Here is a 144,179-nt window from a genome sequence, read left to right as displayed (position 1 = left end):
TTAATGGCCAGTAGTGTAAAATACACTCATGTTCAGCAAAATCAGAACACCTTGAAAGAGTAGAGATAGGACGTTCATATTCACAAGGCACGTACCTTAGACGGCCGGTATAAATGATTAGCATTTGAACCATGACGACCCGCGGGTTCAAGGTCAACATCGATATCGCTACGCAACGCCACCTACCGGTAAAGTGAGCGAGGTGGCGCAGTGGTTAACACACTGGACTCGCATTCGGGAGGACGACGCTTCAATCCCGTCTCCGGCCATCCTGATTTAGGTTTTCCGTGATTTTCCTAAATCGTTTCAGGCAAATGCCGGGATGGTACCTTTGAAAGGGCACGGCCGATATCCTTCCCAATCCTTCCCTAACCCGAGCTTGCGCTCCGTCTCTAGTGACCTCGTTGTCGACGGGACGTTAAACACTAACCACCACCACCACCACCGGTAAAGTGTACCTACGGCTCTCGTTGTCTCCATAAACCGAAGGTAATGGATCAGTGTAACTGGAGCAGACGTGCAGGATGCCCCCAAACGAATGTGCGAACCGTACCGTCAAATGTGTGAGTTTGAAAGAGCCGGTAAAAAGTCATTAAGTTTTTCAAGATACCTAGTAGCATGCTGGGCGGTCGAGGCAAATGTGGAAATAAATCGGACTCGTAGGTAAGTCATACTTCGTATCACGTAGGCTATTGAAATTGTTCATCGGTCAGACATTGATTAAACTTTTTTTACGTTTCAGATGTGTACTGAATTTACTGCATAGTATTTGTAACAGGAAAACATATTTCTACATATTTCTAGAATAAGGTGTCAGTTACAGCTTGTAAAGCACCTTCTAGCAGAATGCAAGGCTGACAAAAGTCGAGAGACGCGACATTATACAAGGGACTCTCGTTGTCTTGTCTATCAGATAGTTTAGTAAAACCACCTGGTGGTGCTAAACATGTAGATACTAAGTGATCAATTCTTTATTCTGCAGTTGCATGCGAAATGGACACCAGAACCTATGCGAAACGCCAAAGGAGGTATCTCAGTTGGTTTCATGATAGAAAATGCAGCTAAATTTTCTTATGTGGCACTAGCACACTCCAAGATAAACTAAGCAATGGAAATGAACCGCCCGCGAAGGTCAGTTCTACTTTGTTTCAAAAGATGGTGAAATAGATATTTTTATGTGGTTCATCTTCAATAAAACTAAATTTATTCACCTTTGATATTTTTAATGGTCACATATCAGACCGCAGATGTTTTGCGAAAGTCAGAAGAACACGTTTCTACTATCTTGCTGTTGGAAAAGGGATTTAAACCAGATAAAATATCACCCAGCACATTACGAGAATATTAACGAGTAAAAATGTATATTACTCGAAGGTAAGCCCTACTTCACAAAAAGTAACTGTCATGCAGAAAACGGTCTGTTGCTCGTATCGTAAAAACTAATCTTATAAATGCTTGTTTTTCAGATGGTACACAGTAGTCTGCAGGATATTGGAGAAGTAGAAAATAAACTCAGTATTGAGCATAACAAACGAAAAAGCCCTCTGTTACTCTTCAGATTACCAGCAGGCAGCAAAGCGCCTGTAAGCTGAATGCAAGCTTGGCAAAATAGGAGAGACGCGATATTAACCATGGGAGTCCCGTTTTCTATGAGATAACTGACTGAAACCACCTGGTGTGCTCAACCTGTAGATACTAACTGACCAATTTTTTAATTTTCAGATGTGTGCAAAATGAATACCAGAAGATTTGCGAATTGTAAAGGAAATTATCTCAGTTGGTTTGATGATAGATAAAAAGCTGAATTTTCTTAAGTAACACTAGAACACTGATATTGCAATTAGCAACAGAAACACATCGCCCTCGAATCTATGTAGTACAATGTTGCAAAGCACTGTGCAGTAGGAACTCTTTATGGAGCTCACCTTAAAAAAATTAAAAAAAATTTTATTTCTCTTTGATATTTTACACGTTTCTGCTATCTTTTTGACTGAAAATGGATTTAAACCTGATAAAATACTATCCAGCAGCATGGTAAAGCATGTTAATAATCGGAAACGTATCAGACTCGTAGGTAAGTCCAAGTTCACAAGAAATAACTGTCATGTAGTTCAAAGTTGTAACGCGCATTCTGTGAAAACTAATCTTATTCATGAATGTGTTTCAGATGGTACAAAGTAGTCCCGGGGATATGGAAGAATAAGAAAATATACTCATAAACTCAGACTAGCGGATAACCGGTCAAAAATACATCTAAAGCTCTTTAAGATAATTCGTATCGTACTGCGCGATCGAGGCAAATGTGTAGATGAATCGGATTCATACATAAGTCATACTTTGTAACACAGAGATGGCAAGCAAAACCATCGGTATAGTTCATCGACTACAAATTAATTTGTTCATTTTTTTATGTTTCAAACGTGTGCAGAAAAGTCTGCTTAGTATTTGTAAGAGGGAACATTATATTTCAGCAGATTTCTTAAATCAGATGTCAGTTACGGCATGTATAATGCTATCTATCTGATCGAACAACCTGACAAAATGGGAGCGTCGGAATATTTACCAAGGGGGTCTCGTTTCCTATCAGATAATTGAGTGAAACCAGCAAGTGTGATCAACCGGTAGATAGTAATTGTTCAATTATTTAATTTCCAGATGGGGGCGAGAGGGGCATTAGAAGATTAGCGAAATGCAACAGACGCTTTTCTAATGGTGTGATGATGGATAATACAGCTAAATGTTCTTAAGTGGTTCTAGAACGCTGTTTTTGAAATTGAACATGGAATCCAATCACTTTGGAAAGTATGCCGTACATTGTTACAAATCGCTGTGAAGTGCTACCTCCCTGAGAAGCTAATCCCAAAATAATAAAAAAAAAGGAATTATTCATCTTTTATATTTAAGCTGGTCACATATCAAGCAACAAGCTCTTTGCGACGTGAGAAAACATTTGAGCTGTCTTTTTAAATGAAAAAAGGTTTACAGCTGATAAAATACCATTCAGCACATGGCAAAGCATATCAATGAACGAAAACCTATGAGATTCATAAGTAAGTCCTAGTTTACAAGTAACAACTATCTTGTAGTTAAAACTCGTGACACTCATGCTGCAAAAACTATCCTTATCCATGACTGTGTTCCAGGAGAGGCACATGAACGATTAGGAGATGGAAGATGTCAGTTACGGCTTGTAAAGTGCCCTCTAGCTGACTATAAACGTGCAAAAATGGCGCGACATGTACCAAGGGAGTCTCATTTTCTATCAGATAATTGACTGAAACCAGCCGCTGCGCTCAACCTGTAGATACTAATTGAACAATTATTTCATTTTCAGGTGCGGGAGAAACGGGCATCAGAAGATTAACGAATTGCAATAGACCGTTTTTTCCTAGTGTGATGATGGATAATACGGGCATCAAAAGATTAGCGGATCGCAATACACACCTATCTCCTGGTGTGATGACGGATAATACAGCTAAATGTTCTTAAGTGGTTCTAGAAAGCTGTTTTTGAAACTGAGCATGTAAACAAATCAGTTTGGAAGGTATGCCGTACTTTGTTACAAAACGCAGTCCAGTGCTACGTCTCTGTTTTGCTCACCCAATAAAATCAATTTATTCATTTTTTGTATTTTAGATGGTCACATAACACAACAGACTCTTTCCCGAAGTGAGAAAACGTTTGCGCCATGTTTATGGCTGAAAATCAGTTTAGGGCGGATAAAACACGATTCAGCACTTGAAAAAGCATATCAATGCACGAAAGTAAATGAGTTTCATAGGTAAGTCCTAGCTGACAAGAAACAACTATCATGTAGTTCAAACTCATGACACTCGTGCTGACAAAATATCCTTATACATGACTGTATTCCACGAGAGACACATGAACGTATAGGAGATGGCACGATGAGATAATAGGCACAAACGTGTTAATATGCGGTCAAAAAGTGATCTAAAGACCTTCAAGATACTTCGTACCATGCTGCACTATCGAGGAAAATGTAAAGAAACTGGACTCGTAGGTAAGATATATGTTGCAACATTGAGATATCACGACAAGCCATTGGTATAATTCATCGACCGTAGTTAATTTGTAGACTTTCTTATGTTTCAGACTTGTGCACAGGTGTCTGCAAAGTATTTGCAACAGAAATATTTGATATTTCTGCAGATTTGTTGGTAAAGAAGTCAGTTCCTGCCAGTAAACTGCCGTCTACCTGCCTGAAATCGTGCAAAAATGGGAGAAACGCGTCATGAAGCAAGGGAGTCCCATTTTCTATCATATAATTAACTGAAACCAGTCGCTGAGCTCAACCTGTAGATACTAATTGGACAATTATTTAATTTTCAGGTGCTGCAGAAACGGGCATCAGAAGATTAGCGAAATTCAATAGACCCATTTCTCCTGGTGTGATGATGGATAGCACAGCAAAATGTTCTTAAGTGGTTCTAGAACGCTGTTTCTGAAATTAAATATGGAAACCAATCAGTTTGGAAGGTATGGCGTACTTTGTTACAAAACGCTGGTCAGTACTACCTCTCTAATTTGCTCATCCTAAAAAAAATCGATTTATTCATCTTTTGTATTTCAGATGATCACATATCACACAACAAGCTCTTTGCCGAAGTGAGAAAAGGTTTGCGCCATGTTTTCGGCTGAAAATCGGTTTGGAGCTGATAAAATGTGTTTCAGGATTTGGCATAACATATAAATTCACGAAAGTAAATGAGTTTTATAGGTAAGTCCTGGTTGACAATAAATAACTATCATGTAGTTCAAACTCATTACACTCGTGCAGACAAAATATCCTTATCCATGACTGTATTCCAGGAGGGACACATGAACGGATTGGAGATGGAACGATGAGATAATAGGCACAAACGTGTTAATATGCGGTCAAAAAGTGATCTAAAGGCCTTCAAGATACTTCGTACCACTGTGCACTATCAAGGAAAATGTAGATAAACTGGACTCGTAGGTAAGATATATGCAGTAACATTGAGATATCAAGACAAGCCATTGGTATAGTTCATCGACCGTAGTTAATTTGTTCAATTTCTTATGTTTCAGAATTGTGCACAGGTGTCTGCAAAGTATTTGCAACGGGAATATTTGATATTTCTGCAGATTTGTTGGTAAAGATGTCAATTCCGGCTGTAAAGTGCGCTCTAGCTGACTATAAACGTGCAAAAACGGGAGAAACGAGACATGAAGCAGGGGAGTCTCATTTTCTATCAGATAATTGACTGAAATAGGCCGCTGCGCTCAACCTGTAGATACTAACTGAACAATTACTTAATTTTCAGGTGCTGGAGAAACGTGCATCAAAAGATTAGCGGATCACAATACACACCCGTCTCCTGGTGTGATGACGGATAATACAGCTAAATGTTCTTAAGTGGTTCTAGAAAGCTGTTTTTGAAACTAAGCATGTAAACCAATCAGTTTGGAAGGTATGCCGTACTTTGCTACAAAACGCAGATCAGTGCTACCTCTCTATTTTGCTCATCCAAAAAAAAATCAATTTATTCATCTTTTGTATTTCAGATGATCACATGTCCCACAACAAGCTCTTTGCCGACGTGAGGTAACGTTTGTGCCATGTTTGTGGCTGAAAATATGTTTGGAGATGATAAAATACGTTTCTGCACTTGGCAAATCATATAAAAACGCGAAGGTAAATGAGTTTCATATGTAAGTTCCTAGTTGACAGGAAATAACTATCATGTACTTCAAACTCATTACACTCGTTCCGACAAAATATACTTATCCATGACTGTATCCCAGGAGTGACACATGAACGGATTGGAGATTGAACGATGAGATAATAGTTTGAGATATCTAGACAAGCCATTGGTATAGTTCATCGACCAGTTGTTAATTTGTTCACATTCTTGTGTTTCAGAATTGTGCACAAGTGTCTGCAAGTATTTTCTACAGGAATATTTGATATTTCTGCAGATTTGTTGGTAAAGAAGTCAGTTCCTGCCAGTAAATTGCCGTCTACCTGCCTGAAATCGTGCAAAAATGGCAGAAACGCGTCATGAACCCAGGGAGTCCCATTTTCTATCATATAATTAACTGAAACCAGTCGCTGAGCTCAACCTGTAGATACTAATTGGACAATTATTTAATTTTCAGGTGCTGCAGAAACGGGCATCAGAAGATTAGCGAAATGCAATTGACCCTTTTCTCCAGGTGTGATGACGGATAATACAGCTAAATGACCTGAAGTGGTTCTAGATCGCTGTTTTTGAAATTAAATATGGAAACCAATCAGTTTGGAAGGTATGGCGTACTTTGTTACAAAACGCTGTTCAGTGCTACCTCTCTAATTTGCTCATCCAAAAAAAAAATCAATTTATTCATCTTTTGTATTTCAGATGATCACATGTCTCACAACAAGCTCTTTGCCGAAGTGAGGTAACGTTTGTGCCATGTTTGTGACTGAAAATCGGTTTGGAGATGATAAAATACGTTTCAGCACTTGGCAAATGATATAAATTCACGAAAATAAATGAGTTTCATATGTAAGTTCCTACCCGACAAGAAATAACCATCATGTACTTCAAACTCATTACACTCGAGCAGTCAAAATATACTTACCCATGACAGTATTCAAGGAGAGACACATGAACGGATTGGAGATTGAACGATGAGATAATAGGCACAAACGTGTTAATATACGGTCAAAAAGTGATCTAAAGACATTCAAGATACTTCGTACCACTGTGCACTATCAAGGAAAATGTAAATAAACTGGACTCGTAGGTAAGATATATGTTGTAACATTGAGATATCTAGACAAGCCATTGGTATAGTTCATCGACCAGTAGTTAATTTGTTCACTTTGTTATGTTTCAGAATTGTGCACAAGTGACTGCAATTATTTGCTACAGGAATATTTGATATTTCTGCAGATTTGTTGGTAAAGATGTCAGTTCCTGCCTGTAAATTGCCCTCTACCTGCCTGAAATCGTGCAAAAATGGGAGAAACGCGACATGAACCAAGGGGGTCCCATTTTCTATAATATAATTAACTGAAACCAACCGCTGAGATCAACCTGTAGATACTAATTGGACAATTATTTAATTTTCAGGTGCTCGAGAAACGCAAATCAGAAGATTAGCGGATTGCAATACACACTTTTCTCCTGGTGTGATGACGGATAATACAGCTAAATGACCTGAAGTGGTTCTAGATCGCTGTTTTTGAAATTAAATATGGAAACCAATCGGTTTGGAAGGCATGCCGTACTTTGTTACAAAACGCTGTTTAGTACTATCTCTCTATTTTGCTCATCCTAAAAAAATCAATTTATTCATCTTTTCTATTTCAGGTTATCACATATCACACAACAGGCTCTTTCTCCAAGTGAGAAAGCGTTTGTGCCATGTTTCTGGCTGAAGATCGGTTTAGAACTGATAAAGTACGATTCAGCACTTGGCAAATCATATAAATTCACGAAAGTAAATGAGTTTCATGGGTAAGTCCTAGCTGACAAGAAACAACTATCATGTAGTTCAAACTCATGACACTCGTGCTGACAAAATATCCTTATACATGACTGTATTCCACGAGAGACACATGAACGTATTGGAGATGGCACGATGAGATATTAAGCTCAAACGTGTTAATATGCGGTCAAAAAGACATCTAAAGATCTTCAAGATACTTCGTAACATGCTGCACTTTCGAGGAAAATGTAAATAAACTCGACTCTTAGGTAAGATATATGTTGTAACTTTGAAATATCGATACAAGCCATTGATAAATTTCGTCGACCAGTAGTTAATTTGTTCATTTTCTTATGTTTCAGAATTGTGCACGAAAGTCTGTAAAATATTTGCAGAGGAAGATGTGTTACTACTGCAGTTTTATTGGTAAAGATGTCAGTTTCGGCCTGTAAACTGTCCTCGAGCTGACTGAAATCGTGCAAAAATGGGAGAAACGCGACATGAACCAAAAGAGTCTCATTTTCTATCAGATAATTGAATGAATCCAGCCGGTGAGCTGAACCTGTAGATACTAATTGGACAATTATTTAATTTTCAGGTGCTGCAGAAACGTGCATCAGAAGATTAGCGAAATTCAATAGACCGTTTTCTCCTGGTGTGATCATGGATAATACAGAAAATGTTCTTAAGTGGTCCTAGAACGCTGATTTTGAAATTAAACATGGGAACTAATCAGTTCGGAAGGTATGCTGTACTCCGTTACGAAACGCAGTTGAGTGCTACCTCTCTATTTTTCTCATCCAAAAAAATCAATTTATTCAATTGTATTTCAGGTGGTCACATAACACACAACAGACTCTTTGCCGAGGTGAGAAAACGTTTGTGCCATGTTTGTGGCTGAAAATCGGTTTGGAGACGATAAAATACGTTTCAGCACTTGCCTAAGCTAATCAATGCACGAAAGTAAATGAGTTTCATAGGGAAATCCTAGCTGACAAGAAATAACTATCATGTAGTTGAAAGTCATACCACTGGTGCTGACAAAATATCCTTATCCATAACTGTATTCCAGGAGAGACACATTAACGGATTGGAGATGGAACGATGATATAATAGGCAGAAACTTGTTAATATGCGGTGAAAAAGTCATCTCAAGATCTTCTAGATACTTCGCACCATGTTGCACTATCGAGGAAAATGTAAATAAACTGGAGTCGTAGGTAAGATATATGTTTTAACATCTAGATATAGATACAAGCCATTGATATAGTTCATCGACCAGTAGTTAATTTGTTCACATTCTTATGTTTCTGAATGGTGCACAAAAGTCGGCAAACTATTTTCAACAGGAAGATGTGTTACTACTGCAGTTTTATTGGTAAAGATGTTAGTTTCGGCCTGTAAAGTGTCCTCTAGCTGCCTGAAATCGCGCAAAAATTAGAGAAACGCACATGAACCAAGGGAGTCTCATTTTATATCAGATAATTGACTGAAAGCAGCCGCTGGGCTCAACCCGTATATACTAATTGGACAATTATTTAATTTTCAGGTGCTGTCGAAACGGGCATCAGAAGATTAGTGGATTGCAATTCACACTTTACTGTTGATGTGATGACGGATGATACAGATAAATGTTCTTAAGTGGTTCTAGATAGCTGTTTTTGAAATTAAACATCTAAACCAATAAGTTTGGAAGGTATGCCGTACTTTGTTACATAATCCAGTTCAATGCTACCTCTCTATTTTGCTCATTCTGAAAAAAATATCAATTTATTCATCTTTTTTATTTAAGAAGATCACATATCACAAAACAGGCTCTTTGCCGATGTGAGACAACGTTTGTGCTATGTTTCTCTCTGAAAATCTGTTTGGAGCTGATAAAATACGATTCAGCTCTTGGCAAAGCATATCAATGCAAGAAAGTAAATGAGTTTCATAGATAAGTCCTAGCTGACAAGAAATAACTATCATGTAGTTCAAACTCATGACACATTTGCTGACAAAATATTCTTAACCATGACTGTATTTCAGGAGAGACACATGACCGGATTGGAGATGGAACGATGAGCTAATAGGCACAAACGTGCTAATATGCGGTCAAAAAGTTATCAAGATCTTCAAGATACTTCGTACCTTGCTGCGCTATCGACGAAAATGTAAATAAACTGGACTCATAGGTAAGATATATATAGTAACATTGAGATATCAAGACAATCCATTGGTATAGTTCATCGATCAGTAGATAATTTGTTCACTTTCTTATATTTCAGAATCAAGCACAAAATACTACAAAGTATTTGCAACAGGATGTGTTACCACTTCAGTTTTATTTGTAAAGGTGTCAGTTTCGGCCTGTAAAGTGTCCTCTAGCTGACTGAAATCGTGCAAAAATGGGAGAAACGTGACATGAACCAAGGGAGTCTCGTTTTCTATGAGATAATTGACTGAAGTAAGCCCCTCCGCTGAACTTGTAGATAATAATTGAACAATTATTTAATTTTCAGGTGCTGTCGAAACGGGCATCAGAAGTCGGTGACGGGATGACTTTTAATTTTCACATGTTGGACGCTGCTGTTATACGTATCTGTTTGCTTGTAGGATGTACCGGCTGCTAATAACTATATTTTGTTATATAGACCGGATGCATTAATAGTATTATTTCTGACTCGTGGTCTGGTGTGATCATTGGGCACTAGACATGTCCGCAGGGCTATATTGGGCTCGTATCATAGAAAGGAAAAGTTTTATGGTTGGGGTAGACATAGCTCAGCGTTAGGTGACCAGGGAGAAGGATGTATGTCTGACAGTACGGAAAAGTAAGCGATCTAAGGTTATCGCCCGTTTTTAAGTGCTGAACATTCTAGTCTTAGGAGTGTGTGTGTGTTTATGTTCTCTCTCTCTCTCTCTCTCTCTCTCGCTCTCCTACCGGAACCTTCGATGCACTGATCATGGACTCTAGAACAATAATTTACACATTATAGATTGGATGATTTGCTTAAAAATCTATCGAACTACGTTGTGTATAAATATCGCTCCGTTCTTGTTCTTCTTAACTGTATGCCATTAGATTAAGGCACTTTGAGATCTGTTATTATAGATCAATATGGTGTGCTAAGCTCCAAGACTTGGGTACATTTCGAGAAATTTGGTGCACTTGGATAGATTAGGACTAGGAAAGCTCTATTCAGTCAAGAGAGGTGGAGTGTAGCTGTATTCATCTGCTCGGTTGAGGAATAATTGGGTAGTGATGTTGCGGGGTAGGTAGGTCAATGCCAAGGTGAGGATCGTCTTTTAACGTAAGAGGACTAGATAGCTCTGTGACCGCCATACGCACAGAGATTGATCGAGTACTATGCACGAGGTCTTAGAAATATGTATAGCGTTGTCTGGTATAATTTGATCGTCTTTATGTGTTCGAGATTAAGTGTGAATGGACGTGTTGAGCAGTCATCTATGAATGATCGCAATGATACTTGCAAAGTAGAGGATGTATGGTTTAGCTATGATACTGAAATTAAGAAAACAAGCTGTCACATGATTGGCCAGTGTTGGACTTACTGTAAAATTTTTCGTGATATCAGCTGTGATGGGTAATATTACAGTAGATCGGTGGTGTCTTATCCATCGCATCTGTGCATTGGGTACGACACAATGATTGACTGACAATGCTTGCTTGAGTTGGAGGAGAAATTTTGGTTGATGGACCGCAACTTCCAGGGTTGCTAGCAATGAAAACGGTGATCCTGTACTTGTGTGCAAAAATGACCAATCACTCGAAATTGAATGCAGAGTTATAAAATGGTGCAAGCTGTTCGAGATTCTGAAACAGCAGGGGTAAGCTATAGGGAGAGACGGGTCGTATACAATATGTACAACAACCAAAAGGGGATAATAAGAGTGGACGATCAAGAACGAAGTGCTCGTATTAAGAAGGGTGTAAGACAAGGCTGTAGCCTTTCGCCCCTACTCTTCAATCTGTATATCGAGGAAGCAATGATGGTTATAAAAGAAAGGTTCAGGAGTGGAATTAAAATACAAGGTGAAAGGATATCAATGATACGATTCGCTGATGACATTGCTATCCTGAGTGAAAGTGAAGAAGAATTAAATGATCTGCTGAACGGAATGAACAGTCTAATGAGTACACAGTATGATTTGAGAGTAAATCGGAGAAAGACGAAGATAATGAGAAGTAGTAGAAATGAGAACAGCGAGAAACTTAACATCTGGATTGATGGTCACGAAGTCAATGAAGTTAAGGAATTCTGCTACCTAGGCATTAAAATAACCAATGACGGACGGAGCAAGGAGGACATCAGAAGCAGACTCGCTGTGGCAAAAAAGGCATTTCTGGCCAAGAGAAGTCTACTAATATCAAATACCGGCCTTAATTTGAGGAAGAAATTTCTGAGGATGTACGTCTGGAGTACAGCATTGTATGGTAGTGAAACATGGACTGTGGGAAAACCGGAACAGAAGAGAATCAAAGCATTTGAGATGTGGTGCTATAGATGAATGTTGAAAATTAGGTGGACTGATAAGGTAAGGAATGAGGAGGTTCTACGCAGAATCGGAGAGGAAAGGAATATGTGGAAAACACTGATAAGAAGAAGGGACAGGATGATAGGACATCTGCTAAGACATGAGGGAATGACTTCCATGGTACTAGAGGGAGCTGTAGAGGGCAAAAACTGTAGAGGAAGACAGATTGGAATACGTCAAGCAAATAATCGAGGACGTAGGTTGCAAGTGCTACTCTGAGATGAAGAGGTTAGCACAGGAAAGGAATTCGTGGCGGGCCGCATCAAACCAGTCAGTAGACTGATGACCAAAAAAAAAAAAAAAAAAAAAAAAAACTATTCGGTCACTGCGACATATGAGTTTAAATGTAGAGTTGGTCAATCACTTTCGAGGGAAGTGGCTACAACGCCAGCAGGATCTTCTATTTTCCTTGTGTTGTGGGCGTCCTTTATTTAAAATCATTCAATGTTATGCTATCGACTGTAAGAATATGAGTTATAAGGTGTAAGGTATAGTTTCCTGTGAGAGATGGTCCGTGTTAATGTCTGTTTAGAATCAGACAATGACTTCGAAGTAGCGGCAGAAAGACGAAATGCTCGGCAGTGTGCAAAAGCGTGTTAGAAAACACTGTTTGAACAAGGGCCAGTGGCAGCTTCTCATTCGCTTAGAGTATGGGTGATCAAACTTTAAAGGGCTCTCTCCAGTGTGTGTGTATATTTAATATGATCTTGTTCATTTAGGCATTTGTAGTTTGAGGTGTTGGATTTGGTGAGCTGTTAGGAATTCTTGGATGGTTGCACTCTCAGTTATTCGGGGGGAGTATTGTCAATTCCGTTTGTCCGTACTGGGGGTGGATCGCATTGGTGCCTTTGTGACTGTTTCACTGTTTGATGGTAGAGGATAAAGATGATAGGGTGTTGAGGATCTGTTGTACTTGTACCTAGTTTGAGGCGTACAACATTGCACGCATTTCCGGCGAATGGTCAAAACAAGTTCCTGTTGTAGTAACTGAGATCATTCTGTTTATAGACAGGTTGCAGAAGGTAATAGATATGTCTTTCTCCAACTTAAATTGCAGAGATCAGGGACCAGGCTTTGAATATTGTCGTATGTGCTTGATGCTTTGTATAAAAGTTTGAATCTTTAATTGGGTTTGGTATTTCTGGGTGTGTGTAAAATTAATTTTACTGTTGAAAGTGCGAGAAAGATGAGTTGATTGGTGTTTAGATAGAGGCTACGTTTGTAATTCGAAAAGAGGGGATGAGAATGGTAAATTGATTGATGGGCATGGTTTGTGGGGTGATATATGAGTGTCAAGATAAGGTTGAGGACGTTTGCGTATGTTGATGGTGGGATGGGTGTAAGGTTAGGTGCGGTGGGAGGTGTAAATTAGATGTTATTCAAAAAAGTAGGAATAATATTGAGAAGGTTTTTAGATGGCTGGTCACATGACGAGGTGAGAGCAGGGATGTGTGGTTATGTTTAGTTAAAGGGCCGTGTAATGTCTTGTAAGGAGGAATGTGCAGTGTGCTACAGTGCCATAGGAGGTAAAGACTTGTGCTGCTATGATGTGTCTAGTGTATGGGGGCTGCACTTTGAAATTATGCTACGTTGATATAAAGTTGACTTTTACCCGCGTTCGGTGGTCACGGCTCGGGATCGCGGTCCTGGACGGACGTATGTGTGTGCTTTGACCACTGACGAGCGCATTGACCGCGCCAACTCACGCTTGTGGAAGGTGAGCAGCGGCTGTGTGAGGTCTGAAATCAGACGGATGGGTGACTTCACGATCCAGTGGGCAGGGTGCAGAGTGGGGGTACCTTTGCGCGTCTGCTGAGTTATTTTGCCAGCGGATCTGCAGGCCCTGCTATGCGTTATTAGGATAGTTTATGAGTACTGAGCGTATCTACACATCTGTGTGATGTATTATTTAGTAGCAAAAAAAATGGTTCAAATGGCTCTGAGCACTATGGGACTTAACTTCTGAGGTCATCAGTCCCCTAGAACTTAGAACTACTTAAACCTAACTAACCTAAGGACATCACACAACACCCAGCCATCACGAGGCAGAGAAAATCCCTGACCCCGCCGGGAATCGAACCCGGGAACCCGGGCGTGGGAAGCGAGAACGCTACCGCACGACCACGAGATGCGGGCATTTAGTAGCAGTTTGCTATAGTGTGTACTGAAATTATGATTGGGTGCGTGTCTGTGGGCTGTGCAGCATGGTCCAGGGCACATCTGGGATTGCTGTTTTCTGATAGTGTGATAGATACACTGTATGGTTAAATAAGTTGTTCAAAAAAATAAATAGTGTTCTCAATGATTACACGCGCCTGCAGTGCAGATCAGAGTGATTTGGTTTTTCCGTCACCATCTCGGTTGCATGCGAGTAGTAAATGTTTTCCCGGCCGCGTTAATCAAGTGTGTCAAAGAGCTATGAGCTATTCTAAGAATAGACGTGAAGGCAGGTCCAGACATGAGACACCGGCGGTATACATGAGAAGAACAATGCAGGTTTCACATGTGTCGGCTGTCACGAGCGCTCGGAAGATGAACTTGGCTGGAGATTCTGGAATCCCCTTCCCTGCCGACAGCACGCGTGCTTCCTGCCTTGGAGTGTAATCTAAAGCGCATAGGCGATATCAATTTCTCCGGTGATAGGTGCGAATGCGACTGTGTTGAGGTCATGTTTGGCGGAGGCTGAGCAGAGACTTTTGGTCACTTTGGCAGCTGGTTGGGCACGTCTGTTGCTCTATTTTGCGAGCATGTCTGTGCACTGTGCGGTGCTTTATTTGAAGAGTTTAAGAGTACAGAGCTCGTCTGCTGATATTGTGTGCTGCATTATATAAGAACTGTTTGCTATTGTGTGGTGAAATTAGGAGTTGTTTACATGTTTGTGGCCTGAGTCCGATGACCACAGTCGGATCAGTGCGGGTGTTTTGTAACAAATATACTCCACGTCTAAATAAAAGGGCTCCGAATAAATAGAGTGCAGCAATTCCTTACTTCCCCGAGCACCACAGCGCAGTCTGAGCTGTTTTTGCGCAATAACAGCAATCTGGTCAGAATGTGAGTGAGTAGACAAATAAATGGACAAATTTATCTGTAGAGGAGTTACAGGTCTGGAATGGAATGAATATCTTGATGGGTGTGGTTGTGTTGCCAAGTTTAGTGCACTACTGGAGTTCAGAAACTGCCTTATGTCAGCCTTATATATCGAAAACTATGAGAAGTAAAAGTTTGAAAAAGATATGTAGCAAATAAATAAAGTACACTCGTTCTTCCTTCCATCGGCCTATGCACTGAAATTATTTGCGGAAATTAGCAGTTGTTTGGCTATTTGGAGGTAAATGTTTTGTATTGTTTATGAGCGATTCACATGTATGTAGGCTGTGCTATGAGTTTTTTTAACTGTTTACAATTAGCAAGCATGTGTCTAGAACATTATAAATGAGTTATGTAGGAGTGTTTTGCAGGTCTGTATGATGTGGGGCATGTTGGTGTGATATATATACTCCATTCCTAAATAAAGTAAATTCGTACCTCGGTCCGTAGACCTAGTGCAGGGTGAGTCCGTTTACCAGAAACGTGTAGGAAGCGGTTGAGTGCTGGTGGCTTAGTTTGAAACAATTCTCTTAGGTTGGTGGCGGAAGTGCAAGTGAGCTTTGTTTACTAGGAGGAGGAGGAGGTGGCATTCTGGTCCTCGAAAAGTAGTTGACGTTATAGAGTTGAACACGTTTGAATATGTATATGATATTGTAAATGGAATTATTTAATATAGTGAGGTGGTGAGAGTGAATTAGCGAGCGTTCTCGCGGCGAGCATACGCGCTGTTATATGGTCATGGTGGATTCCACTGTCGGTCAAACTCTGGCGCCAAACGTATCCTTTGTATGGCACGCAGTCGACAGGAAACATCGTGTCCGGTGTTAAGTGCTCGTGGGCATGACCGACCGTTTGTGGCGGGACCCACAGGCGCCGCTCGCCGCCTCCTACCTGTCGCGCTGGAAGTGGGGGTGTGTTTCACGTCAGCGGGCCAGGGAGAAGGCTCAGCCGGCCGCACGTACGTCCGCTGCGCTCTGGAGATTCGCTGTGTGAGCATGGAGAAGTCAGTTGGGACACACCTGCATTTCCGTAATGTCTGAAATAGTCATTTTCCAGGTATTTACAGAAGGCTATGTCCGTCGCGTGTATGGAGGGTGTGTGACGTGAGCGGGGCGGCGGTGCAGCGATTGTACAGTTATTATGTGTGCGCAAGAGCGAGTCAATTAGTGGGCGTTCTAGTGCGGTCCAAAGGTGCTGTTATATAGTCATGGCGGATTCCACTGTCGAGCAAACTTTGCCGCCAAAAGTGTAGCACTGCGTTCTCGCTCACACAGGGACACGTGGCGAACGGCTGTGTGAGGTCGACATCGACAGGTTTGAATGTGGCGCCGAAAGTGTTGCAGGGAAACGGCCGACCGTTGTGAGTTTCAGCTCGGAGGGAGACAATTTTGGTGGGAAACGTGTAGAGGCGACGAATACACGTGGTGAACGGACAAGGGGCCGCTGTGACGTCAAACTCGACAAGTTCCAGCGTGTCCAGCGAAAACATGTTTACGACGTGGGAGCGATTGCTGGGCTCGCCCCCCGCCTCTCGTGGATTTGAACTAATTCAGTTGGAGCGTGGACGTCGTGGTGACTGCACTGCGATATCAAAGATGTGTGTGCTGACTGTGTTGGAGAACAAGTGATGACCGTACTGCTTGAAATAAAGTCTTCAGTCCCTTCCCCCCTGCAAAATCAAATGACGTGAATTATGTTACTATTAATGCAGTTTATTATTTGACGCGTATATGATAGGCTACCAGTGAAAAAAAAAGATAAGTGACGGAGAAAGCTCGTACATGTGATCAATTAAGGTGTTGGGGATTTGAACTTGTGATAGATTTTTGTTATGGATGCAAGGAGAATGACTTTCTCACCGAGAAAATCGGACATCTTGAATAAATAATAAATGATAATAATACATAGAAGTACAGTTTTCGAGAGAATATCGTCTTGGAATTTGAATTTGGCGCAATTTTCTAGTGGAGGTAGGCCTTTAATAATAAATGATAATAAATGACAATGAATGATAATGAATGTTAATAAATGATAATGAATAATAATAAACAAAATGTTTTGCAGCCATTATCGTGTAGGAATTTGAATTTGGAGGGAATTTTCTAGTCGAGGCAGGTCAATAATAATAAATAATAATAAATGATAATAAATAATAAGTGATAATGAATGATAATGAATGAGAATGAATGATAATGAATTTTAATAAATGATAATGAATGATAATGAATGTTAATGAATGATAATCAATAATAATAATAAAGACAAGTACGGCCTTTGCATGCATTATCCTGTTGGAATTCAAACTTCCCGCCATTTTTTTTTCTTCTGGAGGCTTAGGTTAGTGGACGTGGCACAACTGGACTATTTTCCCGCCAAAATTCAAACTTCCCGCCACTTTTTCTTGTGGTTATGTTAGTGGAGGTAGCACAATTGGACTATTCTCCCGCCAAAAGCCGCCATCTTGGATGACGTCATCGCCGCCATCTTGAATAAATTTGGCAACAATGGAGAGTGCGGTGGCACATAGATTGTCCCCCTACTCACATCTATGCCCGAGGCAGGATTCGAACTTGCGACTGTAGCGGTCACGCGGTTCCAGACTGAAGCGCCTAGAACCGCACAGCCACACCTGCCAGCAGAACGGTACAGACAGCAGAATGTGACCTATGAACTAGAAATTTAAGAGACCTTGTATAGATTGGTATTTACATCAGATTCTTGAAACTTGTTATAGCTATATTATTATTTAATGCATCTAATCAAGTGCTGTAATCAGAACTTTTTACCATTAGTATAAATGTTACTTAATCTATTACAAATAAGTATGTTTTTGTTCCAGATTTAGTTTTTAGTAATTTATTTAAAACCTATTATAGATAACAAAATGGGGTCACATATTTAATGTTTTTATATCAAACTAAAGCTTCATACCAATTTTCACCGAATGAGGTGATGCAGTGGTAACTGGACTCGTATTCGGGAGGACGACGGTTAAAACACGCGTCCGGCCATCCTGATTCAGGTTTTCCGTGATTTCCCTAAATCGCTTCAGGCAAATGCCGGGGTGGTTCCTTTCAAAGGGCATGGTCGACTTCCTTCCCCATCCTTCCCTAATCTGGTTGGACCGATGACATCGCTGTTTGGTCTCCTCCCCCAAATCAACCAACCAACCAGTTTTCGTATTTCTAAGTTTAATATTTATCGCCTTCAGTTTTTTGTAAAAACGCCACTTTTAACCGAAATATTGCTCCTGTCAAGTTGACACGTGTAACAGTTGCTTTTGACCTACATCTGCATATCTTGAACAATTTTTGGCTTTCTAGCTTTATTATTTATCGCCACTTGTTATTTCTCTTAAAACAATGTATTTAAGGAAACATATTCGTCAGATTACTCTGAGATTTAACAACTTTTACATCAATGCACTGAAGCACATGTTGACAAAGTCTGGAAAAGCTACTTTAATTTTTGATTTAATTCTTAAATGGTTCAATTGGCTCTGAGCACTATGGGACTTAACATCTGTGGTCATCAGTCCCCTAGAACTTAGAACTACTTAAACCTAACTAACCTAAGGACACCACACACATTCATGCCTGGGGCAGGATTTGAACCTGCGACCGTAGCGGTCACGCGGTTCCAGACTGAAGCGCCTAAAACCGCACGGCCACACCGGCCGGCATTTAATTCTTAGGTTGTGGCGCAATACTTCAGGTGCGTTATGCTGACGTGGCGCTAGTAGTAGTGAAGTGGGGTAAGTCCAGATTCACTCGCCCATCTCTGTATCTCTCAAATGATTAGCACTTATGGCGCAATTGGTCGGCTTTGAAATTACGGAAAAACTGATAAAATTACAAAAATTTATCATTCTATCAACTGTGGTGCTTTTTACAGTACATCACTTCATATGGACGGTGTCTTTTTCATCCCATCCATTCACTGATATGCTGTCGATTACCACATAATGATTGACTGACATCACTTGTTTGAGATGGAACGAGAGTCTTGGTGGGAGCAACATCTTCCTGGGGATGGCTAGCACCGAAATAGTGATCACGTACGTAACTGCAATATGAAGAATCAATCGAAATGGAATCCTGAGAAATCTGCAACCTCGTCACTGTGAAATATGAGATAAAATGTAGAGGTCATCATTCACCTTTAGGCAGCTGTTCGTAATCGTTTCGCAATGTAACAAACTCTTCCAGTTATGATGTCTTCTACATATTTCTCAGTAAGAAGCACAGCCTCTGTCTTTTATTTCAATCATCCGGTGTGTTGTGAGAGCAGCAGCAGCAGCATAATTTACACCATGCAATGCCTAGTTTTCTGTGAGAGTCAATGGTTTGAAACATGTTAATATCAATTTAGCACCTGTCACAGACCTCGAAGTCATCATACAAAACAAAATATATGGCTGTGTACACAGCTGCAGTCATACACTGCTTTGATGTGTTACAGTAAAAAAACAGTGCATCAAACTGCTTATGAAGGAACAACACAGGGGCCCTCTCTTGCGATTGATAGTCTGTGGCATATGGTCCTCCTACAGTACGGGCGACAAAAATTTGTACTGGTCTGTGGAAGCGCAATGGATCACTGGTCGCCTGCTCCAGTATGGTCAATATCAGCGTGCAGAAGGTACTTGATTTCTGTATATTGGACGAAAGAGATGTGGTAAAACCTTATTGAGTTCTCTACTGGATAACATTAGCGGAGTTGTCTATAGTTCGTAGTTTTTCTCTGTTGGATGGTACACACTAATAAGGATAGAGAGAATGTTTGGGTGACAGACATAAATGCACCCCGAGGGATGCTGATCTCCTTCGGACTGCCGTACCTGTATGTGGTTTGGAAACGCACTACAATGCAGTAACAAAATACCCGTCCTTCTTCCAATTCCCGTATGATGTGGAGTCTTCCTCATTTTCCCGACAAGAAACACTCCATAAATGCGCGTACTGTCTTTCTACTACCTCGTGTAGCAGTAGAAAGCTTCGTTTGGGGCTGGCCTCACACATCGTACAGGGCTGGCACAGCTACGGCAACCTGTCGCATTAACCCAGCTCATCCTTTTTCACCCCGGAATGCGGAAAGTCTTAGATGTAGCGCTCTCCGACTTCTGTTCAGTTCTGAGTTAAACTGGAATGATCACATGGACAAAGCTGCAGGGAGGGTGGGACAGAGACTGAGGAACAGTTACAAGATGCAGAGGGACTATCTAAAAAACCGCACTGGAGTTTTGCTGCGTGGGATCCTTAGCAGACAGGTTCGAATAAAAAGGCGACCAGTTTCGAGATATGAGAGTGGCATGAATATGATTCACCAGTGGCTGTAATCATTAAAGGACATTTCTATAGGATCCAACGTAAGTATGTGGTTGAATGGATAGACTTGATTCCAAATCGCAGACAGCATTTCCACCAGAAAGTGTAACATTTTCAGGGACTCTTGTGTGTGCCTGTAGAATCAAGACCGCTTTTTATGCAGGGTGACAGTAACATAGTCATTGTTCATGTTTTTAATAGCGTGGTCCTTCCGCGAAATGTATGTTGCTTACTGTAGAATCCTTCTGGAGTCAGCTTAAAATGATAGTTCTCAATAGTGATCCTTGAAAAGAACATCGTCTTCCCTCCAGGGATTTCCATTTCAGCTATCTGGTGAGTGTACTCCGATTGCTGGAAAAAAGTTACTCGCCATGTAAAGTGACTCTCATGATCAATTTAATTAATTAGGCTATCAATTTTATATCAATGACGTGCCGCCTGGCGGATGGGAGCGATGGCTAGGGTACCGCGGATATGATTCGGGAGTGGGAGCAGTAATCAAGCATTTTTTTGGTTCCGGTGATATATCTTAACAAAATTTCTATCTTCCATCTATATAGTAAGAGACGCCAATCTTAATGAAATCGAATGTATTACCGAATTTATAAAGTGATAAGTAGCATAAACCTGATATTTACAACTTCTCTGTACTGTTACCTTGAGAGAATTCGTGTTGTGTGAAGCATTTGATTAGTTTAAGGGAGTTCTAAAGTGAGAGGGCTTCCTGTGATAGAGGTAGATCTTAGTACTCCGTCATGAGCCAAAAATGACTTTAATAATCTAGTCCTGTGATGCAGGACGTAAGAGATATTAAGCTGATTAGAACAGATTTTTTTCTATCTGATGTGAGAATACTTAGAGGAAATGTAGCCTATGGCATACTGTTACAGGATTTTTACAACAAGTAACGATACTTTAGCGATCTGAAACAGCTGTACGCCCTGATTTCTTCTGACTTCGAAAATAACATATATAAAATGGAGAAATCTACCTTTTGCGTGAGAAATTCGGGGTGTATGGCCAGCAACATTGCTGTCTCGGATTAGGTAAAGTGGATTTTGTAAACTCGTGGCTCTATGTCGAGGTGGAATTGGTTAGAACTAGTGTATACATCTGAGTCGCCAGTGTATGTTTTACAGTGCACGGCGGCTGGCGGCATTTGTTTCGCTGTGCTCTGCAGCTGTCGCTGGAAGTGGTCACTAGGCTTCGGCGACCAGACGTTGCGGATTAGCTCAGCCTGTGATGGGCGGTTAGGTAGTAAAATGCGCCAGTCTGTCTGATCTTATCCAAGGCAGTGAGGGCTAGCAGAGTGACCAGTGTGCGGCGTGAGCAGGGATAGAAGCGGACGTGGGTGTGAGAGAAGATTCAACATGGTGGGTGTTTGCGCTGGACATATCGATAACATACGAATTCCTACCACTACAGTCATCCCTGGATGCCCTCCATGGCTGGGAGTGGTGCGCTCTGGCATACACGTGTCTCCACGCCTGGGGCTGCCGCTGCGGCGGTAGTTTTCACCAACCTCAGCGTTGGCGCCGGCGGCGCGCTTCGTGTGGACATCGGGACAGGAATGCGGGGGATGTGCAAGTGAGTGATCTCCGTCATCTAGCCATGGCAGCTACTGCTACAGATTGGATCGCAGTTTAAGTGTGCCGTGTTTAGTGCCTGTCAATACATTGCAGTGGACTCTGTCTTGCAGTGTTATTTGCTATTGTCTCTATCCTATCCCGCAGTAGACCCTTCCTGCTTCCGAATGTAGCAGACAGAATCAATTTAGGAATTCTGTAGTGCTTTACAAACTCAGCCGCAACGTTAAATTCCCAATTGATAGCGATCTCTGACATCAATCCATGACAACTTATTACTACGGATTGGTTCACAGATTAAGTGTGTCATGTGTATTAGTTCTCAATACATCACAGTGGACTCTGTCTTGCAGGACCAATTCAGGATATTCTACAATGATTTAAAAACCCAGTCGCAACGTCAAATTCCCGATTGATCAATTTATTGTTTCCGATAGTTGTATTGTGAGTACACATGCATTCAGTACGGGCACGCATGGTCTGGGCAGGTGCAGATGGGGCTACACTGTAGTCAGCATGCCTCGCGATCACTAGTTTGTGTGATTAGTGGGATTTTTTATTTTTTCACCAGTTTGTTTAGTGGAAACGTTGTGGTGGAGGAGGTATGTGCGCTCATAAACGTCAGTGCGTACAAGACCTCGGATATATTTAGCACTACGGTCTATTTGTGGTGGAAATTTGATTACTTAATTTGCATAATCTCTGCGTGTGATACTCAAACGTTGAAAATATGTTTCATTATGAAGAAGGATCATCGTAAGGTGAAGTGAGTGTTTTTAGCTATTTCACACCTGTAATCTTTGAGCAAGTAATTTGATATGGTAACGCAGATGGAGTATTTCACTTTATTTTCTATATCGAAATTGCTTCTGCTCTCCCTTTGTCTCCAGCATTAACCAATAGGAACACTGTATTCTGAGGGGAGATGGAAAACTCTGTCTGCATGTCTCGAGCTGTGGTTCGCACAGACAAACAGTGTGTGGTCTCTTGAGAAAGACAGAGACAGGAAGTGAGTCTGGAATTTTCGTAGTCAACAAAATGCCGCTTTGTCTGGGGACCGCGAGATCAAAGGAGGTCAATATGCCCACCTTGGTCAAATGGTTCAAATGGCTCAGAGCACTACGGGATTTAACTGCTGAGGTCATCAGTCCCCTAGAACTTGGAACTACTTAAACCTAAATAACCTAAGGACATCACACACACCCATCCCCGAGACAGGATTCGAACCTGCGACCGTAGCGGTCTCGCGGTTCCAGACTGCAGCGCCTAGAACCGCTCGGCCACTCCGGCCGGCCACCTTGGTCAGCGGTACTTAGTAACGTGATCTGTAATTAGGACTTGGGATGTTGTGAACTTTTTGGTGGCGCCCTGGTGTAGACAAGCGTGCGTGAGACCCAAAACAGTGGCTACTATATTGCACTTCGTTTCATTTATCGTCTGTATATCCCTTTTCCAGGGTTTAAGTGCCAGCTGAATGTGACTGCTGTATGTTTCTCGATTTGTACAAAATAATTTGCCTCTGAGATTCCAGTAATTTGTCTGTCTGCCGAAAGTGGTGGTGGGTTTCGAAATATGTCATGAACTTTTAGATATGTAATTTTTCTGATTTTCCTGTTTATGCTTAGACACCAGTGTTCTTCTAAAAGTGAGGAAAAGAAAAAAATAAGAGCCTTAACATCCCTGGCTCCAGCAGCAAATATAAACTAAGCCCACTCAGCGTTTCCAAGCGTGATCAGAAGAAAAAAGTGCCGTCATTGTTTAAATATTCCAAAGTGCCTTGTCACCCACAAATTGTTTAAATAAACAGTATTCCATACACAACAGTCAATTTCCTGAAAAATTCTTTAACCAAATAAATAAACTATATTTCAAATACCATCTTGTATCCTATAAATTGTTTAAATAAACAATATTCCACACATTGCCTTGTCTACCAGAAATTGTTTAAATAATATTCCATACACTGAAATCGATTTAATAGCCAATGGTCAATCAACTGAGGTCTTTTTTCCAATTTCTAGGTGGGGGAGGGAAGGGGAATGGGTTTCCCAGAGTGGAAGGCATTCATTAATTGATCGATTTAATTAATTAGTCAATGAAATTGATATCAAATGTGTGCTTATATCGGCGAGGGGAGTTCCCAGAAGGATGGGGTGGGGGAAGATGTTCACATGTGTGTGAATTCCTAAGGGACCAAACTGCTGAGGTCATCAGTCCCTAGACTTACACACTACTTAAACTGACTTACGCTAAGAACAACACAAACATACATGCTCGAAGGAGACTCAATCCTCCGGCGGTAGGGGCCAGGCAACAGTCTGTGACATGGCGCCTCAAACTGCGTTGCCACCACACTGCCCGGCTAGGGGGAAGAGGAAGGGGGGGGGGGGGGGGGAAGAAGGGAGGAGCAATAGGGATGACATGAAAAATCACTTAACCGAACAATAGGTTAAGGAGGGATTATCCCCAAGGGGACATAATAAACTTAACAAAACAATAGGCTAAGGAGCTGTCAATCAAAAGAGAACAGGTTTGCCCCTGAATGTGTACGTGCCCCTGAAGTAGGCAATCTGCACTACCAAATTGTCCTAATTCTCTCTTTGCCCCTCGTACTATTCATCTGTAATTCTGTGGGTCCTTTCTTTTACCTTTCTTATATACATGAATCACCTATCTTTTTTTACAGTCGCTTGGGGCTTTCCGCTGGGCGAGAGATTTGTGATAAATGTAAGTAAGGGGCCAATGCCACAGAGCACTCTTTGTAAAACAGAATTGAAATGCTATCCGGACCTGGCGACTATTTGTTTTCAACTCTTTCAGCTGTTTGTTTACGCCAGGAAAGCTTAATACTATGTCATCCACATGAGAGTCTGTTCTATGGTGAAACAACGATTCTCCTGTATGAACGATTTCTTATACGCAAAATTTAAAGCTTCAGCTTTCGTTTTGCTGTCTTCAACTGCCACACCAGATTGGTCAACGAGTGACTGGATGGAAGTTAGGCCGGGCCGGGCCGGGCTGACGCGTGCTGGCTCGGCTCGTGCCTAGCCAGCTCAGGCCGACGAGTAGTGCATTCACATTGCGCGCCGCGCCGAGCCGGGACGGCGAAATGGGGGAAAATCCACTTCTCCGATTTTCACGTTTTAAAAATTCTTAGTGGTATATAAGACTTCGCCACATCGTTTTATGAACTTATTTTTTCCTTAAAAGCGTTACTTACGTCGTGAAAAAAGAAAAAGTCTACTTTTCGTTTCGCGTGATTTCTTAGTTTCGTAACGCTTCCCAACCGATTTTGAAGAAAGTATGTGGCATAAGAATCTGATTTTTGTACACGTGGTAGTGCAACATCTTAGCTTCGTATTGAATCATTTATCTTTCCATATTTCTTAGCAGTCATTGTGAAATGATGCTATTTGTCAACGTTGTGCACTTGATTTACAAATCTTGTAGTGAAAAAGTTGTGTAGCGGGTAGCTTGCTGTTAGATCCGTTTTAGACCATACATTGTTGGGAATGAAATGTAGCTAAAAGTACCAAAAAGTTTTTGAAATTATAATGATACTGATATCTGTCTCTGGTCTCAAGTAATGCGAGCTATTCAGTGGCGTCAGTGCCGCGTCCGCAAGCCACGGAGTTCGCGCGGTTACAGCTTGGTTTAGTGTAGTCATATAATGCAGGACAGAAAAAAAAACTAATTACTAGTGATCAGCGCAGACCTAGTGCCGGTTCCTCGTATTATTTTAATGGTCTCATTCTCTAGATAAATCCAAATGTATAAGAATTTTTCCCTCGGCTGTTGGACAATCATCTGCTATACTTTTATAATTGGCCACACGTTGCATCACAAAAGACAAACAATTATTTGTCATCACCATCCTACAATTAGTATGATGTACATTTCGTATTTCGAACTAAAAGATAACCGAAGCGCAATTCTGTAGTCTCGTTGTCTACATTGACAGAAAAAATAATGGAGAATTAATGAAACTACTGTAGATCGGCACAGATGTGCGTTTCATTGTTCATTTTTTTTTTTTCTTCCTTGGCGGGCTGCGCTGCACTGTCAAGGTAATCCCCACTCTTTGGCTAAATGGCTGGTCGGAGGCCAAATAAATAAATTTAAAAAGATCCCCACCCTTCGACAGCTGACAAGCAAGTCAGTAGAAATCGCAGCTGCAGTCAACATGTGCTCGCCTTAGCTAGTCTGTGCTGTCGTGTAGAACAATGTATTCACTCTTTTATTGGTATTGTTTTGACTCTGCAGTAACTCGTCGAGTTATGAAGTACAGAAGAACTAGGAGGTTATGGATTCATCCCATAAATAGCGACAGACATTTAGGAGAGTTTTTTCTTTATATGAAGAACTTAAAAACTATCCTGAAAAATTTTATTCAAATTACATAATGAATCATAATACATTTCAGTTTGTGCTGCAGAACATTCAAGACAAAGTTTCTAATCAGAACACAAATTTCCGCAGAAGAATAACAGCAGAAGAAAATTTGTGTATAACGGTAAGGTAAGATTCGTTAGTACACACATTTTGGTTTGCAGTAGAACTTTGTACAGCATTCACTACCTCCAATTAATTGTGGTCATGCATTTGTATTTTAAATTTCACATACGCTTACTTCTGAGGGGAAGAGAGTTTATGGGACTCCTGAGAATCATTAGAAAGTAATTAGCTTCGTCATTTTGGGTAATGTCTTGCTGTGCCTTCAACGAAGAATCGCAGAAATACTCCTTCAGAATTTTACAACTTTTTTCTTCTTTTTTCTTCATGATGCAGCGCTTGGCAGTGGTGATGGTTCATCATGTGGAGCCACTGATGACCTCACAGAATTCTTTTCATTACCTTGTAAGATAGACAGATTGATAGGCGAAGAGTTTTGAGGTAATGCCCTTTGACTCAGTGGTTCTATTTCCAATGCCACAGCATGACTTTACAATGCATTATCATCTGGTAGGGACACATTTCCGTCCCTCAATGACACTCATATCTGTCTCCGTTTACAAGTAAATGCGAACTATTCAGTGGCGGCAATGCCGCGATCGCTAGCAAGCTATTGTTGTAAATGCATGTAAATACGGTAGACTAAATAAATGAAATAAAAGTAATTTCGCATGTATCATTATAATAAACGTAATTTTTCCTCACTGATTGTGAAATAAAAGACGTGTGCAGTCACACTTGTGATGAAAGCAGAAGGGAGACGTGTGATGCATGAACTGCAGAAGCTGTAGTGCTGCCCCACAGGCTCGCGCCTGCGGTCGGCTCGCGCCGGCAATATTAAACACTCGGGATGTCGCCGGCTCGGCTCCGGGAGGCTCACGCCGTGTCGGCGCGGCCCGGCCGCCAGAGTGAACACCGCAATTCAAAACCATGTGTTTGATATCGAAGCGAGCGGCGGCCCGGCCAGGCTCGGCTCGGCCCGGCCGGCAGTGTGAACGCAGCCTTTAGACGCCCTTAGCGATGTTACATAGGACTAGAATTTTGTCACGTTCTCGCCCAGATCTTTTGATAAGGTATGACGGTGGCACTTGTATGCTACGCACATAGATATTTTCCCAGATGCCCGAATCTCTAACCTTTCCCTGTCGTTATTTGCGCGTTCTCTTTTGAACCGACAGTGCAGCAGCCTTAATGTTCCCAGCATTTTCCGAATTTCGTTGTAAAACCATGTTGAGTTCTTCACGTCCTTAGTCCTTAATAGCCACATGGTTCTCCAGACCACAATTTACAATCTGTTTAATCTTTGCTCGCAATTCCTGTGTTGGTTCAAATGGCTCTGAGCTATGGGGCTTAACTTCTGAGGTCATCAGTACCCTAGAACTTAGAACTACTTAAACCCAACTAACCTAAGGACATCACAACAGCCATGCCCGAGGCCGGATTCGAACCTGCCACCGTAGCGGTCGCGCTGTTCCAGACTGTGGCGCCTAGAACCGCTCGGCCATCCCGGCTGGCAATTCCTCTGTGTCCATGTTACTTGAACTATGTGATGTCAATTCACTGTCTTAAGTGAGATGCTACCAACTAAATGTCAATGTGAATTTAAAGCAAAATACCTTTGGTTATGTAATACACTGACACTTAAGCAAGACTAATTCCTCAGCCGTCCCTATTAGCAGTAAAAGATGCTGAAGTTTCATTTCATCCAGTGGGTACAATGAGTAAGCTATATTGCTAGAACACTGTCTGCTAAAGGCAGCTGTCAATATTTTATTCTTGGTCCTGCTCCGAGATTTAACTTCTCACAAATGATTTTCCTTTAAAACAAACATTGTATCACCCTTCATCTGGGAATGTGTGTCCACGAAACGACACAGAATTATAGTTTCATTTGTGTGGCATAATATCACGGCAAATTATTATTTCTCTTAAATGGCACATTTCTGTATATCTGATTTTACGCTTCTGTCATCGTGCTCTCGACTTTTCTTAGCGAGGCTCCCACATTTTCCCACTTGCTGCAGTTTGTCAGTTCCATTGCAATGGTGTCCATCTTCTATGTTGCACATTGCACTTAGTATGCCTTACTACAATTTACTCTGACTTTTTAATGTTTTAGCTGAATGTTACTGTTCTTGGCGAACTTCGTTTCAAAATGACTCTGAGCACTATGCGACTTAACTTCTGAGGTCGTCAGTCGCCTAGAACTTAGAACTAATTAAACCTAACTAACCTAAGGACATCACACACATCCATGCCCGAGGCAGGATTCGAACCTGCGACCGTAGCGGTCGCTCGGCTCCAGACTGTAGCGCCTAGAACCGCACGGCCACTCCGGCCGGCACGAACTTCCTTTCTTGTTACCGAGACACGTACGAAAAGCAAAGAGTTTCCCTGCCATTGAGTTACCCCATGATTTATGATTTGTAGCTTTGTAGATCTATTTTGGTTACCTTGCGACTTATTCTGTGTTTACTACTATATAAATAGACTAGAATGGAGACATCTCAGTTTATCAAGAAAGGTAAAGCAGATTTATCACGAGAATAAAAAATTTCTTAAAAATGCTTCGTGCAACATGATTCCACAGACATAAACAATTCGTAAAGAATTCGAGAAAGATCTCAATCTCTTTTGCATCTTATGTCAACACCTTTCGATGTTTGTATAATTTTTTTCTCTTTGACTAAATACAGAGTGTCCCAGGAGAAATAATAACTATTCATAAAAGTGATAGGGGTGAAAATTCAACAGAAAAAGGCTACTGAAAATTGGCTCTAAAATACATATCTTAAGAGCTATGAGCACTTCTACATTTTCGATACCGTGAAACAAATCTCTTCTACTGCAAGATCTTTGCTTTCCATGTTTTAGGAGGAGGTAATATGGATAAAAACAATAAAAAATAGTCAGTTAAACTTGGGGTCTAAAATGCATACCTTAAGAACTATGATCACTTGTTCGATAGAAGAAATGTGTTTGACAGTAGCGAAGATGAACAAATATTCAGCTCTTAAGGTACGCTTTTTGGAGCCCATCTTTACTAGAATTTTTTTTTCGAATGTTCATTGCAATCATATCTCCGAATATTAACCGTTTCTCCTAGGATACGCTGTATAGTAACAGTGTGATGTCGAGAATGACTGGCGGTAACCGCCCGCGGAAACTGAGTCTAAAAAGGTTTTCATGAATGTTAGTATTACGTGCATTCAGTAGTAAACGCTACGTCCGTCTGGACAGTGACCACTGGATTGGCACTTAAGCATTTCGAAAGCCATCGATATAACATGCTATTTACTGGAGGATATGTTTTTCGCATGATATCTACATTGGTATCCGTATAATGGCAATGTGCTCATACAACGCCTTTTAGAGCTAAAATTAAAAAGCAGAAAATACTAGGCACGAAATGTGAGTCCATCTGGGAGGACCAAAGTTCAGATTCCCGTTAGCCATCCAGATTAGACTGTCTTTGGCTTCCATAGATCATTTTCCACAAATGCTGGGATGGTGCCTTTGAAAGAGGACATGTCCAATTTCCTAGGCCAGTGCTTTTCTTATGCGTGCTTATGTGTGGTGTCTTATATCGTCGTCGACGCAATGCTAGACGCTAAATTTCCTTCCCCTGTCTGTCTCGAAGAACGGAAGGAGAAATTTGTTTTCTTTTTGTTGTTGTTTTGGCTTCACATGATCTTTGTTGTAACGCCGGATGGCGCTGCGTTATCGGTATAGCAATCGTAACATCTACGAGTGCAACACGCGTGATGTTGCACGTTGAAATACCGCGCAGGCCAAGCGCCGAAACCATCACATCACTTTAACAGTGGCTGCCGTTCGTAATGTTAGCTTGTTGTTTCCACGGTCTTATTTGTAACAGTTTACGTCACATCCCTGGTAAGGGCTGCTCTCACGGTCGTTGGTACTGATAAGATGGAGCGCTGTAAAGATGCGTCTCTTGGTTTGCGCAGTGCTAAGTTTACTGGGTGAAAAAATGAACTTTGGCCCATGATTCACAACGCAAAGGGTACGGGGGCGGCGCGAACTGACTCTGTCACGGTAGCGAGAAATCCCGGTAAGAGATGGCGTAGCGTCAGCCGCCGTCACACGGCCACGTCCCGCTATATAGCCGCAGCAAGCTGCTCCGCGAGCAGTTATAGCGTCGGCCGCCTTCGAAACAACTCGGCAGGCTCTGCGAAACCGGCTGTCTGCCGAACGCACTTCACGTGAGTCACTGCTTTCGGTCAAGTTTACATTTGCTTACAAGTTAGTTGTACGGTTAATGGTTGTAGCAGTACATCACCAGCCCTCAGTCACATCAGTGATCATTTAAGCAAATTCACTTTTGAAGCCGTAATGAATTACGTAAGAAGTGAAAGACACAGCTGTAGTAGTTTATTTGTGAGAGGTCGTCACTGTGCTTGTCAAGGTCAAAGTCAATGTCTGTTCATATCCAGGCATTAAATTCTGGTGGCAATCTATCTCTTTACTGCTTTGGGTAACAATTAGAGGTCAACTGACGCGCTGGATTTCTCTGACGTGCTACGCAATACCAAGTATGTGTCGACTACAGTTGTTATGGACGAGCGTCTTCGTCTACAGTTACATATACAGCGTGATTCCGTGATGTTACAAACTTTCACGGGTGGTGGAGAAGGATAAATATATCAATTTGAGGTAAGAAACCCGAGTCTGGAAACGACGGAGCCGAAGTTTATAAGCGAAAATCGTTCTGATACCTCTGACGGCGCCGGCCGCTGTGGACGAGCGGTTCTAGGCGCTACAGTCTGGAACCGCGCCACCGGTACGGTCGCAGGTTCGAATCCTGCCTCGGGCATGGATGTGTGTGATGTCCTTAGGTTAGTTAGGTTTAAGTAGTTCTACGTTCTAGGGGACTGATGACCTGAGATGTTAAGTCCCATAGTGCTCAGAGCCATTTGAACCATTTTTTTTCACAACATAATCGCACAGAACGTGTAAGGAAGAATGTCATTTAGCACTGAACGTAAACTTTGCACACTTTACCGCATTTCGATTCGTTAGCAGTGAATGAGACGTCCCTTCATTCCTACCTGCCTCTCGCGTTGTTATTGACAGACTGCTTCTTATTAGCCACTGGAAAGTTCTCAGTTTCTGGATGGTTTGTGCCACTGAGCTGCATATTTGACTACCATAGATTAGAATCCTTATCATACAGTGCTTGCTGACCTTACTTTTCAGGCATATTACATACTTACTTTTCAATGCGGCATTCATTTTCCCAAATGATATCTGTTTCATTTCTAATTTCCTGATTATTTTTTGCATTATCCGTTCGCACTCCCTTTTCGGTTGCTTAAAGTAAGTGAATTCACCAACTTAGTTAGCCTTCACTGAACAATCTTTCAGCATACTGGTTGTCAGTTTCGATGCTAGTAGAGATAATTTTGCGCCTAATCTCACGTTTGCACTATCGAATACGGAAGTTCATTGTGGAAGCTCGTAGCCGGTCGAAAAATAAAGAAATAAAAGTTACACAAATATTATACAGTGTTGATATCAGAAGCACAGTTCATCTACATCTCTGTAACGAAATTCGAACACGATTTCAACTCTTTAGAAAATAGTTGTGGTTCTTTGTATTCATTTTGTTCTACTTCTCTGTTTAAAAACAAATTTTTTTATTCTCACTATTTTACCTGTTAGAGTTGCTTAACAAATCGACAAGTCTAAACCCTAGTTTTGTTGACTATCTGTAAACTCGGAATAAGCTGTAAGTTAGCGAAAACTTGTCTAGAAATCCTGAAACATGTGATAACTCATACTTGGTGCTCCTTAAAAAAGAAATCATTTATGTCTTCCTTGTTATCCAACTTTGATGTCACATTCTACTTTAGTCTGATTACAGTCTGAAATTTACCTCAGTTCACCGAACATTTTGGTTAGATTTAATAGACCACCAATGTTTTTCCAATTCTTTACACCTTCTCTGTTTTCGCTGCTGTAAATTAAGAAAATTATGGCAGTCCGCAGGTAGAAGATGTGTGTGGAAGTGAAGGTATTCCAATAAAAATGGTTAAAGCTTGAGGTAAAATGCTGCAGTAGGAACATGCGAAATTGTTTACAGAATATGTGAGAAAGAAGACCCTTCCAAAACTGGAGGAAATCGGTAATCTACTTCATGAGAAAGAAGACGGACAAGGTATGAAAAACTGCAGTCCTGTCAGTCCTTTGGTGATGTAAGCACTAAAAATTTCACCAAATGCACTGAGAAAACATTCGATTCTGATGAAACAAAGTGGCAAGCAGACTTCGGAAGTCAGGTTAGTACGGTGGGCCACATGCAAGTATTTGATAAAATTATTGAATGGAGCAATGAGAAGACTTACCACATTCTCTGGGATTCATAGACTTTGAGAAATTTTTCGTCACAGTTACAGCAATAGGCTATACTACTCGTAGCAGCCTTTGAGTGGAAATACTCGTATATTGATTCAGCCAGTGTTATTGCACGGAAGTGACCGTTCCAATACTGAAGCTTCAAAAAATGTTCAAATCTACATCTACATCTACGTCCATACTCCGCAAGCCACCTGACGGTGTGTGGCGGAGGGTACCTTCAGTACCTCTATCGGTTCTCCCTTCTATTCCAGTCTCGTATTGTTCGTGGAAAGAAGGACTGTCGGTATGCCTCTGTGTGGGCTCTAATCTCTCTGGTTTTATCCTCATGGTCTCTTCGCGAGATATACGTAGGAGGGAGCAATATACTGCTTGACTCTTCGGTGAAGGTATGTTCTCGAAACTTCAATAAAAGCCCGTACCGAGCTACTGAGCGTCTCTCCTGCAGAGTCTTCCACTGGAGTTTATCTATCATCTCCGTAACGCTTTCGCGATTACTAAATGATCCTGTAACGAAGCGCGCTGCTCTCCGTTGGATCTTCTCTATCTCTTCTATCAACCCTATCTGGTACGGATCCCACACTGCTGAGCAGTATTCAAGCAGTGGGCGAACAAGCGTACTGTAACCTACTTCCTTTGTTTTCGGATTGCATTTCCTTAGGATTCTTCCAATGAATCTCAGTCTGGCATCTGCTTTACCGACGATCAACATTATATGATCATTCCATTTTAAATCACTCCTAATGCGTACTCCCAGATAATTTATGGTATTAACTGCTTCCAGTTGCTGACCTGCTATTTTGTAGCTAAATGATAAAGGATCTATCTTTCTGTATATTCGCAGCACATTACACTTGTCTACATTGAGATTCAATTGCCAAATGGCTCTGAGCACTACGGGACTTAACTTCTGAGGTCATCAGTCCCCTAGAACTTAGAACTACTTAAACCTAACTAACCTAAGGACATCACACACATACATGCCCGAGGCAGGATTCGAACCTGCGACCGTAGCGGTCGCGCGGTTCCCGACTGAGCGCCTAGAACCGCTCGGCCACCCCGGCCGGTGCTGAAGCTTCCATCAGACTTGATCAGGCTCGTGAGATATTAAAAATTTAAAGAGCCAGGCGAGCAACAAGATTTCGTAATGCCTTAACAATTCTCAGTAGCCCTAGAGCGAGTCTACACTGGGAAAACGAAGGAGTAATAGTTGTTAAAGAAACATATTTGAAACACCATCATTATACTGACGACACTGTGCTGTTGACTAGGTTTCACCTTTACACAATACGTGTGCCTCACTTAAGTAAACAGCATTCACGTCGCGTAAACATCTTGTTTGCGTGCGGAGATGCACCTGTTGTCTTCACTTGATTGCTACCGCTGGCTTCCCAAATTCGACTCTGCTTTCGTCTTAGGTTCTCTGAGTGTCATCTGCTGTCTTTTTTCGTTTCTTTCTCTTATACATCCAACCAAATCTTTTAAATTTCGTGTATTTCTGTATTTTGTTTCACTTTCAAAGCACTGTACTTATGAAACTTTCTAGCACATTAACACTGTGTGCGGGACCGGGACACGACCTGAAACTTTTACCTTTTGTCTGTTCTACCAACTGAGCTATTCAGGCACGACTCCCGAGGCCCCTCACAGCTTTACTTTCGCCAGTACCTCATCTCCCACCTACCCAGGCTGTGGTGAAGCCATGTCTCCGCAGTATCTTTTGTTCCAGGACTGCTAATCCCTCAAGGTATGCAAGAGAAGTTCTGTGAAGTTTGGAAGGTAGGAGATGACGTACTGGCGGAAGTAAAGATCTGAGACCGCGTCGTGCGTGGATAGTTCAGCCGGTAGAGCACTTGCCCGCGAAAGGCAAAGGTCCCACGTTGGAATCCCAGTCCGACACACAGTTTTAATCTGATAGAAAGTTTGAAATCAGTGCACACTCCTATGACGAGGAGTGAAAATTCATTCTGTGCTTTGTCCTTAGGCTTATTTGATTCTCACAGTTCATCTTCACCTCTGTCTGCTGGTCCTCCTTATAAACTGTCACTCCACCCGAAACAAAATGATTATAGTTTCAGAAAAATTGCATAGTTTATTGAAGAGAATACCAAACTGGTTGGCGAGCCCTGTTCATAATGCTCAGCCTGGAATCTCAGTGCCTAGAGTACACTTGTCTTCAGTGATGAGTGGCATTTCGAACTAAACTCCGATGACCAGAGAAGACGTGTCCGGAGACGCCCTGGACAGCAGTGGAAAACCAAACTGTCGCACGTCATACGGCCCGAGAACCAGGAGTGGTAGTCTGGGGTGCCATTTCTTTTCATAGCAGGAACCCTTTGGTTCTTTGGTTGTTATCCGCGTTACCCTTTGAGCACAACGTTAAGTTGATGATATTCTATGTGCCGTTTTGTTATCCTTCGTGGCAAGCCATCCTAGGCTCACATTTCAGCAAGACAACGCTCCCCCCTCCCCCCCCCCCCCCCCACACACACACATACGGCGAGGGTTTCTACTGTTTGTCTTCGTGCTTGTCAGAGCCTTCCTTGCCAGTAAGGGCGCCGGTTCTCTTCCCAGCTGAGAAAGTTTGGAGTTGGAGCCTTACGGGCAGAGCCCTCCAACCAGCTTGGTATTCTGACGATCTATCGCGTCAATTGGACAGAATTTGGCACATCCGTCAGGAGGACATCTGACAACTCTGTCAATGAATGCATATCAATAACCGTTTGCATAAGGGCGAAAGGTGGACCAACGCGTTATTAACTTGCTTAATTTGTGAAACTCTTTTTCTCGAATAAATCACCCAATTTTTCTGTAACTATAATCATTTGTTTGTTGTGCATGTACATCACATCTGCTGATTTCCGTTGTATTAGGATAATTTCTTTGTCGTGTGTCGTTTCTTCGGTCTTAGAGTGAATATTGTTTTCTTAAATTGTGAAGGAGCTGCTATACAACATTAGTTATTTTGCTATGCTGTGTGGCGATGTTTGTTGACGAGATGTTATTGCAACATTATTTATTTTAGACGTTCGCTTTTGGTGTTTGTTGTTACTTTCTTTGCCATGTAACTTATTCCATTGTACTTTTTTTTTAAAATATTGTTCAAATAGTCAATGGAAAGTGGCCTTGGGTCCGACACAGATCGTGGCAATTAAAAGAAACATAAAAGTGCAACCAGTGCGTTTTTCTGATTGCAAATTTATGATTACAATTGGACAGTTAAAGAAATAAACAGAAGGGTAAAATAATTTGGTCTGGTTTGGTAATCTAAATACGATTGCCATACATAACCTTCTTCTGTGACTGAAAAAGAAAGTTTACATTGAGAGTGTATTGCCAGTTTTGACTTACATCAATGAGACATTGAGTTTCAACGCAAACACAATTAAAAACAGGGGATTGCTCAGTGAGATGCCTTATGGGAATTTCTAGGAGAGATGGAAAAAGAAGCTAATAGAGCAGGGAATAGACGTAAACAGGACATGTAGCTCGACGAATGTATATCTGATAGTTGAAGGAACTTCTTTCCTGTAGTGTAAAAGATATGGAAAGACCATTAAGAAGACCTGCTAGAAGATGATGGGAAAATTCACATTGATAATTGGATCCAGACTGCCAGGCGGCAGGTCATGTCAATGTCTGGCCATCTAGATTCAGGTTTTCCGTGGCTTCCCCAAATCGCTTCCCCGGCCGACTTCCTGCTCCATCCCTTCCCACTTTCCGAACTTGTGATCCATCTGCAATGACCTCTTCGTCGGCCGGACATTAAACTCTGATCTACTTTCAATCTTTCGTTATCTTTAGTCGCTGTCCGTAACTTCAACTATGAAATCACACGTGTTACATTAAACACAGCTAACTAATAACATAGTAAACGGCTCTAAGACCGAAGTTCGAATAATATTAAGGGTTGTACGATTAATACGATTTTGAAAAAGGAGAACGTTCTATTTGAAAGAGGGGGGGGGGGGGGGGGGGGAGTGGGAGCTATGCTGATATCAGTTTACGAAGCGATTTAGGAAATTTCCTGTTTGTAAATCAACAATGTTTATTTTAGTAATTAACAATTTACATACAATTCTTTGTTTAAAGCTTTACGGTGTAGTTCTGTTTTCTGAACACTGTAAAAAATACTTAAGTTGCATATTCTTTATTCTGTGTTCATATACACAGGTCGAATCTTGAGACACAGTACGCGCGACGTCTTGTCCCAAAATAACTGGTTATCTAGTCCAGCAAACTGTTCCAAGCTCTACGTTCGTCAGATACACTGCGAACAAAAATCACGACTCCAAAAATGATTAACATAGAATAATGAAATTTCGGGAATGGTTTCTCTAGGTAACATGTTTAAGTGATTAACACTGCAAGACCATTGGTTAATGTAAGTGCGAGGTAAGCCACTGCAAATGTGAAATGTTGGTATGTTAATAACCGGCGTAACCGCCAGAATGTTGAATGCAGGCATGCCAACGTGGATGCCTTGTGTTGTAGAAGTGTCGGATGTCAGTTTGTGGGATGGAGTCCATGTCTGTTGCACCTGGTCGGTCAATACAAAGACGGTTAATGGTGGTTGTGGATGACGCTGAAGTTTTCTGTCCGATGATGTCCCATATGTGCTCGATTGGAGAGAGATCTGGTGGTCGAACAGGCCAAGGCAACGTGTAGGCACTCAGTAGAGCATGTTGCGTTACAACAGCAGTATGTGGACGAGCGTTATCCTATTGGAAATACACCCTCAAATGCTGTTCATGAATGGCAGCATATCAGGTTGGATCACCTGATTGACGTACAAATTTGCAGTCCGGATGCATGGAATAACCAGGAAAGTGCGCCTGATGTTATACGAAATCGCACCCCAGACGATACCTCCAGATGTAGGTCCAGTGTGTCTAGCACCCAGACAGGCTGGTTGCATGCCCTAAACTGGCTTCCTTCTAACCAACACCGGCCATCACTGGCACCGAGGCAGAACCGACGTTCATCAGAAAACAGAATAGACCTCCATCCTGCGCTCCAAAGAGCCCTTGCTTGTTACCACTGAAGTCGCAAAGGACGGTGATTTGGGGTCCGTGAAATGCACGCTACAGCGCGTCTGGCTCGGAGCTGTCCTTGAAGTGATAGATTTGTAACAGTTCGTTATGTCACTGTGCAGCCAACTGCTGCTCAAATTGCTGCTGCAGATGCAGTACGATACGCTAGAGTCATACGTCGAGCACGACCATCTTCTCTCTCGGTAATGCCAAGTCCGGCCATCCTGATTTAGGTTTTCCGTGATTTCCCTGAATCGCTCCAGGCAAATGCCGGGATGGTTCCATTGAAAGGGCACGGCCGACTTCCTTCCGCGTCCTTCCCTAATCTGATGAGACCGATGACCTCACTGTTTGGTCTCTTCCCCCAAACAATGCAATCCAAATCCAAGTGCCAAGTGGCCGCTCGGACCCCGGTCTTGTTGCGGTCGCATAGTCCCATGAACACAGCATGTTGTTCTCAATGGAGAGACGTCTACAGACGTTAACGTAACCTCTGGCGTGCCACCGGGGAGTGTTATGGGACCATTGCTTTTCACAATATATATAAATGACCTAGTAGATAGTGTCGGAAGTTCCATGATGGTTTCCGCGGATGATGCAGTAGTATACAGAGAAGTTGCAGCATTAGAAAATTGCAGCGAAATGCAGGAAGATCTGCAGCGGATGGGCACTTGATGCAGGGAGTGGCAACTGACCCTTAACATAGACAAATGTAATGTATTGCGAATACATAGAAAGAAGGATCCTTTATTGTATGATTATATGATAGTGGAACAAACATCTGTAGCAGTTACTTCTGTAAAATATCTGGGAGTATGCGTACGGAACGATTTGAAGTGGAATGATCATATAAAATTAGTTGTTGGTAAGGCGGGTACCAGGTTGAGATTCATTGTGAGAGTGCTTAGAAAATGTAGTCCATCAACAAAGGAGGTGGCTTACAAAACACTCGTTCGACCTATACTTGAGTATTGCTGATCAGTGTGGGATCCGTACCAGGTCGGGTTGACAGAGGAGATAGAGAAGATCCAAAGAAGAGCGGCGCGTTTCGTCACAGGGTTATTTGGTAAGCGTGATAGCGTTACGGAGATGTTTAGCAAACTCAAGTGGCAGACTCTGCAAGAGAGGCGCTCCGCATCGCGGTGTAGCTTGCTGTGCAGGTTTCGAGAGGGTGCGTTTCTGGATGAGGTATAGAATATATTGCTTCCCCCTACTTATACCTTCCGAGGAGATCACGAGTGTAAAATTAGAGAGATTCGAGCGCGTACGGAGGCTTTCCGGCAGTCGTTCTTCCCGCGAACCATACTCGACTGGAACAGGAAAGGGAGGTAATGACAGTGGCACGTAAAGTGCCCTCCGCCACACACCGTTGGGTGGCTTGCAGGGTATAAATATAGAATGTAGATGTAGACCAACGCTGCCAGTAATTATGTCCAATGGCTACATTCCTACAAAGTCTTTCTGCAGTATCTCAGAAGGAACATCCAGTATCTCGTAGCCCCATTACGGGAGCTTTCTCAAACTCGGTGAGGTGTTGATGAGGGTGTCTGTATTGCCTTAAAGGCATTCTTGACTAACATCAACTCACAAAGTCCAATCTCAAAGGTAACTAACGCTCACGACCATTACATCGTGAACTGAAAGCAAACCTGATCTGCATCCTCATGTGACTGGTCCGAAATTTTAATAGATATCATATTTCAGACAAAGAACATACCTACCAACTTTCGTTTGTCACACAGCGCCTTCTTTGTTTTGCAGTTTTTTCCGCCAGTGTATGTTAGATCTGTTAAGACAGAACAAGCGGAGCTTTTGTTAGCAGAGATGTCGGCAATTTCTGCGTCACTAGTTACGTAATGCAAATTTCTGAGTCCCCATTGCCTGCAAGGCTCTGTTTATCAGGCAATTTTCAAGGGAGTTGACTTCCTGGTTACATTTCCTTTCGACTGCAGTATTAATAACCACAACTATTCTGATTAAAGGCATCAGCGTCACTGTCGTGCATTTTGTGTATTTTTTCTTGTGTACGTGACGCAACTAAAGATTACGGATGCGTCAAGAGAAGAGTAGTAGGGTAAGGCGACGCTTAAGACGAAAATTGATGCACTGTACTGTATATAGCTTAAGTAAGTGCTTAACAGCTGCTAAGCAATGGCTAGTTAGTGTAATGTTTAGAAAGCTGCAGTGAAGTGGAATGTAAAAGGCCGTGTATTGGCCACTCGCTGCAAGCCGTCGAGCAGGGCCAAGGTCGTTCAGTGCTCTCGGCAGCACGAAGAAGGCTGCAGCTACAGTGCGAGTTACGTCTATACTCCACTTGCGTATGCACTTTTCAAGTCGTCTATTTGAGAGACAGAACTGATTGTGTTAAAGTGTTTCAGAATTAGGGTCGGGTTCTTAGCCTAGAACTGCTGGTTTGGGTCCATCCAAGGTGTACAATTTTCCTGCCAGCTCCCCATCGAGAAAAATTTTCCTGATACTTCCACATATCTGGAAGGCATTCTCCTGTTTGCCAGCGAAACACATGTCGACATAAATAGGTGGGAAAGTTTTAGTATCCTGCAGTAATCATACGAGAAAATGGCTTATGAAAATTATAAACAGAAGAATCAGTAGCATGGAAGGAGCATATAATTTAACAAAAAACACGAATAATAAGAAATGACTATAAATAAAGGAAGAGCTCAGACACTATCTTACACTAAAATGCTTATATTCCAGTGGATACTTAACAGTCAAATGTAAACTTGAAGAAGAATTGAAAGAAAAGCAGAGGGTCCAATGCAGACAAATATTCATAGAAAAAACTGATGAGGAACTTACCTAAGTATACTGTGTATTTCTGAGGTCATGAAACATCAGATATTTATTTTTGAACGTGTTTTGTAATAAATGACAACATTTTCTGCGTTTTTATGGGCTCAAATGGCTCTGAGCACTATGGGTCTTAACTTCTGAGGTCATCAGTCCCCTAGAACTTAGAACTACTTAAACCTAACTAACCTAAGGACATCACACACATCCATGCCCGAGGCAGGATTCGAACCTGCGACCGTAGCGGTCGCGCGGTTCCAGACTGTAACGCCTAGAACCGCTCGGCCACCCCGGCAGGCGCGTTTTTATGGAAAAGTGCTCAACAAAGGCTTGATTCATAGAAATAAATGGTCAGACAGGAAACAGATAATATTCAAGAATCGTATATAGCACAGGGAAACTCTTTCAGGAACAAATTTTAAATTTAGAAGACCAAGCACGAACAAAATAAAAAGAATCAAGAGCAAAAGTGAATTTTTATAAAAAAAAAAAACTGAAAAATTAGAACGCACTGAGAAAAGAGCCAGAAAAAAATCAAGGAGGTGCTGAAGGTGGAATGTTGCTTTATTTGACCAAGTGTAACTACAATGAAAGAAAAATAATGGGTCTAGGAAAAATGTGTCAAATGTATGATGATAAGTGTGACGTTATGGGATGGGTATACGTATAATCGACTGTTACTATATTTCTGAATACAGAAGGACATCATCTCTCGTAAGACAGTAATAAAGAGATTCAACAAAAATAATCAACTCTCCTGTTTCTATCACTGGTCCCTCCAAACCTTCCTTTCTAAAAGCATAAGTCGTATGTAATTTTCTGCTTAGAATAAACTGCTAAATTGAATTTAACTGATTGTGCTGGTAGTAAATTTGGAATAAGAAGCCATTTTTTAAACTAACTAGTGCATTTTTCTGTCCGTCATCTACATTCTGTTACAATAAAATACATTGAAGTGCCAAAGAAACTGGTGTAGGCGTGAGTTTTCAAATATAGAGATATGTAAACAGGCAGAATGCGGCGCTGCGGTTGGCAACGCCTATATGAACAAGTGTATGGTTACTGCGGTTACAATGGCAGGTTATTAAGATTTAAGTAAGTTTGTAAGTGGTGTTATAGTCGTTGCACGAGCGATGGGACACACTATCTCCGAGGTAGCGATGAAGCGGGGATTTTCCCATACGACCATTTCACGAATGTACCGTGAATATCAGGAATCCGGTAAAACATCAAATCTCCGACATCGGTGCCGCCGGTAAAAGATTCTGCAAGAAAGGTACCAACGACGACCGAAGAGAATCGTTGAACTTGGCAGAAGTGCAGATTTCAATGCTGGGCCATCAGCAAGTGTCAACGTGCGGAACCATTGAACGAAACATCGTGGATGTGGGCTTTTGGAGCCGAAGGCCTAGTCGTGTACTCTTGATGACTGCACGACACAAAGCTTCACGCCTCACCTGGGCCCGTCAACACCATGGGACTGTTGATGACTGGAAACAAGTTTCCTGGTCGTACGAGTCTCGTTTCAAATTGTGTCGAGCGGATGGACGTGTATGGAGACAACCTCATGAATGCATGTCAGCAGGGGACCGTTCAAGTTGGCAGAGGCTCTGTAATGGTGTGGGGCGTAAGCGGTTGGTGTGATATGGGACCTCTGATACGTCTAGATACGACTCTGAGAAGTGAATCGTACGTAAGCATCCTGTCTGATCACCTGCATCCATTCATGTCCATTCTGCATTTCGACGGAATTGCTGGGCTATTCCAGCAGGACAATACGACATCCCACACGTCCAGAATTGCCACAGAGTGGCTCCATGATCACTGTTCTCAGTTTAAACATTTGTGCTGGCTACCAGACTCCCTAGTGATGAACGCTATTGAGCAAATCTGTGCTGTTCAGAAGAGATCTCCACCCTCCCGTACTCTTACGGATTTATGGACAGCCCTGCAGGATTCATGGTGTCATTTCCCTCCAGCACTACTTCAGACATAAGTCGAGTCCCTGCCATGTCGTGTTGCGTCATTTCTGCACTCTCGCGGGGGCCTCATGCTATATTAGGCAGGCGTACCAGTTTCTATTGCTCTTCAGTGTGTATGCGCCACAACGAGATTCGTGCCTTTCTTTTTGTGATGAACTGTTCTATATGGGAGATAATACGGCTTTTGCTCATAGACTACAGAAGAAGAGTGTTTGTAAATTTAGACCTACCTCCAAAGTGGAAGAACCGCAATCGGAGTTTCATCCTTTGAGTGTGCAGCATTTTCACGTTTCCTTCCTTTGGAGAACGCTGCCTTTATATCGCGTGCACCATAGCCATTCTTTCGGAACACGTTCTTCAGATGGTTAATCTCGGACCTTAAGTGGTCCTCGTCAGAAACAGTTTTGGCTCTATAATACCAACGTGTTCAAAACGGCTCTCTTCTGAGCAGGATGATGGAAACTCTGTGCATTCAGATATAACTCGGTATGCGTCGGCATACGGTATACAGAGTGGCCAAGACGCCCGTCCGCCTGTCGTTGTACTAAAACGTCTAAGAAAGGCAGTCTCCCTTGCTTCTACATCTCGACAGTGAACTGGATGTTCGAATGTATGCTGTTCATGTGTTCCATTAATTGTCCGAGAGCTTCTGCACCATGTTGCCAGATCATAAATGTATCGTCAACGTAACGATAAAATAAGGATGGGCGGAGTGGAGCCGAATTTAATGCACGTTCTTCAAAATTCTCCACAAAAAAGTTAGCCAGTGATGGAGACAACGGAGAGCCCATCGCCATACGGTCCGTCATTTCATAAAATTTGTTACCATACAAGAAGTAGGTGGTCGTCATCACGTGCCGGAACAACTTTATAGTTTGAGGAGGAAAAAGATCCGCCAGCATTTTCAAAGCGTCCTCCACAGGAACTTTTGTGAACAGCGATACCACATCCAGGCTGACTAAAATGTCATTTGGACCAACTCTAATCTCTTTGATTTTCTCAATGAACATCTGGGAGTTTTTGATGTGATGTTCACACCGGCCGACTATAGGAGTCATCAACTTTGTTAGGTATTTGGCCAGCTTGTAAGTAGGAGGACCAATTTCACTGGCAATAGGTCTCATGGGAACATTATCCTTGTGGATCTTCGGTAGTCCGTACAACCTGGGCGGTCTAGGAGCGAAAAACTTCGTTCCCATATTACTGTCCTCCACGGGGAGGACATCGCACGCCAGGTTCGTCAACTGGAGAAGCTGCGCGTCAAATATGCTCAGTTGCCGAGTAACTCCGCATTTCTGCAACGCTGTCGCAATAAGGAGATTGTGCCTAAGTCTGCTGTGGTTAAACACCATATCAAGTCGGTTGGAATGAAGAATATATTACAGAAGACAAGCCGGACGATCGTCAGAGAAAGGTTACGACACACAAGTTACGAACTGGATCTTAATGCACGAAGTTTATACAGCTGCCATCTTTTGTTATCTACAGTTCTCTTGCCGTTTGACTGGGAGTGGGTCGATATGACGACGGCTGCTCATCAAAGAGCTCATATTAGCCACACATCGACTAAACAAGCAAATAAATTTGAGCGTTTTGCAGCTATGCAAAGATCAGAGTCATCGTACGAAACAGCACGCACTGTCGTCAACCTGTCGCGCAAAAACCTGGACAAAGGAGCCATCTCGGCCCTTAATAAAGTTTTGCTCCTACACCACGTACTATACCCATCGCAGTGGAGTAGAACAGGCTGTGCGGCATCTTGCACAGGACGACGCCGACGAAGTGAGACTTGTTACCAGTCGCTTTTTGGCCTCAGCTAAGCCTCCCAGATCTAATATCACTAGAGAGGAGAGGGAGGGGCTTCGTTTACTTCGGAAGGATGAAGATCTTGTCATATTACCAGCTGACAAAGGAAATGCCACCGTGGTCCTTAATACTACCGAATATCATAGAAAAATGACATCACTGTTGGAGGACAGTACGTATGAATGTCTTAAACAGGACCCAACTTTGACGTACAGCAGAAAAACCATGAAGTTACTGAAGAATTCCGGGCTGCCAGACGATGTTACAAAAAATCTCAGAGTCCGAGCTCCTAGACCGCCCAGATTGTACGGACTACCGAAGATCCACAAGGATAATGTTCCTATGAGACCTATTGTCAGTGCAATTGGTTCTCCTACTTATAAGCTGGCCAAATACCTAACAAAGTTGATGACTCCTATAGTCGGCCGGTGTGAACATCACATCAAAAACTCCCAGATGTTCATTGAGAAAATCAAAGAGATTAGAGTTGGTCCAAATGACATTTTAGTCAGCCTGGATGTGGTATCGCTGTTCACAATAGTTTCTGTGGAGGACGCTTTGAAAATGCTGGCGGATCTTTTTCCTCCTCAAACTATAAAGTTGTTCCGGCACGTGATGACGACCACCTACTTCTTGTATGGTAACAAATTTTATGAAATGACGGACCGTATGGCGATGGGCTCTCCGTTGTCTCCATCACTGGCTAACTTTTTTGTGGAGAATTTTGAAGAACGTGCATTAAATTCGGCTCCAGTCCGCCCATCCTTATTTTATCGTTACGTTGACGATACATTTATGATCTGGCAACATGGTGCAGAAGCTCTCGGACAATTAATGGAACACATGAACAGCATACATTCGAACATCCAGTTCACTGTCGAGATGTAGAAGCAAGGGATAGTGCCTTTCTTAGACGTTTTAGTACAACGACAGGCGGACGGGCGTCTTGGCCACTCTGTATACCGTATGCCGACGCATACCGAGTTATACCTGAATGCACAGAGTTTCCATCATCCTGCTCAGAAGAGAGCCGTTTTGAACACGTTGGTATTATAGAGCCAAAACTGTTTCTGACGAGGACCATCTGAAGAACGTGTTCCGAAAGAATGGCTATGGTGCACGCGATATAAAGGCAGCGTTCTCCAAAGGAAGGAAACGTGAAAATGCTGCACACTCACAGGATGAAACTCCGATTGCGGTTCTTCCTTTTTGTGGCGCGATTTCCAGCAAAATAGGAAGAGTCCTGGGTAGACGAGGTATATGACCGATTTTTCGTCCTCCTAAGAAAATTAAGGAGATGATGCGCCCTGTTAAGGACAATCTCGGCCTCAGGGTCCCTGGAGTTTACAATGTACCCTGTGAGTGTGGAAGCAATTATACAGGTCAGACGATTCGAACCGTTTCCGACCGCTGTGCAAAACACCAACGCCATATAAAAATAGAGAACTGGAGAAATGGGCAATTGCGGAGACAGCCTCACGAACAAACAAAATATTGTTCGATGAAACAAAAATTCTGTCCCATGCCTCCACGTACTGGGATTATGTTATTAAGGAGGCTGTTGAAATAAGAATGAGCCAAAATAACTTTAACCGCGATAGCGGATACCACCTCAGCTGTGCGTGGAAACGAACGCTTGATGCAGAGAAGCAGCAGAGACGTTCCTTCCAAGGTTTACGTTCCAACGGAAGCGGTGGCGCCACCGGCCACACTGTGACACTGTCTGCGACAGCAGTATGTAATCGCCGACCAATCATAAGCCGACCAATCAGAAGCCATCTTTGGGCTACATAGAGGCTACCACAGCAGCAGTGAAGACAGTCAGCTCCTGACGATGACGATGGAGGTAATCGTCGAAAACTCGAGATTTTATCCAGAACTGACGCGGCAAGAATACCGAGAATGCTTTAGATATAAGTGCCGCCGCGAAAAACTTCGTTCGCATGACACGTGTGTTAAACGGTTTCACAGCCCAGAAATTAGCTGTCCGATTATAATGGGACAAGTGCTGTTCGGAACAGGATTGTCAGTGTTTCAATGCATTCTGAGGACCAAGTGCGTATCTCAAAAATTCAAAAGATACGACTCTCTGAATGGGAACAAAATTTGGAAATTTCCGTTTTTTTTTAAATGTCGCGATGTACGATGTGACTACAAATGATTCATCGGGTTTTGGATGAATGTGTTTCACAAAGTGTCACATAAAAATAGTGAATGATAAATTTAATGAAAAGCACATTCTCAAGTTTCTTGCACATTATTGCAGTGTTCTATGTAGTCTACTCGTGTTACACGACAAACATCCATGTAGTAGTTAAGTTCGACCCATACACGTTCGGACATGTATTCACCAGTGCAGCAGTGCTGCGATCTTGGAGTTCAGCCACAGTTTTCGGCAAAGGTGGTACGTAAACATTGTCTTTCACGTATCCTCAAAGAAAAAACTCACAAACTGTGAAGTCAAAAGACCTGAGGACCACCATAAGAATACCACACAATCCTGCACTTAACTCCCAGTCCACCGGTTTGCAAGTTTCTCATTCAAATGGCGACGCACTACTCTATTACAATGGGGCTTAGTTTCGTCTTGTTGGAATATGAAGTTTAGGATGTCAGCTATTAGTTTAGGAAACAAACACTCCTGCAACATGTTTAGGTACATTGTATCCATTACAATTTTCCCAGTAAAAAAAAAGGCCCGAACGCTTTGCTACTTGAAACAGAAGACGTTCACCTTTGTAGAATCTCTTTAAAATCTCCACTGAAGCACTGGGATTTGCAGTGCCGCATATGCGAGCGTTGTAGTGATTCATTTCACCTTTTATGTGGAACGAGTGGACACGAGTCATGGAGTAATTCGCTATTTTCCACTGCTTCCTGGAAAGAATCACAAAATTCGCGTCTGATGATGCTTGGCCGTAAACGTTACACCGGCTATATGCGATTTGGTTTCTGACGTAATCGCTTGCGTAGACTATTCCATACTGTTGGCTGTGGAATGCCCAGTTCGCTACTTGCGAGACGTGTAGATTTTTCTGAACGGCGATGAAACGCCTCTCGAACAATCAACTGGAACACCTGATCGCCCAAAGCTTCTTCCTTTACAGAGGCAGCCTGTATCGTTGAACAGGCAATACCACCGTAAAATCCTTTGGTGGGTTGGTGGCTGCATGCTGTAAGATCACTAACTAGCTTTATTTTCTTACAGTTGTCAACACCTTTGACTCATACTGACACAGACTCGGATTCATTTATTTACGACGACGATTTCTGGTGCTGGTAACCAACGGCATGGTGGATATGTAATGCGATTTACCCATGTCTCTGTTATACAGTTCACAAATTTGAAATGTCTGATAGGCGATGACGTCACGACTGTTAAACGATTCAAGACATGGTACTTTTTCTCCTTTAGGGCCACGTACTATAGCGACGGTTCAAATGGCTCTGAGCACTATGGGACTTAATATCTGAGGTCATCAGTCCCCTAGAACTTAGAACTACTTAAACCTAACTAACCTAAGGAGATGACACACATCCATGCACGAGGCAGGATTCGAACCTGCGACCGTAGCGGTCGCGCGGTTCCAGACTGAAGCGCCTAGAACCGCTCGGCCACAACGGCCGGGTCATAGCGACGGTAACACAGCCATTACCGTGCTGTGCGGAATCATCGTTAGTAAGCGTACTGTCTGCAAACTGCGCATTGCATGGTAGCGGCAGGCTCAGTCTTCTTGAAACATACAAAATGCTTTCTGTTGGTTAGTCATCATTTCGCAAACTCCTGCCACCTTGCCGCCTCGTGAACCGCAACGAGACATGCAATGCCATAAACAAGACTTTAAAATAAGCTCGTATCATCGGTTATTAGTTTGAATAGATGGGCGTTATCTATTTGAAGCTATACGACATCTAAACCCGGTGAATCATTTATAACCACCCTACGCTATTTTTGTTATCTTCTCAGAACTATTTGTAATATTCTGGGCCTGCAGCGTAATAAACATCTTTCAATTCTAATCATGTCACATGATCGTCTGACATAATTGCTGTCACGACATTTCACCTGGAAATTAAGTTTATTTTTGACCATTATTAAAGAAGTGTCAGAACATACCGGAACATACAACTGTTTACTACAAAAATAACAACGAAACATAAGTCAACAGGCCGGCCGAAGTGGCCGTGCGGTTAAAGGCGCTGCAGTCTGGAACCGCAAGACCGCTACGGTCGCAGGTTCGAATCCTGCCTCGGGTATGGATGTTTGTGATGTCCTTAGGTTAGTTAGGTTTAACTAGTTCTAAGTTCTAGGGGATTAATGACCTCAGCAGTTGAGTCCCATAGTGCTCAGAGCCATTTGAACCACAAGTCAACAAACAATTAGACAGCAACAGAATCGACAATATTGCATGGAAGTCAAACTAAAAAAAAAGAAAAAGATACGTCAGTGTCCCGTGTAGCTTCTGCCCCGCGACCGCTCGCACGAACAGCTGTAGAGCAACTGTCAGTCCACTTCAGCGCAGCGCACACCAGGAGGAAACCTTGCCGTCCAGAAGCCGAGCGCTGATTGGCGGACTGCTTCCAATCGTTGACGACATGGACATCCACGAATAGCCTCTTTCTTTCCATCTTCTCTTACATCATGACTAGCCAATCATATTAGAGGGCCAATCAAAGTTATCTAGCAGTGACGTCAGACATCGATAGTATGTAATAAATAGAAGCACCTATCCACATGCAAAACTAGTCGTGCCCTGAGGAAGGCCGTTGCACTTCGGCCGAAACGTCGGTTTTAGTTTGTTATTATTGTTGTTAGTTTTTAGCAATGACGCGGCATAATGCCCAGAAGAATTTTAATCACTTTTAAAATGATTTCAGCTGTTTTTTGACTCATGTGAGACTATTTTGGATTAATAAGGTGATTCTATGAACGTAATTCTTTACTTTTATTTTTCATAGCGTCAGTCGTAACGGAATTGAGACACGCTGTGTAAATGGCTCGTTCATCGCCTGACCCGCGCCAAAAATATTATTTTTCCTAAATGGTTTGCCATCTGAAGCTCCCACTTTCGTTACTTTCATTTCTGGCCAAACTCTGCATACATCAGAAATTTGGGTGAAATTGGGGATGACGAGTAGGCGCGGTACCCTTGTAAAACGTTACACGCGTGCAGTCCGTGCGTCCACTTTATACTGATACTTAATGGATTGCATTACTGATTAGGATACCAAACAAGATCTGAAGAAGCTTTGGCGACACCTTTCTCAAATTTGGACACTCCAGATTACCCAAACTATGCGTAATCGGACAGAGATTCCCTGTAGCAAAAAGTCATGAGAAGAAGGCGTCTTAACAGAGGGATGAACAGACAGCCACTTGGATAACAAAAGACAAAAAAAAAAAAAAATTGTTTCGCGACAAAAATTTACCATTTCCCTATTTTTTCTTTACTTGTACAGTGAAACCTTGCTTCTTGCCAGATTCATGATTCTAGGTCAACGAGAAGTACCCTATACGTTTTATCAGTGAGTTTGCGAAGACCAAAATATGTCACATAAATGGCCTATCTTCTGACTCCATTGACTTAGAAGTTTACATTTATTACACCACCAGCCGACGAGAGACCTTAGTGTGTGCTGTAAACTTCAACTTGGTACATGTACCTGTTCCTGAGAATAAGGAGTCTTAACAGATGGACTGACAGATAATTGGATAATAAATGACGAAAATTTTTGTTTCCTGCGATATAATTAAAAATTCACCATTTTCGTATTTTTTCCTTTACTTGTACAGTGAAACCTTGCTTCTTGCCAGATTTCATGATTCTAAGTCAACGAAAAGTGGTTTATAGGTTTTGATGAGTAAGTTTGCATCAAAATATGTGGCATAAATGAGCGTATCTTTTGATTGTATTGGCTCAGTAGTTCAAATTTATTACACCATTGTCAAGGGACTACAGGCCTTAGTTTATGACATAAATTTCCTACTCAGTACGCCTACCCGTTCCTGGGGAAGGGTTTTAACAGTCTGACATATAGAAAGACAGACATGCAGGTAGGCAGAGAAGTAGACAGACAGACAACTAAGTATTCCTGTAACAAACACTTCCGTTTTTGCCGGCTGAGGTACGGAACCTTAAAAATGACCTGTTCTCAGTATCATGAAATATACGAAGTGTTGTCGGTGTTTTTTGGTAGATCTGCTAGTATAACACAACTCGAAATTTAACCATGTTGTTAAGAAACCGTTTCGTGTTTTACATATAAATTTGTCCTTACTTTTCAGGAGTTTTACCAGCAGGTGAATCTTTCCGGGGGAGAGTAAACAGTGCAGTGGTGGACGCAATGGGCGTGTTCCTTGAGTCGTGGCTGAGCGAAGTGGTCGCCGTTCTCCTGGTGACAGTGGCGGCGCTGTATGCCTGGTTCTCACACCGATACACCTACTGGAGCAAGCGTGGAGTGCCGCAGGCGAAACCGCAGATACCCTTCGGGAATCTCAGGAAAAGCTTTCTAGGACAGAAACGTTTGGAGTTTATTCTGCAAGACATCTACCGTCAGTTCCGAGGTACAAGACTTTTTGAACTCTATTGCATTAAAATATTTCTAATGTTTCACGTCAGTGGCAGTTATCTGATCATTTTCTATTTGTCTCATCAAAGCAAGATAAACGAGTAACTGAAAAACAGTACACGTATCTGACTTAGTAATACCATCACTGTTTTCTCTATAAGGGGCGATAGAAAAGCTTCCGTCCGAAGGCCGTTCTGTTCAGAGTGGGTATGCCGATCAGACAAACGCGCTGTGATCACTATGGCAATCATTCCACCGATGCAGCTGGTTGAAGATAAAACCGGTTGGTAAAACACCGTTTTCTGCTACGTGAAGTAGTCTGCAACTATCTGCAGAACATGCTCTTCCGACATGGATCGTCGTCATTTCAAGGCCTTTTTTAAGGAGCCGAGGGCGTGACAATCACATAGGGAGGGATCAATACGATAGGGCGGGTGGTCGACTGCCTCCCACTTGTCTGTGATTGATGGGGCTTGCCCTCCAGATCGACTGCGTTGAAGCGCCGCTAGGACGGAACTTTGCGCACCATTCCACAACGATGGTTTTCGACAGACATGCTGTCTCATACACATTCTTCACTGTCCGATGAATGTTTACTGGCGTTTGTCCTTCGACACCCAAGAAAAGAATACCAGCACTTAGTCCTGTTTGGACGCATTTGGTAACAATGTCGCCATAGTTCACATTTTCGCATTTACCGCACGCACATTGGAAAGACACGAATGCCAAACTACTCCCTTCCCTACATGTCGGTCCTTATATACTCGCATCTAAGTCGTGCTACGTTGCATATACGCTGCAACACCGTCCTAAAACGGATACTTTTTGATCGCCACGTAGAGAAACGAAAGAAAACTTGAAGCATTAGTACATATTTTACTGTTTCCACAGCCCTAAAATTAATTCCGCTCCTGATACTCACAAAGGCTTCCACTGCATGGGGTCACATCTCGCTGAACGTAATCGAAAATTATAAAAATATCAGCGTCGCTTTGCTACTGTGGAAGGTTGTAGCACAGTGAGATTGCACAATAATTATTCATAAATGTACAAGCGCTGATATAGGTATAGGATGATCTGTGGCAATGGATAGCTACAAGATGTTATTACAATTCTGTGGAAAGTCACTTATAAGCTCGAAATTATTTTGCACATTTCTCTTATTTAAACAAGAAGCATTTCTGAGGGCACTGATGATGCTCTTAGCAACCAGCAATGGAAATAACATGAACTGTACACTCACCAAAATTCACAGTGTAAAAATTCAGTCTCTCGCAGAGAAAGAGCAAGGAAAAGCATTACGAAATTTACGTCAGCAATAAGTTTCTGTTAACACTTCCAAGCATGTATGTGAGATGGTATACTAAAGGGAACACACTTGCAGTTCATGTTGTCCCCTACCACTTCTACAAAAGAGTCGCACAAAGCATTCTGGAGTAAAATTTGCAAATTGTCGTCACAAAATATCCTCTCCAAATGAGAGCTTACTCTCGTTTTTCATTCAAAGGGGTTTGTTAGAGTTGACAGAAGTGCTAATGGCCAGATATCGAACGAGTGTACTCGCCCATGTTGCCACCTTTTTCGAAACCATTAATAGAATATACAGTATCTATTTCATATAAAACTGCAATAGTTACGAAAATTGATTCATAAACACAACTCGCTCAAATCCACAGGAATAAAGAAGCTCGTTAGCAATGTTGTGTCCCTGATGACGGGGTCAATGGTTTCGATTCCCGGCCGGGTTAGAGATTTCCTTCCCTCGTAGACTGACAGTTTATGTTGTTCTTATCATTTCATCTCACCTTCATTCTAGAGACGCACAAGTTGCCAAAGTGGCATTTCTATATACACAATTACGGAAAAAAGTCGCAGCATCAAGAAGGAGTCGTGCGACATAAACGAAAGTTGATAAACGTGTTTCTACATCTGAAAGATGATGTCTATTCCCATTTCACTCCAGTTGCATAGGAGTGGCGCTAATGACTTCGTCATTATGACGCAAATCAGATTTTCTTTCAGTACAAGCTGTAACGGCCGTGAGAGTTAGTTACCTTTTAGACTGGATGTGGTGAGTTGATGTTAATCAAGAATGCCTTTAAGGCTACAAAGACACCTCACTAACTTTGAACGAGGTCGTGTAATAGGGCTACGAGAAGCTGGATGTTCCTTCTGCGATACTGCAGAAAGTCTTCACGGGAATATGGCCACTGCACATGATTGTTGGCAGTCGTTAGTTACCTTTGAAATTGGATGTGGTGAGTTGATGTTAATCAAGAATGCCTTTAAGGTGACAAAGACAGCTCACTAACATTGAACGAGGTCGTGTAACAGGGCTATGAGGAGCTGGATGATTCTTCTGTGATACTGCAGAAAGTCTTGACAGGAATGTGACCACTACACATGACTGCTGGCAGTGATGGTCACGGAAATGTACGGTCGCAAGAGGATCGGGTTACGCACGGCCATGTGCTAGAGGACAAATGTAAGGATGTAGACGCTTATCTCACTAGGGGTAAGATAGATACTGCCTACAGGAAAATTAAAGAGATCTTTGGAGAAAGGAGAACCACTTGTACGAATATCAAGAGCTCAGATGGAAACCCAGTTCTAAGCAAAGAAGGGAAAGCAGAAAGGTGGAAGGAGTCTATACAAGGGCGATGTACTTGAGGACAATATTATGGAAATAGAAGAGGATGTAGATGAAGATGAAATGGGAGATACGATACTGCGTGAAGAGTTTGACAGAGCACTGAAAGACCTGAGTCGAAACAAGGCCCCAGGAGTAGACGACATTCCATTAGAACTACTGACGGCCTTGGTAGAGCCAGTCCTGACAAAACTCTACCATCTGGTGAGCAAGATGTATGAGACAGGCGAAATACCCTCAGACTTCAAGAAGAATATTATAATTCCAATCCCAAAGAAAGCAGGTCAAAATTACCGAACTCTCAGTTTAATAAGTCACAGCTGCAAAATACTAACGCGAATTCTTTACAGACGAATGGAAAAACTAGTAGAAGCCGACCTCGGTGAAGATCAGTTTGGATTCCGCAGAAATGTTGGAACACGTGAGGCAATTCTGACCCTACGACTTATCTTAGAAAATAGATTAAAGAAAGGCAAACCTACATTTCTAGCATTTGTACACTTAGAGAAAGCTTTTGACAATGTTGACTGGAATACTCTCTTTCAAATTCTAAAGGTGGCAGGGGTAAAATACAGGGAGCGATAGGCTATTTACAATTTGTACAGAAACCAGATGGCAATTATAAGAGTCGAGGGGCATGAAAGGGTAGCAGCGGTTGGGAAGGGAGTGAGACAGGGTTGTAGCCCGTCCCCGATGTTATTCAATCTGTATATTGAACAAGCAGTAAAGGAAACAAAAGAAAAATTTGGAGCAGGTATTAAAGTCCATGGAGAAGAAATAAAAACGTTGAGGTTCGCTGATGACATTGTAATTCTGTCAGAGACAGCAAAGGACTTGGAAGAGCTGTTGAACGGAATGGACAGTGTCTTGAACGGAGGATATAAGATGAACATCAACAAAAGCAAAACGAGGATAATGGAATGTAGTCGAATTAAGTCAGGTGATGCTGAGGGAATTAGATTAGAAAATGAGACACTTAGAGTAGTAAAGGAGTTTTGCTATTTGGGGAGCAAAATAACTGATGATGGTCGAAGTAGAGAGGATATAAAATGTAGACTGGCAATGGCAAGGAAAGCGTTTCTGAAGAAGAGAAATTTGTTAACATCGGGTATAGATTTAAGTGTGAGGAAGTCGTTTCTGAAAGTATTTGTATGGAGTGTAGCCATGTATGGAAGTGAAACATGGACGATAAATAGCTTGGACAAGAAGAGAATAGAAGCTTTCGAAATGTGGTGCTGAAAATTAGATGGGTAGATCACATAACTAATGAGGAGGTATTGAATAGGATTGGGAAAAAGAGGAGTCTGTGGCACAACTTGACAAGAAGAAGGGACCGGTTGGTAGGCCATGTTCTGAGACATCAAGGGATCACAAATTTGGCATTGGAGGGCAGCGTGGAGGATAAAAATCGTAGAGGGAGACCAAGAGACGAATACACTAAGCAGATTCAGAAGGATGTAGATTGCAGTAAGCACGGGGAGATGAAGAAGCTTGCACAGGATAGAGTTGCATGGAGAGCTGCATCAAACCAGTCTCAGGACTGAAGACAACAACAACAACAACAACAACAACAACATGTGCCACAACCGAGAGGGAAGACCAACGTGTTCGACGTATGGCTCTGGCGCATCGTACTGCATTTGAGCAGCAGTTGGCATCACAGTGACACAAAAAACTGCTACAAACCGGTTACTTCAAGGTCAACTCCTAGCCAGACGCGCTGTAGCCTGCCTGCGTGCTATATACACTGGACCTGTAGGTCTACCTGGAGTTATGGTCTAGGGTGCAATTTTGTATGACAGAGAGAGTACTCTCATGGTTATCCCACGCATATCGCACGCACCCTAAATTTGTACGTCAATCTGGTGATTCGACATGTTGTGCTGCCATTCATGAACAGCATTCCGGGGGCTGTTTTACAATAATCTTGACGTCTGGCCCGGACAAACGCATTCCCGACACTTCATTACATTAATTATTTTTTGGTGCCGCAATTTTTGTTTGCATCTGTGTATATATATATATATATATATATATATATATATATATATATATATATTCATAATTTATAAAATATTCTACTTTACCACGGTTCGCGTGGCTCCTCCCGTCGGAGGTTCGCGTCCTCCCTAGCGTCCTCCCTACTCCCTAGCGAAAGCTAGGTTAAATTAGATTAAGTAGTGTGTAATCCTTGGGAACGATGATCTCATCAGTTTGGTACCACAGGAACTTACCACAGATTTCCAGTTTTCTACCAAGAACAGACAGAACAATAGTCAATGCAATATTATATTGTCAGAGTAATTGGAACAGTTCGCTGCCTCCATATAGATAAATATAATAAAAACACGCAAGACATTTGTGTAATTTTCTATAATATTTATTATTTTACAAACCAGTTTTCAGCTGTTACACCATCATAAGGCGCAAAGATAAAAATGTGTGGCTGTGAAATTTTTGTATAAGGAGCAGTCAAATGAAAAAAGACATGGAAATAAGTGAGTACACTGTTTATTATTTCAAAAGTGACCGCCTCAAATTTTAATACTTTTATCCCACTAAGAGAGTAGACCAATGCCTTCATGGAAAAATGTGTGCGGTTGCCTATGGAACAATGATTGTACCCCGGTGTGCACATCATCGTCCGAAACAAATCGACGAGCTTGAATGTCTTTCTACAGGGCTCCAAAAATACGGAAATCTTATGGGGAGAGATCGACACTGTATAGAGCACGTGTAAGTTCTTTCCAGCGAAACTTCTGGAGCGTAGTCGAAACGGCTTCATTCTGTTGCTGGACTGTCCCCTCCCACATCTTCCCAAGGTTGCTTCGACTACGCTGCAGAAGTTACACTTAGAAGCACTTACACATCCTCCGCACAGTCATTACCTGTCCCCACGAGATTTCCATATTTTTGCTTCAGATGAAGGGATGCACTCGTGGGTACAATCACGGTTCCGGAGGCAACCGGAAACGTTTTTCCATGAAGGCACTGACCGTCTTGTCTAACAGTAGAATAAATGTGTCAATAGTTATGGGGATTACTGTTGAAACAGGTTACTTATTTTTTTCTTTCTGTCTCGTTTCCCTTTGAGTATCCTTTATAGGATCAACGATTTTAAATTAGAGCCTCTACATAGTATCTCAGTACGTTTCCAAAGACAAACAGTAAGACAAGAGGAATTATTACAGCGAAAATGTGATGAAAAACTATTGAACTTACATAAAATATGTGACAGATCGATAAAGGGAGGAAACTGAACTATCTTGAAATAATGGAAATTAATAAACATGGGTCCATCTGCCCAAGCTTAGTATGGAATGATCAGACACAGTTCCCTTATCGCCACTTCTGACTGCAGATGCTACTCATACTCCCAGCCAGACTGAGTTGTAAATAAATCTTCCTACTCAAATGCCACATTTCTCCAGTATTTCAGCTACTATAGTTTCACCTGCCGTGTTAAAAATTATTACTTTGTATAATCACAACTGCACCACTTACCTCGTTAATCTCACTTGTAGGCCTACATGTTACTTGTTTGTAGTATTGGTACTGTTGAACGTTAGATTACTTTGTTCAGCCACTCACTTGGAACATGCCTCCAGATTTTATTTTTTAAGTTATTTTCTTCTCAAAACAATTGTTGTAATTTGTTGTAAAGATCGTTACTTAATGTGTCACATATGTTATCTAAGTTCAATAATTTTTCATCCCATGTCCACTCCAATAATTCCTCTCGTCTTAGTCCTAAATCACACACAAAAAGTTGTCATCTTTGGAAACGAACTGAGATACCCTGTAGATGCATTAGTTTAAATTCTTTGAGCCTACAAAAATTTCATAACCACATACATTTATCTTTGTACCTGATATTGGCGAACAGCCGAAACCCGAATGAGATTTTCACTCTGCAGCGGAGTGTCCGCTGATATGAAACTTCCTGGCAGATTAAAACTGTGTGCCCGACCAGGCCTCGAACTCGGGACCTTTGCCTTTCACGGGCAAGTGCTCTACCATCTTTTTTTTTTTTTTTTTTTTACTCTCATTTTGTTCGCTTTTGTTCGTTGCATCTGCTCGGGGCGGACGTCGTAAGACGTCAATTGAAGTTCGTTGTTGATCGATTAACTCAGTTTTTTATTACAGAGGGCAGCTAACCCTCTGGCCGAACACGCTGAGCTACCGTGCCGGCGGAACTCCTGAAGATAGACGTTGACTGTGGATATTGTATCACAGACATAGTCCCTTTGACTGTTCAGAGATGTCACTAAACCTGCCCAAAGGTGTAAACCACCATGCATGAGCAGCGCCTATTAGACGGAGGGGGGTCCGACAGCCGATCAGTTCCAGTCACTCCACCAGGAAGGAGGTACTCGGCTCTTGTTGTCTGTGTTTCAACCATGCCTAGATGGCCACTACAGCGGTTCGATCGCGTCCGAATTGTTACTTTGTGCCAGGAAGGGCTCTCAACAAGGGAAGTGTCCAGGCGTCACCGAGTGAACCAAAGCGATGTTGTTTGGACATGGAGGAGGAGATACAGAGAGACAGGAATTGTCGCTGACATGCCTCGCTCAGGCCGCCAAAGGGCTACTACTGCAGTGGATGACCGCTACCTACGTATTATGGCTCGGAGGAACCCTGATAGCAACTCCACCATGTTTAATAATGCTTTTCGTGCAGCCACTGGACGTCGTGTTACGACTCAAACTGTGCACAATAGGCTGCATGATGCGCAACTTCACTTCCGACGTCCATGGCGAGGTCCATTTTTGCATCCACGACACTTTGCAGCGCGGTACAGACGGGCCCAACAACATGCCGAATGGACTGCTCAGGATTGGCATCACGTTCTCTTCACCGATACGTGTCGCATATGCCTACAACCAGATAGTATTCGGAGGCCTGTTTGGAGGCAACTTGGTCAGGCAGAACGCCTTAGACACACTGTCCAGCGAGTGCAGCAAGGTGGAAGTTCCCTGATGTTTTGAGGTACCATTATGTGGGGCCGATGTACGCCGCTGATGGTCATGGAAGATGCAGTAACGGCTGTACGATACGTGAAAGCCATCCTCCGACTGATAGTGCAACCATATCGGCAGCATGTTGGCAATGCATTCGTCTTCATGGACGAAAATTCGCGCCCCCATCGTGCAAATCTTGTAAATGACTTCCTTCAGGATAACGAAATCGCTCGACTAGAGTGGCCAGCATGTTCTCCAGACATGAATCCTATCGAATAAGCCTGCGATAGATTGAAAAGGGCTGTTTATGGACGGCGTGACCCACCAACCACTCTGAGGGATCTACGCCGAATCAAATGGTTCAAATGGCTCTGAGCACTATGAGACTTAACATCTATGGTCATCAGTCCCCTAGAACTTAAAACTACTTACACCTAACTAACCTAAGGACAGCACACAACACCCAGTCATCACGAGACAGAGAAAATCCCCGACCCCGCCGGGAACGAACCCGGGAACCCGGGCCCTACGCCGAATCGCCGTTGAGGCGTGGGACAATCTCAACCAACAGTGCCTTGATAAACTTGTGGATAGTATGCCACGACGAATACAGGCATGCATCAATGCAACAGGACGTGCCACCGAGTATTAGAGGTACCGGTGTGTACAGCAATCTGGACCACCACCTCTGAAGGTCTCGCTGTATGGTGGTAGAACATGCAATGTGTGGTTTTCATGAGCAAGAAAAATGGCGGAAATGATGTTTATGTTGATCTCTGTTCCAATTTTCTATACAAGTTTCGGAACTCTCGGAACCGAGGCGATGCAAAACTTTTTGATGTGTGTACTTTTTTTCATTACTATGTAAACAATTACGATAAGAGATACCCTCAATTTTCAAGAGCAGTTATTGTAAATTCAAACAATAAGTGTCAAACATATGCACAGATAAGTGTTCAGAGGTCACCGTTCTTGCTGTTGCTTGTGCTGTAATCAGCACCTGGCTTGAGCGTGTAAGTCCTCAGGATTAGTACTAATTAAGAAAGAAAACTAAAACGTGTGTGTGCCTTTCACTCAGTCCCTGACTCCTGATGTCTCATGTAGTTTGGTGTCTCACGAGATACCCACTGAAGTCATACTGTCTCATCGGTTAACTAAACTTTCATTATGTTATTGGATAATGCGTCATCAAGTGGTGCGTTCGGAGCTGTGTCTTTTGGACATACTTTATAATTTTGATTTCATATGAATTTTAATGTTACCTAAATATTTACTCTGATAATTATAAACGAAAGATGTTAACTAGAATCTTAATTAAAATACAATCACCAGGTATTTTTGCCATTGTAACATACTTTTTCTGATTGTGTTTTCCTTCTTCAGGTGAGAGGTATGTGGGAATATACGGATTCACCAAACCAATGCTCGTCCTGATTGACCCCGACCTCATACGGATGGTACTAGTCAAAGATTTTGACTCGTTCCGGAATAGAGGAGTCCCTTTCAACGAACAGGAACCGTTGAACCACAATCTGTTCTTCATTGGAGGCAACAAATGGAAACGGTTGCGAACCAAGTTGACCCCGACTTTTACGTCAGGAAAGCTCAAGATGATGTGCCAGGTGAGTACTCTCTATGCAGTGAACGTGAAATTTGGATTTCTAAGACCATAAGCTATCTTGACCTAGGGACGCTGTGGTGGCCCTGTGCTTTCAGATCGAAAAAAATCTCAGGAGTATTTATGACGTTTTATCTACTCCCTACTTATAATTTCAAATTTATTCTGTTTTACTTAATCAGTTTCGAATCTTTTCACGTCGTTTCTCGGTAGCTGCATAAGACAAACACACACAGAAACTGCAGAAAGACGTCCAATGCCATCTGATTTCAACGTCTTAATTTGTTTTTTAAGAAAAGAAGCAGGCATATACAGTGAGTAAACTACCTAAAATATTTCTATATGTACTTACGCGTATAAAAATTATTTGCCGATGATTTCATAACAGTTTTTAAATATGATGTTACATTAGCCGCTTTAAGATGAATCTCGCGTTGCATACTTATTTACCAGCATAAAGTACACATATAGTACTAGTGGAAGAACATACTGCATAACAATGAGGAAACTTAAATACTAGAAGCGACATGTGTTTCGGGCACGTCATTTAAGTACCCGTTATGAAGAAGTTATGATGCAGTTCTTGTACTCAGATTCAACCAGATATTATAATATAATGTTCACGGACGCTATATAGATGCATAAATGTTTTATTGATAAACATTTGGGCAAAGTCATTATCAACATTCAGGCATCATAGTACAAACATCCAAACCTGCATTATACGGCTCTACGGGAGTTAAATCAAATTTTATTAATAAAATTAGCCTCTGCTTCTGTTCGTCAAGGTGCAGATTTATTTACCTAAAATACGTCACTTAAATTTATAGTAAAACCGTGGAATGGGTACAATCAGCTGCTCAGAATTCCACTAACTGCTAGGTTGAAAAACAGGTGGAGATTTTAAATCACTAACGCAGCTACAAGTGATTTAAGTTTTTACAAATCAAATTCATTGTCCAGTTAAAATACGTTATTGTCTCTGGCGCTCAACAAAAGCTATTGTGCAGCAATAAATGTAATAAGTAAATAAATTAGCTGAAAAACACCAGACTGGGCTCATAGCTACAAATTACGTTAAATATATTCACTCAAAATGACTACAATAGTTCCTAACAGGGAATTCCTTGAGTGCGAGGTCGCAAGTTCAATCTTTAGAAAAGTTTATATGAAACTGTTGTGTTAGTGATTACGACAGGAAAAATATTAGCTGCTAATGACTTAGCTTGTGCATCAGAAGGGCGACATAAAGTGAGTGCCTGGGAGCTGCAGAGATCAGCCTTCTACAGGATGTGAGTATTACACTTCACAAAATGGCCATCGTCGACATTCAAAAACGTTCAAAATAACCCATTAACTTGCACCATGAACACCGAATGAAAAGTGACGCACCACGGAGATCACAAAGCTGCGCACCATCAAGATCGAAGGTGACTTCCTTCGGAGTGACAAATCGTGCAGGACGTTCAGCTACGTATCAACTTCTTTAAAGAATGCATATGGACTCATGTTGCTGTAACTGGATGATGGGAACTGATGAAATGTGGTGGCATGCAACCGAATGCGAAGTAGTGTGTCGTGGAGCGCATCATGAAACTTTGAGACGTAGCTATAGATGGTGCAATGATATATTTTATAGACACGGAAAAAAAACAAGAGGCTAAATTTGCCTAGTGGTTCCAGGTGGTATGAACTAAAATGTCACAAACTTTTCAGGAGGGTAAGTCTGCTCTAAAGGCGTATCATTTTTATATGCAGGTCAGGAATCAAGCAAAAGCAAGTTATTTTGGGCTAATGCAGTAGTACACAATTATGCCGACTGTTAATATTGATGGTAAACTAGTTGGAAAGTTATTTATTGCATTGATGTCAGTAGATCTTGATGCAGCTCTCTTAACGAAACTAAACTCCTCCCGAACAGGCCATGAAGGCACAACAGTTCCGACCGGCCGCCGTGTCATCCTCAGCCCACAGGCACCACTGGATGCGGATATGGAGGGATATGTGGTCAGCACACCGCTCTCCCGGCCGTATGTCAGTTTCCGAGACCAGAGCCGCTTCTTCTCAATCAAGTAGCTCCTTACATTGCCTCACAAGGGCTGAGTGCACCCAGCTTGCCAACAGCGCTCGGCAGACCGGATGGTCACCCATCCAAGTGCTAGCTCAGCCCAACAGCGCTTAACTTCGGTGTTCTGTCGGGAACCAGTGTTACCACTGCGGCGAGGCCGTTGGCTACACAACTCTCTTGGTACTTCTAATTTCCAGGATACCTTTCGTATGCATTTTCTCTTCCAATCTCGATTGATCGGAGTTGAAAACAAATCTACAAAGTTTCTGACTGTTTCCGCACTTTGCTGCGCGTCGTCAAGTTGACGCTTTGTTTGACATTTCTTTGTCTTACGTCTTCCAGTTCTGTGGCACTGTTTGAAGTTATGCAACCATCCACTGCATCCCTTGAAATGACTGTTATTGTCACGCGCAATTTGATGTGAGTCAAGTAGTAGGTCTCTGTGATGCACATCCTGTAAATTGTATCGAGAATCCTCGAAACGCTCAAACACCAGTTCTTGTAACGAGTGCTCCTTGTCCTCTCTTGAATATTCATAGTTTTTCTTATGCACTACACTGTCATAGTGCTGCGGACTTATCCGAAATTTTTTTTTTTACAATGTTATGTTATGTTAACCGGGGACCTAGAAACGACGGAGAGGCTCCGTCCCCGCCGCAGCCGCAGTGGTCCGCAGCCCTACGACGACTAAAGCAGTCCACTTCACCCCTCCGCCGCCACCCCACACCGAACCCAGGGTTATTATGCAGTTCGGCCCCCGGTGCCCCCCCCCCCCCCCCCCCAGGGAACGTCTCTCACCAGACGAGTGTAACCCCTATGTTTGCGTGGTAGAGTAATGGTGGTGTACGCGTACGTGGTGAATTTGTTTGCGCAGCAATCGCCGACATAGTGTAGCTGAGGCGGAATAAGGGGAACCAGCCCGCATTTGCCGAGGCAGATGGAAAACCGCCTAAAAACCATCCACAGACTGGCCGGCTCACCGGACCTCGACACAAATCCGCGTGGCGGATTCGTGCCGGGGACCAGGCACTCCTTCCTGCCCGGAAAGCGGTGCTTCATACCGCACGGCCAACCGGGCAGCACTTTTTTTACAAAACTCCAGATGATGTTCTATGCACGTGATTATGTTTTGTACCCGCGCCTTGGAAAACGATTGCCTTTACTACATTTCGCTGGAGACGGGGTTTGTGGCTCCCTGTCCGACAGGCATGGTGACCTAGACATGACTCCACACATGTTTCAGTATAACTTTCAGTTGTTAAGCACGTATAGTCATCATTGTACTCCTCTTTTTCATTGTCCGCACAGTCGAGCGTATACGACACCACACATTTCACTGACTCACCTTTCATCTGCCACTTCTCTCTCACCCTACAAAATTCGTTGGGTTCCTTTCTGACGAAATGTCAACTTTGGAAATGTAGATATAATGCAATGTTTGCTTTGTTTATCATTGGTTCTAAGTTACTCGTCACCTGAGCAATTCAACTACGCGCAGTGGACTCTTGCTGTGCTCACCACGAGATACCTCCAGTCCCGCCCCCTGCTGCCATTAGCAGTCAATATTATGGGTACGTGGTAGAGAATATGTGGGGCGTCGAAAGCCGTAAACATCATTGGCCTGTTGTGACCTCACGTTCAAGGGGTTCCTTGTAAGATTAGCCATACCACACAAGCAGAAAAACGCAGGGGGACACTTTAATTTACAGTGTGTATCGAGTGAGCCGACATCCCCCGAACGCTATTTACAAATTGGTGTATTCCATTCGCAGACGATGCAGGACTGCGGCCGCGAGATGGTGGAGGTGTTGGGAGATTCAGCGAGCCGTGGGGAGGTGGTGGAGATGCGGGAGGTGTCCGCCAGGTACGCCACGGACATCATCGCGTCCGTCGCCTTCGGCGTGGAGTGCAACTGCCAGAGGAACCCGGAGGCCGAGTTCCGACAGTGGGGGCGCAAGGTGTTTGAGCCCTCGCTCAAGTCCAAGATCGCTCAGATCATGTACGATTTCGTCCCCCTGTTAGCCAAGGCACTCGGGTAAGCATGCGCACCAGTGGCGCTGTCGCGGCAGTGCCATTGTTCTGTTTGTGTTCTGTGAAGAGCGCGAATTACATTACTACAGACAAGCCTGCAAGAGAATAGTTGCCAAGAAACACTCCAGGCGGCGCTCAAAAGAGTTAAACTAATATTTAACGTTCGCTTTTCAGAAATATTTAATAGTTTTCCGTATGAAGTTCCGCAGGATGTTCTACAATTTGTATTTTGTCAACTCAGTTTTGTTAAGTTAATCCTGGAGTATTAAAGAACTAGACAAGTAAAATGACTGACCTTTGAACTTGAAACAAATTGTCATCACTAAAACGTTGCATCCCATATGTGAGGCATCTAAATCCATTGGCTAGTAATTCCCAGCTGTTTAAAACACAGGTGCGAACTGTAGACTTCGAGAGATAAGACACTACTGGCCATTAAAATTGCTACACCAAGAAGAAATGCAGATGATAAACGGGTATTCGATGGAAAAATATATTATACTAGAACTGACATGTGATTACATTTTAACGCAATTTGGGTGCGTAGATCCTGAGAAAGCAGTACCCAGAACAACCACCTCTGGCCGTAATAACGGCCTTGATACGCCTGGGCATTGAGTCAACCAGAGCTTGGATGGCTTGTACAGGTACAGCTGCCCACGCAGCTTCAACACGATTCCACAGTTCATCAAGAGTAGTGACTGGCGTATTGTGACGAGCCAGTTGCTCGGCCACCATTGACCAGACGTTTTCAGTTGGTGAGAGATCGGGAGAATGTGCTGGCCAGGGCAGCAGTCGAACAGTTTCTGTATTCAGAAAGGCCCGTACAGGACCCGGAACATGTGGTCGTGCATTATCCTGCTCAAATGTAGGGTTTCGCAGGGATCGAATGAAGGGTAGAGCCAAGGGTCGTAACACGTCTGAAATGTAACGTCCACTGTTCAAAGTGCCGTCAATGAGAAGAAGAGGTGACCCAGACGTGTAACCAATGTCACCCCATACCATCACGCCGGGTGATACGCCAGTATGGCGATGACGAATACACACTTGCAATGTGCGTTCATCGTGATGTCGCCAAACAGAGATGCGACCATCATGATGCTGTAAACAGAACCTGGATTCATCCGAAAAAATGACGTTTTGCCATTCGTGCACCCAGGTTCGTCGTTGAGTACACCATCGCAGGCGCTCCTGTCTGTGATGCAGCGTCAAGGGTAACCGCAGCCACGGTCTCCGAGCTGATAGTCCATGCTGCTGCAAACGTCGTCGAACTGTTCGTGCAGATGGTTGTTGTCTTGCAAACGTCCCCATCTGTTGACTCAGGGATCTAGACGTGGCTGCACGATTCGTTACAGCCGTGCGGATAAGATGACTGTCATCTGGACTGCTAGTGATACGAGGCCGTTGGGATCCAGCACGGCGTTCCGTATTACCCTCCTGAACTCACCGATTCCATATTCGGCTAAAAGTCATTCGATCTCGACCAACGCGAGCAGCAATGTTGCGATACGACAAACCGCAATCACGATAGGCTACAATCCGACCTTTATCAAAGTCGGAAACGTGACGGTACGCATTTTTCCTCCTTACACGAGGCAACACAACAACGTTTCAGCAGGCAACGGCGGTCAACTGCTGTTTGTGTATGAGAAATCGGTTGGAAACTTTCCTCATGTCAGCACGTTGTAGGTGTCGCCACCGGCGCCAACCTTGTGTGAATGCTCTGAAAAGCTAATCATTTGCATATCACAGCATCTTCTTCCTGTCGGTTAAATTTCGCGTCTGTTGCACGTCATCTTTGTGGTGTAGCAATTTTAATGGCCAGTAGTGAAACTCTGGCCAAGGTGGAATTTGGCAAGCACGAAAACAAGCAGTTAAAACTCACGCTGTGTGCGGAACGGCACTATCATGCTAAAATGTAAGCCCAGGATGGCTTACCATACGACCTACCGCCGTGCTGTTAGGGTGCCGCGGATGACAACCAAATGGGTCCTGCTGTGAAATGAAATGGCACTCCAAACCATCACTCGCTTGGCATCCCAACACTATCCAGGGCGGCTCCAGAGAAGTCTTCGCTGCTAGTCGAGCCTCAGTTCTAAGTGGAACTCACCACTGGAGACAATTCTGCTCCAGTCAATGAGATTCCAGTCCCCGATGAGCGAAGACGTGACTGGAGATGCCCCAGACGGCAGTAGGATACCAACCTGATTGCCACTCAATCAACAACTAGCGTTGATGGTCTGGGGTGCCATTTTATTTCATAGCAGGACCCATTTCGTTGCCACCCGTGACACCCTTACAGCATAGCTCAGCGTTGACGTCATTCTAAGCCCTATTTTTTTGCCCTTCGTGGGAAGCACTCCTAGGCTTAAATTTCAGCAAGAGTGCTTGCCCAGACCCTATACCGAGCGAGATGGCTCAGTAGTTAGCACACTGGACTCGCATTTGGGAGGACGGCGGTTCAAACCCGTGTCCGGCCATACTGATTAAGGTTTTCCGTGATTTCCCTAAATCGGTTCAGGCAAATGCCGGGATGGTTCCTTTGAAAGGGCATGGCCGACTTATTTCCCACCGTGCGGGATTAGCCGAGCGGTCTCAGGCGCTGCCGTCATGGACTTTGCGGCTGGTCCCGGTGGAGGTTCGAGTCCTCCCTCGGGCATGGGTGTGTGTGTTTGTCCGTAGGATAATTTAGGTTAAGTAGCGTGTAAGCTTAGGGACTGATGACCTTAGCAGTTAAGTCCCATAAGTTTTCACACACATTTGAACTTATTTCCCATTCCTTCCCTAATCGGATAGGACCGACGACCTCACTGTTTGGTCCCCTCCCCAAAATCAACCAACCAACCAACCGAACTTTAGCTTGGCCAGCGAGGTCACCGCATCTCTTCCGAACTGATAACGTTTGAAGCATTATGGACAGGGCCTTCCCAACAGCTCGAGATTCTGACGATCTAACGCGCCAGTTGGACAGAATATGGCACGATATACCTCTGGAGAACATCCAACAACTTTATCAGTCAATGCCAATCCGAATTACTGATTGCATAAGGGCCAGAGGTGCACCGGCGCGATATTGACTTGCTCAATTTGTGAAGCTCATTTTCTTGAATTAATCATACCATTTTTCTGAAACTATAATCATTTGTTTCTTCGTACATGTACGTCACATCTACAGAGTTTAATCCCGTTCTGATAATTCCTTCGTGGTGCGTCGGTTTTCCGTCTTACAGTGTAGTTAAAACAACAAGTGTCCGTCATTTGTCTGTTGTATCTATCTGAGATGTAAAATGCTGATGTACATTACTGATGAAGTAATTGAAATTTAAGTATCCAACGGTATGATCCCTCAAACATCAGTACTTTCAGTGAAAAGTAAATTTGAACTTACATTAATTATGCTGTTAATTTTAAACAACACAAACTTGTTCACTCTAATGTTTGTTGTTTTAAGCAAACATCAATCTTGTCTCTCTAAAATTAATAGAGACAATTCTCATGTGCATCGGTATAACTACGTGATCAAAATCATCCGGACACTTGGCTGAAAATGACTTACAGGTTCGTGGCGCTCTCCATCGGTAATACTGGAATTCAGCATGGTGTTGGCCCACCCTTAGACTTGATGACAGCTTCCACTCTCGCAGGCATACTTTCAATAGGTGTCCTGTAGGATTCAGATCAGGACTCTGTGCAGGCCAGTCCATTACAGGGATATTATTGTAGTCTAACCACTCCGCCACAGGCCGTGCATTATGAACAGGTGCTCGATCGTGTTGAAAGATGTAATCGCCATCCCCGAATTACTCTTCAACAGTGGGAATCAAGAAGGTGCTTAAAACATCAATGTAGGCCTATACTGTGATAGTGCCTCGCAAAACAACAAGGGGTGCAAGCTCCCTCCATGGAAAAAAAAAGACCACCCCATAACATCACCGCCTCCAAGTTTTACTGTTGGCACTATACTCGCTGGCAGATGACGTTCAACGGGCATTCGCCATACCCACACCCTGCCATCGGATCGCCACATTGTGCACCGTGATTCGTCATTCCACACAACGTTTTTCCACTGTGTCAATCGTCCAATGTTTATCCTCTTTACACCAAGCGAGGCATTGTTTGGCATTTACCGCCGTGATGTGTGGTTTATGAGCAGCAGCTCGACCATGAAATCTAACTGTCATAGTACTTACAGTGGATCCTGATGCAGTTTGTAATTCCTGTATGATGGTCTGGATAAATGTCTGCCTATTACACATTACGACCCTCTTCAACTGTCGGCGGTTTCTGTCAGTCAACAGACGAGGCCGGCCTGTACGCTTTTGGGCTGTTCGTGTCCCTCCACGTTTCTACTTCACTATCAGATCGGAAACAGTGGACCTAGGGATGTTTAGGAGTGTGGAAATCTCGCGTACAGCCGTATGGCAGAAGTGACACTCAATCACATTACTATGTTTGAAGTCCGTGAGTTCCGCAGAGCCCCCCATTCTGCTCTCTCGCGGTCCTAATGACTACTGATGTCGCTGATATGGAGTACCTGGCAGCAGGTGGCAGCTCAATGCAACAAATATGAAAAACGTTTGTTTTTGAGGTGTCCGGATATTTTTGATCTTATAGGGTAGTATATTTGACACATCACACTTTTTTTACAGTGGTATAAAAACCTCTAGAGACGTACGTAGTAATGTCGTATTGCTGTTCCCATACACGGATTACATAGGATGTAAGATAAAACGAAAGCTAAGTTTAGAAGTACCGCTATAGTTACTTACGTAATTTTACCTGTGCTCTAGTTTTTATCTGCACATCTGCTATTTAGAAGAAGAAAGACGCGAGCTATATTTGTATGAAAGTCGTCTACATAATCGTCGCAGATTATATTTATCTAAGAGAAGCCTGTTAACATGTAGGCAAATTTTAAGTACACATTGAAATCGTTCTTGGTTGCAGGGTTGCTGGTGGAACGGAAGAAGTGTCGCAGTTCTTCCGAAATATGGTGAGAGAGACCGTGGAGTACCGGGAGAAGAACAACGTGACACGCAACGACTTCATGCATCTGCTGATACAGCTCAAGAACAGGGGCTTCGTCGATGACGATAAGCTCAACGGCCTCATGGATAGCTCCAAGGATGTGGACAACTGGAGTAAGTTCAGGAAACTCGATACCTACGGTCACTGACGTAGCCGTGATCGAATCTTACTCAACACGTAAAGTAAGAAACGTCCGACTATGATTTATCGGTCCATCGGTACCAATATGTTCCAAAAAGGCGCACGCAGCAATATGATTTTTCAGGGGGTTAATGTTTCGGGTCCTATTGATCATAGAGATAGAGGGTCAAGTGTTTTGAATAGCCCTTGGCCTACGAACATTTGCATGCCTGTCGGACATAGTGTAGCTATCATACAGTTAAGGGTCAAAATTTTTAAACATTACACATTTCTTCCAGCCCAGTCCAGTTGAGCAAAACAGTTGGTTCTTATACAGTGTGGGTGGTCTATGGTGGTCCTTAAACAGTTTAGAAAATCAATATTTGTTTATGGGCATTTCCTGAGAAAACCCCGAAAAATCATGATTCCTTGGGTACCAAAAGCACCAGTTGTCGAGATGGTCAGTTTTATAATTTCTGTCTTTGGCAGATCGTCGAAATTTTTGCTATACGATCCTAAGATTACGTTGTCGGGAACATCGAAATTTGTTTCGATATCATTATCCCTTACCGAGACAGTAGTTTAAAGTTACTAAAGCTACCATACTTACGCAGAAAACAGCGAAATTTGGTTTTAGACGTTTTTCACTGTGAGCTGCAATTACCTAAATGACTAACCATAGAAAATAGTTCAAATTTTAACAGTAGATGATTTATCTAGAAATGTCATTTTACCGTTTTCGAAATGTTTTAACCGTTGTCTAGATACACCTGAAAAACCGTGATTTTTGATAGTGAAGGTACCAGTTGTCGGGTATGTCCACTTCTGTAATTTATATTTACAGCAAATCGTCGAAATTTTTTCCGTACGTTCCTTAGGTGGTGTTCTCAGAGACGTTGTATTTTTTTTTTCAGTGTCATTATCCTTTACCAGGGTCGAGACGTTCAAAGTTACGGTACTTACGCTCATAAAATATGCGTGTAATGTCCGACCTGAAGCGTAAGGCTGTCTTGACCTAGAAATTATTGTATTTTTAATTTAAAAAAATTGTATTGTTATACGAAATTCCCTGTTGTTGAAAATAAATCACCGCATTTTTTTGGTACACTGTAGGGGTAGCCTAATAACGATGTGCATTTTTAATAAAGTAGTGTAAAGTGAGCTTGCGTTGGATGGGAGGCGATTTTGTGTTAATCTTATTTATGTGCACTGAGTGTCAACGTATATATTTATATTGGAGCATATAAACAAACTGTCAAAACTTTATTGAGCTCCAGAAATAGTTTTATATAGGCAGCCCACCTTTATGTAATAGGGAAAAGAAGGGAACCAGCTGAAAAATGCTCCTGTTGAGCACAAAAAGGCCAGCATATTACTCTTTAAAAGACTCTAACAGAAAAGTGGGGAACCAACTACCTCAATCCTCATTCCGCCTTCCTCAACAAAAATTTTAGGATGTGAACATGTGCGCAGTTTTTTGTGCTGAAAGAGAATAGCAGAAAGACAGTGTGCCAATGGGAGAAAAAGAGAGAGGTGACAGTAGTGGTGTGAGACAGATTGGCAGTAAATTAAAAACAGAGATGGATTAAAATAGTAGCAGTGGGATCAAAAGAGAGAGGTGACAGCGGAAATGAAAATGAAATATGAGTGGAGACCATGCACGACCATGGGGGGACTTGACACCTACCTCCAGACCAGCGAAATTTAACACGACAAAAGTTGTCTAGTTTCCCCCATATCCTGTACCCTCGTGTTAATGTGTTCCGGTTTACGGGGTCAAAACACCGAGCAAACCATCCCCAAGGACATACTTGGAGAAGAGTCAATGATGTTTGAAGAGAAAGACCGCTGACTGTAAGCGAGAAAGACAGAGACAGTGGCACTGGGAGAGAAAAATAATTGAACAAAAAAATGGCCGTGGGACAGAGAGTGAAAGTGGCAGAGAAGGAGACAGTGATGAGGAGACACACACACACACACACACACACACACACACACACACACACAGAGAGAGAGAGAGAGAGAGAGAGAGAGAGAGAGAGAGAGAGAGAGAGATGAAGACATGGTCAGTCAGAGAGACCGATAGGAAATAGTTTCAGTGGGAGAGAAAGGAGAAAGTCAGACACAGTGACAGGCAGATGCTGAGTACGAAGGCTTGAATGCGAAGAGAGAGTGTGCAACACGATTTAGAATGTTCTGTGTTAAAAAGAGTGCGAACATGTTCGCATGTCAGAATTTTTCATGATGAAAGCGGAATCTGCTCTCACGGAAGCGTTTTTCAGCTGGGTTATTATATGAGCCGCTTAAGAAATATCACCATTTTGAAAATCTTTCATGTAATTTGTTCTACATAATCTTTTATAGTTTAGCTAGTAGGCCCACTAGACGTGGAGTTTTCATTTGTTTTACCCGCTTCACTGTCGCCTCATACTCTGATTTCGAATGTTTTGTTTTGGAAGTTACTTGCTTTTTCTTATGTGTGTTTCTTCCATAATTATGTCCTTTCGTCTGTACAGAATGTATAAAAACATGTGTCAGAAACTTTATGGATTTATTCTTGACATCAAAAGGTTACGAAATGTTCATATGAACATGGATCCGAAAATCCTTCATTAAGGGAGATGTGAAAGGAATTCCCTGTGCGACTCCTGGTCGTGTAATTTACCTCAAATGTGCTTTTTTACTTGCTTTCTTGTTTACAGTTGGTCATGTTACTCGTTTTGTTTCGACTGATTGCAGTTTTTCTGTGTATAGAGTAATCTGCGTGACAACACATCACAAAAATAGGCACGAGTTGCTCCATTTACATGATGTAGCTTGAGACGCCACCAGCGAATATGGTTTATGCACAATGATGCTTCCTCTACTTTACACGGATAGTTCGCTAGCATCTCGATCAACAGTTTCCAAACGACTGGACTGGTCGCGGTGAATTCATAGCATGGCCTGCCCGACCGCCAGACTTGAATCCAGTGGATATTTTTTCCCCTCTTGGGACATATACGAGGGTCACTCCAAAAGAAATGCACACTATTTTTGTAAAAATACAATGTTCATTCTGCATGTGTGAAAGTTTTACAGTGCGTAGATACATCCTTCCTGCTTGTTTTCAAGCTTAGTTCAACCTGTTCCCGTGAACAGCGCCGTCACAGCATGTCTTCAAGATGGCTGCTACACTTGACGTTCGTCAGAAACAACGTGCTGTCATAGGATTCCTGTTGCTGTGAAAACTTGACAGTGGGAAACATCCACAAGAGGTTGAAAAAGGTATATGGAGATGCTGCTGTAGATCGCAGTACAGTTAGTCTGTGGGCAAGCAGGTTACATGATGGAAGCGGGCACGGGAGTATTGAGGATTGTCCTCGCAGCGGCAGGCCTCGTACTGCACACACTCCAGACAATGTGCAGAGAGTTAACGAAACGGTGACTGCTGACAGACCCATCACAGTGAACGAATTGTCACGCTACGTTGGGATAGGTGAAGGAAGTGTTTGCAGAATACTGAAAGTCTTGGCGTTAAAAAATGTTTGTGCCAGGTGGGTTCCCAGGATGTTGACAGTGGCTCACAAAGAAACAAGAAAAACGGTATGCAGCGAACTTTTGGAACAGTACGAGAACGGTGGATATGAATTTCTTGGAAGAATTATGACAGGTGATGAAACATGGCTCCATTATTTTTCACCAGAGACGAAGAGGCAATCAATGGAGTGGCATCATGCAAATTCACCCAAGGAAAAAAAAAACCACACCTTCTGCTGGAAAAGTTATGGCTACGGTGTTTTCCGATTCCGAAGGACTCTTGCTTGTGAACCTCATGCCAAGTGGAACCACCATAAATTCTGATGCATATGTGACGACACTGAAGAAACTTCAAACTCGACTGAGTCGTGTTCGACCACATCGGCAAAAGCAGGATGTTTTGCTGTTGCACGACAATGCACGGCCACAGGTCAGTCAAAACACCATGGAAGCGATCACAAAACTTGGATGGACAACACTGAAACACCCGCCTTACAGTCCTGACCTGGCTCCATGTGACTATCATCTCTTTGGGAAACTGAAAGACTCTCTTCGTGGAACAAGGTTTGAAGATGATGACTCACTTGTGCACGCTGCCAAACAGTGGCTCCAAGAGGTTGGTCCAGAATTTTACTGTGTGGGTATACAGGTGCTGGTTCCTAGATGGCGTAAGGCAGTTGAGAGGGATGGAAATTATGTGGAGAGATGAAAATATTGTTCCTAAAGGATGTATCTACACACTGTAAAACTTTCAAACATGTAGAATAAAAGGTGGATTAAAAAAAATAGTGTGCATTTCTTTTGGAGTGACCCTCGTAAAATCCTTGCTGCATTCAGTTCCCGCACCCAGTGTCGATATTCTGAGGGAGAGTATCGGAAATGGATTTGACCAAATGCGGGAAACACCAGAAGTTTCCCACGACATACTGGAAAGTATGAAACGCAGGCTTATGGGGTGTATGGATGCAGGAGGTGGTCACCTCGGGCAATGTTTGTAACTGTAAATTTGCTTAGTTAATTTATGATTTTTGTGTCATCAATAACAAATATTTTCAGAGTTCCCTAACGAAGGATTTTCGAACCCATTCTTACATGTAGGGATTTTCTCTGCCTCGTGATGGCTGGGTGTTGTGTGCTGTCCTTAGGTTAGTTAGGTTTAAGTAGTTCTAAGTTCTAGGGGACTGATGACCATAGATGTTAAGTCCCATAGTGCTCAGAGCCATTTGAACCATTCTTACATGAACTTTTTGTAATACATTCTGAGGGGAGAAAAATTTCGCACCACGAAGGAATAATCCGAATGGGACGAATTGATAGATGTGACGTATATGTACAGACAAACTTATGGTAGCCATTTCAGAAAAACTGGTGATTTATTCAAGACCTTGATTTATTCAAGACCTTCACGAACTGAGCAATTCAGTAACGTGTTGGTCCACATCTGGCCCTTGGTATTGATTGATAGAGTTGTAGGATGTCCTGCTGAGAGATATCACGCCACTTTCTGTCCAACTGTCACGTCAGATCGTCGAAGTACCGAGCTGAACAAATGCTGTCGCACCAGCATTTGTTCTTAAACAAAATACAACGGAAAAGATATTTCAGAATATTATTGAACTACATATACATTCGATTATGTCCTCTTTAAATTTCGGAAGCTGACAGTCTTTGTCTGATTTTTTTTTTTATAACACAGTCGCACCATTGTTGTCAGAGTTGCGTGTTATTTGAAACTGGAAGGCAATCTTCCGAAATCGGTAGTGCAAGACTGAGACCTTCTCTTATTGTTGCAGCTGGAGAGTGATTTACATTCGGTTCCTTCTCAGATCTTTACAGACGACCTTGATCACGGAGAAGTGTACTGCGACGCACCGTAGATTTTCTTGCAGACTCCAATACTATGATGTTGTTGCTGTCGCTACGGTAATAGCTCAGCATAGCGCGGTCAGGTTGCTCTACATTGCATTCAGGGGATCCATGCGTGAAGTGCATATTGTCCTATTCTTTGTCAGCAGACCTATCCCTGCTGCTGTGTATCACCTCTAATAAATAACGATAATGGAAAAACAAATCTGAGACAGAACCGAACAGTAAAGTATTAAAGTTTCGTGGCGAAGAGAAAAATGAACACTGGTGTTTTAACAGAAAATAACGTAGTACTGTGAGTGAATGGAACAAGTTTGTTAGAGACAAGAGCGTCGAAATTTGCACTGTAGATCAGACATCCTCGGTGCAATATACGGTGTGTCTGAAAGTAATTAGATATTGAGAAAAGGCGTATAAATTCCACTACTTCAACGCTAACAGCTGGTTTGAATTATGATTAAAAAAAATGGTTCAAATGGCTCTGAGCACTATGGGACTCAACTGCTGTGGTCATAAGTCCCCTAGAACTTAGAACTACTTAAACCTAACTAACCTAAGGACATCACACACATCCATGCCCGAGGCAGGATTCGAACCTGCGACCGTAGCGGTCGTGCGGTTCCAGACTGTAGCGCCTTTAACCGCTCGGCCACTCCGGCCGGCGAATTATGATTAACAAACAGAATGCAGAAGGTTGCGCTGAATAATTCAGACAATGATGGAAAGGTAGGAAATTGTAGCGACTGTAGAAAAAAAATGACAAAGGGAGTCTCACAGGATTCAGTATTCCTCATATGTGTGAATGATCTTCCACTTAACATTCAACAAGCGTGATTGGTACTTTTTTCAGACAATACTAGTGTTAAAATAGACCCCATTAAACAGAAAGCAACAGTTGGTAAATGATGTTTTCCAAAGAATTATTAAGTGGCTCTCTATAAATGTACTCTCCCTAATTTTTGAAAACACACACACACACACACACACACACACACACACACACACACACACACACACACACACACACACATTACATTCAGTTCTGTGCAACAAGTAGAGCCATACAAGTAGTTGATGATGTAGCATATGAGTAGGAGTTACTAAATAAGGTAGAATGCTCCAAAAGTTTTGGGTGTACATATCGATGAAAACTTGAACTGGAAGAAGTATGTTCCCGTGCTTCTCGACAATTAAGTTAAGCTACTTTTACGCTTCCTAGAACTGCTAATCTTGCAAACAAACACATCAAACTCCTGACATATTTCGCATATTTCTACTCAGTAATATCGTACGTAATCATCTTCTGATGTAACGCATCACTTAGAAAGAAAGTTTGATTTGCACAAAAACGAGCAGTAAGAATAATGAGTGTTGTTCACCCACCTACGTCGTGTGGGTATGTCTTCAAAGAGCTGGGCATATTAACTACAACATCACAGTACATACAGGGTGGTCCATTGATCGTGATCGGGCCAAATATCTCCCCCTTCAAGCTAGACGAGTTTTGTTCTTTGTAATTTTTTCGTTTGATGCTTATTTCATGAGATATTTGGCCCGATCACTATCAATGGACCACCCTGTATATTCGTCAAAGAAATTCGTCATAAATAATCCATCACAATTTGAGAAATGTCTGACAGGTTAGCGAAGCAAGTTCCGAACCTAATTTTAAAATCATTTCTTCTGGACAAGTCCCTCTATCGATTCCATTGATGAATTTATAATTAAAAACTAGTAACCAGTAAAAAAAATATTAAGTGTAATTGCATGAGCAGGACTAAAATACAATAATGTATTTATCAGTTTTAAGACCAATCATGTGCACACATCATGTAAACTGACTCGTTCCACGTCATTCCGACAGCGCAATGGCTCAAGTGATCTATGGGACATGTAACTAACCAACTAGATAATTTATTGAAATTAATATCATGCCTACATTGTTAAGAATGTAGATGCACACTTTAAAATTCAATGTAGGCGGCTGTGACGTAGACCAATCATCTCAAGCGGCTGCGCATGGGATCCACATTCCTCTTGTGGATGTTGCGTGAGGTGTTGCTGAGAGCATCCAGAATCCATGGTTTCAGTTCTTATTGTGCGCGAGGTTCGTCCGGTACACCTCACATTTTGCGCAGCCCCATAAAAAGAAGTCACATGGTGTAAGTATGGGCTTAGTGCAGTTCACTCATGATTTCCGCGTCTTCTCAGCCAACGTTCTGGAAACTTCTCATCCAACCACCCACACACTACATTTACAAAGTGCGGTAGTACGTCTTACTGTCTGTGTCTTCCATGTTATCCCACGCAGCTATTATGGGCCAAGCATAATTTCCAATCATCTTCAGGTGGCATTCTGCGGTAACTGTACCGCACAAGATAATGACCCAATACGATTTGCGGCGTTCATTCCACACTTTCGGGTAGACTGAATCTTCTCCGCCGTAACAACTCAAGGCTGTTTCGCCCACTAATGGCATTTGTGTTGATTGAGAAACTCTCCGATATAAATACGGCCTAATCACTCAACCCAACATTCACTCGCCATAGTCACTTCTGCGATCACTCATCCGGTGTTAGCTGCAGAATGTTATGAGGTTTCCACGTTCGATAATTCAGTTTTTATGCAATATCTCACACACCACGTGCCTTGTCAGTCTACTTTCACGTGCTGCCAGATGTGTTGATTTCGAAGGGCTGCTAACATACATTTCCTGCACAGACGCCACTTTATCATCAGGTCGAGACGATGATGGACGACCAGTTTCTCTTGTACCTTTCATCGAGCTTGTGGTCATTAACTTTCTGTGACAATTCTTCATTGTCTATTAATGTGACAATTGTTTATTGTCTGTAAACGAACTGTGGCAATCACTCTGCGCTCACAGCACGTCATCTGTGCACCAGGACGATAGTATTATACACTTCATAGCGTGCAGATCCGTGCTCGCTGTTGAACAGCCAGGCGATCCGCCAGCTTTTCAGTTGCTGTCTGCAGCTCCTTTTGCGACAACCGTTTCTACTGCAGAAAATGTAAGAAACAGGCGTTCGCCGAAGGGAAGAGGTGGAAGACAAGGGAGCGAGGTAAATGGAACAAATGCCGAGCGTGGAGCGCAAGTCAGGCATGACAGCCAGTTGTCTGCAGCTGTATTTTTGTAAGTATGGCAATATGACCTTGGTGCCAGCTGGCGCGTACCCGTGCCGTGACTACAGAAATCCAGACCTGTATGTAAACACTATTTCCATTACGATTCCATCGATAACTTCTACAGCCCTTATATAATAACTTGTTACTTTACAGGCACCTGTAACTTGCAAAAATAAATGGGTGGTGTGTGTGTGTGGGGGGGGGGGGGGGGGGGGGGTAATAATTAAACTAAATGCAGCTACATTCTAATGAAACAACGGACAACACCAAAACACTTAAAAAATATACCAGGACAACCTCATATATTTTATCGGTGGAAATGCGGTTCACCCCCTTTAGCTGCCCTCGCGCCGCTGAACAACTGTTGTGTTCTGACTGACGAACCATTTTCTTTTCTTTCCCCGCAGAGTTGTCGATGGATGACGTGGCGGCCCAAGCGTTCGTGTTCTTCCTGGCGGGCTTCGAGACATCGTCGACCACGATGAGCTTCGCGCTGTACGAGCTGGCCCTCAACCCAGACGTGCAGAAACGTCTACAAGAGGAGGTGGACGCCACGATGAAGAAGAACGATGGGCAGCTGACATACGAGGCCATCTCGGAGATGCCGTACCTCGACAAAGTAGTTTCAGGTGAGATTCCGAAACCAGGTCCATTCAACCACGTAAAGAGTTTGGTAACTGTTTACTATTAGCCGTTATTTTCGTGCTAGGAAGTAATTGACTATGAAGGAAATGTAGGAGCACGTCAGTGCGGATATTAATCCGTAAATTCTGCTCGAGAAAGACACTGACTTGCCTGATACATCAGTAGTTATTAATTTTTGTTGCGCCAGTTATATGACTACCTAATATGTTTACCACATAATTAAAGTTACGACACGCCCACCGAGTCCAGTTCCCAATTTTCTATAAAATACGATCTTTTTCCGAACGATTCATCTGATTTCAGAAGAACAGCCTAATGATATATTATTATTATTACTCTCTGTTTCCAGGGAACGACTTGAGCCAAAGCTATTCCATCATGAATCGAGGCTCCAGATTAAGCACAAATAGCTGATAAAATATTTAAAAAATACGAAAAAGCGCGAGTAGATCTCGCAGCCTGAGAATTCCGTACAAGCTTACTTTTGTATGCAGGAAATAATAATTTCTTGTGGCTCAGTGCGCAAGTCATTCTGCTGGATGCCACTTCGGGGACTTGTGTGTGTTTAACCTACGCCAGTTATCTAATCGGGAAAAGGCAACCTACAATTTAACATGGAATCCGAACCACGTGCTGTTGTTGGCGATTTCTCACATCGTTGAGTGGTGATGGCTAGGTTACAACGAAGACTGAAAACAATCCGTGGTCCGACCAAGACTCTCATGACTTCTCCGTTTCCAGGCGATTTACCGATACACCATCACGCCCATTATGTATATACACAGTCCAGCTATATCGTTTGATGACGAAGTGTACGAGTATGATAATATGGGACATACATGGCAGTATCTTTTAACTGCATTGACTTAAAAGCTTAAAATGTTTTACGCTGCCGGGAGACCATAGGTATTAATATTAGACACAAATTTCAACTTGATGGCTATACTCGTTCCTGAGAATCAGGGGTTTAACAGACGGACAGACGAACAACAAATGTAAAAAAATATTTTTATGAGATGTAATTGCAAATTAACAATTTTCTGATTTTTTTACTTGTACTGCGAAACCTTGCTTCTTGGCAAGTTTTATGATTCTACGTCAGCGGGAAGTACCCTTGGTTTTGATGAGTGAGTTAGCAAGTATCAAAATATTTGACATGAATGGCCGCATATTTTGACAGTACTGACTTAGAAGCTTATATGTTGCACACCACCAAGGAACTGCAGACCTTAGTATGTGACAGTCAGCCGGACAGCGAAGTGTTCCTATATGGATTCCGCTTTTACCGACTGGGGTACGGAACCCCAAAAACATAAAAATAAAAGATTTGCAACACTATACCCACATAAAAGACACACTTTTCAGCGAAAGTATCTAAAGTACTGCAGAACACTGCAAAGTATATTTGTTCAGAAATGAGCAATCTTTAAACAAATGTTTACCCACGATGTTGTCAGTCGAACGTTGGCTCAGTGACTGCTACAGTTTCTCTTGAACGACACAACACTATTAGTCACAAATCCCATGAAGAGGTACAGGGGATAAGCAAAATAATGTGAACACCTGTACTAACTTGGGAACGGTTTATTAATAAGGGGTCGGACCCCCATTTGCCCGTAATAAAGCTGCGATTCTTCTTGGAATACTGGCGTATAATGATTGCATAGTCTCCAGTGGATTGTTACGGTACTCATCGATCAGAACCTCTTCTAGCTCCTGCAGTGACGAGGGAAGCGGAAATCTGCTCCGGAGTCTGCGCCCCAATACTGCCCATAAGGATTCGATAATGTTCAAATAAGGGGACCGTGCTGGCCAGGGAAGACGCTGCAGTTCAGTTGCATGTTCCTCAAACCGTCATTGTACTATCCTGGCTGTGTGAATGGGTACATTATCGTTGGGGAACAACTTCTGAATCATGGGGTGGACCTGATCACCTAAAATGGTCAGTTGGCTGTGACACGGCTTTTGAGAGTAGTGATGGGACCAGCGGAGTACCATGATATGGCTGCCCACACCATCACACTTCCACCTTCATGCTTAGCCGTTGGAATCAAGCAATCAGGATTGTAGGCTTATTTTGGCGTTCTCCAGACGTAAATCCGGCCCGATGTGGAAATAACGAAAAAGTTGACTCGTCAGACCATATGACATGTTTCCACTGTCAGCCATCTAGGACTTATGCTCCTGACACCATGTTTTACACTTCTTTGCGTTGGTTGTCATCACTAATGGTTTCGGTATAGAAGGTCGTCGTTGAGTATTCGCTTTATGGAGTTCTCGGCGGACAGTGTCGATAGATACGGGGTCTCCAAGATGGCGATGCAGCTCTACAGTCACTTTAGCCGCCGTAGTTTTGTGTTGTTTCGACACAATTCGTGTTAGCATACGACGATCTCTGTCATTTAGTTTTGATTTGCGCCCACTATTACGTTTACACGATGATGTCTTTCCATATTTTGTGTAGGCTGTCATGACTGTTGAAACAGTTGCTCTTGAAACATTCAGTAAGTTGGCTGTCTTTGTTACTGATGCTCCAGCTAATCTGAGCTCAACAGTCTGTCGTCTTTGGAACTCTGTTAGTTCTTTCATTGCACGTCTACCTCGGTCTCTGAATGCAAATACGAAGTGTGCACTACTCGTAAACAACCTGCACTGATGTCTAGTCCGTACTAAACACGCACAGTTCAGCGCGACACGTTCCTTATCTGCATTGCTGACCATCAAACACAACCATCCCATTGCTTCCACTATTCACATTATTTTGCCTATCTCCTGTATATGTGCAAGTGGAAATGGGAGCGTTAGAATTCCGAGACGCTTGAAAAACGACCTGTCAGATACATAGCTGTCAGTAAATCCAGACGGACTGTCCCATGCGGCACTAATGACCTCGCTGTTTAGCACCTTAACTCTCAATCAGCCAATCAATGACATGCACAACTTTCGCGATGCGACTAGACAGACCCTACTGATCGCCATTTTTCGATTAAAAAGTGAACTGTGAATGCCCAGAGTTACACAAAATATGATACCATAGCAAATAATGAAATGAAAATGAACAAGTTTCATTGCTAGAGATTCTGGAGACCGTTATTATACCGAAGATAGCAGCAGTCAGATTCTGCACGCGATCCTGAATGTAATACTTTCAAAATAGCATCTATCTTCAGTTGTAACAACTGTCAATGTCCGTCTTCACCGATCATTCTTTTCATCCTGTACTAATAATTCTACAGTGTGAATTAGTAACACATCCTTCATTTCGTAAAGAGTTCCAGATATCTAATTGAGGCGTTCGGCAAATGATAGTACGCTAAGGGGCATGTAGTCTTATTATGTGCTACAGGGTCTTCACTCTTATATCGATCAAGATATTGTAGCAAGTGTGATTTTTTAAAAATAGAGTGATTCCTTCTTTTGACGGCAGCTGAAAGCACATGAGAAGACGAGTACAGTGATATAACGCTCGTTAATTTTGACGTCGTAACTCTTCGCAAAAGAATCCGAAAAATATTCTAAAATTTGAAGGCAGGTCGCCCGGAATCGGTTGTTGCTTTGTAAACACGCTCGGCCAGGCTACCTCGCTGCGTCAAGCCTTTCTGCACTGCAGAATCAGCAGGAATTGCGTCTACAGGCAGGATATTTTTTGCTTCAGCATTGCTTCCCTGCGGAGAGGTACAGTGCTCTGCACTGCAGAATCAGCAGGAATTGCGTCTACAGGCAGGTTATTTTTTGCTTCAGCATTGCTTCCCTGCGGAGAGGTACAGTGCTCTGCACTGCAGAATCAGCAGGAATTGCGTCTACAGGCAGGTTATTTTTTGCTTCACCATTGCTTCCCTGCGGAGAGGTACACGTATGATGAGAAGTTAGACGTGCTAATCACCTACAGCGAATGTCAAAGAAATGCCGTCGAAACGGTACGGCTGTAAATGGAGGTGTATCCTAATCGTCGCTGTCCGTCGCGCCAGGCGCTTGCAGGAATTATTAGATCACTAGTGCGAACAGGCATCTTCAACGTCAAACGGAGGACGAGGACGAAGACTGCGGCTGACAGAGCACATGAAAAAGCTGTTCTGGCTACAGTGTTTATCAATCGGCACGGCGGTACGAGACGTATCGCCAGGGCATCTGGGATCAGCCAGACGAGTGTCATTCGCATCTTCCATCGACGTAAACTCCATTCTTATCATTTGTCACTACATCAGGCACTCTGAGAACGTGATTTACAACGTCGTATTGAATTTTGTCGGTTCGCTCTACAGCGTCTGGGAGACGACACTACGTTTTCCCAACGTGTGCTCTTTACTGACGTAGCAACGTTTACGAACCACGGTATTATAAATTTACGTAGCATGCACTACTGGGCAGCTGAGAATACGCGCTGGCTTCGTCAGTTACAACACCAACGACCGTGGAGCGTAAACGTATGGTGCGGCATCATGGGAAATCCCATTGCGGAATATCACTTTATCGCAGGGGTGTTAAATAGATATACGTATGCACGCATTTTTTTCCGAAATTCCTACCCGTTCTTCTAGACGAGGTACCACTGAGTGAGCGGCAGCTTGTGTGGTCCCAACATGACAGCTGCCCACCTCACTCTCCCCGTGTTGCAACGCAAACACTGAACGAAAAGTTTCCTGATTACTGGATAGGACAGATTGCTGTAGTACTACGGCCAGCCAGGTCCCATGATTCCTTTGACTTCTTTCTAAGGGGAGCAATGAAAGATGTAGTCTATCATGGAGTCCCAACGATGCCAGACAATGCGCCGTCGAATCGCTACAGAATGCAATGGCGTATCATCAGTCTCTCGAAAGACGGTTGCAAATATCCCTTGCAGTCGATGGTAAACAGTGAAGCACATGCTAAAGTAAGTGTACAACGAAGTTTCGTAGAGATAAGTATTTATTTTGTAGGTGACATGTCGTCATTCATTCTGAATAAAGTGGTCGGTTTATTTAAGGGGAGCCGGAGGTGCCTATGCTGCCCATGTTAAAATCACTAAGTTTGAGGAACATTTATGAATAAACTACCAAATAGAAAAATTTGAATTTTTTTTTACATATAGAGTGGTTTAGTATTGCAGTTATGACAGAGAGGTTTTGGAGTATCTTTTCTAGTTTCCTTCCAATTATTTTTTTATTAATGACCCAAATTTTTTTACAAATAATTGCTTTATAATTAAACTGAAATGAAACTACTGAACATATTGCCAAATGGCTGTGTTACAATGTAAGTTTGACCACTAGGAGTGCTGTATGAAAATTTCACCTCTGTAGCTTGAGTGGATTTGGAGAAAATGTTCCATATATTCGAAAAATTCTAATTTACGGGAAATAGCTATCAAAGTTTCTCGATACATTCCTGCACTATAGGATGGATTAGCAGGGTCTTCTTCTTCATCCTCCAAAAGCTTCCTCTTCTGTCTTCTTTTCTGGCCTGTTGTTCCATCATACTTCATATGCCTTTCTCTTGTTTCTGCTCCTCTTATCCTTTCTCTGTCAATATTTCTTAGTGCTCGTACAGTGTTCACCCCAGCTGTAAATCCTAATGCCTTCAGAACTTCACACTGTTCCCTTGGTTGTAGGTTGCTATTGCATCATAAATGCCAAAGTGCAGTGTTTTTATGCTTACAAACACCCTTTTAGGAATCACTTTCCAAATCAAATTGTTTACGCTCTCATTAGGATTCTGCGTCTTCCCGTGTAGACATTTGTGTAACAATTCTGGCTGTGCTAAGTCATGAAAAATTGGTTTTATTGCATTTATCACAGCTGCTGGCAAACCATATTTGTGATCATAGTCCTTTTTTGCATTATATTTGCACCAGGAATCTTTTGGGCACAGGCTGTGTTCAGGGTATTCATTGGAAGAGGCAGTATGAAGGAACAATGCCCACACTGCTTTTCGCATGTCACTAACATTACTAGTATTTTGCCTTATAGCATACCCATAGTAACTCTGTAGACGTTCAATCACCTCATCAGTAAGCCTGCCTCTCCCTCCTATTGTCTTTCCATCACTGAGCTTACTTGAACCCAAAGTTTGTTTGAGCCTTCGAAGCCGTGCACCCATACGCTTTTGCACATGCCCAATGCATTCCAACTTTTCAACTACAAATTCATTTCCATATAGTTTCAGTTCCTCTATAGTCTTGAAACCTTTGGAGTCACCATCCACAAGGTAGTATTTGCTAGAAGATGTCACAGGGCTATGGCCAGCCATTTGTTGCTTAGCAGAAGAACGCATTGTTTCAGTAATTGTAGTATCGCAACTTGGTATTAGTGTTAATTTTCTTTTCCCTACGTTCTTCCTCTTCTTATATACACGGTTACTAAAACGTGGCATCTTAACCAGAACAACGCTTTACACAAGAAGTATAATACTACCAACAACAGGCGCAACACTGAACTAATAAGAAACGGTAAACAGCAAAGAGACGATGTTCCGCTCTCTTAGCGCTTCATTTGTCACAGAAAACAATGTAGCCAACCCTCGCACACTCGCTGTATGCGTAACATATGGCGCTGTATGCGTAACAGGCCGAGAAAATCCCAAGCAGTTCGCCAGGAAGTCACGAGAGGATGTTAGATGCATTCAGCGGCCGCCCATTTTCTCTGCAGGCGTGGGGGAAAATGGTAATAACTCCACTTCTAGGGCGAGTAGAACAATAATTCAAAGTTTACATTAAAGAGGAATGTTCCAATTAATTTTCGGAAGCAAAAAAAAAATCGTAATTTTTTGGATTTGTCCACCTCCGGCTGCCCTTAAAGGATATTCCATCTAATTACAGTTTCGAGTATTATCTATATGTCTATTGACACATTTGTCCGAGTGCTTTAACTTTAAAAAGCATTCAAGCATCTCCAGCCAAAGACAAGTATTATACTTTTTTCAGATCTAAGGAAGTTAATACAGCAGTTTCTCATTTTCATTGAATAGCGCTGTTTATCATTATAAGTATTAATAACACCCTTTCTTATTTTATTCATGGCTGTAATCCTCAGTAACTAAATGTAAATGTCGTGTGACTAGGGCCCCCGTCGGGTAGACTGTTCGCCAGGTGCAAGTCTTTCGATTTGACGACACTTCGGCGACTTGCGCGTCGATAGGGATGAAATGATGATGATTAGGACAGCACAACACCCAGACCGTGAGAGGAGATAATCTCCGACCCAGCCGGCAATCGAACTCGGGCCCTTAGGATTGACATTCTGCCGCGCTGACCACTCAGCTACCGGAGAGGAACATTTTCAGTAACTGTGGTATTATTTTTCCAGGATAAAATTCTGTCACAGCTGCAAATAAATTTTATTATGCTTTGCTGGTTTCGACAAATTAATTTATCATCTTCGGAAGCCTACAAAATTAGCGATATTATAAATCTTTTGACCTTGGCTGTTCATTTATGTGAAATATGAAAACTACATTACACAAACTTACTTAGTATTGGTTTAGCAAACATCAGTGTCTTCTTTGTAGGAGCATAATGTCATGGTATGTACATATTGTATGTGATTGTTTCAAACACTGAGTGACAATTTACAGTAACGGAATGACATCTATGTATCTGTTTTGCTACCAGCGAGGAACATATATAAAACCATAAATAAAAAATATAACAAAGGTATCCCCCCCATGAACCATGGACCTAGCCGTTGGTGGGGAGGCTTGCGTGCCTCAGCGATACAGATGGCCGTACCGTAGGTGCAACCACAACGGAGGGGTATCTGTTGAGAGGCCAGACAAACATGTGGTTCCTGAAGAGGGGCAGCAGCCTTTTCAGTAGTTGCAGGGGCAACAGTCTGGATGATTGACTGATCTGGCCTTGTAACATTAACCAAAACTGCCTTGCTGTGCTGGTACTGTGAACGGCTGAAAGCAAGGGGAAACTACAGCCGTAATTTTTCCCGAGGACATGCAGCTTTACTGTATGATTAAATGATGATGGCGTCCTCTTGGGTTAAATATTCCGGAGGTAAAATAGTCCCCTATTCGGATCTCCGGGCGGGGACTACTCAAGAGGACGTCGTTATCAGGAGAAAGAAAACTGGCATTCTACGGATCTGAGCGTGGAATGTCAGATCCCTTAATCGGGCAGGTAGGTTAGAAAATTTAAAAAGGGAAATGGATAGGTTAAAGTTAGATATAGTGGGAATTAGTGAAGTTCGGTGGCAGGAGGAACAAGACTTTTGGTCAGGTGATTACAGGGTTATAAATACAAAATCAAATAGGGTTAATGCAGGAGTAGGTTTAATAATGAATAAAAAATAGGAGTGCGGGTTAGCTACTACAAACAGCATAGTGAACGCACTATTGTGGCCAAGATAGACACAAAGCCCATGCCTACTACAGTAGTACAAGTTTATATACCAACTAGCTCTGCAGATGATGAAGAAATTGATGAAATGTATGTCGAGATAAAAGAAATTATTCAGGTAGTGAAGGGAGACGAAAATTTAATAGTCATGGGTGACTGGAAATCGTCAGTAGGAAAAGGGAGAGAAGGAAACATAGTAGGTGAATATGGATTGGGGGGAAGAAATGAAAGAGGAAGCCACCTTGTAGAATTTTGCACAGAGCATAACTTAATCATAGCTAAAACTTGGTTCAAGAATCATAAAAGAAGGTTGTATACCTGGAAGAATCCTGGAGATACTAAAAGGTATCAGATAGATTATATAATGGTAAGACAGAGATTTAGGAACCAGGTTTTAAATTGTAAGACATTTCCAGGGGCAGATGTGGATTCTGACCACAATCTATTGGTTATGAACTGTAGATTAATACTGAAGAAACTGCAAAAAGGTGGGAATTTAAGGAGATGGGACCTGGATAAACTGAAAGAACTAGAGGTTGTACAGAGTTTCAGGCAGAGCACAAGGGAACAATTGACAGGAGTGAGGGAAAGAAATACAGTAGAAGAAGAATGGGTAGCTTTGAGGAATGATATAGTGAAGGCAGCAGAGGATCAAGTAGGTAAAAAGAGGAGGGCTAGTAGAAATCCTTGGGTAACAGAAGAGATACTGAAATTAATTGATGAAAGGAGAAAATACAAAAATGCAGCAAGTGAAGCAGGCAAAAAGGAATACAAACGTCTCAAAAATGAGATCGACAGGAATTGCAAAATGACTAAGCAGGGATGGCTAGAGGACAAATGTAAGGATTTAGAGGCATATCTCACGAGGGGTAAGATAGATATTGCCTACAAGAAAATTAAAGAGACCTTTGGAGAAAGGAGAACCACTTGCATGAATATCAAGAGCTCAGATGGAATCCCACTTCTAAGCAAAGAAGGGAAAGCAGAAAGGTGGAAGGAGTATATAGAGGCTCTATACAGGGGCGATGTTCTTGAGGACAATATTATGGAAATGGAAGAGGAGGTAGATGAAGATAAAATGGGAGATATGATACTGCGTGAAGAGTTTGACAGAGCACTGAAAGACCTAAGTCGAAACAAGGCCCCGGGAGTATACAACATTCCATTAGAAGTACTGACAGCCTTGGGAGAGCCAGTCCTGACAAAATTCTACCATCTGGTGAGCAAGATGTATGAGACAGGCGAAATCCCCTCAGACTTCAAAAAGAATATAATAATTCCAATCCCAAAGAAAGCAGGTGTTGACAGATGTGAAAATTACCGAACTATCAGTTTAATAAGTCACAGCTGCAAAATACTAACGCGAATTCTTTACAGACGAATAGAAAAACTGGTAGAAGCGGACCTCGGGGAAGATCAGTTTGGATTCCGTAGAAATGTTGGAACACGTGAGGCAATACTAACCTTACGACTTATCTTAGAAGAAAGATTAAGAAAAGGCAAACCTACGTTTCTAGCATTTGTAGACTTAGAGAAAGCTTTTGACAACGTTAACTGGAATACTCTCTTTCAAATTATGAAGGTGGCAGGGGTAAAATACAGGGCGCGAAAGGCTATTTACAATTTGTACATAAACCAGATGGCAGTCATAAGAGTCGAGGGGCATGAAAGGGAAGCAGTGGTTGGGAAAGGAGTGAGACAGGGTTGTAGCCTCTCCCCGACGTAATTCAATCTGTATATTGAGCAAGCAGTAAAGGAAACAAAAGAAAAATTCGGAGTAGGTATCAAAATTCATGGAGAAGAAGTAAAAACTTTGAGGTTCGCCGATGACATTGTAATTCTGTCAGAGCCAGCAAAGGACTTGGAAGAGCAGTTGAACGGAATGGATAGTGTCTTGAAAGGAGGATATAAGATGAACATCAACAAAAGCAAAACGAGGATAATGGAATGTAGTCAAATTAAATCGGGTGATACTGAGGGGATTAGATTAGGAAATGAGACACTTAAAGTAGTAAAGGAGTTTTGCTATTTAGGGAGCAAAATAACTGATGATGGTCGAATTAGAGAGGATATTAAATGTAGACTGGCAATGGCAAGGTAATCGTTTCTGAAGAAGAGAAATTTGTTAACATCGAGTATAGATTTAAGGGTCAGGAAGTCGTTTCTGAAAGTATTTGTATGGAGTGTAGCCATGTATGGAAGTGAAACATGGACGATAACCAGTTTGGACAAGAAGAGAATAGAAGCTTTCGAAATGTGGTGCTACAGAAGAATGCTGAAGATAAGGTAGGTAGATCACGTAACTAATAAGGAGGTGTTGAATAGGATTGGGGAAAAGAGAAGCTTGTGGCACAACTTGACTAGAAGTAGGGATCGGTTGGTAGGACATGTTTTGAGGCAACAAGGGATCACAAATTTAGCATTGGAGGGCAGCGTGGAGGGTAAAAATCGTAGAGGGAGACCAAGAGATCAATACACTAAGCAGATTCAGAAGGATGTAGGTTGCAGTAGGTACTGGGAGATGAAGAAGCTTGCACAGGATAGAGTAGCATGGAGAGCTGCATCAAACCAGTCTCAGGACTGAAGACCACAACAACAACAACAACAACAACAACAACAACAAAGGGATGTGAAGAAGTTGTTTATACTGCCCTTGAAGAAAAACATGACGTATAGTTCTAATATCTTATAGGAATGGGCTAATTTTCATGTAAGTCATACAACCAAAATAGTGTCTGTTGTTTACTGCAAGCTGATCATTCAACAAATCTTTTGTATTTTGCTAAGAATGTATATTACAAATCCTTCTAAGAGGTTCATTTTGTAGTCCTTGTCAGCTGTGTCTAAAATTTCCATGCTGCTCAAGGATGGAGGAGAACGTGTGTGTTTCTCTGTTTTGAATTCTCTGCAAAAAATGACTTAAAGGAATCATCACCGAGTTTGTTGGGCCGTGCTCACGAAACTTGGTCTTAAATGCCCTACCCGTCTGTCCTGTATAAAAACTCTGACATATATTACAGCGTATTTTATTTACTCCATCTGAGAAATTGGTCAGTCGGAGGTTTCTCATTATGTATGCAGAGCAACGTGGTGGCATTATTGATGGTAGAGGACACTATGATGTCATTTTTTAAATAAATTGCCTATACGACGTGAAATGTTATCTTTGCAGACGGTATGTCGATGATACCACCATTCTATTAAAAGGAGATGTGAGGGACGTCAAATCACTTAGAGAGTCAGTGCCTGTTTCCACCGTAAAATTAAATTTACCTAATAAATACAAAATCAACACAATGAAATGTCTTCTGGACCTGAAACTATGTTTAGTATATGGTAAAATTAACTTCGATATTTACAGGAAACATATCACAACAGATAAAATCATTTATGCCTCTTCCTGTCCACCCTTTAAGCACAAATTGGCATTCTTTCATGCCATGATCGACTGTGCCCTTAACCCCTTCTGCTACTGCTACAAAACTTAATAACTTGAAGTATATATCGGTCAAAAACGGATATGAAGGACACTCTGTATAAAAAGTTTGTAACAATAAAACCAACAAGTATATAAAGTCCCCTACACTTAACAAAATGGACTCATAGGTAAGAAATGAGGAGGTACTGAATAGGATTGGGGAGAAGTTTGTGGCACAACTTGACTAGAAGAAGGGATCGGTTAGTAGGACATGTTCTGAGGCATCAAGGGATAACCAATTTAGTACTGGAGGGCAGCGTGGAGGGTAAAAATCGTAGAGGGAGACCAAGAGATGAATACACTAAACAGATTCAGAAGGACGTAGGTTGCAGTAGGTACTGGGAGATGAAGAAGCTCGCACAGGATAGGGTAGGATGGAGAGCTGCATCAAACCAGTCTCAGGACTGAAGACCACAACAACAACAAGGTAAGAAATACACAACAATCTCATTTCTAAGAACATTTCGCGTCGTATAGCCAATTTATTTAAAAAATATGAGATCACTGTGCGCTCTGCCACCAATAATGCCCCCCCCCCCCCCCCCCCCCAAGTTGTTGTTCTTCACACATAATGAGGAACCTCCAACTGAGAAACTGCTCAAATTTGGAGTACATAAAATACAGTGTAGTATATGTCCGAGTTTTTGTATTGGACGGACAGCGAGGGCATTTAAGACTCGCTCACGTGAACACTTGCTCAAGAAAGATGGCGAGAATTCATATAAGTCAGTTTTTGCAAAACACCTCAAAACACAGAAAATCACTCATCCTACTGCATCCTTGTTTAGAACGGAAATTATATAGTTGAAAAGGACTACAAAATGAACCTTTTAGAACTATTTGAAATACATAAACATTCTCACCTAAATTCAAAAGATTTGTTGAATGATCAACTTGCCTTAAAAAACACGCTATTTCGATTGAATGACTTCTGTGAAAATTAGTCGATTCCTGTCATATATTAGAACGATGTCACATTTCTTCAAGGGTAGTATATAAAACTTCTTCCCATACCTTGGTTATATTTTTTACATATGCTTTTATGTATGGTGTGGGTGGACTGCTGTGCCCTATTGTGGGGTTGTGAACCACTGAGGGCTACGGCGGGACGAAGCCTCTTCGTCGTTTCTAGGTCCCCGATTTAATACAATACAATTAGTAGCGTAGGTCTGTCTTGATGTATATAACGACGGAGCCTGGCATAGGAGCTCTGCTTGGCGATGTGCACACCGCAACAACCTACTCTGGCCGCATTGCTTTCCAAGTTTGGTACATTTCTTGGATATTTTTGAGAAAGATTTCAACGCTAATATTAACAAGCACTGTACAACTGCAATTGTTCTTCCAATGTAGTAATGAAAGTATACGGTTCCATGAAAAGAAACACTTGTTTCAACATACCAGAGTTAGCGAGCATTACGGGTACAAAAAATTACGTGTGCCTTAGCGTATTATCAGTTGCGGAAAACCTCGTCTGATCATCTGGAACCATTCACAAAACAAAGTGGGTGTTACGTCCTAGTTCCCGGGTTCGATTACCGAGTGAGGTGGCGCAGTGGTTAGACACTGGACTCGCAATCGGGAGGACGACGGTTCAATCCCGCGTCCGGCCATCCTGATTTAGGTTTTCCGTGATTTCCCTAAATCACTCCAGGCAAATGCCGGGATGGTTCCTCTGAAAGGGCACGGCCGACTTCCTTCCCTAATCCGATGAGACCGATGACCACGCTGTCTGGTCTCCTTCCCCAAAACCAACCAACCAACCGGGTTCGATTCCCGGCGGGGTCAGGGATTTTCTATGCCTCGTGATGACTGGGTGTTGTGTGATGTCCTTAGGTTAGTTACGTTTAAGTAGTTCTAAGTTCTAGGGGACTGTTGACCATAGATGTTAAGTCCCATAGTGCTCAGAGCCATTTGAACCATTTTACGTCCTAGTTCCGCGTCAGCAGTGCGTGCACTGATTCGTAGCAGCTGAGCAACAATCTTTTCTCTATAAGCCACGAACTACTGTTTCACACTCCATCATTTGCAATAAATGTTCATCTGCATATATACTCCGCAAGCCACTATATGGTGCCTGGCGGAGGGTGCCCTGTACCACTACTAATGATTCCCCGTGCTGTTCCACTCGCAGATGCAGTGATAGCAAAAGGACTGTCTAAATGCCTCCGTAAGTGTCCAAGTTTTATCTCGTCTTCGCGGCCCTTACACGAAATGTACACTGAATGCAGCAAAATAATTCTGCACTTGGGCACAAATTCCGATCACCTAAATTTTCTAATTAGTGGTTCGCGGAAGAAACGTTGCCTTCCCTCCAGAGATTCCCATTTGAGTTCACGAAACATCTTCGTAACACTTGCGTGTTGTTCGAACCTACCAGTAACAAACCTAGCAGCAAGCCTTTGAATTCCTTCTATGTCTTCCTTCATTCCGACCAGGTGGGATCCCAAACACTCTAGCAGTACAGAAGAACGAGTCATACTAGTGTTCTGTACGTGTTCTCCTTTTTAAATGAGCCACTATTTCTTAAAATTCACGCAACAAACCGAGGTCGATAATTCGTTTCCCTGCTGCCGATGTTACGTGCTCGTTAAATTTCTTTCAGGTTTGCAACTTTTCCTTACAATACAGCGTTATCGGCAGATGGTCACATATTGTTGCTTACCCCATCCGCCAGATCGTTTTACACATATATAGGGGAAGAGCTGTCCTATGACACTTCCATGGGGCACTCCTGAAGATGCCATTATGTCTGACGAACACCCGTCGTGAGGGACAACTTCCTGTGTTTTGTTTCTTAAAATGTCTTCTAGCCATTCATGTATACTCGTACATTTCTGAACAGTCTGAAGTGGGACATCGTGTCAAACGCCTTCCGGAAATCTAGGGATATGAAAGCTGCGTGTTGTCGTGCATCCATGGTTCGCATGAAATAGTGATAGAAAAGGGCAAACTGAATTTCGCACAAGCTATACTTTCTAAATTCGTACTGATTTGCGGACAGAAGTCTTTCTTTCTCAAGGAAATTTATTATATCCGAATTTAGGATATGGCTGGCTCTGAGCACTATGGGACTTAACATCTTAGGTCATCAGTCCCCTAGAACTTAGAACTACTTAAACCTAACTAACCTAAGGACATCACACACATCCATGCCCAAGGCAGGATTCGAACCTGCGAGCGTAGCAGTCCCGCGGTTCCGGACTGCAGCGGAATTTAGGATATGCTCAAGAATTCTGCAGCAAACTTATTTTACGGATATTGGTCTGTGTTTTTGCCTCTCCGTTCTTGTATCCTTCTTTTATATGGGAGTCAACTGCGCTTTTTTTAAAGTTGTTTGCTACTTCGCTTCACTGTGGCAGATGATTATAGCCACCAGTTAGTGTGGAGAGAGAGGGGAACACGTTACACACCACAGAATGTTCATGAACGTTATCGGTATGGCCTAGGCGTTGTTGTGTGGACAGGCATTATGCACAGTGGCCGAACTCCACTGCATATCTTTTTGCGAGGTACCGTTTCAGCACAGCGGTATTACATGGAGACTATTCTGGTTCACGTCCGTCAGTTTAGGAGTGCGGAAGGTCCTGCATTCGTGTTCATGCACGACACTGCCCGGCCACACAAGACAGGTAAGGTGTTGGACTCACTGGAAAGTGAAGATACTGAACGTTTGGAATGGCCTGTGTATTCACCGGACATATAGAGCACTCCTGGGATGCTTTTGGCAGAGATATTTTTCGACGAACACCCCCTCCCCGAACCATGCAAGAATTGAAAACCGCCTTGATGCAGGAATGGGATAATATCCCCTAAAAGCTCTCAACAGTTTGCTAGCCAGCTTGAATAACAGGTGCAAAATGTGAATTAGTGCAAGAGGGGTGATTATTCCTTATTCGGAATCCAATGTCGACCTTTATCTTCGGAACCTGGTCTGTATCAGACATGAACGTTATTTATGCCTGTAATGCTGCTTTCCCATGTGGTGAAATCTCTACCACTTTTAGTTATAAACATACCACTCCACCTCTATTACGTATTTTCTGTTTTCAATGTCGTTCGTCATTAGCTGTGATTATTTCTGTCCAACAATGTCTCTGTTCCGTCGCAGTTTTCAAGCAATGCGTTACTTATCTGTTCCATTGGCATGAAACATTGTTTTCGGACTTGAGGTCCTGTTGAAAGTAATACGCAGTTGTCACTACAAGTCCGCAAAGTGCATTATCAGGGAGTATACGTGGACAAGGAAAAAAATTCTCGGATGTTTCCCGGATTTCCCGGTTAAAAATACACTTTCTCCCGGGTGACAGTATATTTTCCCTTACCAATCCTTTCAATGGTTATGGTTTTATATGTGGTGTCACCGCCAGACACCACACTTGCTAGGTGGTAGCTTAAATCGGCCGCGGTCCATTTAGTACATGTCGGACCCGCGTGTCGCCACTGTGTGATCGCAGACCGAGCGCCACCACAAGGCAGGTCTCGAGATACGGGATAGCAGTCCCCCCAGTTGTACGACGACTTTGCTAGCGACTACACTGACGAAGCCTTTCTCTCATTTGCCGAGAGACAGTTAGAATAGCCTTCAGCTAAGTCCATGGCTACGACCTAGCAAGGCGCCATTAGCCTTACATAGTTTGATAGTTATCGTATGAAATGTCTCATCAAGAACGATGTATACAACAAGAATTAAAAGTTAAGTATAATAGCAGCTACGTACTTTTCTTGCTACCATTCATTACGTATCCTGTTTCAGACCTCTATCTAGCCTACGTGAGATTACGCGTGCCTTTCGGCTACTTCAGTGTGGCGTAGCTGTCTTGTTACGCCACAACATTATACACGGGCGTACAATTTCCCGGAACTTCAGAAAACGAAACTCAGGGAAAAAGACACGTTTTGGAAACATCTTTGATGTATAGCAACATGTACGGCGTAATTTCGTATTACGAAAGTAGACACTGGAATTCCACCAAACACCGCATGTTACTTTCAGAATCATTCAAATCGAGATTTCGATGCGCTTTTGTAGGCCGTCGTAGCTCATGTCACGTGATCTCGCCAGCCGGTGACAGCGGATATTCAGAGCATAGGACACGTGATGTAGTCAGCCAACAGCAACATCGCTGTTAAGTAGCACGAACATACAAACAAGGAAAGTTAATAGTTTAAATTAATATACATAGTGTTGCTGCAAGAAAAGCAAAGTTTTCACTTATAATATTGCTTTCAAGCTGCAAGAGAAGCAATGCTTTCGCATATACTGTTGATATTTTTTGCGCGTGTTACACTTTAAGATATATCACACAAATGTGCCAGTAAAATTTGTGATAATGACATAAATGTCTGATCTTCAGGGTTCGAAATTCTTCTAAATGGCGCGTCATCAAAGAGTTGATTTTTAAATGTGAGTCAAACGCTCTGTGATTTAATAAATTCATGGTACATTCTTGCGCATAGTTCAACATATGTAAAAGGATATTTACTTTTAAAGTAACGCTTTTCAAACCACTATTCGCAATATTTTCCCGCGACCTATTAGAAATAGGTTCGTTTCAGCAGTTGCCAGAAAGCGCAGATAACAGGCGACACCACGACTGGGTAGCTATCATGACGTAGGAAGCCCGTTTGTACGTACGTGTAAAACATTGAAAGATCATACATTATGTCATAAAAGAAACAAGACATCAGAGGATACTGCAAGAGCATCGGAATTTTGTAAACAATATTTTAAAAAATGGTTCAAATGGCTCTGAGCACTATGGAACTCAACTGCTGTGGTCATAAGTCCCCTAGAACTTAGAACTACTTAAACCTAACTAACCTAAGGACATCACACACATCCATGCCCGAGGCAGGATTCGAACCTGCGACCGCAGCGGTCGTGCGGTTCCAGACTGTAGCGCCTTTAACCGCTCGGCCACTCCGCTCGGCCACTCCGGCCGGCAAACAATATTAAAATGTGCACATTTAAAGTCCATATTTAAAGTGCTCATTCGTACGTCCGGATTCCCAATGAAGTAGACCTCGACCTGATATTAAGCTTTTCAGTATGGTTTTCGGGATGTAAATTTTCTGGAAGCACCAGTACTGTATTATATCATGTTTGGTTCTTTATTATGACATAATGCCATAGGTGCTAGAAAATGAAAACGTGCACCTCAAATGTAGCGAACAGTTGGAACTAGCCGGTACTGTGGAATTAAACATTTCGTTTCAAATACATAGACTGCCTCTGCGGAAAAGGTTAACAAGTCAAATTTATTTAGCAAACAGACAAAAATAACTTCACTGTTGAGCAAGGCGATTAATGCTTGACTGTCAGAAAGGTGGAAATAAAATAAAATCTGAAACTAATGACATATTTTAGCCTTTCGTAATTATGTGAATGTGTTCCAATTCACTTGATAGCTCCCGGCCACAGATATCAGTTTTGTTTCCATTTGACGTGAGAGTAAACGAAGGGAAAACAGCAAAATCACTAAATGTAAACACGGGTCATGTGGAGACTACCCACTATAACTCAGAATGCTCTGCGCGTCAGCCCCGGATCTACGATATTTGCGAACCGAGTCAATACCAAAAATATCGAATTTTCAAAATATGTTCATCTAGTAGCGCACATCTTTCTGAAAAGTCTGACACAAAACATATGTATTCAAGGAAATGTAAGGCATATTATTTGGTCTTAAGTACGCCAAAGTGCAGTGCCACGCCTGTTCATAAAGCATTTTTCTACCGCACATCCAAACTATATTCAGGCGAGTGGAAATTGAAACGTCCTGTGGTGCCTCTCCTGCTCCCAGCCGGCCGGTTTGACAGCCTGCCCTCTTTAAAAAAAATCCCGCAGTTAATAGAGGATGGGATTATTTGTAGTCGAGAGAACAAGAACTCTTCAGAAAATCTGAACTCTTTATTGCCTATTAGCTATTAACTTGCTGTTTTGTGTGACATAAAATTAAATACAGGATATATAAAACCAATACTGACAAGAGATAAGCAAGAAATTACACATTTCTTCAAACCTTAGCTCCTAGCATTTTTTTTTTTTCTCTAACCTTGCTACAGATTTACATGGCGTGCTTTCCTTTCTGTGAAAGAATCTATTACCTCATCAAAGTTCGTCAAACGTTTTGCTACACGAAAAACCGGAATGTCGTTATCTAATACTGAAAATCTGTTAATACAAATAATACCTAACACTGGTGTGGTTTCTCGATCGGATTACGTCTATTTTGTCACTGTCTGCTAGATAAAACAAAATAGGCCTTTCTAATATGGCAGCAATTTTGTAACACACCAAATAAACGAGACAGTTTTGGCACAAATGGCCATTTTTACAACACGACAGAATATAATCTACGAATTACCAATATCAAATGCCTATTAGGCATACTACGAGCAAAAAGATTTAGTTTCACATTTCATTCACACGCACCAGCTTCCCAAGCATGAGATCAAAAAGTAGTATTACGAAATTTTTATATAAATTTGGAATCGTCTTATTCTTCCATAATTTGTGTGATGTCCCCGTTTCTTCTCCTTCCTCGTTCTAACAAACAATCTTGTCATCATCAATTTTGTAGCTATTGCTGCCATTGTCAAAATTTGTTCGCCGATTAACTTCACTAACCCTATAAGAATCACAGGTTTAGTTATCACGCGATTATTTTCCGGTTAGGCGTTATTACGTGTTCGAACAAAACGCTTTCCGAGTTACTTCCAGAATAGAACTTAACGCGTCTGCTAGCCAAGGACTGTACAACTGGTCCTTACTAGTGTAGCGATCTGGCCAAAAATTTTCTGTCAATTTCATTTTCTTGGATACACTGAGAAGATAATACTTAATCTTTCTCACCTTTTATTCCTGTTAGTCGCTTATTTCCATTCTGGTAGTCTGAATCTATGGATTTCGCTAGTAATTAAAACAATGCTGATCATTCGCATACCCAATCAATCACATAATCAGACAGCGATTGGCATTCATCCGTTCGGCTTTACTCCCTCAGCTCCTATAGCCCCGTCTCCTTTTGTCTGCGGAAAGTTTATTTCTAGATGCGACGAGGACTCTCCTGACAGAGACATCACGTACACTACGCATGCATTCAAAAGTCAACTTACGATTCATTCAGAAATCAACTTAAAATGTGTTCAAAAATGTTCAAAAACCAACTGGGAAGTGTTTCAAAATCACATGAATAATCGATAGATAAACGTGCGATGGATGCTAGGCGCTTTGCGAAACAAGTTTTTTTTTCCTCAAGAATATGAATTTGGCGCCCCCTTTTCCCGGTAGCATCTAGCTGCTTGCTGCGACTGCTTGCACAGCCAACAGCCACATTCCTGTGGCCAGAAGCGGGCGGGAGACTCTACTACTCAAACGTGACTCAACTGCGCATGCGCATGAGCCCGCGCGTACCTGCTAAAACAAATCGAATGTAAACAATTGCGACTTCACGCTCATTGGAGGCAATTTGTTGTTATAAAGCACTGCATAGTCTTCCTAAAGCCTTTGACACATTTTAAATTGGCAGACGCTTGCATGAGCACGGTGTCGTTGTTGCATATGGCGCATTTCCTTTGCAATTTAAGTTATTTTCGCCTTTTTCTCTCGTTTATGGTTTGTTGTTAGGTATTATTCTGCAGTAGGGGGATACAGTAACATCCTTTGTTAGAGTATCGGTTCTTACCAGTCAAAATTACAAAAATTTAACAGAAAACTCAAAACAATGATAAATTCCCGGAATTCTGAAAATATCCCGGGTTTTTCCCGGTTTTCTCCTGGATGAAAAATATCCCGGTTTTTTTCCCGGATCTCCCGGTTGTCCCGGGTCGTATACACCCTGATTATAGAATTCAGTAACCCCTTGCAGGATGAAAGAGTAAGATAACAGTTACTTAATACAGACTTAACCTACCTTTGATGTAATAAAGTGCAGTATAGAATAATAGTTGTTCTTATCTTCAGTACGAAGACTCGTTTGAATTTGCTCTCCGCGCTAGTCTGTCCTGTAGAAATCTCTTCACCTCTGCACAACACCTGCAACTCAAATCCACTAGAAGGTTCGTTTCTATAGTCAAGTCCTGGTCCCGTACAGTTGTTACCACAATAGCGCAAATAACAATCGCTTGATGTCTCGGGATGTATCTCATCGAACGATTCCTTCTTTTACTCAAGTTGTACCATAATGATCTTTTCTCCCTGGTTCCCTCTTGATTAATTATTAGATTTACCCATAATCTTCTGTCTTCATCCGTAGCATCACGTTACTAAAGCTTCTATTCTCTTCATATATATGCTGTCTGCGTTTCATTTCCATTCAAGGGCACAATCCAAACAAATACTTTCATTAGAGATTAACACTTAAATTTATACTCTCTATTAAAATATTTCTCTTTCTCAGAATCGCTTTTCTAGCTATTGCCAGTCTACGTTTTCTTTTGTTCTTTACTTCGACAGTCATCACTTATCTTGCCACCTAAATAGCAAAACTAATGTACTACTTTTAATGTCTGATTTCCCAGTTCCCTCAACATTATCTCCCATAATTTTACCACACTCAATTACCCTTTTTTTCTTTTGTTAATGTTCATCTTGTAACCTCATTTCACGACACTACCCATTCCGTTAAACTGATCTTAAAGTCGTTGTCGTCTCTGTCAGACTTACAATTAACCTTGTAGTTTTCATTTTTCGCCATTAATTTTACTACTATTTCCAAATTTATCTTTAGTTTGTAACGTCTCTTAGCAAAAGACATACGTGTTAAAAAAGAAAAGGAGAAAAGAATAATTGAACTGGATGATTGTAATTGCGTGGACAACGATTGTGTGAATTTTATATAATAAAGTGAGAGCATTATGTGTCATGTTTTGTTCTTGTATAGAATTATGTACTGATTTTTTTTAAAGATAATATCTGTGTCGTCGAGTACTGAAACCGCCACAGACGATACTTTTTAAATATCAAACAAAGATGAGAATATGTGACTAGTATAAATAGTAAAAACCGAACATTAATTTCTCTGTCGTCTTCTTGGAGGTACGTGAGTAGGAAGAGCCTGTGACGTTATATTGTACGCTTGCGTAGCATTCTTCTGTCAAGATTGAGAGAGGGACGCCATTAGACATTGATATGTAAAGGTGTGTAATAACTTAATCTGTTTAAATGTTTTGAATAGAGTTACTTAGTGAAAACTTGCATTATGATTTGTAATAAGCTTGCCTGGTATTTTATCCCATCCCTTTAAGACATTTTCAGTTATTTAAATATTATTCGTGGTGCAGAGCTGCGCTACGAACGAACGAGCCGCTGACGCGGCGCATTCAAACTGCATTAAATGAAATCAATCATACCGCAAAGAAGCGGGCAGGTAATAGTGAACTAAAATTATTTCTTTCAGCTTTCGGAACTGCAGAGCAGAGCAGCAGATTTTATGATGTTTTACAGGTTGACGCGGGCTGCTGATAATATATTATTAACAGTGCAAAAAGATAATTTACCGTCATAACATAAAAGAAATCTTGCTGTGCGTAGTTTTGGTCTGGCAAACCTTATAGTAAGAACATCTTTTTCTATGACAATAGTCTCATGTTCTCGTGTTAGTCGTGGTACTTATTGGTGTCTTACTGTCAACAAAAATCCACTGCAAAATTTTGATGTTAAACAATCATTGCGTACTGTGACATCAGTGTTGATAACGAAATAATTTTCATTAACCTTTTCAATAACTGTAAAGTAAGGAAGATATGTTGAACTTTATGGCGAGTTACAGTAACGAAAAAATGTTCCTTTGATAGAAAGCCAGATCCAGAAGAATAAGAACATAATATATTTTGTTTTGTTGAAAATTAATGATCCAAAGAAAGTCACAGCACAGCATCACTAAAAGGTATTTCGGTGCTCTTGCTACATCTACATCTACATACATACTCCGCAATCCACCATACGGTGCGTGGCGGAGGGTGCCTCGTACCACAACTAGCATCTTCTCTTCCTGTTCCACTCCTAAACAGAAGATGGAAAAATGACTGCCTATATGCCTCTGTACGAGCCCTAATCTCTCTTATCCTATCTTTGTGGTCTTTCCCTAGCAACATATTTTATCTCATATGTTAGTTGTACGCGAGTAATAATAAAACAAAGAAAATAGTAGAGCCAGCGAAAAGTTCCATTTATTGCTTGATCATTTTACATATTGAATAACATGAAGGATAGTATACAGCCCTACCTCACGCCCTTCTCAATTACTGCTGGCTTTTATGTTCTTCGTTATTGTAACTGCAATCTGGTTTCTGTACAAGTTGAAGATAGTCCCTCGCTCTCTGTACCCCTGCTATCATGAGAATTTCAAATATTGTATTCTGGTCAAAATTGTGAAAAAGCTTTCTCTGATTGTGCCAGCGATATAAAAGTAAGTTTATTTTTCTTCAGTCTATCTTCTACGATAAACCATTGGGTCAGTATTGCCCCTTGCGTTCCTAGATTTCTCCAGAACCCAGACTGATATTATCTGAGATTGGCTTTAACATTCTTTCCATTTTTCTGTATTTCTTGTTAGTATTTTGCAACTTAGTAAACTGATAGTTCGCTAGCATTCACACGTGTGAGCACCAGCCTTTTTTTGGAACTGGCATTATTAAGCTCTTCTTGAAGTCCGAGCGTATTTTGCCTGTCTCATATATGCGATGAAACGGTATAAGTGCAGATATTTCTATTGGTGATTAAGAACGGTCTATTGAACGGCCTTACATCAGTATTCACGTCATTTCCAGGCTAGTAATTATAGCTGTTACGAGTCTTATAGTTTTAAGTTGTGTAGTATCTCCAAACACGTGTGACAAGATGATTATTTTCCCCTGGGCGGAGGGTCAAGTGTGGACGTATGGACGCAAAATGGTAGAGGGTAGTTAACACACACAAAAATATCTGCATTTATATCCATTACACCCTGTATGTACAGGGGGTCCCTCCTAAGGGTATATTGGAAATTTGTGGTAAGTTCCTACAGGACCAAACTGCTGAGGTCATCGGTCCCTAGGCTTACACACTACGTAATCTAACTTAAACTAACTTACGCTAAGGACAACACACACAACCATGCCCGAGGGAGGACTCGAACCTCCGACGGGGAGAGCCGCGCGAATCGTGGTAAGACGCCCAAGACCGCTCGGCTACCCCTCGCGGAATCTTAAGGACCATTAGGCGCATTTTCTCTGGTGTTTCGGCAGATATTTGCAATTTGTTTTTTTCTGTGAGTAGCTGGAGTCAGTCCAAACAAATACTACTCATCACGCCTTTCATCGACGCCCAGTTTCGGCGGAAAGCGTCGATTTGTTTTCCGTTACAAACAAAGCGATTTTGAAACGGAATTTTACGTGTTCATTCGATTGAGCGGTCCCAGATTCGTGTAGTGCAATACTTGTTTTATCGATATGTTTATCGATATCTACTGACAAGGGCAGTGGCTGGAGTACTGATTACTCTTCTTGTTTTACTGTCCTTGTTAATAAATATCAATGACAGAAATATCACACTAGACTAATATGGGACTGTTCTATCGAAAGACACGTAAAATTTCTGTTTAAATATAATTTGGTTCGTAACGGGAAGGAAACTACACTTTCCGTCGACATTGGGTCGTTGCATGAGAAACGTGATGAGCAGTATTTCTTTGGCTGACCGCAGCTGCGTACAGCGAAAACGAAACTGCGAATATCTGCCGAAACACCAGAGACTGCGCCTGGCGAATCTTAGGATATATGCCCGGTATATACAGCATACCATGTGGAATAGTTTCGCTGTCGCTGGCTTTCCCAAGGAGCAAAATAATGCTAAGGGAATTTCGTCTACTCCAGGTGCTTTGTTTAGATGTACGTCTTTCAGTGCTCTGTCAGATTCTCCTCACAGTGTCACATCTATCATCTCATCTAGGTAGTATCTAGATCTAACATAATACACTGGTGTAAAACTGCAACTCCAATATTATTATAGAACATGGAACCTTTATATCAGTAAGTTGTAATGGATATCAGTATTGAGACCATAACTGAGTTTTAAACGACCAACTGCTCACGATATCAGCCATAGACGAGTCACTAGATACGTATAATAGGATGAAAAATGTGAAGAACATCTGATGCAAGAAAGTATGACCACTGTTTCTATACTACAGCCCGTCTAGAGTAAGCATCTGGGAAACATGTTTTTTCTTTGCAGAAACGCTAAGGATGTATCCACCAGGCGCACTGCTTGGTCGCAAGTGCACAAGCCGCTACCAGTTCCCTAACAATGGAGTCACCGTGGAAGAAGGGACGCCAATCTTCGTTCCAGTCTATGCCCTGCATCACGACGCGGAGTACTTCCCACAGCCTGAACGTTTCGACCCCGAAAGGTTCTCGGAGCAAAACAAAGCAGGGAGAAACCCATATGTGTATCTGCCATTCGGTGAAGGACCGCGCAACTGCATAGGTAAGTCACTTCCCTGTCGATTCTTTTTCTAGCCGTTCAGTTGTTCTAGCTGGATGCGATTTTTAGCTTTTTAAGAAATTAAATTTTGGTTACTGCAGGTCAATGTTCTTTATAGAATCATTCACATTAATTAGAAACACTTATGCTAGTATTTCCCTTGCATCCATTTTGCGGACTGCATATCGGCTCCTCTCTTTATAAGTAAAGGAAATAATTACCTAATTGAGTCTGCAATAATTGTGGATTTTTGCGAATAAAGCCTATGTAATGCGAAATTGACCACTACCTGTCACGAGAGGTTGAAAATCGCCACTGTAAATGAGGGAGTGGAGGGGGGTGGGGGAGTATTGTGGTGTCAGTAGAGAAACTGTAACAGCAGAGTGGATCAGTTAGGAGAGATAATTGACTCGGAACGTAGAAAACTTTGGGTATTACCCGAGTAAAAAATTAAACAGGGACATTTGAAGCCTTCTAAAGCTTCCCTAGTCGCCTGTTAGAGATGTGTTTGTGAAAGGAAACGCGAAGAAACAATCACAGCGAAAGCTAAACCGCGGAGACCACTTCTACTGACGGACAGGAATCGCCGAGCTTACAGAGGGTGGTTGTATAAAATCGCACGAAATCAATGGAAGAAAACAGCCCTGACATCCAAAGTGCTATCAGCAGTCCAGGTAACACAATTACTGTACACTGGGAGTTAGAAAGAATGGTATGCAATTGTCCAGCATTCTTCATAAGCCACGGTAAGCGACGCTAGGAGTTCTGTAAAGGGCGACATCCACTGGATAGTGGATGACTGGAAACGGGTGCTTTGATGTGATGAATGACGCTATATACTGCAGTAATGCGATGGACGGGCTTTGAGTTTGACGAATGCCTGGAGAACCTTATCTGCCATCACGTGTAGAAGCTTCAGCAAAGAAGCTTATTCTTGAGAATAAGCAGACACCACTTATTGCCCGAAACGCCCGTTTCTGAGCCGAAAATATCCTTTTAGAATGGGAGGAGTTACCTCAAAATATAATATGATACGACGCAAGCGAATTAAAATAAGCAAAGTAGACTAATTTTCGTGTCGAACGATCGCTTATTTCACATAGCGTTCGAATAGTAAAAATGGCAACATTAAGTCTTTGAACAAGATTCTAAACGTGGGATTTCCACGACAGTTTACTGTCTATCAGAACACCTAGGAATTTGAACTGTTCAGCTTCACTTATCATGTGCCCATTCTGTGAAATTAAAACGTGTGGTTTTGTTGAATTGTATGTTAGAAACTGTAAAAACTGAGTCTTACTGTGATTTAGCGTTAGTTTATTTTCTATAAGCCATGAACTTATGTCATGAACTGCACTGTTTGAAACCGAGCCAATGCTGCACACAACATCGTTTACTACCAAGCTAGCGTCATCAGCAAACAGAAATATTTTAGAGTTACCTATAATACTAGAGGGCATATCATTTATATAAATAAGGAACAGGAATGGTCCCAACAGTCATCCCTGGGTCACCCCAGACTTGACCGTACCCCACTCAGATCCCACATCACAGCCATTCTCAACACTGTGAATAATAACCTTTTGCTGTCTGTTGCTAAAGTAAGAGGTGAACCAATTGTGAGCTACTCCCCGTATTCCGTAATGGTCCAACTGCAGGAGCAATATTTTGTGATCAACACAATCAAATGCCTTAGTTAAATCATAAAATATGCCTAGCGTTCGAAACCTTTGCTCTAACCCATCCAGTACCTCACAGAATAAAGAGGTTACAGCATTTTCAGTCGTTAAACGACTTCTGAAGCAGGACTGTACATTTGATAGGAAATTATGTGATATAAAATGATCAATCATCCTTACCATCCCTTTCCTTGGGGCGTTGATTCCCACACATTTCTCGGCTGAAAGCGACAGTTTCGAGTGCGGTGAGCAACAGTATGACACCACCAGATGTTTCTGTGCTTGTCTAAGGACATTGTGGCGCTGCATCCACCGTGAACGTGATCGGATCCCTTTGGAGAGCAGCGCGACCGCAATAAATGCTTTCGTGTACGGATTGTAACCACTAGGTAGCTTTGAAAGCCATTCGACGGTATCTGAACGCTATCCGAACCAGCAAAGCAGGCTTAGGCATTTTCATCCCTCTCCTTTCGCCCCCTCCTATGGCGTGATAATAGGGGGTTGCAACGTTGACACATGCGTGAATAAAAGGTCAAAAGGTCCCTGTAAGGCCCACCAGTTCGGCAAGACCCTAGGCGGCACCCGCCCATATTTATTGATAATATTAAACATGGATTACAGAGACAACGTGCGAAATAGTCCTGGAAGTCTGCAGACAGCCATCTGGAGTCGGAGGTGTATAAACGGTGAAATATCCCCTTAGAAAAATTACGTATTGCTGCGCTGTTAAACTTCTTACGTTATTTGATTTTCAAACAGCTGAGCAGAACTGAACGTACTCAGGCATTTCTCTCTTTGCTTATTCTGATCAACACTAAACTGACACACAATATTTTTAGTGCAACGCAATCTGACTTTCAATAACCCCTACAAAAGAATAGCCCTGACTAACAATAATCTATACTTTTCATGAATCACTTACCTCACAAAAATCTTCGTTACTCGAACTACTGCAATACAGCGAGCGCCAATACTACCAGCTAAATAAAAGATTCTAATTACTGAAGGCACTAACTACTGATAGGCATATAGTTAGCAAATGACAGATTTTGATAAAGAACAAACAATGTATTTACCTTAGCAGTGTTCAAAAGTCATAATATATATCTATATATATAACTTGACATCCAGTATGGCAAATTTCCTTTTTCTGATGGACACACGTCCAGATCGTCCGCTCTCAAAATTCTGCCATCTCTCCCCCCACATCATCCACTGCTGGCGGCTCACCTCCAACTGCACAACGCTAAGCGCTGTTCACACCCAACTGTGCCCAACTCTACAATAGCAAATATTCCAACAATGCAAACCAGCCACAGACTGCACAGTCCGTGATTTTCATACAGAGCGCTACGTGGCATTACCGACACAAAAACTTAAACAACCTGCTTACAACGGGTTGTATGACTCCAGACACCTAGGACTACTTAAAGGTTATATACGTGGTCTCTGTATTGTACTAGGTAGACGCGCTGACCATTTCGCCATCCGGATGGTTCAAATGGCTCTAAGCACTATGGGACTTAACATCTGAGGCCATCAGTCCCCTAGACTTAGAAACTACTTAAATCTAACTAACGACAGCACACACATCTATACCCGATGCAGGATTCGAACCTGCGACCGTAGCAGCAGCGCGGTTCCGGACTGAAGCGCTCGGTCACAGCGGCCGGCCGCCATCCGGACACAGTGGTCATCGCAACTGCTCGGACTATGGAAATCGTGTAAGTGGAGTCTGTTCTTTCGGACATGTCCGAAAGAACAGACTCCACTTACGTAATTATGGTGAGGAATTGATAACCTCAGTGTGTTTGGAGAGCACACTCGAACTCTTACGGAAATAGGCGAAATGCCGCGGGACTATGCACTCTTACGTGCACTGACTACTTGACAGCAAAATAAACTTCGGCATCCAGACGGTGGTACCCTTTATTCATGTAATCAGGAAAATTGTTTTCTGTGGCCAATGCCACATACAAAACTGTCACTTCACATACTGTAACAACCCTTCAAGGTTGTCGTAAACAAGGACCGTGATGTTCATTTCAAGATTCTCGGTCTCTTCTACATGTTATAGAACGAAGGCAGTTTACCAGAATGCGGAACATCAAAATATTTTCTAAATCCTTATCGAATATGGGAGTTTGTCGTTCGTCGAGTCAAGATGGAAATGTCTATAGTACTTGATGTCTGATTGCTCATTGTGTCTAGTGTGACCGGTAATATCACAACACCGCATAATCACACAGAAGTATTTTTTTCCTTCGAATTCTCATGCCTGTTATCAGCTTATCACATTTTCACCTCTGTGTTAGCAATTAGATAACAACATTATTACCAATGCTGCTGGCAGCTAGTCACACCAAGCAGTAGCGACGATACGACAGCGGTGCAACTGAACAAACATTTGTTTTTCAGGTATGCGGCTAGGCCTCCTGCAGACCAAGATTGGGCTGGCGTACCTCATGTCCAAGTTCGCAGTTCATCGCTGTGAGCAGACGAAGGTGCCGATCGAGTTTAATGCAGTCTCCTTCATTCCGATGCCCACCACTGGTATTCAGTTACGGCTAGCCAAAAGGACGTAACTACTTACGGACCTGGCCCTGCTACAGCTGCAGTATTATTTGCATTGTAAATACTACATATCATTGATCTTTTAGAGCTTAAGACTGCACATATTTCTGTCATAATGATTGTTTTTATTTAAAACATCTTAATAAATTATTTTTAAATACTTATACTTCATCTTTCAATTCTTCAAATATGTTTAAATGTGTGTGAATTCTTAACGGACTAAACTGCTGATGTCATCGGTCCCTAGACTTACACACTACTTAAAGTAACTTATGCTAAGAACAACACACACACCCTTGCCCGAGGGAGGACTCGAACCTCCGGCGGGAGGGGCCGCGCAATCCGTGACATGGCACCTCAAACCACGCGGCCACTGCGCGCGGCTTTCAATTGTTGTATCTAGTTGTTTGTGACCATTGATATGCTTGGAAGGATGTGAATCATTGGCGAGCAGTTACGACAGGGACGAGAGACAATAAGATTTACAGAGTACAACGCTACCTGACAACGTCACGGCTCACATAGTGGGAGTGACTCATGAAAATAATGTCCACTCTTATAACCAAAACGGCCTTGCTGTGCTGGTACTGCGAACGGCTGAAAGCAAGGGGAAACTACAGCCGTAATTTTTCCCGAGGGCATGCAGCTTTACTGTATGGTTAAATGATGATGGCGTCCTCTTGGGTGAAATATTCCGGAGGTAAAATAATCCCCCATTCGGATCTCCGGGCGAGGACTACTTAACAGGACGTCGTTATCAGGAGAAAGAAAACTGGCGTTCTACGGATCGGAGCGTGGAATGTCAGATCCATTAATCGGGCAGGTAGGTTAGAAAATTTAAAAAGGGAAATGAATAGGTTGATTCGGAAGGATGTATGTTGCAGTAAGTACTGGGAGATGAAGAAGCTTGCACAGGATAGAGTAGCATGGAGAGCCGCATCAAACCAGTATCAGGACTGAAGACAACAACAACAACAACAACAACAACAACAACAGGTGTTCAAATGAACAGGTGAAGCGATAAATAGCGAAACCGGGATCATTTTACTGCTAGATGTAAGGATTGGGCACTTCACTGGCATTGTCTTATTTTTCCGCTCGTGCCACAATCACATTCGTGATCGTTACGACGTTCTACTTGTACGTCAGGCCTTATAGATCTCCAAACTGAGCCAATACATCGGAGCCTGCTTGTTTCGTGAATCCTTGCAAACAGTCGCATGTTTTCTTGGGGGTACTTGTAGCAAATGGATGTAGTTTCATGACAGCAGACGGAACCCACAGGAAAAAATTTTCCGCTGAAGACAATAGTGGAACAAAGGGCAAACCTATTGGTATGGACGTACGTCTCGGTAGCCGAGTGTTCAACCTTCTGGACAACCTCGGTTCGATTCCCGATAGTGGAGAGATGTTTCTTTGGAAGGGCTGGCTGGAATAGGGTGCACTTAGGCTCATGTAGCCATTTGAGAGGCTACTGGCATCGAGATTGGAAAGCTAGCATCAACTGGGGGAGCGGTGAGCTGATCATGTACAGTACCCCAACATACCGCATCCAATGGCGCCACAGGCAGTGGATAACACGGCACGTAGTGCTGGGTTTCCAGGGCTGATCGCAAAGTTGTTGAATTTTATTAATGGAAACAGGAGGGAATTAAACAGGATTGTTTGCTGTAATATGTAGAGCGTTGCCACGCAAATGACCGATGAGATTACTATCTCATTTGCAGCAATAGTGTAAAATGAACTGCTACTCATAAAGAAACAGAGTTTAAATCCAGTACCTGTCTTACCTGTGTCAAAGTCAAAGGTCAAAGTTAGCTAATCAATTGATTCTTTTTCCTAGACGCATATATTCTAAAATTTTTTACCTGTCTAGGATAAAAGTCTGTGAAAATTTGACTGTAGATGAATATGTTTTCTTTGTGGCTGCTGTAAGGAGAGAACGGGTAAGGTACAGGACTAGTTGGCGTTCGAAAGTTTCCACTTCTCCGGTTCACAGAGAACACCATGCAAAGTCGGAGAAAACTGCTATAACTCGTGAAGAAGACTCCTTCTCTCTTGGCCACAAAAGTACTCACAGACGCTGTAAGATTTTCTGGAAAACACTTTCAGAATGAGAGTGTTGAACAACAGTGGCGGTATGATACCTTCTGACTAACAAACTGGTCGCTTAGGAAACGTCTTGAACATACAAGCTGACGGCGAAAAATTGCGCGTCTTTGGACCATGATACTAGCAGATTCGCCCAGTATTGTAAATTCGCGAAGAAATCACTATGCACTGTATTGCTAAGCACACTAATAGTTTTATGAAGGTCCGGGGATCCAACATCGAATAAAAGTTCGTAAATGATACTTACCTTCTTTTTCACAAATTAAATTTTTTATTCTTGATATCTGCGATTACAAGTTGAGTTCTGCACTTCAAATTACTTCTGTATGAAAACTTATCTGACATGTGACGCCACGCAATGTCCAATCGACATTACTTATTTCCAACAGTTACAAAAAGCATAGAGTATCCTCGTTTTTTTTTTCACAGCAAAGAGCTTTGTCGTCACAACAAAGAGCGATGTCGTCTCAAATTACCGTAGCGCATCATCGCTGGCACTCGCAGCCGGAATATTACAATCATATTTCATTAGGTATGGACATTACAAAGTTGTTTTATGTAACTACAAAAAATTAAATCATGACGTGCTTGTTCCGACTGACATGTTGTTATTGTTGTAGTGGTCTTCAGTCCTGAGACTGGTTTGATGCAGCTCTCCATGCTACTCTATCCTGTGCAAGCTTCTTCATCTAGAAGTACTTACTGCAACCCACATCCTTCTGAATCTGGTTAGTGTATTCATCCCTTGGTCTTCCTCTACGATTTTTACCCTCCACACAGCCCTCCAATGCTAAATTTGTGATCCCCTGATGCCTCAGAACATGTCCTACCAACCGGCCCTCCTTCTTGTCAAGTTGTGCCACAAACTCCTCTTCTCCCGAGTTCTATTCAATACCTCCTCATTAGTTATGTGATGCACCCATCTAATCTTCAGGATTCTTCTGTAGCACAACATTTCGAAAGCTTCTATTCTCTTCTTGTCCAAACTAGTTATCGTCCATGTTTCACTTCCATACATGGTTACACTCCATACAAATACTTTCATAACGACTTCCTGACAAATCTGTACTCGATTTTAACAAATTTCTCTTCTTCAGAAACGCTTTCCTTGCCATTGCCAGTCTACATTTTATATCCTCTCAACTTCGACCATCATCAGTTATTTTGCTCCGCAAATAGCAAAACTCCTTTACTACTTTAAGTGTCTCATTTCCTAATCTAGTTCCCTCAGCATCACCCGACTTAATTCAACTACATTCCATTATCCTCGTTTTGCTTTTGTTGATGTTCATCTTATATCCTCCTTTCAAGACACTGTCCGTTCCGTTCAACTGCTCTTCCAAGTCCTTTGCTGTCTCTGACAGAATTACAATGTCATCAGCAAACCTCAAAGTTTTTATTTCTTCTCCATGGATTTTAATACCTACACCAAATTTTTCTTTTGTTTCCTTTACTGCTTGCTCAATATACAGATTGAATAACATCGGGGAGAGGCTACAATCCTGTCTCACTCTCTTCCCAACCGCTGCTTCATGCCCCTCGATTCTTATAACTGCCATCTGGTTTCTGTACAAATTGTAAATAGCCTGTCACTCCCTGTATTTTACCGCTGCCACCTTCAGAATTTGAAAGAGAGTATTCCAGTCAACATTGTCAAAAGCTTTCTCAAAGTCTACAAATGCTAGAAACGTAGGTTGCCTTTTCTTAATCTTTCTTCTAAGATAAGTCGTAAGGTCAGTATTGCCTCACGTGTTCCAACATTTCTGCGGAATCCAAACTGATCTTCCCCGAGGTCGGCTTCTACCAGTTTTTCCATTCGTCTGTAAAGAATTCGCGTTAGTATTTTGCAGCTGTGACTTATTAAACTGATAGTTCGGTTATTTTCACATCTGTCAACACCTGCTTTCTTTGGGATTGGAATTATTATGTTCTTCTTGAAGTCTGAGGGTATTTCGCCTGTCTCATACATAATGATATAAACATTCTTGGGAATGTATTGTCCCCTACCTTACACAGAAGGCATCTGGAAAAGCCCACCGGACCTTCAGAAACTAAAAGGGCACGAAGCCAATCATGCGATCGCACTGGCACTGGGAATGCGCTTTACAGTGGAAATGAGACCCACCCATTGTGGCGCGGTTGCGGGAGGAAACCCGAGATCAATAATCATACTAACATTCTCGGGAACGTATTTTACAATGGAAATGAGGCCCACCCCTTCGGGCGCGGTTGGCGGTGGAAACCCGCCAGGCAAAGCTCCCCAATGGGCATCGCCAGACCGGTTGCAATTATCATATTTAGCAAAACAGCGGAATTTTGAATAAAAATGTTGGTTTTCAGCATCAATGTTGAAAAAATGTTACTCAGTTAGTTTGGAATATGAAAATACAGAAAATCGTTTAAATGTACACAGAACTGTTTAAGAATCTTTGAAAACAGAGTTATTCATGCAACACTAGATTTATGTCGACGATTTGGTGATAATGGTACGATGTCGACGGTGCGATGCCGATGGTACAGCAGGATGGTGAGAAGGTGCAAGACATCGGGATGGAATGGTGGTCGGTGGTGATGACTAGTCAGGTGGTTAGATGCGAAGCTGTCAGTGTAGGGAAGGAGGCTGGGATGGAACTGCTAAGGCCTCACAGCGCCAAGATAGAAGTTCTCGCGACGTGGAACAAGGTACAAAAGAATGAGCAAGGACAAAGAGGCGAACTACAGCGCATATCTGAAATAAAACGGGTTAGCGTTCAGCTCTACCCAACTCGCTCCTTCCACTCAGTTCACTTCGATTCGTGTTTGTACTTGCACGCAGAGCGACCAGCAATAAAAAAAAGTCACAGCACGGTGAAAACAATGTACACTGAGATATCTTCGCAACACCAGGTACGATGTCCAGAGTATCCACAGTTACATCAAAATTGAAATCTTCAGAGAAGATTGGTGCCAACAGTCACATGCGTACTCGCGTCGAGCAGGATGGAAACAGTCACATGCGTACTCGTGATTGAGCAGGATGGATCTCGATCTTTGCATAGTAACAGTAGTCTGCCTAACGCCACAAAAAATAACTGTCAATCTACAACACTTCCATTGAAATTTATTGTCAGACAGGGCACAGGCCTAAAACAACTTGCAGGAATAAAGTTCACTACTGTCTTTATATCGCTGAAGGCGATTTCACAGAATTCTTAGTGTCCAGAACAATCACTAGTTAACATGAAACACAGTAATTTCTATTCTCTTTTCGTCTGAACTGTTTGTCGTCCATGTTTCGCTTTCGGACTAGGCTACACTCCAGAAAAGACTTCCTGACACTTTATACTAGATGTTAACAAGTTCGTTTTCTTAGGAAAAGTTTTTCTTGTCATTGCCATTCTACATTTTATATCCTCCCTACTTCGGCCATCATCAGTTATTTTGCTGCCGTGACGAGAGATTAAAGAGAAGACAATATCATAAGGATGGAGATTTGGTACCATTGAGACCTCATTCAAGATCTTCACGTCTGGAGAAGAGGACCAAGAAGTGACAAAGACTATACCATGGACCATATGTTATTATAAAACTGCCACATCCAGGTGCATATCTGTTGGCATATCCAAAGACATTGAAAATAAAGGGTGTGTACTCTCGTAAGGATTTAAAAATGTTCTGTAAATAATTCTATGTATTTTTTTATGTATGTCATGATTTGTGTAACTATATGATCTGTAAATATTAGTTATTGAAGTTATATAAATTGATGAAATTATAAACAGCCGACCAGTTGCAATGGATAAAGAAATTCTTTACCTAGGTTTCGACAAATATAAATTTGTCTTCTTCAGGAGGTAACAAGTTTACATTAGTAAGGACTAATGTTCCATCGCGATGGTACATTAGTCCTTACTAATGTAAAACTGTTACCTTCTGAAGAGAACAAATTTATATTTGTCGAAACCTAGGTAAAGAATTTCTTTATCCATTGCAACTGGTCAACTGTTTATAATTTTATTACGTGAAACCGTTGCTGTTGTGCAGCTATGTTTAAATTATTATATAAATTGTTTCCTATGACATGTGCTTATAATATGTCACCATGTGTGCCATGAACTGGTGTTCTAAAACGAGTGAACTTTCAATACAGATGTAGGGATATAACTAGGTGGTTTATTTATGGTTAATTTCACCATGCTTGATTTTCTTGTCGGTTGTTAGTACTTGTAGGATAATCTGCATATTGTTTTTTTCATTCTGTAGGTTAAGCCATTTTCTGCAAGTTTCTGATTTTGTGTCTTAGCGTTAAGTGAGTTCGTGGACTCTTTCGTCTGAATAGGGTATCCTATCCCTTTTCCTGTCCTTTTGTCCGAAAGAACAGACATCACACGTTCATGTAAGAGAGATATAGGCAGCGAGAAGGATTTACGTGTGTATGATAAATCCCTTCCCTCGAAAATTTCCTCCCTTCATACCTCCTCTGTGTTACCACAGATGATGTGTCACTGATCTGATTTGTACTAAGATTGTAGTACACACAAGGTGCCTAGTTGCCTCCACTGCGCCAAGTAGAGTGCATACGTTCTGAATAATGTTAATCAACTAGTAGTCTGATATAGCTGTTGTCCCCTGCGCAGTAAACAACCAGTAGGTGTTGAGTCCGTTATCCTGAGGCTATAAGAAACTGTTATTGAGGAACTGGTATTGTATAAATAATTAAATTTTGTACTGGTTTCTTTAAACTGGCAAGTCACTCTTTTTACAGAATACGAGAAACTACGCAATTGCAGTCCACTTTATGAATCACAAATAATTTCTATTCTTCACACTTTCATAGAAAATAACAAAATAATGAACTGAATATTAGCGTGATTACTATCAAACTACTTTCAGTTACATGTCAAAATAACCAATGATTGCTAATTAAATTCTTAACCGATACTCATCATCTTTAGTTTTCCTAATATTAATAGCAGAAGTTTATTATTTTGGCACGCTACTTCCGAACACAGCAGCCAATAGCGGAGGAGGACCACAATTTAGGCGGTTTTCCTCACACTATTCGTACCCAACAAACCATCTGTTATCTGTATCTCAAAACACATTACGTCATCTTCGCACAGCTGCCTTCTCAACTGCTCTAAGAAAACCTTCTTGTAGCTGAATTTGGTGGCTGCAAAGCCAGAAATATTATAGTGCACGTCTACTGCATGCTCTGACCGAAGTATTACTCTCTATTGTTACGAAAGGACCGGCACCTGTGTCTTTACAAATTTACTGTCGCGCATGAGTTACAGTGTCCAGACGATCTTTTGCGTGTTGAGTTCCACCAGTGGTTTTCGAGAGAAGTGGTATCAGGTCTTTTCGATCCTCGCTTTTTCATTTCTTCGGTTAAGGCTTGGTTCAGCCTGTCAATGTGTTTGAGCTCGGAACATGGGCAATTATGCATCAGAATATCTCCATCAGAACTTTGAAGAGCCCTTGCATAATCTAGAGATTGGTGTTCGGTGCGCAATGTCTGGTGTCTGCATCATATCACGATTCCTTCACCAAACTACTAAAGCTAACCGGTATGTCCACAAACTATTTAATGCATACGTGGATCAACTCACAGAAGGTGAAGACTATATTGTTATTTTCAGCAAGACGGAGTAACAGCATACAGCGCGCTTGATAACTGTGTTGTGAGTGCATGACGTGTTCGATGAGATGTGGAAGATATGAAGAGGCATTGTAATTGCCAGGGCCGGTTCAAGAACATTTCTCTTCATAAGCGACTTGTCATCCCCTCTCCCCCTTTCCCCTCTTACACTTTCATTTCACCCGTGTCAGTTTTCGCTATTAATTGTGATATACAGTGTATACAAATCTTGCATTTGGGCGCATCTATCAGCTTGGAGCCCCAAGCGATGACTTTTGTAAACCCTTGTCATCGGTTTTGTAAAGGCCTCGTCGCTTCTACTGTGGATGCTGAGTTGCTACTGCTGTTACGGTAGGCCGAGTTTGTGAGTTCGTAAAAAGGCTTCGGGTGCAGTACACCGCTGAGACAATTTCTCTCTGCCACTTTTACACAACTGTGCCCCAGGGTCAGGTAACAGAATAGGAGAACGAAGGTTCCACAACACTCCAACAAATTGGGAACAAAGTCACACAAATAGGTTAAAAAGGTTTACTTATCTTCGTGACTTGTCGAATAATGAAGCCTGCAACACTGGTTGTAATAGAACACAAAAAAGGCTCTCAATGGCTAAGTGCAAATAATCGTAGGTGAAATTCACAGTACACAGCAAATCAAATTTACAACTGTCCGTTCACTTCTAAGAGCTCACTATAAGTCGTACCAGCTCGCACCTTTGCGATTCAAATGGTTCAAATGGCTCTGAGCACTATGGGATTTAACATCTGAGGTCATCAATCCCATAGACTTAGAACTACTTAAACCTAACTAACGTAAGGACTTCACACACATCCACGCCCGAGGCAGGATTCGAACCTGCGACCGTAGCAATAGCGCGGTTCCGGACTGAAGCGCCTAGAACCGCTGGGTCACAGCAGCCGGCGCATCTTTGCGCTGTGGTGCTTTTGCCCTGGCTGTGTCTTGTTCGGACAAAACAGCAGTGATTTGTATCGCTTTGTCCATAAACAGACCTGGCAATCGGATGATCAGAATGACAGACTGATCCCTCTCCCTCTGGTTTATACTAATGAGGAAGATTGAGGGGTGTTCAAATGGCTCTGAGCACTATGCGACTTGACTTCTGAGGTCATCAGTCGCCCAGAACTTGGAACTAATTAAACCTAACTAACCTAAGGACATCACACACATCCATGCCCGAGGCAGCATTCGAACCTGCGACCGTAGCGGTCGCTCGGTTCCAGACTGTAACGCCTAGAACCGCGCGGCCACTCCGGCCGGCATTGCGGGTTGTGTTGTGCTCAAATAATCCTAGCGCACTGAAAGAGCTACAGCAGAACGTCTAAAACATTATTTGCTCTTATTACTTACACAGAACTATTACGTGTGTTTCACAGTTTGATAAATAGTGCACAATGCTTCATCAACGTCAACGGTGACCATTTCCAGCGTCTCCCGTGATGATCATTAACAAGGGGCAACATCGCGTCAGTGTTATTGTAAATATTTTCTAGGTCAGTTTTCTTTAGTCCACCCTGCACTAGGAGGGTCATTCAAAAAATTCTGCTCACAGCAAAATTACGGTTAATTTTTTATTTTTTATTTCACAAGATGACTTTACAGGTCTTCAGCGTAATGTCCATTCTTCTCACAAGGGAACCTCCCCATCGCAACCCCCTCAGATTTAGTTATAAGTTGTCACAGTGAATAGGCCTTGAAAAACTGAAAACAGATCAATCGAGAAAACAGGAAGACGTTGTGTGGAACTAGGAAAAAAATAAGCAAAATATACTAACTGAGTAGTCCATGCGCAAGATATGCAACATCATGGAGACATTGAGCTCAGAAGTGTCGTGGTCCCGTGGTTAGCGTGAGCAGCTGCGGAGTGAGAGGTCCTTGGTTCAAGTCTTCCCTCGAGTAAAGAGTTTACTTTCTTTATTTTCGCAAAGTTTTGATCTGTCCGTCCGTTCATTGACGTCTCTGTTCACTGTAATAAGTTTAGTGTCTGTGTTTTGCGACCGCACCGCAAAACCGTGCGATTAGTAGACAAAAGGACGTGCCTCTCCAATGGGAACCGAAAACATTTGATCGCAAGGTCATAGGTCAACCGATTCCTCCACAGGAAAACACGTCTGATATATTCTATACGACACTGGTGACGGCATGTGCGTCACATGACAGGAATATGTTGTCAAAAATGGTTCAAATGGCTCTGAGCACTATGGGACTCAACATCTTAGGTCATCAGTCCCCTAGACTTAGAACTACTTAAACCTAAGGACATCACCCACATCCATGCCCGAGGCAGGATTCGAACCTGCGACCGTAGCAGCAGCGCGGTTCCGGACTGCAGCAGCTAGAACCGCTTAGCCACCGCGGCCGGCGAATATGTTGTCGACCCACCTAACATGTACACTTGGCGAATGGGTAGAAAGATTCTTCTACCTTGCCCGATTTAGGTTTCCTTGTGGATGTGATAATCACTCCCAACAAAGTGATGAAAACATAAGAGTTTGTCACATAAACTGCAACAAATGAATGCAACAGTTTCACAGTCGCACAGTTTTCCCTTTTAACGTTTTCAAATTTTTCCGTGTGTAGACCGTTACATCCTGCATATATCCAAGCAAATCTGAACATATCCTGGAATTTTGGAGAGCGAAGTTGATTACGTGTGAGAGCCTGAACTTTGATAATTGGTTGAAAATAAAAAATTAAACTTTTCAACCGACGGAAGATTTGAACTAAGGACCTCTCGCTCCTTCGCTGCTCACGCTAAACACGGGACCACGGCGCTCCTGAGCGCTCGCTCTCCTTGATGGTGCCTATCTGACGCATGGACTACTCAGTTTGTATATTTTGCTTATTTTTTTCATAGTTTCACGCAACTTCTTCCTGTTTTCTCGATTGATCTGTGTTCAGTTTTTCAAGGCCTATCCATTGTGCCAACTTATAACTAAATCTGAGGGGGGTGCGATGGGGAGGTTCCCTTGTTAGTAACAACAGCCAAGTGTTTCGGCAAGTCTTATATTCTCTTTGAGCCGCCAGTTTTGTTGATCCGTCTGACTACTCGGGTCACTGCATCAGAAGCCTTCTCAGTGGTTTGGAAGTGTCACCCCCGGAGTGGTGTTTTGAGTTTTAATAATAATTTTATTGCAGTCAAATAGCCACACAAGTTCAAAGTACAATGATAATAATATACGAAATTAGAAATTTTACGTATTGTGGTTTGCGTAACCACTTATTGGTACAGAGTTCTATATGGTAGCGTTTGCATATCTAATGACACAATTTACACACACACATTGCGTTGGGTACATGATATGACGTGTTATTGCAAATAAGGTGGTGGAAACCATGGATTTCCATTCTGGTGATCACGTGTCTAATTTCGAAATTTTCCTGTGCTCGTCGATACTACACCACGGTTGGAGGCTGTCGCTAACCAAGAGGCAAAATGCTGGCACAGCGGAACAAGATGAAGATTTCACAGTATACGACCCTTCACATGGATGCTATCAGTCGCCTCGCACCACGTATAAAAGAGGACACCACGGTATTGCCAGTCCTGTGGTACTACGCCTCCAAGCTCCCTACCTACGACATCTGCCGGGCTGCGGTTACGATGACGGACGCAAACACGCTTCTCGGACTGCGCTCACAGTCTCTGTCTGGTGATTGCGCTCTTGAGGACTCTTGGATATGAACCGGTTTTGAAATGAATAGACTGTCTGTTCTTCACCTAGTGACTATCAGAGTTCAGCCTTGTAAATTACTTGTGTAGAGTTTGATTGTAGCCCAACATTAAACTTACATTGAAGATATTGGACAGCTATGTTTCCTGCTCAGCAACCGAACTCAAAACACTTTGGTCGAAATAGTCTTCGTCTTCAGTGATGCCACCAAATAATAGAGAGATATTTATTTTCTAACTCAACATGTAGAATTAGAGGGAACGGAGAGCAAGAAGTTCTTTCTACAAATCCAGAGAGTCATCAGATGTTTCTGGATTGAGACTGCTGACAGCGTCAGCGTTTAGAAGGATAAAAACATATTTTAAATATGGAAGTAATAAAGGAAGAGAAGTCTTTAATCTCCCTTCCACATGATGTTATTGGAGACATAGCACAAGCCGACGGGGGAAGGAAACTAGCTACGTGCTTTCGTGGAGAGAATCCCACTGTTTATCTTTCGTTATCTGGGAAATCACGAGAAGGATAAATCATAGTTCCGGGGATTCCCCAGGGTGAGTTTGGTACCTTATTACTGCGCCTTCTGGTTGGGTATTGTCTATCGAGAACAATAAAATGGAAAGTTGGATTGATACTGTGGTCCAGGTGTGTACGGATTCGTTTAGTTGGAAAATAAATCTGTTGTGGTAAACCATTTAGCAAAAGCCATATGAGCCATATTTATTTTTTTCTCATTTATTAACACAGGGAAGATGTTTTTGATGCCTTGTACACAGGGACAGAATCGTTATCGCAACATGAAACGTACACTGAAGAGTCGAACATCGTCAGCAGCAGTATGCAAATACGCGTATTGACGAAGTAGTAACGTAGTTTGAAATTAATAGTAGGAAGGATTCTTAATTGCTGGACGTTAGTGGCTAAACGGTTCAATATAGCGCTATCTGGCTAGACTCCATCATGTGGCGCTCTGATGGACTGAGTTGTATTGTCTGCTCCTAAAACTGTAGTGGAGAATGTAAAAGCAAAAAACATCCGGAAAACTGAATCACAAACACCATGCTTTATTGGAGAAGTGACAGAAGACAATAAAGGAAATGATTCATGGATGATGGGCCTTGGGCGGGTAGGAATCGCGCACTAACCGTATATGGATGTGTCAAAGTCCCAAATTTTTTATCTAGCTTTCAGAAAAGACAGAGTATCAAAACTAACGTCTCTGAATTGGCAGGAAAGAAAGTTACAAGCTAGCTTTCAAAAAGGATAGCTTTGAAAAGTTTTCCTTAGGGTTAACCCGCCTGATGGGCTAGATGCCTGACCAACTAAGTCAAGTTACTCGCTCGGAGCCTGAGAGTACCTACTGTCAACAACAAATGCGACAAGATTCGTGAGCCCATTGGCAGAACCGGCAAATTAGAGCAAGATGAGAGAGGCGCGACAAAATTGGAAAAACTCCCCTCTGAGAGGAAAATAACAGACGCACTGACCTTGTCCGGAAGTGCACCGAAACAATCGAAGGAAACAGTATTCTTCCCGCCCCACTCCCGCCCTCTCTCTTACCAGAATTTGCACGTTCGCAAAGTCACAGATTGCGGACCTGTGTTCACAGTCATGGTTCTAGGAGAAATACTATGATTGTATAACATGTAAATTGTGACGTTGTCACAGTAATTGGAGACTGTTGCTATTACACTTTTAAATTACATACATCAAAAAAAGTTTTGCATCACCCCTTTCCCAGAACTCCTGAAGATAGACGTTGACTGTGGATATTGTATCACAGACACAGTCCCTTTGACTGTTCAGAGATGTCACTAAACCCGCCCAAAGATGTAAACAACCATGCATGAGCAGCGCCTATTAGACGGAGTGAGTCCAACAGCTGATCATTTCCAGTCAATGAATCAGGAAGGAGGTACACGGCTCGTGTTGTCTGGAGTTCAACCATGCCTAGACGGTCAATACTGCGGTTCGATTGTGTCCGCATTGTTACTATGTGGCAGGAAGGGTTCTCAACAAGGGAAGTGTCCAGGCGTCTCGTAGTGTACCAAAGCGATGTTGTTCCGAAATGGAGGAGAGACAGAGAGAGACAGGAACTGTCTATGACATGCCTTGCTCAGGCTGTCCAAGGGCTACTACTGCAGTGGATTACCGCTACCTACGGATTATGGATCGGAGGAAACCTGACAGCAACGCCACCATGTTGAATAATGCTTTTCGTGCAGCCACAGGACGTCTTGTTACGACTAAAACTGTTCGCAATAGGCTGCGTGATACGCAACTTCACTCCCGACGTCCGTCACGAGGTCCATCTTTGCAACCACAACACCATGCAGCGCGGTACAGATGAGCCCAACAACATGCCGAATGGACCGCTCACGATTGGCATCACATTCTCTTCACCGATGAGTGTCACATATGCCTTCAACCAGACAATCGGAGACGTGTTTGGAGGCAATCCGGTCAGGCTGAACGCCTTAGACACATTGTCCAGCGAGTGCAGCAAGGTGGAGGTTCCATACTGTTTTGGGGTGACATTGTGCTGGACCGACGTACGCCTCTGGTGGTCATGGAAGGCGCCGTAACGGCTGTACGTTATGTGAATGCCATCCTCTGACCGATAGTGCAACCATATTGGCAGCATATTGGCGAGACATTCGTCTTCGTGGACGACAATTCGTATCCCCATCGTGCACATCTTGTGAATGACTTCCTTCAGGATATCGACATTGCTCGACTAGGGTGGCCAGCATGTTCTCCAGCAATGAACCCCTATCGAACATGACTGCGATATACTGAAAATGGCTCCTTATCGACGACGTGAGCCACCAACCACTCTGAGGCATCTACACCGAATCACAATTGATGAGTGGGACAATCTGGACCAACAGTGCCTTGATGAACTTGTGGATAGTAGGCCACGACGAATACAGGCATGAATCAATGCAAGAGGACGTGCTACTGGGTATTGAAGGTACCGGGGTGTACAGCAATCTGAAAGTCTCTCTGTATGGTGGTACAACATGCAATGTGTGGTTTTCATGAGCAATAAAAAGGGCGGAAATGATGTTTATGTTTATCTCTATTCCAATTTTCTGTACAGGTTCCGGGACTCTCGGAACCGAGTTGATACAAAACTTTTTTTGAGGTGTGTAATTACATAAGCTTCAGTATGATGAAAAAAAAAGAACTGGCTGATGAAAAGCAAGAAGCACCCAACAGGAACACTTGAAGAACGCCATGGGACAATGTAGACCTAAATACACTTGGAATGTGTGACACTACTGCTGCAACGTCGCTTAAGAGTGTGGTCGCTAATGTATACTGTGCCTATCAGACAGAGACACAGCTGTTTGGTGCCTCGTCTGGCTGCAGTCTGTGTGGGCGCAACACCTCCCACGTTCTTACGCTGCCTTCTCACATAGGCAGCCTAAATGCTTTACTTCCCAAAAAGCTGTCGATTAACCCATTGTCGCATGGTACTGAACTACACTTTCTTTTTCCGCAACGGCCTTCTTTTGTATTTGTATGTTTGTTGTTAACATAAATGAGTATACAGTCTTCTCACCATCTGCAGCTTTTTTTTTTTTTTTTCGGGAGCATAAGAGAAAGAAAACAAATAGGGTACAGATAGAGAGCTATGTGTGAAAAGGATAAACATGTGTAAGGAGGAAAAAAAAAACTTAGAAGAGGAGGAGAAAAGAGAACCGAAATAAAATAGGAATACTTTCCGCGCCATGCTCCACTTTGGCGCGCCAGCAGAACAAAATGCATTCTATCATTGACCATTGAAGGGGAACGTGGGATTGTCCAGCCTTGGCTGGCACGGTTCGTTGAGATTCCAGCTTTGAGGCGGGTTGGTGAAAATGCTCTGTAAATAGTTCGCGAAAGTGGCCCGATAGTGTCGATGCCGGCGAAGGGTGTGGTGATGTACTTGGAGGCGTGTCCAAAAGTCCGCCGGATCGACGATGTCGTCCCGGAAGAGGTAGTTGACAGCCATGCCACTGATCCATGTGATGGCGTGCCACTTAGCCGATGGAAAGTAGGTCGTGTCGGGATATATCATCATAGTGGGAGAAACGTAATGTGGTGGTACTCGGAGGTAGAAAGCCACAATTTTCTGTACGAGGGTCCAGACAGCTGCTGCTGGCCCACACACAAAACGATGGAAATCTGTATCTTCGACATTGCACTTGAGGCACAGGGGTGAGTCCACCAGTGCGATGCGATGCAGTTTCTGTCTTGTAGTATACTTGCCGTTGACGAGAAGGTACCACAGAGAAGTGGTGTCAGTGGTGTGATATGGTTGGTGGATCGTTTTCCAAACTGTAGGCCATGAAACCTGGGGGTGACGTGTTTCGACGGGGTTGCGGGGTGGAGACTTTCGGAGAAGGCGGTAGATGTCGCGGGTGGTCGTCTTCCTGGTCCTGGGGAGCTCGGTGCATATGTAGCTGTACTCCAAAAAGAAACGGCCGATATGTGACATCGGAGGTGGGATGTGTGCCAAAGACGTCGGTGGGCGTCTCGAAACAGGCGCGAGCTCGGTGGTCAACATTCCAGTAAAACTAGCATTTTGGTTTTTCCATAACCGGAGCATAGTATTGGTGTAAAGTGCCGTTGTCCTGGCTCTCACATTAACCAGATCGAGGCCACCATCCCGCTTCGGTAAGGTGAGAGCTTCATACTGGACTTTGAAGATGTGTCCAGAACAAATGAAATATCCGAATGCCGCCTGTAACCTGGCCGCCATTGTCGCAGTGATGGGCAGAATCTGCGCTATATGGGGTATTCGAGCTGCCAGATGGGTATTGACGAAGGTGACTCTCTGGCACATATTCAGCGGGCGTAGTATGTGATTTTGTATGTTGGCCCGGATGCGTTGCAGCAGCGCCCGAAAATTGATCGCCGAGGTGCGGCGAATGTCTCGCGTGTGCACCAATCCGAGACAACGAATGGTGTCCACCAGTTGAAATGGAACTACGCTGTCTGCGGGAAGGCCGCGGCCGATCTTCATGGCGCATGATTTTGCCACGTTCATAGCGCTCCCTGCCCCTGCACTGTAACGGGTAATCCACTGCATCGCAGCTTGTACGTCGGCCGCTGAACGGACGACGAGGGCCAAGTCGTCCGCGTAAGCTCGGCAGCGGAACATATGATCCCGGAGTGGAATACCTGTCAAACGTCGCCGTAATCCGCAAATGAGTGGTTCCATCGCAATGGCATAAAGTATCGTCGACAAAGGGCAACCCTGCCGTACTGAGCGTTCAATCCGTATAGGTTCTGTAAGTCTGCCGTTGACGAGAAGTCTGGACGTTGCTCCACGAAGGAGCCGCATAATCACTTGCGTGAACGTCGGGGGAATTGCCATTCGGTCCATCACTGCGTCGAGGAATGCATGATTGACGCGGTCAAACGCTTGTTTGAAGTCGATGGAGATTAAAGCGCCTGGCAGTCGCGAGTGTGTTGCCACAGCGATCACATCTCGATATTCACTGAGGGCCGTCTGTATATTACGATCGCCGCCTAAGGATGTTTGTTCGTGGGAAACTATGTCCCGTAAGACATGTTTGAGTCGCACTGCTAGAAGGCGTGTGAAAATCTTGAAGTCCGAATTGAGTAACGTGATCGGCCGATAACTGTCGAGTCGTGTTCCTCCTGCGGGTTTCGGGACTGGTACAAGTAAGCCTTCCATGAACAGTGGTGGCGGGTTCGCCGCGCCGGACAAAAGTTCCCAGTACATGTCCCTCCATCGTGGCATCATCAAATCTTGGAAGGTTCTGTAAAATTCGAGAGGTAAACCATTCGGGCAGGGAGATCGATTCAGAGACCCCTTGGCCACAGCGCCTTGGACGTCGTCGGTGGTCACTTCAGCAGTCAGGAGGGTTGCAACTGCTGCGTTTAGAGTACCAAGTGTCTCATGGGCAACCTCAGCAATGGCCTCTGCACCGGCAGGTACTTCTTGATAGAAAAGTCGATAGTGCGTTGTGAATGCATCCGCAATGGTAGCTTGCGAAGTCAGCCGTCGTCCATCAGGTAAGTCTAAAGTTGTCATTAAAGCCTGTCGGCGTCGACGAACATTTTGAACAATATGATGCATAGAAGGTTCTTCACCATTAATCCTGTCTTGGCTGCGGGCTCGTACAATGGCTCCCTCTAGACGGCATCTGGTCAATGATAAAATCTTTGCCTTGATGCGTTGAGCTTCTTTGAGGCGATCCGGGGATGGAGGATGATCCATGAGTTCACGTAGAGCGCTATAGTAGAAATCAGTTGTATGGTGATTCCACCTGGCTTTGGCTCTGCCATAGTGTGTCAATGTGCGTCGGATGGCCGGTTTGGCGCACAGCAACCACCACTGCAGTGTGGTCTCGTAACGCATAATGCGCTGAACACAGGTGTGCCACGTGTCGGTGACCTGTTGTCGACATTCAGGGTCCCGCAGTAGCGCGACATTGAGTCTCCAAGGTCCTGCACTGCGCCATATAGATTGTCGACGTAGGTTCATGGTACAGATATAGATGTCATGATCCGAAAGGCAGATGGCCAACGTTCCGCGTCGAGGAGAACTGATTTTAGAGCGTTAGAGATGTATATTCTATCAAGTCGGCTGGCGGAGTGGCTCGTGATGTGGGTATACCCCGGGCGGTCGCCGTGTACCACTCGCCAAGTGTCGAGGAGACGAAGGCGGCGGACGAGGAAGCGAAGTTCGGGACATGTGTTGAAATGGGGGTATTGGTCTGTGCGCTCGAGAACACAGTTGAAATCTCCACCTACGATGAGATGATCGTATCGACCGAGGAATAAAGGCATGATATCTTCTGCGTAAAACTGGGAGTGATCCCTCCGTTTGTCAGTGCCCGATGGGGCGGAGAGATTTATGATTTTGAGTCCTTCAACTGTTATGGCTACCCCTCGCGCTGATGGGAGGTATGCGACATCGGAAACTGCAATGCCTTCTCGGAGGAGGATGGCTGCGCCTGTGTGTTCCATAGCTGCAGGGGCGGCGTACGTCTCATATCCATAACACCCAGTCCAAGTCGCTGTCCTCAGTTCTTGCAACAGGGCGATGTCGATGTCCGCTGCTCTGAGCGTGTCACGGAGCAGTTGAAGTTTAGCGTGGGAGCCGATATTGTTAGTATTGATAGTAGCTATTCGGTACGCCTGATGGGAGATCCGTGCCGTTGATAGGTTCGTAGCTGGTGAAGATTGTTGTGGTGGATGCTGGAAGTCCATATAAGTCGCAGGATTCGCCGTAGAAACTTCCCCCATTTTAGTTTTGGTCTATCGGAGAAACAGATCTCATTTCCGCATCAGATGGAGGCGGGAAATCCGTGTCATCCGCCCATGAAAGGTGTCCGTCAGGTTTGACATCGGCGAGAGGTGGCAGCGCTGGCCGAGTCGGCTCAATGGCGTCGGTGACAACAGGCGTGCTATGTTCCATGGCTTCTGGGCGCTGGGCTTGCGCACGATCTCTGTCGGACGGTTCACCGTCTTGTGGATGACGCGTCTCCGTGGCAGAGGAGAAACTGTTATCGTGTTCTCCGTCGGAGTGATGTGGCATCTCTTCGTCCTGCGGAGGGGGCTCAATGGTCGAGTCTGATGTCTTGCGGCGTTTTTTTCGTCGTTTGGGCGACTTCTGCTTTCGGCAATGAGTTTCGGTGTCTGAGGAAGGAAGAGATTCACGTCGTTCCGGTACAAAAGCCGCGGGTGCTATGATGCGGTCTTCATTCTCCAGAACACTCTCATTGGTATCCTTGTGATCTTCTATCGTGGGTGTGTCCGGCTGTTGGACATGTTCACGGGCGGCATCGCCGGTGTCAAGGTGCTGGGACGCCTCCGGGTGTATCGGACCAGAGAGGCGTTCATGAACGGCGCCTTGTGAGGGCTGGACGTGCAGTGTCGCCGCATAGGTGACTGGAAGGGTGGTCGTGGTTCTGTCGGTGTTCGTATCGTCGGGCCTTAGTTGTGTGATGCGCCGTTGCAGGCATTCATTACGGACGTGGCCTTCTTTACCACAACCGGAACATGTTCGAGGTTGTCCGTCGTAAATGACCACCGCACGGCAGCCGCCGATAGAAATGTACGATGGAACGTGCCGTTTGAGATCGATTCGGACTTGTCTCACACCATTAAGCACCGGATACGTCGTAAACTGTGCCCATGTCTCGGCTACGTGGCTCTGGACTTTTCCGAACGGGCTTAGCGCCGCGATGACTTCATCTTCAGTCACCTCGAAAGGCAGTTCGAATACACGGATCGTCCGAAGGCCAAGTCCTGCATGGTCGACATCCACAGGCCCGACGTTTCCGTCGGAGTGGCGAAATTTTAGTCCATGTCGCGTCCTTTGAATGATCTCGTTGCAGACAGCGTCGGAAGTCATCTTAACATAAACGACGCTGCTAATGATCGATAGGTGTATGCCGATGAGTTCGTCACGCGGGATCTTCACGTCTTCGCGTAGGAAGCGTTCGACGGCCAGTGCTTTGGGTCGTGCGTATTCGTTTGAGAAGGTGAACTTAAGAGTGTTCTTCCTGTAAGAGTTGGCCATTACAGCTTGTTCGACTGAGAAGCGCTGTGACGTGGAAGTAAACAAAACACTCCGCGCGCGCAGCGGCGTGGACGGCCGAGCGCGGTGCGCACTGCTGCCCTGCCGAACGCAGACTGCGAACACTAATGCTCTCTAATAATACTCCACCCTCAGTGTTCCACTTCTCTCAATTTCATCCACAGTTAACACCCCAGGAAGCAACCCTAAGATAATTATTAATTGACAAATCTTAGCGACTGAAATATAATGGCTCTTAAGAAATAGGTATTAGTGTGTTAAGCAGCGTATAGCAGGAAGGAAGGGTATGTTGTGTAAATTGATGGTGAAGGTAGGGGGGGGGGAGGAAAGGAAGGAAAAGGGACTATTGATGTCAGCTGCATCGAGACTTTATGCCGAATCAGCGGCGTCAGGTGAAAATGTGTTACAGAGCGGGATTAGAACCCGGAATCTCCTGCTTAGCAAGCTAATGCATTAACCACTGCTCCACTCGGACACAGTGTTCAGCATAACTGCGCGGACTATCTCGGCACGCATGTCGGCCGACCCACATTCCCATCTAGCGCCACCCATTCGCAGTCCCCGACAGTATCCTCCATGGTCGCTACTTTGAGGTTCCCACAGGAGATCTGACGTAACACTGCATCCACGCTGAAGGTGGTGGATTCATTGTCCATCGAGGCGGACCAATTGTATTAATGCGTGGTGTCCAAAAGAGCAGACACCAAGCGTTCATGTAAAGGAAGATTATGGTTTATCGTCCCGTAGACGTCGAGGTCATTAGAGACCGAGCACAAGCTACGATTTCTTCAAGGACAGGGAGGGAAATCGGCCGTGTCCCTTCAAAGGGACCGTTCTGCCATATGCCTGGAGCGATTTAGGGAAATCAGGAGCCGGCCGGGGTGGCCGAGCGGTTCTAGGCGCTTCAGTCTGGAACCGCGCAACCGCTACGGTCGCAGGTTCGAATCCTGCCTCGGGCATGGATGTGTGTGATGTCCTTAGGTTAGTTAGGTTTAAGTAGTTCTAAGTTTTAGGGGACTGATGACCTCAGATATTAAGTCCCATAGTGCTCAAGAGCCATTTGAGCTATTTGAGGAAATCAGGAGAACCTAAATAATTATGGTCGGACACAGGTTTGAGCTCTCATGCTCCGGAATGCGAGTCCAGTGTACTAACCGCTGCTCCACCTCGCCCTCAAAGACCCCTACACAAAACTAGATCACGAAATAGATCCTTAAAGTCGAATGTCCCTACATCCTTAATTACTTCCTATTTTAATTCTGCCAGAGCATCTCCAATTAGGACGCTGGTGAGAGATTTTTAAAATCCTTTGTGATTTCTGTGGCAATGGTGTGATAAGTGACAAATGAATCACAAGCAGAAAGTCCTCAGTATAGAACATGGCTGCATGCTTGTGAAGTGCTACAAATATTCACCATACTCCAGTACTGTTAATTCGTAGAGTGCCGTCGACGTTACTCTCTACCTTTCATGAATTTGAAGTGCCGGTGCATACAGATTTATCTCTTTATACCGTCATCGCTAGCGTTTGACATTTCGATAAGAGAAGGAATTGGTCTAGCGGAAAGTCTCCTTGTTAGGGGACCCCCCCCCCCCCCTCCCCTAAATTTTATGTTGTTAGTAGTCATGGCATAATGTTGACCAGGCGTGTTCTTTCTTGCTTAATCATGCTGTTGATCCTTGAGTCCCCGGTTCTCGATGTAATCCAGGTGTACATCATGACGTCTCAAGTGAATGTAGGCCAGTGCTATTATTGACTACATGGTTGATCATATAGTGTTCATATTTGTTATATGCGTTATTCGTGTGATTCCGTGGGGACACGCCGGTCTCAGTTTTTCGTTTTGATGACTTTGATTTTCATCGAAAGCTGCTTGTCCCGTACGCGCACTATAGTCGTTTAAGCAGTGAGCGCGAAAGGTTGTGCGTCGATTAAGCGTACGGGATAAGGTCTCACGGCTGCCGCAAGAATTCTCTAAGTTCATTATCGCGCTCTGATGTCATCCTGTTTGCGTACCGCTATATAACTGATGATTTCGGTACGACCTCAGTCAGTCGGCAAGATGCCGCGCAGTCCACGCATCGTGTTTATCGATGGCGTACTACGATCTAAAAAACTACTATCGACCTTAAGACTGATATGAATGTTGATCCAGCCAAAAGAATCGATTTCTCCAAGGTTCGGCAGCCTTCCGTGGGGGACGTGCAGATTTCCCACTTATTGACGTCGCTGTCGAAGTCGGCCAAGCATGGCTAACAGTCGCCATTGTTCGTATTGATTCAGCTTTACGATCACTTTCAACCGGTCTGGAGAACTTTCCACCTCGGGATGTAATCGCTTATTGCAACTTTATGATAAATCAATCGTCGACTTCCACGAGGACTGATCAATCTACTAATTTCTTTATTGATAAACCTGTGTGTTTTCGTACTAGACCTATGTGTAAATCGTCTAAAGATGATTCTGTTACATCATTTATACATGGTAGGGGTATTTCTATGAAACTCAAATTCATTGGTGATAGTACTAGTTATAACAGAATATAGAACCTTAGCGTCAGCCGAGTCCAGTTCGCGTGCATCGCGAACCAGGGGCTCAAGGATGCAACTTCCACTTGAGCTGTGATGATGCACGGTTGGCGTACATCGAGAACCGGGGACTCAAGGATGCAATAGCATGATTTAACAAGAATGGTCACGCCAGGTTAACTCTATGGCTTGAATACTAATGATTAACAATATCCAACTGAGGGGGTGTTCCCTAACCGTGGAGGGGGGGGGGGGAGAAGTAGGGTATACTTTGATACAGTTTGATGTAGAAAACAGTCAACGTTGAATTGATTATTACATGGCACAGAATAATTAGTTAACTGTGTTTCTTACAGCTTCCATTCGCACCAACATTTTTCTACATTCTCGTTCAATTCATGACATTCTACCTGTATGATCACAAGACTGCACATAGATGCGATCTATTTCGAGCTGCATAGTTTTTGTTACCTTACTTTTTGTGACAGGTGGGCGAATTTTATTTCCAAAAAGTTTTTATTCTATTAAAGTAATCTTTTGTCACAAAGTAACAAGGTAAGTGTTTTATTTGTACATATTTTTTGGGAAACTGTAATCGTTATAGAAGATTATAAATCTGAATGTTTGACACAACTGGTAGGAGAAAACGCTGCATATTAACCAAACCATACGCCTCCTCTCCGTATCCTGCTATGACATGAGCATGGGATTCTCCTCACATACCGCTACAGAGCTGTTCCTAGCACAGCTGAAAATTGGCAACACCGTCACAAACATTTGGCAACACTGTGACAGTGCAATCACTTCCACGTATGGTACTGAACTGACTCGCTAAATTCCCTTTCCATTTGAATGACTCGTTCTCTATAATCCTCATGTAAACTAAGACACTGAGACTGAAAATTCAATTTTTTGGCTAAAGAAATGCTGTTATTCACATAAGTGACAACTTTTATTATCTTTCACGATGTGTTATGAGGCTGAGCGACCAATACCATGATGAGAGTGGAGTGCTCGCAGCAGTGTGTCCGCAGCCCCGTGGTACAGCAAATTCTGCAACGAAATCGGAAGAAAAACCTTTACACTTCAAGTCCTCTTGGTAGCTCGACCCAGTAAGTTGTGTTAATGGTCATAGATGTTGGCTTTCTGACTGTCAAGCTGCTTCACAATACAAGCGTCTCTGAAGAAATTCGAATCGACCGTCAACGATACGAATTTGAATCTTGTTCTTCACATAAGACTCACATACCAGGGTGATAAGTATGAAGGGAATGAACCTCTTGATTACTGTAGGGCCTCTATGCTAAATTTCCACATTAGCAGTTAGGAAGTCTCTGCAGACATTTACTAACAGCGGCTCTAGCGACTTACTTTTTCTCTGGGTAGCTTCAAATATGGGTAATTTTGTCGCCATAAATCCAATTGAATATTTTAAATATCACTTCTGAACAGCGTTCACTTCTCCATTAATTAATGTATAGACCTCAAAACAAGCAATATGCCTGAGTAGCTACGTAGCAGGTTTGAAAGATATTGACACAATGTTTTGCATCCATTTACCATAGGGAATCAAAGAAAGGAACCAAACACATTACACTGCATTTACTCTCTGTGCCTTGACTAACACATATGAAGCCACGAAAAAAATAAATTATTTTAAGAATCTCCTGTGAAAGGAAAAAGAACAAGATATGACACTTTAATTATAGCGCACTGGATCACAATGAAATTAAATCTGTGCCACATTGATGTATTGCATACTAGTGTAATAAAATACTCACCAAATAAAAACGGTTTTGTGCCTCCGTTGCAATAGAGTGTGAAACACAAATTGTAGACAGATTTTATGGGTCACCACTCAACAACATTAAAGCATTTCACATCGTAGAGAGTGAGGATTGGAGCAGACGTTGCCGGCAGAAGGCAGCGCAGTGCCTCTGCCCCCGCTGGTAGGCAGCAAACGGGTCGCAGAGAATTCAGACGCATGCGGTGTTCAGAGGCAGATGGTCGGCCAAGAAATCTCTCGCTAAAATATTGTTGAACCAAACTGTTATTAACAATGTGAAAGAAAGCGAAATATTTTGTAGATTCGTTTGAAATACACTCATAGCTTCAGCACCGAGATGAAAGGGGTGACATGAATTAAGTCGACGTGTGCTGTCGGTTGCCAGATGTCGTAATAGCTAGTCCCGCGTTTTACCTCAAGACTACAGTCGCAGTGGAAAATGATGAACACAGACTGCACTCAAGACTTCCTCCAGGAAGTGACGCAGTCTACAATGTAGCCAGATCGAGCATATTGCCGGACATAGAATTCTGATGACAGCACGATTGTATTGTACACCTTACGGACAATTTTTTGGTTTAAGACTGTATTTACAACATATATTGCACGCTGAACAACCAGAAAAATTAACAAAACAAAATTATTTTATGAGAGCAACGTTAGCTGCAGCGATCGAAGTATTCATAGTATTGTATACGTGTGTGTAATGCCCACTCAAGGAAGACAAGGATACACAGTCTAGCTACGCCTCAGTTTATGGATGAACTCAGACAGGTTGATAATAGTTTTGAATATTTGGCAGCACTGTACCCATTGGCGTTAAACTCGTTTTCAACCAATGATTCCCACACCTACAGGAACACTACTTGTGATACCTCTTAGAAAAAATACTTATGCAGTGCTATAAGACGAAAAGATCGACCTGACTTAAACTGTGGGAAGTTTGTTTTACAACTTTCGTACCTGGATAAAGAGCTTTTCCTATTTGAGATATCTGTGAACGTTGCCGCATAAGACGACTTAAGAAGAAACTAAATTCCTTCAGCTACGACAATGTTTAAAGAAATCGTCTTAACGGCACTAAACCATGTTATGTGAATCGTTTACTGGCTGTACTCTGCCGCATTTCGCTGGTTGGAAGGCAAAAAGCTTACTGACAAATTTCACACAAGGAAAAGTGGGACGAAATGTCTCCCACAGGAAGGTCACGTTGTTTTATTTAAATGATTACAAAATCAGGTAAAACGAACAGTCAGGTTGTCAGTATACGCACATTACTGTTGTCAGAATGATGTTGCACTGCCCAGGGCCTGTAATGATAAAGGGACCGTTTAGGTCAGGCATATTGTATACGGAAGTGGAAGAGAGAGCACCACTAAATTCCACAATCCGCATGCATTGCATACACACAGAAATTACTGTTACAGTGTACTATTGGAGCCCAATGAGTGAATTGCAAATTTTCCGGTGAAATAGAGCACTGGCAAACAGTCTTCGTTACATTAGGTTACTTAAACTGGTGTCACTCTGAGCTAGAATTTATGGTCAGCGACTAAGTATAAGGTCATTGAGTCGGATGCGGGTTTTGCAACTGTGAAATACTTTCCTACATTATAGAAGTGAATATTAAATCTGAACTAATAATGCGAAAGTTTCGAACTTGGATAGCTTACAATGAAAATCTTTCTGTTTATTGCAAAGGAAAACAATTGATTTTCTAAAACATTCTCTGCCATACACAACTTGAAACAGGTCACGTCGACCAAATCTCGTGGAAGAACTGACAGCGGCGTATAACGGAAGGCAGTAAGATCCCTTGGCTTTTGGTTTGGCAGTATTCGACAGCCATTTCTAGGCGCAAGTAAATTAAGAAAGATAGCGCGTTTTTGTTATCAAGTAACGTCTTCATCAATTACCTTAGTTTTAATGTAAACTGCGAGTAATTGGTGATGTTTGATATTAACATGAAAAGGACTCCGTAGACAGGGAAAGAACCTCTTCTTGGGCAACTACTTCTATAATGACCAAAATGCATTAAATGATCTTCAAGCACATGTGTTCCAGCAACGGTATGAAGAAAATGATAGTAACAATGACGGTAATAATCGAATTATCCGGTAACTTCACACTTCACAGTGGATTTTCTCGAACTAAGAAAGTTGGTGAATTAGTGAATATTTCAAAATGGCTTTACATCGAGGCTATGATGCCTAGAAGAGTCTTTACATCCTACTGACATGAGAATAGCATAATCTCCACGTCAGAAGATTGCTTCCACTTAACCATTTAATATACTCGCAGTTTTTCCACGGTGACTAATTTTGTAAGCTAAGCACATCATCCGTTACAGCACACTCCTGGGGCTGGGAAATGTGGCCACAATGGTCTGGTGGAACGAACTATCACAAGTGCAATGCGTGGGTTCAGGAATTTACTTTTAAGAGGCACAAACAGATTTACTTTACCTCTGGTAACATCAAGAGAAAGACGTTATAATCGAGAATCCGCATTAAACATCACGTTCCTTCATTACCAATTGGGCAAGTCGGTCTACGTTGGGAAATAACATAGACGAAAGTCATGGTAAACAGAAATACTGTCTCCAGTAAACTTACTTACATTAGAAAATTTTATTTTATTTGATGAAACGATAGCCATTTAAAGGAACAGGGCTCTTATTTTTCTTGTACTTGATTGAACTAGAGACGTTGAAAAATTTGGTGCTGGACTGTGATTCGAATTCGTATCTCATCTTTCGAGGATCTGAATCTCTCGGAACAGTATAGTTCATTCATTTCGTTCCTTTTCCCAAGTCTGCAATCTTCTCTAGGTCTCTTCCAAAGGTAAGTATGTGGGTCCGAAAAAATATTCATAATTTCATTTCAAGCCCTCTCACGTGCGTACCAGTCTGCTAGTGAAAATTAACGTGCGTTTTTAATGTCTGTTCATGTGCTGCCAACAATCGCAATAGGTGTCGTTATTTCTGGTCAGACACGCACACATCTTACTGTAGGTGAGTAAGCACGTGTTACTTAAGCTATGTTCGGTAGATGATAAAGAAGGACGGTAGGTGTGCGGTTCGACTATCGCTCAGGCACAAAAATTTGTATCCTTATTTTAGATTCAAACATCTAGCAGCTGGTAAGAAAAACCGATACGTAACATATGATTTTACTTAGTTAACAATCCGATTGCGTGCTGGGTTCGTATCTCCGTCACAGAACTTCACATCATGCGCTTCATCTTTAAATGCATGAACACTTTGTTCCTTCTGAATGGAGGTAAACACACGTCTTTCGTGGTTAGTTAACAGGGACGAAAGAGTCTTCAAAGGAGTCCCGGTTTATTACAAAAGGTGTCGTCTTTTTTTTAAAAAAAAAGTTTAGATTTGGTTACTGATATTGGCGAAAATTTCTGTAATTCGTGCCTCTTCATGACTAGTCAGCAATATGATTAGATTAGATTAATACTTGTTCCATACATCACGAATACGACATTTCGTAATGATGGAGAACGTGTCATTTTAATGAAAGATTTCTGTACATACCATGATTCAGTTTCTTTGCAACAATTTTTTACTCTCTCTCTCTCATTCTTTTTTATTTTTATCTCTCTCCCTCACTCTCTCTCTCTTTTCTCTCTCTCTCTCTCTCTCTCTCTCTCTCTCTCTCTCTCTCTCTCACACACACACACACACACACACACAGTCTTTTTTATTTTTTGTTTGTTTGTTGTGCTCGACTATCGGCGAGGCACGAAAACGTTCGTCAATGATTTTCTTAGTTTTGAGTACACTTACGAAAGATATATAAAAACAACTATGAGAGTTACTGATTTATGAAGCTTAGTTTGCAGTCAGTTCTGAATATTATTAGTAACTACGCTCCAGTCCCTTAACCCAGTTACAGAAATGTGAATCAGTCGGGTTACGTATTCCAGGCCGTAGCAGCCGCGTCTTTGAGACGTCAGTTATGGTCACTTCCCAGCCCACTGTAGGATCACATCGGTTCGTCTTCTTCCTGCTGGTAATGTAACTGAGATTTGGCAACAAGGCAATGTATGTTTGGCAACTCTGTGATCGACGAGTTACTTCCTGGTGTGCACGGAATTAAGCTTCAAGGTTCACTTGATTTTTCCTGTCATTTCCATTGAATAATCTGTTATTATTAACGCTTGAGCTGTAACAAAAGATTGTAAATTTACGGTTCTCAGCCCAGGAAAGTCGTTGCACGTGAAAATCGCATCTAATCTCGTCGTTTAAATAGCGGTTTACGAGTTCTAGCCACTACTGCTCTCGTAAGAGGAGACCTAGACGCATGCTTCTTCTCTAGCTCTATGGAAACGTGCTAACCTGAGAGAAAGCGTCTGTTATGGTTTGCGGTTCCAGTCTTGCTGACTGTAACAGTTTTATCCCTTCTGTGAAAGAGCTACAAGCAGTCAGATCACACATCGATAAGGAAATCGCAAGAGAATACTTTCGGCTCATAGTGCAATGGTAAAAAACTTACAATGCTGCACAACAGGTAACGCCTCGTTCCGCTGCTGACAAACAAATTTTGGGTTTCTAGGAATACATAACTTTATTTATGAAATGCCGCATTTGCATACCACTTGAGTATGACACAGCATACCAATCAAACACAGACCCAATCGAAATCTAAGTGATTTGTATTTTACTAATTCGTGTCGACAGAGGCACGCTTGTGTACAGATACTCAGTTTTATTGAAACAGACTTTCGTCGTAAGGTTATCGTGGGAAGTTTTATTGCATTTCTTATAATACAGTGCACAATTTTCGTACGGTTTCTTTTAGTGTTGTTAAAACATTAGTTAACATGAGAGAGAAATTAATCATCAACGATATATGCGAATTCTCTGATGTTATCTATAACAGTCTAACAATGCACATGCAGTTTATTGATTACATGCATGTAGAAAACTTGTTCTGAGTTACAGCTGTCAAACAAGGTTTTATGAAGAATAAAATGCCACTGCCACACGAGAGCTAATGTAGAAAATACTTTTCTGACGTATTTTGGCACGATGCGCTCTCCCCATACATAATACAAAAGTTTCGAGATGCATCTGCAGCCTGGCCATCTATTAAACCTGAAAAGAACAAAATGTCGCAGAAGTTAGCCCTTTTTTCCACATGCGACTATTTTGGGTTGAGAAGTGAAGGGAATTATGTTCAAAGTTCCATTAGATCGATAACTTCAGCAGACAGCAGTATGACGTTTTAATAAATGTAGCAGTGAATGTACTCAAACTCGTGACGTCATATCAACAGTGCGTGACGCTTACCGTTACGCTACTAGCTGACACATAGCTACAACACCTCCAGAACTCAACAACAATTCCTCCAGAACTTGCGCATTGCACAGTGCTGTCAGATAATGCATATGGCCGGATCTAGACTTCTGAGAGAAAGACAGTTACAGCTTTTCTTTTGCACTGCACGGCGTTTTTAACAAACAGATAGCGCAATAGAGTAGCTCAAGTCGAAAGGAACACTTCCTGTTTAAATTTCTGCATCCTACACTGTTGGCAGTTCTGTGTTGGTGTCAGTTACGTGATTTTATATCGGTGATTACAAAATAGAGTCGAATGTATGCACTGGAAAGCCGAGGCAGCTAGTTAATGGCGATTCGGTCAACCAAGTAAATGAATGTACTGAAGATGCTGCAAACCACTACAGGGAGTCTGTGTGTCAGAATTCTCATTCAGTGTGGTGCAACATTGTTACGATAGAAAAATGAGTGATAGGGAAGAGAATTTAGTGGTCTCTTGGATTGATGCCAGATTCATATACTTATGGTCTGGGTTCGATTGCAACTTCTGCTGATGGTTTTTGATAAGGAGAGACAGATTCTGTTCTCTTCTGGCTACGCCAAGTGAAGAAGGTATATTGGCATTGTGGTCTGACATTCATGTTAAACATGATATTCCTTCTCTACCAAGTAGACATTAGGTTGAACCACAATAAAGTCAGGAGTCGCGACATGTAGAAACTCTATCAACAGTAACCGTTCTTATACTAGTTATTTATTTCTAGTGACGAAACAAACGCTATGTAGGGTCACAGGACGCTTATTCCACCTTTTATTTGAGCTTCTGTATGTCGATAAAATTGGTTCTGAACTGGAAACGCAACTCAGACCGCCCTTAACGCGGAATTTGATCCCTTCGTGACAATACAGCTCGACTACAATTTGTTGTTTGTTCAGAACTGCAGATTCCTCGACATCTCCACATATTGCACGTGAATGGGTTCGAATCCTGGCCTGGGACTGAAGTTTTCATTATGTATTATCAAGCTCTAGCATGAGAACACCTATCTGCTGGTGGGTAATAATTTTGATTTTTAATGTACTTTCATTCGTTGTCAACACTAACGGTATCTGACGTTTTTGTGTCTTAGTGAGACACAGAACTGTTTGCGAAATCATTGTAAATTCAAGGATGTTATGCCGAGCTGCTGGTGGAGAAAAATTCGGTAGCTGACGTCTCTTTGTGTGCAGTCAACAACGATATGTGTGGGGCTTGATTTCCAGTCAGCACTGAACTCTTCGTCATATTATTTCTAGTTCAAACATTCTCACATGCCGCTGCTGGTGTAACAACCCCATTTTTAACGTTCGTTTTCTCTAGAATATAACAGCGATAGGTGCCAGGTTGGAGCCCCGGGAAAGAAAAAAATTAATGTTTCGTCTCGTCATTTCAGTTAAAACATCTAGCTACTGCCGAGAAAATCCGATATGCCACAGTTGATTGTGCTTCGACGACAATCCAATTAGGTTCTGGGTTCGAATCCCTGTCCAACACAGTGCTTTACCTCACGGCATTTCCAGTAAGTTACTTGTGAAGAAGCAATATTTAACATCTCTCGTAGTTCGTTAACAAGGACAATTGATGCTGGGTAGGAATTCGCGTCCGTCAACAATGTTTACGTTATGTAATTTAAAGCTGATATTTGCTAACTGATACTGTCTAAAATCGAGGTATATCACTCTCTGTATGCCTAGTCAGGAATGACTGTTAGTTTCCGTCAGTCACGAAGTCTTTGCTTAGTCTGCATGACCTGGGTTTGAATCCATATGCAGAACGAGACGGTTCGTCGTGTCATTTGAAGTTCATACATATTCTCAACTAGCTGCTCGTGAATAACTTAAATTTTTAATGTCATTTTGTGTTAAATATTAAGTACGGTATGTTATTTTGAAGAGAAAATCATGAATACGACGAACTTACTACGTGAATTACCTATCTGACATAATAATGAGGGTGGTAACATTTCATGTATGTCATTTATTTCAATAAATGTGAGCTTACAAGCCTCAAGAACCGTCTTATCTGTGATAAGATGTTCCCTGATATTTTTAGTACCTTGGTATTACTTTACAGCTTGAGTTATTGCGATACAGAGCAGTGTTTTCTAGTGGTGATTTGTTAGAACCATTTTCAGTAGTCAAACGAACGTACCGAGGAGCGGTTAGAGGACCTGCTAGACACCTGCGTTATGAGGGTTGTACGCGAATCAGGCGAAATGCAATTCAGGTCGTTCGGATACTTTTGAGCATGACTGTACATATAATCTGAGGTCACGAGCTCGACCCCAGTCCACCACCAGCAATGGAGGGTGAAGCTTCGACAATGCCTGCCACTCGTGCTAGCGAAACGTCAGAAAAATTACCAAAGAGACGCCAGCTGAAGAACACGAGACAGAAGTCAACAGGAAATTTGTCAACAAGTGGCAGCCTTAACAATTTTATACAACTATATGACTTTTTAATAACATTAGTCTCAAGAATATGGCTGTTGCTACTGCATACTCATTCCACTCCAATGTCGGGGAATTAAATGAACAAAATAAAAAGTCCGCTCTTTTGAGCTATTACTGAAATTCGTCGGTCATGGATGATCTATGCGACAGATTTCATCATTAATAATATTTCAAACGAATTAATAAGATGGATGAAAATACCATTGTGTCGTCTCTCGATCACAAGTGTAACATAATTTTTGAGACCGAGACTTGACTGAACGGCGGCAACGACTCGAGAGGATCCCAGTGAGGCTGGACCGTCTGGTCTTGGGCAGATCGCCGAATGGGAGCAGAAGAGGCAACAATGAAGAACCGGACAAGTAAGTCATTTCCAGCTTGTGCTAAAATCCTAACGACACCGTCGTCGACGGGATGTTAAATCCTTATCTTCCAGTTTTTCTTTCGGTAGCGGTCGCAATGGAGAGATGACATTACTTCTGCCTTTCCAAATGGGACAGTTGAACTTAATAGAGTATCCCTATATCCATATATCATCAGATCCTATACTGCCCATCTGCGGGATAATTATGTACAGTAAAGTAGAAGTCAATGCATATGATCATGGGCAGTCCTTCTGTGCACCATGCGAGTGCAGAGCACTCTGACCTAATGATGCTGCTCATTGGTAAGACATTAGACTCTGATTCGGGAGAATGATCCAGACATCCAGATTTATGTCTTCGTGATTTTCTAAATCGAGAATGCCCGGATGGTTCCTTTGAAAGAGAACTTCCTCTTTCTTTCCCTGCTCTCCCCCAATCTGTGCTTATGCTCCGTCTCCAATGATCGTTGACGTGACGTTAATCCCTAATCTTTCTGTTTTGTACCAAAGGTTGTACGTATTTCATTCTCCTAGGCACCAAAACAGATTTACTAAATCTGACAGAAGGAATTAAGGTTTGACACTGTCACATTTTTCAAAAGTATTTGTTTAACACTTACATTCCCGCTAACCAAGATAATTCAGAGAAGAGGAATGATGTACAGCGACATATTTTTCTTCCTTTACTTACTTGATAAAGCATGTAAATCTTACTCATTGTATAGGACTATTCTCTAAAAAGAGATGTAACGGGGATCGAACATGACTATGATTAGGAGCACAATGCCTCCCAACAGTCCATCTACATTCATTGAGTCTCAGGGCGATGGATCAGAACTGCACATTAGCTCAGTACATGCCGGGCAGTCTGCTCCATCATGAGGGAGGGGAGAGGTGGTGGAGCATCGGGGTCGTCCCAAACGCTTCTGTCGGCAGCCGTACCCTACGTCAACATTAGCGATACTCGTTCTGATCTGGTACAAGTCGCTGCTCCAGTCTCGGTGTACGCTGCTGTAGTGTGGGGGAATGACGGAGATTCACAAAAAAATGGTTCAAATGGCTCTGAGCACTATGGGACTCAACTGCTGTGGTCATAAGTCCCCTAGAACTTAGAACTACTTAAACCTAACTAACCTAAGGACATCACACACATCCATGCCCGAGGCAGGATTCGAACCTGCGACCGTAGCGGTCGTGCGGTTCCGGACTGTAGCGCCTTTAACCGGGAGATTCACATATCCAGCTCATACAGAGAGTGTAGAATCGTGGACTACATCTGACCCATCAGTTGCCAAAGGTCATGTCCACAACATGTCTTCAACATCACAGTCGTTCCCCGCAAAAGTAGCACTTTCGGGAATAACAGGATTGTTTTTCAAGAAATGGCGACCGTTCGAGAATCGCTAGACCACGGTAGTTGGACACAGAACTGTTGTGGCAAAACCAAGTGACCATATCTGTTATGACGAGTATCAGCTTCTAAAGAATCACGATAGATAACTGCTCTAAGGTGAGCAGCACTGTTATTTCGAGACATTAACGGTGAAACTTCTTTGTAACATAAAAAAAATATTTTTTACTTAAACTGTTGAGTGAAATTAACATACTGTCTCTTTACTATTCTTTATCATTTCAACACTGACCCACAATATCCTAGCGCAACGCAATCTGACTGCTCAAAAATGATAACCTGACTTCAAATAATTAGTACAAAAGAATGGCCCTGAATAAGAAGCAATCCTGACAATAACCTATACACTTCATAAGTCACTTACCTCACAAAAATCTTCATTACCCGAACTACAGCAATGCCCCAAGCACCAATACTGCTGGACAAATAAAAGATTCTAGCTACTTACGGCTCTGACTACTGATAGGCACGTGGTTAGCAAGGGAATGATTTTGTTGCAAAGCAAACAACGTATTTTTATCTTAATAATATGACATCCAGTTCAAAACAAATATTTAATCGTCTGTGACATCCAGTTCCAAAAATTATATTATCATGAATAATACTCAATCTCCAAGTCGGACACGTCCAGATCGTCCGCTCGCGCTAATACTGCAAACCTTCAACACTGCCAATTATTAACCTCTAACCTCCATCGCTGCTGGCTGTTCACCTCCAGCTTCCATCACTGCTGGATGTTCCGACCAGCCACAGAGAGTCTCTTACAGAGTGCTCATAGCGCAGTCAGAGGTTTAATACAGAGCGCTACATAGCGCTGCCAACATACTTACACATAAACAGCCTACTTACAACATGGTCCAGTCACGTTAATGTGACCACTGCGTATGTTCGACGTGAAAGTGTATTAACCACTGACAGGCGGCAGGTAGCGGCTCTAACGGTGGAGGGTATGTAGAGTGGTTCTGTCTGACAAGGAAAACAGGGCAATTACTGTCGTAATGCGGCAACGGAGCGATTTATATGACGTCCAAACGAAGGGCTTTGGCTTTCGGTGCTAAAGGTGGAAGCGTTTGAGACACGGCTAGCCGGCCCCTGTGGCCGAGCGGTTCTAGGCGCTTCAGTCCGGAACCACACGGCTGCTACGATCGCAGGTTCGAATCCTGCCTCGGGCATGGATGTGTGTGATGTCCTTAGGTTAGTTAGGTTTACGTAGTTCTAAGTCTAAGGGGACTGATGACCTCAGATGTTAAGTCCCATACTGCTTAGAGCCATTTGAACCGAAACGGCTAAGCTTGTAAACTGTTCGCGTGATGCCGCGGTTAAAGTATACCGTGCATGGTAAAATGGTACTATCCAAAACCGGCTTCGAGGCATTTGTGATGCACCACGGGCCACAGATGACAGACGTGAATGACTGTTGCGGTGTAATCTTAGAAAGGTCAGCTAATAAAATATTTGTGGATATTAATCACTGGTTCCTAGCCAATTCTTTGTCACTCAACTTTGAAAAAACACACTACATGCAGTTCAGAACTTGTAAGGGGCGTCCTACGAGTATATGCCTAACATACGATGACAAGCAGGTAGAAGAAGTGGACGGTGTTAAATTCTTGGGATTACAGCTTGATAATAAATTCAACTGGGAGGAGCACACCACAGAACTGCTGAAGCGTCTTAACAAATCTCTATTTGCAATTCGAATTGTGTCAGACATAGAGGGTATAAAAATGAAAAAGCTAGCATACTATGTGTACTTTCATTCCATAATGTCATATGGGATTATTTTTTGGGGCAATTCATCAAGCCAAGCTAAAGTTTTCAGGGCACAAAAACGTGCAGTAAGAGTTATATGTGGTGTGAATTCAAGAACATCCTGCAGAACCCTGTTTAGGGAACTAGGGATACTAACTACTGCTTCCCAATATATTTATTCCTTAATGAAATATGTCATTAAAAATATATGACTTTTTCAAACCAACAGCTCAATTCATGGAATCCATACTAGAAATAAGAATAATCTTCACAAGGATTTAAAGTCACTTAGTCTTGTACAAAAGGGTGTGCATTATTCAGGAACACACATTTTCAATAACTTGCCAGCAGCCATAAAAAGCTT

At 42.7% G+C, this 144,179-nt stretch overlaps 1 protein-coding gene and 1 pseudogene across 1 annotated transcript; one reads left to right on the top strand and one right to left on the bottom strand.

Annotated features, from left to right (window-relative positions):
• The first annotated feature begins 30,554 nt into the window (after positions 1–30,554).
• On the top strand, positions 30,555–108,369 carry LOC124615797 (probable cytochrome P450 6a13). Its single transcript, XM_047143926.1, has 8 exons — positions 30,555–30,675; positions 50,746–51,024; positions 60,024–60,262; positions 64,099–64,361; positions 69,305–69,498; positions 78,446–78,667; positions 103,704–103,955; positions 108,050–108,369. The coding sequence occupies exons 2-8, from the start codon at positions 50,805–50,807 to the stop codon at positions 108,214–108,216; spliced, it is 1,557 nt and encodes a 518-aa protein (XP_046999882.1). The 5' UTR covers positions 30,555–30,675; positions 50,746–50,804; the 3' UTR covers positions 108,217–108,369.
• On the bottom strand, positions 62,374–62,491 carry LOC124617301 (annotated as a pseudogene).
• Positions 108,370–144,179: the final 35,810 nt, after the last annotated feature.

Source organism: Schistocerca americana, chromosome 5 (assembly GCF_021461395.2).
Source record: "Schistocerca americana isolate TAMUIC-IGC-003095 chromosome 5, iqSchAmer2.1, whole genome shotgun sequence".
NCBI lineage: Eukaryota > Metazoa > Arthropoda > Insecta > Orthoptera > Acrididae > Schistocerca > Schistocerca americana.
Note: the sequence above shows the minus strand (reverse complement) of the source record. Positions and strands in the feature narration are given on the sequence as shown.

Excerpts from the sequence above, each read along its gene's own strand:
- LOC124615797 (XM_047143926.1), top strand. The coding sequence starts at position 50,805 with ATGGGCGTGTTCCTTGAGTCGTGGCTGAGCGAAGTGGTCGCCGTTCTC. Across the intron at positions 60,263-64,098 it reads AGCTCAAGATGATGTGCCAG|ACGATGCAGGACTGCGGCCG; the intron begins GTGAGTACTCTC and ends TTCCATTCGCAG. Across the intron at positions 69,499-78,445 it reads CAAGGATGTGGACAACTGGA|AGTTGTCGATGGATGACGTG; the intron begins GTAAGTTCAGGA and ends CTTTCCCCGCAG.